Consider the following 142909-nt stretch of genomic DNA (forward strand, 5'->3'; position numbering starts at 1 on the left):
AGGGTATATGCCCAGTAGTGGGATTGCTGGGTCATATGGTAGTTCTATTTGTAGTTTTTTAAGGAACCTCCATACTGTTCTCCATAGTGGCTGTACCAATTCACATTCCCACCAGCAGTGCAAGAGTGTTCCCTTTTCTCCACACCCTCTCCAGCATTTATTGTTTCTAGATTTTTTGATGATGGCCATTCTGACTGGTGTGAGATGATATCTCATTGTAGTTTTGATTTGCCTTTCTCTAATGATTAATGATGTTGAGCATTCTTTCATGTGTTTGTTGGCAGTCTGTATATCTTCTTTGGAGAAATGTCTGTTTAGGTCTTCTGCCCATTTTTGGATTGGGTTGTTTGTTTTTTTGTTATTGAGCTGCATGAGCTGCTTGTAAATTTTGGAGATTAATCCTCTGTCGGTTGCTTCATTTGCAAATATTTTCTCCCATTCTGAGGGTTGTCTTTTGGTCTTGTTTATGGTTTCCTTTGCTGTGCAAAAGCTCTGAAGTTTCATTAGGTCCCATTTGTTTATTTTTGGTTTTATTTCCATTTCTCTAGGAGGTGGGTCAAAAAGGATCTTGCTGTGATTTATGTCATAGAGTGTTCTGCCTGTGTTTTCTTCTAAGAGTTTGATAGTTTCTGGCCTTACATTTAGGTCTTTAATCCATTTTGAGCGTATTTTTGTGTATGGTGTCAGGGAGTGATCTAATCTCATACTTTTACATGTAGCTGTCCAGTTTTTCCAGCACCACTTACTGAAGAGGCTGTCCTTTCTCCACTGTACATTCCTGCCTCCTTTTTCAAAGATAAGGTGACCATATGTGTGTGGGTTTATCTCTGGGTTTTCTATCCTGTTCCAATGATCTATATTTCTGTTTTTGTGCCAGTACCATACTGTCTTGATTACTGTAGCTTTGTAGTATAGTCTGAAGTCAGGGAGCCTGATTCCTCCAGCTCCGTTTTTTGTTCTCAAGATCGCTTTGGCTATTCGGGGTCTTTTGTGTTTCCATACAAATTGTGAAATTTTTTGTTCTAGTTCTGTGAAAAATGCCAGTGGTAGTTTGATAGGGATTGCATTGAATCTGTAGATTGCTTTGGGTAGTAGAGTCATTTTCACAATGTTGATTCTTCCAATCCAAGAACATGGTATATCTCTCCATCTATTTGTATCATCTTTAATTTCTTTCATCAGTGTCTTATCATTTTCTGCATACAGGTCTTTTGTCTCCTTAGGTAGGTTTATTCCTAGATATTTTATTCTTTTTGTTGCAATGGTAAATGGGAATGTTTTCTTGATTTCACTTTCAGATTTTTCATCATTAGTGTATAGGAATGCCAGAGATTTCTGTGCATTAATTTTGTATCCTGCTACCTTACCAAATTCATTGATTAGCTCTAGTAGTTTTCTGGTAGCATCTTTAGGATTCTCTATGTAGAGTATCATGTCATCTGCAAACAGTGACAGCTTTACTTCTTCTTTTCCGATTTGGATTCCTTTTATTTCCTTTTCTTCTCTGACTGCTGTGGCTAAAACTTCCAAAACTATGTTGAATAGGAGTGGTGAGAGTGGGCAACCTTGTCTTGTTCCTGATCTTAGTGGAAATGCTTTCAGTTTTTCACCATTGAGGACGATGTTGGCTGTGGGTTTGTCATATATGGCCTTTATTAGTTGAGGAAAGTTCCCTCTCTGCCTACTTTCTGCAGGGTTTTTATCATAAATGGGTGTTGAATTTTGTCAAAAGCTTTCTCTGCATCTATTGAGATGATCATATGGTTTTTCTCCTTCAATTTGTTAATATGGTGTATCACGTTGATTGATTTGCGTATACTGAAGAATCCTTGCATTCCTGGAATAAACCCCACTTGATCATCGTGTATGATCCTTTTAATGTGCTGTTGGATTCTGTTTGCTAGTATTTTGTTGAGGATTTTTGCATCTGTGTTCATCAGTGATATTGGCCTGTAGTTTTCTTTCTTTGTGACATCCTTGTCTGGTTTTGGTATCAAGGTGATGGTGGACTCGTAGAATGAGTTTGGGAGTGTTCCTCCCTCTGCTGTATTTTGGAAGAGTTTGAGAAGGATAGGTGTTAGCTCTTCTCTAAATGTTTGATAGAATTCGCCTGTGAAGCCATCTGGTCCTGAGCTTTTGTTTGTTGGAAGATTTTTAATCACAGTTTCAATTTCAGTGCTTGTGATTGATCTGTTCATATTTTCTCTTTCTTCCTGATTCAGTCTTGGCAGGTTGTGCATTTCTGAGAATTTGTCCATTTCTTCCAGGTTGTCCATTTTATTGGCATACTTGCTTGTAGTAATCTCTCATGATCTTTTGTATTTCTGCAGTGTCAGTTTTTACTTCTCCTTTTTCATTTCTAATTCTATTGATTTGAGTCTTCTCCCTTTTTTTCTTGATGAGTCTGGCTAATGGTTTATCAATTTTGTTTACCTTCTCAAAGAACCAGTTTTTAGTTTTATTGATCTTTGCTGTCGTTTCCTTCATTTCTTTTTCATTTATTTCTGATCTGATCTTTATGATTTCTTTCCTTCTGCTGACTTTGGGGGTTTTTGTTCTTCTTTCTCTAATTGCTTTAGGTGTAAGGTTAGGTTGTTTATTTGAAATGTTTCTTGTTTCTTAAGGTGGGCTTGTATTGCTATAAACTTCCCTCTTAGAACTGCTTTTGCTGCATCCCATAGGTTTTGAGTCATCATGTCTCCATTGTCATTTGTTTCTAGGTATTTTTTGATTTCCTCTTTGATTTCTTCAGCGATCACTTCGTTATTAAGTAGTGTATTGTTTAGCCCCCATGTGTTTATATTTTTTACAGATCTTTTCCTGTAATTGATATCTAGTCTTATAGTGTTGTGGTCGGAAAAGATACTTGATACAATTTCAATTTTCTTAAATTTACCAAGGCTTGATTTGTGACCCAAGATATGATCTATCCTGGAGAATGTTCCATGAGCACTTGAGAAAAATGTGTATTCTGTTGTTTTTGGATGGAATGGCCTATAAATATCAATTAAGTCCTTCTTGTTTAATGTATCATTTAAAGCTTGTGTTTCCTTATTTATTTTCATTTTGGGTGATCTGTCCATTAGTGAAAGTGGGGTGTTAAAGTCTCCTACTATGAATGTGTTACTGTCGATTTCCCCTTTTATGGCTGTTAGTATTTGCCTTATGTATTGAGGTGCTCCTATGTTGGGTGCATAAATATTTACAATTGTTATAATTGGATTCCTCATTATGTAGTGTCCTTCTTTGTGTCTTGTAACAGTCTTTATTTTAAAGTCTATTTGTCTGATATGAGTATTGCTACTCCTGCTTTCTCTTGATTTTCATTCGCATGGAATACTTTTTTTTTTTTTTTTTGCGGTACGCGGGCTTCCCACTGCTGCGGCTTCCCCCGTTGTGGAGCACAGTCCCGGGACGTGCACGCTCAGTGGCCATGGCTCAGCACATGGAATCTTCCTGGACCAGGGCATGAACCCGCATCCCCTGCATCGGCAGGTGGACTCCCAACCACTGCACCACCTGGGAAGCCCTGGAATACATTTCTCCACGCCCTCACTTCCAGTCTGTATGTGTCCCTAGATCTGAAGTGGGTCTCTTGTGAACAACATATATATGGGTCTTGTTTTTGTATCCATTCAGCCATTCTATGTCTTTTGGTTGGAGCATTTAATCCATTTACATTTGAGCTAATTACCAATATGTGTATTCTTACTGCCATTTTGTTAACTGTTTTGGATTTGTTTTTGTAGATCTTTTTTCTTCCCTTCCTCTTTTGTTCTCTTCTCCTGTGATTTGATGACTATCTTTAGTGTTGTGTTTGGATTCCTTTTTCTTTTTTGTCTATCTATTGTAGACTTTTGGTTTGCAGTTATCATGAGGTTTTGATATAGCAGTCTCTATATATTCAAGATTAAGTTGCTGGTCTCTTCATTTCAAATGCATTTCCAATATCTTACATTTGTACTCTCCTGCTGGTTTTGATATCATATTTGTGTGTGGATGATTTCCTACCTTTACTGTATGTTTGCCTTTACCAGTGAGCTTTCCCAGTCGTAATTTTCTTGTTTCTAGTTGTAGGCTTTTCTTTTCTGCCTATAGAAGTTCCTTTAGCATTTGTTGTAAAGCTGATTTGGTGGTGCTGAGTTCTCTTAGCTTTTCCTTGTCTGTAAAGCTTTTGATTTATTCATCAAATTTGAATGAGAGCCTTGCTGGGTAGAGTATTCTTGGTTGTAGGTTTTTCCTTTTCATCACTTTAAATATATTGTGCCACTCCCTTCTGGCCTGCAGAGTTTCTGCTGAAAAATCAGCTGATAACAATATGGGGATTCCCTTGTATGTTATTTGTTGCATTTCCCTTCTTGCTTATAATATTTTGTTTGTCTTTAAATTTTGTCCGTTTGATTAATATGTGCCTCAGCATGTTCTTCTTTGGGTTTATCTTGTACGGGTCTCTGTGCTTCCTGGATTTGGATGACTATTTCCTTTCCAGGTCAGGTAAGTTTACAGCTATTATCTCTTCAAATATTTTCTCAGGCCCTTTCTCTCTCTATTCTCCTTCTGGGACCCTTGTAATGTGAATGTTGGTATATTTAATGTTGTCCCAGAGGTCTCTTAAACAGTCCTCATTTCTTTTCATTCTTTCTTTATTCTCTTTCATGGCAGTGATTTCCACCATTCTGTCTTCCAGCTCGCTTCCATTTATCTGCTTCATTTATTCTGCTATTGATTCCTTCTAGTGTATTTTTTCATTTCAGTTATTTTATTGTTCAACTGTTTGTTTGTTTTTTATATCTTCTAGCTCTTTGTTAAACATTTCTTCTATCTTCTCAGTCTGTGCCTCCATTCTTTTTCCATGATTTTGGATCATCTTTACTATCATTACTCTGAATTCTTTTTTGGGTAGGTTGCCTATCTCCACTTCACTTAGTTGTTCTTCTGGGGGGTTATCTTGTTATTTCCTCTGGAACAATATTCCTCTGCTGCCTCTTTTTGTCTCACTTTCTGTGTTTGCGGTCCCACAGGCTTCAGGATTGTAGTTCCTCTTGCTTCTGGTGTCTATCCCCTGGTGGGTGATGCTGGTCTTTGAGGCTTGTGCAGGATCCCTGGTGGGAGGGACTGGTGCCTGCCCACTGGTGGGTGGAGCTGGGTCTTTTGCCTCTGGTCGGCAGGGCCATATCAAGGGGTGTGTTTAGAGGTGGCTACAGGCTCAGGAAGGCTTTAAGCAGCCTGGCTGCTGATGGGTGGGGCTATGCTCCCGCCCTGTTGGTTGTTTGGCCTGAGGCATCCCAGCACTGGAGCCAAAGGGCTGATGGTTGGGGCCAGGTCTCAGTGCCAAAATGGTGACCTCCAGGACAGCTCACGACAATGAGTACACCCCAGAACCTCCGCCACCAGTGTCCTTGTCCCCAAGTGAGTTACAGTGACCTACAGCTGCCTCCCACCTCCCCAAGAGACCCTCCAAGACCAGCAGGTAGGTCTGGTCCAGGATCCTATGAAGTCACTGCTTTTTCCCCTGGGTCCTGGTGCATACAAGACCTTGTATCCTCTAAGAGTGGCATTTCTGTTACCCCCAGTCCTGTGGAGTTCCTGCGATCAAGCCCTGCTGGCCTTCAAAGCCAAATGCTCTGGGGTCTCCTCCTCCTGATGCCAGACCCCCAGACTGGGGAGCCCGACTTGGGGCTCAGAACTCTCACTCCTGTGGGAGAACCTCTGCAATATAATTATTTTCCAACTTGTGGGTTGCCTACCTGGCGGGTATGGGGTTTGATTTTATCACGAATGCGCCCCTCCTACCCTCTTGTTGTGGCTTCTTCTTTGGAAGTAGAATATCTTTTTTAGTAGGTTCTAGTCCTTTTTTGTCTATGATTGTTCAGCAGTTAGTTGTGATTTTGGCATTTTCGTGAGAGGAGGTGAGCTCAGGTGCTTCTACTCTGCCATCCTGTCCTTGCACCTGGGATCTGCTTTTCTGATTCTTCTTGCTTTCTAGTAAATGCTGACCCCTGGCTGGACTGTAGCTTCATACAAGCAGAGGCCAGATAAGTCACCTCCCTGTGTCCCTAGGACATGGACGGTAGAGGTTCCCTGAATGTATCAAATGAATGGGATCCAGGACTAGTCACAGGTCAGTGACATCTTGATCAAAACGTTTCCTGAAAAAGTACGTTTGTTAAACATGCAAGGCTCTGCCTGCAGCTCAAAGAAGTCCCAAAGCTCCTCCAGACTGCACGGCTTCCAAAGCTGGTGGCTCTGGCTTCCTGACGCCAGACTCAGAACCGCACTCCTCACCCTGAGCCGGGCCTCCAGGCTTCAGAGAGCCAACAGCTCACTCTCTGGGGTGGAAGGCAGCCTCCTGTGCTCATGCTTCGTGTCCCCTGGGCAGTGTGGGCTGGGACTCATTTCTAACAAATACAACACGTTAATGTTGACAGCGACGCCTGTGTGAAGGCATCTGCTCACAGAATCAGTGAGCTCCGTATGGACGCAACACAGAAAAGTTTAACAGATTCAAAGTGATCTACCAGTATCTTCAAAGGAGAATTTCAATTGAATTTTTCATAATTTATATTTCCTTATATCACAACATTTTTAATTAGGAAAAGCAAATTAAAACCCACTCAAAAATCACGTTTTCCTTTTAATTGACACTGTTTCCTCTCTCAGGTGCTACTTTGGTAATGATTAGGTCCCCACCTCTCAAGAACATTGCATCTGAACAGGCTGAGACAGAGCCAGTGTGAACGCAGACCCCAAAGCAGGGCTTTTGGGATAACAAAAAGAGAAAAAAACAGCCTTTCTCTTCACTTACAAAGGGAGTCACTCAGAGGGTCCAAAGCTCTGTTTTCCAAACGTAGAAAACGTGGAGCTCAATGCAAACTAGAAACCAAAATATATCAGAAATGAAGCAGAGTGCTTCGTCACATCCTCCAGGGCTGATCATCCCGCCTCTTCTATAAGGAATGCCCCCCTCCAGCATTTTTAAAGGAAGATGTTTGTTTCTATTTCACTTTCCAACTGGGTATAAAATCTACTAAAGGGGATACAATGAATCAGAATAGATCAGCTCACTCACAAGACACTCCCAGATAAAGATTTTTGGTTGCTGAGATTATTCAGCACATTATTTCAAAATGGCAAAATTCAGGACAATCTGAGAATTCAAAAGTGGTGGCTACATTCGCTGACAGGTTATGTGAGACACACATGCATACAACCCATGTTTCAGTGTACATGTCAAGGGGCCAAGACCCCTGATCACTCAATAAGTTATTTTGTACATTACAGTGCACAGAACAACAGAGGGAGAGACACTTTCTTGGAGAGGTTCATCCTCTCTGAAGGAGGCTGGAGACCAGGACCCTCATTAGCTAGACCCCTCCTCTTCTTTGGTTGTGGCAGCCTCAGAGACAGCCGTTTCCTCTAATCGATCCTCCTCCTCCTGGGGATAGAGGTCCGGGTACTTCTGCATGCACTCCTGCATGGCCCGGAACTGGTCTATACAGTCCGACCCCTTGACATCTTCTGTGCTGTAGTGGAAGCAGGAAAAGGCCGCCTTGAACTGTTCCCCACACGGGCCGCTGGCCATGCCCCCCAGGCACGGGCAGTTCCAGTTGATGTCTCCGTTGGGCAGGATCAGTCCTGGGACAGGAAGATGAGCAAGGAAGTGTGAGAGGTGCTGCCTGAGGTTTCAGAAAAAGCAAAACCAAGACCAGCCCTCATAGGCATAACGGTAACATGAACCACTGCCTGGCCGGCACTCACCGGTGGACCTGCTGCTCCCTCGGGATGGGGTTCAAATGCCCGGCACAAACCCAGCATTCCCGGCTCTGTCGGAAAGGTCACCATCAGCGACTCTCTCCGTGTGCAGCACTGCTCTGTGTCCTAAGCCGCCTCCCAGTGCTGTGGCCGTGCCTGTGCTCCAAGAACTACACAGGGAAACCGTTTAATCCAAAGCGGAAGTAACCGCTCGGATGGTTACTGAGAAGCTTTGAAAGCCCAAACACTGGAAGGAGTCAAGTTGCTGGTCTCTTCCTTTCACACAGATGATCAGGAACCCCTGCGCCCCGGACCTTCTCCTCAAGCCCCTCCCGCTCCTCAGCTGCTCTCAGCTCAGCACAGTGTGAGGACTGGTAAAGGCGAGGCTGGAAGATGTCCAAGGCATGGTGGGCAGGAAAAAGCGAGTGACGTGCCAGAGCACTGCGCTCCATTCTTATAAAAATGGAAAACCATTCAAAAAATCAGAAGAAAGAGAGGCGGAAGAAAGAAGAAACTCCTAGGTTCAGCCTGATGGCCAGGGAAGCACGTGGGAACGAGGGCTGGAAAGCACACAGCCCCTCACACCTGATGGAGATGCACTCAGTGTCCCAGGAGCAGTGGTGGCCAAGGTAGACACCTGGAAACCCAGCCGCGGCCAGGGATGTTGGACTCCCACCCCCGCCCAGCACTCACCGTGCTCCTCGTAAGGATCATTGGGGTCGTCGGCCACCAGCTCCGCGTTGCTTGGAGTTTCATGGTCTTCTTTGGTCACAAATATGATTCGATCCTTTCCTAGTGTTTGGAGAACAGAGGGAGAAATGTTTCACCCAGGAGCTGTGAATCAGCCTTAAACCCAAGCAGCCACGAAAACCCTGTTTGAAGACTGTCCCATTTGAAACCCCGAAGTGAGTTCACTGGTGCTCCCCAGGCTGGGGACTCGCTTACTGCTGACTCTGGGGGAAGGTCTAGCAGCCGCTCCTGCATCACGTGCCTGTGACCGGACTGGGGAGGAGGAAGATGGCTCCTGCTGGCGCCATGTGCATCCTCGAGTGGGAGACGAGACGCCCCAAGCCGTCAAATGCAGCTGTTTTCAGTCCCCAAGTTTGCTGACATCTAACAACGGGTCTTCTTCCTCTGCTCAGAACTCCCATGAGCTCTGACGGCTCTGTCACTTCCCGTCCCTGTGAGCACCTGGTCCACTTGCTCCAGGCCCCTCAGGACCTGCCAGCAGGCACCTTCAGATAACATTTTACCAATCGGGCTCCTCCGGAAGAGGCTTGGGGAAAGCACGAGGTTGACAGTAAACACCAGAGAGACGTGCCAGTGAGGACAGCAGAGGGGACAGAGGGAAGGTACTTGGTGTTTACACCCTCCCCACACCTGTACAGCATCTCCCAGGAGGGGTGACAGGAATGGCAGCTGACCCTCGGCACGCTCAGGACCACGGCCTGCTCAGAACACCTGAGGGTTCTCTCCAACACCTCCCATTCTATCTCAGAGAAGGTGGCTTGTCCCAAGTGGCCTGGGAAAGGATTGGGGCCGGGCAGCCAGGGCATGCTGAAGAACCTGAAGACCTTGGTAATTCTGGCCAGTGTTCAGAACACTTGAAAGCAGCCTGCAAAAGTGCTGTGTGCTAAGCAAAATAAATAAGCTGACACAATTGCTCAGCTCAGCTCTGACAGTTTTGTTTACCAAGGTCTCAGCCGGGCCCAGCCGAATGGGGAGGCTGGTCTCAGGCCAAGGCAAGGCATCCAAGCCTGCTCGGTACGGGAGGCACCTGTGGAGCTTATGAGGCCCAGCCTCACAGAACAGAAGCTGAATCAAGCTCTCTGCACGTCCACACCACTGATGGGCTCCCAAGTGACTGATGCACAACCCCACCCAGAATGTTCCAGGTCCCTCCCACAGGCCGAGTCCTCCCAGGCACCTTTCTGGACATCCCCCAGAGAGATCGGTTATACTGGATCGAAGGATGTGATACTGTCATTTAGAATAAGAAATATATATTTCACCTTTGACCCCATTGTTAGCACAGAGCTCCTAAAATTTTGGTTTCCCAAGTGATGAGAGCATAAAGATCTTTTTGTTATGTTAATAGGATGACTTGGGGGAGCCTGAGGATGGGGGCTGGTTGCCAGGAGAAACGGCCCTGGGATTAGCGGGTTGGAGCTTTCAGTCCCAACGCGCCCCCCCCATCCCCGCATCCCACCCTGGGGAAGGGACAGGAGCTGGAGGCTGAATCAGCTGCCAGCGGCCGATGATTTAATCAATCATGCCTATGTAATGAAGCCTCCGCAAAAGCCCAAGCGGACAGGTGAACACGTGGAGGTTCGGGAAGAGAGGGCATGGAGGCTCCGCCCCTTCCCCACACCTTGCCTTGTGCGTCTCTTCCATCCAGCTGTTCCTGAGTTATATCTGTTAATATAATATTCTATCCTTTTATAATAATCCAGCGATCTAGTGAGTAAACTGTTTCTCTGAGTTCTGTGAGCTGCTCTAGCAAATTAATCCAACGCTAGGAGGAGGTCGTGGGAACCTCTGATCTACAGCCAGTGGTTAAGAAGAACAGATGACAACCTGGACCTGTGACTGGCACCTGCAGTTGGGGCGGGGGAGGGGGGTGTTGCAGGCCTGAGCCCTTAAACTGTGGGATCTGACACCATCTCCAGGTAAACAGTGACAGATTGAGCTGAATTGGAGGACATACTGCTGGTGTCAGAGAATTGCTTGATGTGGGGGAAATACCCACACACTGGAATTGGAATCAGAATCGTTAACGGCAGAACATAACTGCATCTTTTACACGCTCAATGAGTTTCCCCACCCGTCGGCTCATTTAATCCTTACACCAACACTGTGAGGTGGGTATTACTAATCTCCTTTTTACAGAGAGAGGAAACGGAGGCCCAGAGAAGGTAGGAAACCAGCCCGAAGGCTCATAGTATGAGAAGGCAGAGCAGGAACACAAACTGTGGTCTGAAAGATTGCGAGTGTGTCACCCTGTCCACTGCACGCCTGTCCCAGCAGGAATGTCTGAGAGTGCACACAGGACTGACAAAAGGACAGTGCTCACCGATCCCCGAGTCCCAACTGTGAAAAGAGAACTCATCATGACTGCCAACTAGTGGGGTAACCAGCTAGACTGGAAGTCTCATTACATTTCTCTGGAGAAAATATAAAAATGCTTGTTTTCACTTCCAAGATAACCTTAAAAAGTTTATACAAGCATATTCAGAAGGACGTGGATAACCACCTTATACCCTCTTAGAGTTCCAAGTCAAGATTTTCATGATCACGGCCGATGGGAGAAAAGGCCTGGGGTGGACTTAACTCCCAGCCAAGGAGGGCCAGTGACTTCCTGGTCTCCACAGCAAAGGCTCCTCGGTCAGAGATTGGCCTTGGATGACCTTGGTCATCAGACGGTAGCACAGGGACAGTAACCTCAAGGACCCACCACTGGCACAGAAGCACATTCTCCACGCAAGGGGCAATTCAGTGAAATATCATCTACGAGACTGAATTAATGTTGTAAACTGAATGCTGTGAGAATTCAATCCACTCATCTGTCCAGTTTTAGAGTCACTGAAGCCCACGGGCACATGTTTATTAGAGCAGGTTCCTTAGACGTTTACATGACAGTAATAAAAGAAAAATTTAAAAATCAACACAAAAATACATTTCTCAAATTCAGGAAGCAGGGATTCCCTGATGCTGTACTCACTATAGGAGAATCAACCTTTTTAAACAACCTAATAAGGACTTCACCCTCATGACTTAAGCTCCTCTCAAAGGCCCCACCTACTAATACCATTCACCCTTGGGGTTTGGATTTCAGCATATGAATTTTGGGGGGACACATTCATATCGTAGCAATGGGAAAATAAGGAGTACATTCAGATACCCTCACAGCCTCCCTCTCCCTGACTTCATAGCTCCTGCTCAGATGCCATCTTCCTTCATCACTCCCCATCACCCTTAACCTGCTTTTTCTCACCTAACAATTATGTATTTGTTTTTGTTTTTTTTTGCGGTACACGGGCCTCTCACTGTTGTGGCCTCTCCCGTTGCGGAGCACAGGCTCCGGACGCGCAGGCTCAGCGGCCATGGCTCACGGGCCCAGCCGCTCCGCGGCATGTGGGATCTTCCCGGACCGGGGCACGAACCCATGTCCCCTGCATCGGCAGGCGGACTCTCAACCACTGCGCCACCAGGGAAGCCCCAATTACGTATTTGTTTACCACCTGTCTCCCCCACTGAAATGTCAGCTCCTCAGGGGCAAGGATTTGTCTATTCCATTCACTGCAGTATCCTCGGAGCCTAGAACAGTGCCCAAGACATAGTGGGTAATCAGTATTTGTTGAAAAAGTGAATGGAGGAATGAACTCTGAATTCAGACATGAAGACCCCCAGACCCAGCAGAGGGCAGAAGACAGAACGGCTATCACTATGAAGTAGGTTAGAGAAAAAAAAAACCTTGGATGGGTGGTCTCATTCCCTCTAGAACATGCGTGGGTCTTTACACAGCAGAATCTCTTGGTACATCCAACCCAGAAGGGGCGCCCGCCACCTCCACCATGCCACGAAGGCAGACCGCCCACCTGTGCCCACTGCCATGTGATCAGTGGCTGGCACATCACAGGTACTCAATAAACGTTTGTTGACACAACAGGAGAGAACACGGTCAGCATTAGAAAAGGAAGAACAATGACAGGAACAGTGTGGCCCTGGGCCAGGGAGCGAGCCTGAGTCCACGCTGCCCAACACCTTGAACGCCCTGCTAAGGCCTTTAACCCCAAGGCTTGGGGTGGACCCCTGAAGTAAATGTGCACAGGCAAGTGACTGACTCAGAACAGAGGGCAGCCGTGTGTATGGGTTCACTGGGTAAAGGTGCCGGGGATATGGCCCATCTAATGCTCTCGGCTTGCTGCAAGAACATAAGAAGGAAGATGACAAAAATAAACCAGGTAATTTCAAAGAGTTTAGGATGTGAAAGACACAAAGACCCAGAGAAGACCTCACTGAGGTGACATATGAGCTGAATCTTAAAGGATGAGGAGGTAGCCATGGGAAGAGCTGGAAGAAGGGTGCACCAGGCAAAGGGAAGGGCCAGAGGCCAGTGTGGCTGGTCAGTGATGGCAGGAGCCGGATCAGGCAAGGGGCTCGCTCACATCAGCCTTAATCTGGAAGGAGTGTGGGATCGTTTCTTTAAGTCCCATGGGAAGCATAAAGAATCGGTGGGTAGAAAAACAAGAAGTTGGGGACTTAGGGGACAGTGGCATGGATAAGATAAAAACTAGGGAAGGCCTAAAGTGAGTGCTTTTAATTCTCATCCCCAAACTAAGAGAGCTTTGATCCAGGAAAAGATAGGGATCTAAACACCTGCCTCTTCCCAGCGAAACTGCAACCCCTAGAAACCCTCAAAAATGAGGATTATAGCTTCATTATACCCAAAAGGTTAAAAAAAATTTGCTAAATGAAGAAGTAAATTTGACTTAGAAGAAGGAAATTAAAAACAAAAGACTTGCTGTCTAACAAAGTGGTGAGGGCAGAGGACTTTTGCTCATGGCAAAGTTAAATATCAATCAATGGAAACTACTCATTAGAGACATCAGTGAGTTTTACGGCTTTATGACCCAGGGAAGGAGGATTCCAGAAGCAGAATGGGGTACTGGGAAAAGGCTTAGCATTTTAGACTGAGCTGTTCTCCTAACTGAAGCATGACCTTGGGTGGGTCACTTCCATCTCTGGGCTTAAGATTCCCTTAATTAACTGAGGGAGCTGGACTATTCGCTAAAGGATTTCTGGGTGAGTTCCAACTCTCTCTGGAACTTTATAGTCTCAGGTGTCCACCAATCCCCTCACCTGGCACCGAGAAGGTGCTTCATGAATATGCGTGGAATAAATGAAGATCAACTTCTCATTTTACAAGACTGGACACTAGGCCCTGGAGGAGTTGGGTGGCAGCTCAGGGACAGAGCCGGTTAGTGGTTGTGCAGGAAGACCCTTGGACCCGGCTTGGAGACTTCTGAGGTCCCGGGTAGAGGTAACAAGCAGACAGACAGTAGGCGGGGACCAACTTTGCTTTATTTTGTTTTGTTTTCTGCACAGGGTGTCTTCTGAGCGGAAGGCTCCCTGGAGTCCACTGGGCACCAGACTGGGCAGTTCTGGAATCAGACCGCGGGCCTCCAACCCCAGCTTTGCGACTTGCCGGCCGTGTGGCTTACCCAAGTCACTTCTGGGTCTTGGTTTACTCTCCGGATAAAAGCAGGGCCTGACTTAGGAAGGTCGTCGCGAGATAGGCCACACAAAATTCCTGGACCAGGGTCTGACCCGTCCCAGCGGGCGGCACTCCCACCCGCAGCGCAGCGCCCACCGAGGGGCAACTTTCTGGGACAGTTGAAAGCAGTGCAAACGGGAACACGTGGTGTGTGGTGAGCGCCATAGTAACATTATAGTTAGAATCAATAAATTCCCAGTTACCAGCCACAGGCAGGGCGCTCGCACAGGCCTGACCCCCGGGCCTAGGTTACGAGCTCCCCCATGTGCTGTTCCCTCCGAGGTCCGGGTTCGAGCCTCACAGTGACCTCGGCCGGCCTCGCTCCTACCCGGGCCTCGGTTTTCTCATCTGAAAACCGGGGATGGCGACTCCGCCGCCGGGCCCAACCCGAGGGTCCCGAGGACTGTCCTCCGCGTCTGCAGTGGGGGCGCGGGGGTCCGGCGCGCTGCACAGACCGCGTGTCCCCTGCAGGCCCTCGTAGGCCGTCTCCACGCAGTCCCATCTCCTACCTTCCTGCCGGCAGTAGGCCATGGTGCAGCCCGGCGCTCCGACCTCGCGGCGACTGTGGCGGCGGCCTCACGCCGTGACCTCTCCGCTGCAGGGCTGGCGGCTTGGAGGCCCGCGCGGGCCCGCCCCCTCCAGGCCTGCCCGCCGCGCGCCTGCCTTGGCGCGTCTAGCCCGGCCCTCTCAGCCGGGAACTACATTTCCCGGCAGGCCGCACGCAGCCCGGCTGCTCCCCCAGGCAATAGGAACTACATCTCCCAGAATTGCTTGCAGTGCGCAGGGGCATCAGTGAGGTACCGGTAGGTTGCAACTTTTGGAGCGTGCACCCGACCCTGGACTACATTTCCCAGGAGGCGGCGCGGCGCGGCGAGCGAGAGCCGAAAAGCTCGTGCCCGCGGGGCGGGAACTGTGGCGCGTCCCGGGCTCTGGGATTCGGTTGGTTGTTTACCGCTCTCCGGTAGGCGAGAGGCCGCGGGACTCCGCGCTGCGGCCGTAAGCACCTCTCGGAGCTGAGCCGAGCGAGGCGGGCGGCGACCCAGCCGCGGCATGGCCGCGAACGTGAGTGTCTTCTGGTTCGCCGGCCACACCCAGGCCTCCCCGTGTCCCGGTCCCCTCTCCCCGCGGGCGGGCCGCGGCCCCCTGCCCGGTGAACCCCTTCCTCTTTCGTATCCGGGCCTTCTGGCAGCCGAGCCGTCTGTCCGTTTCTCCCAGCTCGGCCGGACTCCTTGGGGCGCGCGGTGGCGGGGACCGGGCCTCGGGACGTGTGGCTTCGGCTCCCCGCAGCTTCTCCTTTCGTTCTCAGTTCTCGCCTGGGTTCTCGGATTTCTCCCATGTAAGGACTTTGAGGGCTGGACTGGGCCGCAGAGAAGGGGCCAGTCCACTGAGGCGGTGGCGAAGCCGATCCGCGACGCACTGTCCGGGCGGGCGGTGAGCTCCCCGCCCCAGGGGGGTATGTAAACCCCGGCTGATGCTGCTGCAAAGGGGCGTGGGCTGGTTTGGGAGCGGAGGAGTTAGGACGACGGGGAGAAGGGGGCATTTCCCTACGGCCGGGCCGTCTGCTTCCTAGCATGCATTTGGTTGCAGACGCCCTGGCCGAAGGTGGTGCCCCTGGAACGGCTGCTGGCTGCTTTTTCCTGCAGCCAGCCTTATTTCAGGAATCTTTCTATTTAAGCCCAACATTCATTCAACAAACAGAGGGGCACCTCCCGCCAGGGTGCAGGGCATGGGAGGAGCTGGTGATTCACACTCGCCTTCTCTCTGAAAGTGTGTGTGGAGCCAGCTCGCAGCCCTGCCAGCCCAGGCACTCCCTCCCTCTTGCTGTGGTGGAGTGTCCAGCCACTCTCCCCTGGTCTGTTACCTGCTCTTTTCAGGCCCCTCCTCTGTCCCCAAGCGCCCTCTCTGCCTCCCACACCCCCTGAGAAGCCAGGGCTGTGTCTCCCACAGCCTGGATTAGAGTTGTCTGGGAGGCCGAGAAACCTTAAATGGCGCACCTAGAGGTGGTCCGTGAGACGCAGGGTCTGCTGCCGGGAGAGACCCAAGCTGGCAGGACACGGGCCTGCCCCCATACCGCCACCACCATATCTTACAGATGAGGAACTTCCCCGGCAGGGGAAGGCACTTGCCCAGGGTCTCACAGCCAGTTTGGCAGGTCGTGGGAAGGTGTGGGGCAGGTTTTGGAGTCAGGCTGACCTGAGGGAAAATGCAGATTCTTCCTCAGTAGCTGTGTGGCCTTAATCTCTTGGGATTTTTGTTTCCTCATGGGAGCAGTTACTGTGAAGTGTAAGGGAGACTGTGTTTAGCATAGTGTCTGGGGCATAGTAGGTACTTAATACGTAAAAAAGAAAACAGTTTGTCTTCAGTCTTGGTGGGCAGAGACCTTGGATACATTGGGTCCTGACCTTTGCCAAAGAATGTAGATGAATTAGGGTTCCCCCTGCTGCCAAACCTTTGTTGATTCACCCAGCAGTGGGGTGCACGTTTACAGGGGCCACCAGGCCCCGTGAGGAAGAAAGATCTGAAGATGGTGGGGCGGAGCAAGGAGGCCACAGGATTGTTAATCACTGTAAAATCTGTCCAGTGATGGAGTTACTGTTACTATCTCCACTTTATAAATGAGTAAACAGGATCAGAGAGGTAGAGCAGCTTACTCAGTGTTACACAGCAAGTGATTTTCAGGGCCTGTATGTCGACCCTTGTTCCTACCACTCACTGCTCACTGATTCGAAGCTTGGAGTAGGGGAGTGGGCAGGGAGGAAATCTCCACGAACATCCATGTTTACTGGGCATTTGGTCCAGAATGTGGGCTGGGTGTGTCAAGCCACTCTGCACGCTCGCCAGCCTGAGGGGCACCATCTTCTCCTAAGGCCATCTTTGAGCCCCTTATGTTGATGTTGGCTCCTAGCTGTGTGCTGAGGGGAGGCCCAGGAGGAAGCCAGGCCTTCCAGCCATCGACTTGGGGACTGCACTGGCTGTAGCGGGACTGGCTTCTTTTCCTGTCTTGCCTGCCTGCCTGCCTGCAGCGAGCTCCCAAGGAGTGAGGAACGCAGTCCAGAGCAGAGTGGTAGGAGAGTGGCCTCCAGGCTGCCCATATTTGAATCCTAAGTTCATCTCTTAGAGGCTGTGTGATCTGGACTGGTCGTATAACTGCTGAGCCTCTGTGTTCCTGCCTGCGAAATGGGGTCGTGATAGCGCCCCCTTCCTTGGGCTTGTCCGTGTCTGGCCTGTGATAGACTGGAGTGTTTGCCATTGTCATCATGATGATGGTTGATGGTCACCTACCTGCCTGCAGCAAATTGCTCCACTAATGTTTCCAAATGGCCTGGAAAGCCAAGACCATTTCTGAACGCAATGGACATCTGGGCCCTGGCAGGCCTGGGCTGGTGGCATTCAGCGACAGTCAGAGAACATGGCACCAGCTTCGTTTGCGCAGAGACTGCCTTGATTCTCCTCTGACTCCCCAGTGCCAGGATGGGCGAGCTTACCCCGCATGCTCATCCGGGAGCCGCTTGCATCTTTGTGGCTTTTGTCAGCTCAGCCCGGCCCAGCCTTGGCATCAGTGATAGAGAAAGCTGACTGCATTCCCGCCAGCCAGCACCGGCGTGGGGCTCCCTGTGCCCTGGGCACTGAGCATCCAATAATTATGTCCTCTGGTTCTTACCACAACCCTACGTACTGGATTATTAGCCCCATTTTACCCATGAGGAAGTGCCGGGCACAGCGGGGTTAAATCGCTTCCCAAGGTCTCATAGCTGCTGTGTAGCAGAGCCTGCATTCAAACCCAGCCTTCTGGCTCCAGAGTCCTGCTTCGGTTGATGACGCTCTGGGTCAGCAGCGGACACGCTGAACTGTGCTTTGTTACTGGCTGGACAATCCTGACCCACTGACTCTGGAGTTTGCAGCCTACCATGACCCACCTAGAGCCGCCTAGCTGCCCTCCTCTCCTCCCCATGCCCTCCACAACCCAGCCAGAGCAGGGAGGCCGCTGTTCCCCCTGCTAGGGATGCCCTCACCCCAGGGTCCGCCTCTGAGAGCCCACTCAAAATGCCCCCTCCTTCAGGGGGCCTGCTTTGACCCTCCCAGCTGGAAGGGGTCACTCCTTTAACACTGGCTCTGCGCCTCTCACCAGGCACTCAGCAAGGCCTGGCACTGTTTGTCACCCTGACTCAATGGCCCTAAAGCCTCTCACCCCTACATTCTTAGCCCTGTGAGGCCTGGCACTGCCCTAAGGAAACTCAGCCACTATTCGTTGAACTGAATTAGAAATAGATCTCTAATAACCTGTTTGTAAAACAATTTGCTAATTTCTTAAAAAACATGCATCTTCCCTATGATCCATCAGTTCCACTCCTAGGTATGTACCTAATGCCCAGGGGAAATGAAAACACATGTTTTCCTGAAGACTCTGACAAAAATTCAATTAACAGTCAAGAGGAAAAAAAATTAATTCTGTTTGAGCCAAACAGGATTATAACCCGGGAGATAGACTCTCAGAAGCTCTTGAGAACTGTTCCACATGTTAGAAGTCAAAGGCACACACCGCAATGAGAAGCCCATGCACTGCAACGAAGAGTAGCCCCCGCTCGCCGCAACTAGAGAAAGCCCACACGTCGCAATGAAGACCCATCGCAGCCAAAAAAAAAAAAAAAAAAAAAGTCAACCTCCTCCCAAGGCTGTGTATACTGACTGAAGTCTCAAGAGCCATCCCCAGTCCACTCCACTTTCCACCCCCGCCATTTTATCCCATTATCCTGTAGTATGTTCTTTGTTGCACTTATCATTATATAAATGTATCTTACATATTTAAAAAAAAAAGAAGTCAAAGGCACAGTCGTGTACATTTTCAAATCAAAGGATCAAACATCAAAATGACATACTGATATTTTCTATGAAGTTCATCAAAGACACATTGTCCAGTAGGCACGTACAAAGGAGCAATAAATCACCATGACTGCCTGCAGAGCTGGGAAAGAACGCTATTCTTTTGAGAAGTTGCATTGCTTGCATCAGAAGAAAGGGAAAAAAATAATCTTTATAGTTGAGCAGGTGCTTCTGTCTTTGAGAAGGTCTGGTCAGTGTAATGCAGATGCAGACTGCATGTTAGGGAGGGAGAGAAGAGGCCCAAATGCACACAGAGAGAATTTTAGGCTTAAATTTTCATGTCCTGCCTTAAAATATAAATTTCATTTCATCTTTTTCCCCCTTTTGATCATTAATCTTTTGGTAGAATACATTAGGTGATCAAATATTTGATCCCTCGATGGGGTTGGTGGTTGCTTACCTGCCCTGCATCCTCTCCCTTGATGACAGATCTTAATAGCCTGGTTCTTTCTTTCCTTTTAGGGGGTTAGGCTAGTAAACTGCTTGGCAAGGACTGATGGTCAATTGTCCAATAGGACTTATGCCAGTTTTACCCTGCATATGCGTTGTGCATACCTATTATCTTATATAGAACTACAGGTATGATCAATAGTGTCAAATCGTTAGACATCGTTATTTTAGTTGGAGGTTTTTTTTTTTTTTTTTTTGGCTGTGTTGGGTCTTCGTTGCTGCGCGCGGGCTTTCTCTAGTTGTGGCGAGTGGGGGCTACTCTTGGTTGCGGTGGGCGGGCTTCACATTGTGGTGGCTTCTCATTGCGGAGCACGGGCTCTAGGCGTGCGGGCTTCAGTAGTTGCAGCACACAGGCTCAGCAGTTGTGGCGCATGGGCTTAGTTGCTCCGTGGCATGTGGGATCTTCCCAGACCAGGGATTGAACCTGTGTCCCCTGCATTGGCAGGCGGATTCTCAACCACTGCGCCACCAGGGAAGTCCCTGGAGTTTTGAATATACAAGAGGCACAAGAGATTATTACTCTGTAAATGAAATCAATAAAGCCAACGACAATAACAAAGTCACAAGCAGAGCTTTAAGCCATGAATCCACAGAGTTTAGCCACTTCCCTGAGATTTCACCTGGACTAGGAAGGGGATCCTTCAGTACGGAAATTGTACTTGGTATGTGAGCTGTTAAATGAGTTGTATTAGAGGACTCATCCTATATGGAAACGCAGCATTTAGTCTGGGTTATAGCACAAGCTTCTCCTTGCAAGGTGGTGTTAAAAATCAAGAGCTATTCGATTTTGCAACATCACTTTCCCATCGTAGAAACTTCAGAATTGAGTAAATTAATCCTATAGAGTAAACAAACATAGAGGTGTATGCTGATGGGGAAACATTTTATAGATTATACGTTTTCTAAGGCAGCACTGTTATCTAATACTACATGAGCTGAGGAACTTAGGGATGTCTGTTGGGCTGCAGTGCTGCTTGCAGTCTCTTTGGCTGTTTGACCAATGGTGCCTGATAGATTTCTGAGCATATCTCTGTTTACATATATTCCTGCCCTAGGACTCAAGATTCCCAAAAGACTTTGCCACCAGATATCTTGATATCCTGCTAACATGGATCTCTTGACTCTGTCATGGAGAGAGAAGGGAGGTTCATCTGCCTCATTGTATAGACAGTGGGGTAACATAATGCCCAAGAAACAAAAAGCCTTTTACCTGCCAGCTGTTAAGACATTTATGTGCCCATCCTTGGGTAGGTGTGTCAGTTCCAATACCATATAAGAAGATAAAACCTAGGGATGCAAGTGTTCCCTCCCAGAGAGCTCTCATGGATAGCCGCATCGATTGGAAGTTTTGCTAACACGGTATTAAACCATGGTCGTTCTTGCAGGCTTTCCAAAAGCTGTCTGTATGGTATTTGAGATGGGGGAGTTGTGGGCACAAGTTCCTTGTGTTTTTCTCTTCAAGACATTTGTAAGTTAAGTAAGAGATGGAGCTCGGGGCGGGGCGGGACTGGGGTGTGGGTACTAGCGTAAGTTGTGTCTGGTCCCTAAGGACTGAGGGTAGTGTAGTGTCAGACAAGGCATGGACACATTAGTACATTAGAAAATTTGGACCTGAAAGGTTAGGCCAGAGGGAGGTTGATCTAAGTAAGTGGTAACATTGGGAACATCTGAAAAGTCAATGACAGGAGTTATGAGGGCCTGTGTCAGCCTTGTATTGTCTGAAGAGTTGGATGACAGATCCAGCGATCGGTTAAATTTGCCTCCGGTAGCTATACTTTGCAACAGCTGTACTAAGGAATTTTCCTTCCATCTTAAACCCTGGGGCAAAAGCATAGCTAGAAGTAAAACAGTAGCTGTCAGTTTTGACAGACATTTGGTAAATAGTACAATTGAACGGGTAGGATGGGTCTTGCAGGCCTGGTCTGGACTCTTGGGGCAGTTGTCTGCTGCTGTTGTCCCCTCATCCTAGCTTGGTGGTACTTCTCTTAGTTGAAACAGGGTGTTAGAAACGGGTCGAAGTCCATTTAGGTGGAGGGGCCTTTTTAAAATGAGAGACGTGAATCCATGAATTAATGTCTTCCGGTTTGGCTGAGCATGGATTAGTTAACAATAACAGATAAGGTTCTTACCCTTGTGGCTGCAAAGAATCATTTATTTGATGTCCTTTCCAATAAACAAAATCATTAGGTTATAATCCATGATCTGTAGGGTTTTCTGGGAGCTCGCTGTAAAAAGAGTTAGTTACCGATTGTTTTCTAAGTGCCTCAGTGAGACCCTGACAATAATGTAATGTTTCCCTCGAACCACCGTGGAGGCAAGTTTCCAAGAATACTGTTTTCCCCAGAAACCGTTTTCTCAGGCGCACAGTGAGTTAAAGGGGGTGCGTGCTGGAGTGATGGCAGTTGTGCTCCAGACACTAGGTGTTTTTTTTTCAATCAGGTCTAAACCATATATCTGTGGTGGGATCAGAATTTCCTTTTTTGTTTCCATATTTGTTTCTCTTCTTTAGTGGCAATTTCTTGAGCCTGTAGAAGGAAATCTTTTACTGGGTTAGTAGGGTTAACTGAGAGCAGTGGCCGTTCTGGAGGCTGGATAGGATGAGTGTTTAAAGCTGCCTCATGGGCGGGAGCGTCACCGAGCTGATTTCCTCTAGTTTACATACTGTCAGATTTGGAATGCCTGGCGTAGGTGAAAACTGAAAATTATTGAAAATCACGGTTTCAATAATTGCTAACCGTATTGGCAGTCATATAACAACAACTCTGCAACCTGTTTTCCATTTTTTTATTAGGTTGTCCTGAAGAGCTTAAAAACCTCATTGTTTCCATAACATTCCAAAGTCATGTGTCACTCCAGAGGCATGGTGACTGTCAGTATAAATATGTATTAACTGGTCTTTAGCTAGAGTTAAGGCAGTTAATTCAGCTTGTGCTGACTTTGTTCCTGGTAAGTAAAAGTTTTCATTATGTCTTCTGTGGGCGTTACTGCATATCCAGCTCGGTAATGTCCGTGCTCATCCCTTAAGTAGGACCATCTATAAATTAAATTAGATCAGCATTACCGATATGGGCTTCCTGGAAGCAAGAAGATAATTGGTTAACAAAACGCAGTCATGGTTGTTTTCTTCCTGTGGTGCTGGAAGCAGAGTTGCAGGGTTAAGGTTATTACATGGAACCAAGGTAGCATAAAGCAACGATACTTCATAGGAAGCTAGCTGGCTTATAGACTAGTGCTGAGGGTGGTGAGAGTTTAGAAGAAACTCACCCGAGTGTGGGACATAAATAGTTAAAGGAGACCCCATTACTATTTCTTCAGTGGCTTTATGTGAGAGCCGTGGCTGAAATAGCCCTCGTACAAGGAGGAGGTCCTTTTGCTACCGAGTCTAATTTAATTTGGGAGCATAACAGCAAGTCATCTACAAACATTTTTGTAAAAGCATCAGTTATTGTATAGGCATAACTGTGTATAAATGACAAAAGACTTAAAAGCATGGTTAAAGACCTGATTACAGTGTAGTTATCAAGGAAATTTGGCTATTTCTGTGGCATACAACATTTTAAGATACTGTAAATCATGACTGACAACATACCAGGACATTTCAAATTTTAGGAACTTCATATAATTTCTGGAATGTTTATAGTAATATATTTAGCCATATAATATAACCTAACAAGATTTATCATTACTCATTTGACAATGTTTCCCATGTAATTTAACATACCAAATGAGCCTAATTAGTTTAAATATTTCTCTTTGAGCTGTTTAGGGGCCTTCTGAAGCTTCCCAAAGGTAGCTGGAGGCCAAAAGAACATTTAGAATTTGATTTGAGGAAGTTTGTGAACGATATCAAGAGGTTTTAAATGTTTGGCTAAGTAGAATCATAAGTCACTGTGAAACAATATTTATTCACTTAACCAAAGTGCTAGTAAAAGATTTCAAAAGCAAATACAGAAAGTTACAGAAGATTGCTTAAGAGTTAAAGAAACTTTACAGTCTGTTATCAAAAGCAGATCAATATTTCAAGAGAACTTTGTCCTCTTAACAGAAAAAAACAAACTCTAGTTTTCACCATTTCACCTTTAATATTAAATTTCATTCATTTAATTAAATTCAGTCTGATCTTAGTAAGTCCTGGCCATGCATAAAACTCTTTTCTCAGGGTTCCCTTTTTAAAATTAGTTTTTAGAAATGTATGCCACTTTATAGTTGTCTTCCAACAAAGCACAGAATATATTTACTAATAGTCTCAAACATGTTTAATCTCTCTGTAATAAGAGATCAAAGTAGGTAAACATAGACTTCTTTAGCAATTAATGTCTCAGTATTTCTTATTAAGAAAATGATCTAGACATTCAGTGAATTCCATCATTTGACTTAATTTAGCAGAACGCTGAAGTTTCAAGTCACCAAAAATCTGGAGAAACTGTTTTTAGGCAGACATACCATAAAACAAAATTATTCTTAAAGAGTTCACCCCAAAACTTATTTATTACTTATGAAAATATTATCATACCAAGTTAATTTTCTTGTTGACAAATTTTATAACAGAGATAACATGAGCTTATTAACTTTCAGTAAACCTAGGTACAGTTAAAGTATTACACTTAACGTTTGACTCTAAAGACATGTCTGTTAATTAAACCATCAATTCTGACTCATTTTCATTCATTAAAGATTAAGCCTAGATTATGTGATCCTTTAAAAATTCGGGCTAGTGTAATTACATTTAGAAATATTTGATTTGTATGCATTTACTTTTAAGTCAATTAAGTAAACCTCTTTTACCAATTAATGTTGATAATACCATTTGGAGTTAGAGACGGATCGTACATACATGCAGACATGCACATATCCAGCCAGACACGGACAGAAGTCTCCTGGTTTTCCTGTTTGAGTTTCACAACGGCCTCCTCTTTGCACACACTGTGCGCCCCCCACCCCCGCGCCCCCCGTTTTTTTCCCCAGTTTTAGAGTCTATTAAGCCAAGGTTGTAGACTCAGGCGATGTGGGCTGTGTTTACATTTCAGGGACATGAGAAGAGTTGTAACTTCAGGCTTTCTCCTAGGAATACTTTTGTTCTCTCAGGGTCAGAGTTTTGAAAAGATGTTTTATCAAGCCAGCTTTCTCTACAGTGTTGGAATGTTAGAAGAGCTCCATCCTGGCCATTTAAGAGTTAAGATAAGTGTTTGCAAAAGCATCGGTTTCTTCATGAAGCTAGCCAGAGTGGCTGCCCATCAGGGGGCTATTTGGCCTTTGAGCACGGTTTCCCATTATTAATTTGGCAGCCCAATTCAGATAGGATCCGAACAACTTTCTGAGGGCGGTGTGATGGATCGAATGTGTGTCTGTCTCCCTAAGGGCTTCCTCTTGGGTCAGCTTGACTCTCACGCGTCTTGGCTTCTCCCTCCGACAGTCTGAAACCACCGTGGATGCTCAGAGCGCAGGGTGATCAGCCTTTATGATACGAACCTGGCGAGCAGAACTTACTCAGTGGTTGTGGTGGGACTCCCTGGGCGACCGATGCGTGTTAAGAGACTTGATCCTCAGACACTTCCCCCAGGTTCTCAGTCGCCTGAGAACGGCTGGTGGCTGGAAGGAGCAAGTGTCCCTTTACTTCGGAGCTGAACATGCTCAGTCTCTCATTTCACTAGCAGTTTGTTCAGACCGTATATACATAATCTTTCCAATTTAAGTCAGTTTTTAAAAGAGACCAGTGAACCCCGTTCACTCCAAAGCTCCTCCGAGGTCCCTGCCTAGGGTATGTTCCAGTACCCCCTTAGGACTCCAAGTCCCAAGAAAAACAGCTCAAGTAAAACTCAGGATGTCATTTAAAGCAGTGCTGTCCAGGTACCAGGAGAACCCACCAAAGTGCCTGAGGAATACGGAGGAGTGGGGCTCCAAGGGCCTGTGCTGGTACCAAGCACCCGTTTGGGGTGGACTCCAGGTGTCCTCTGCTGTCTGTCTCTGATATCCCGCCACCTACGCCAAGCAAATGTCCACGAAAATTCAACTAACAATCAAGTGACAAAGAAAAAAGGGCATTTTATTTGAGCCAAACAGGATTATGCCCCAGGAGTTCTGAGACCCAGACTCTCAGAAGCTCTGAGAACTGTTTCGCCTGCTAGAGGTCGAAGGCATAGTCATGTACATTTTTGGGACAAAGGATCGTAAATGAAAATGACATACTGATCTACATAAAGTTCACCAAGGATACATACGTGTACAAAGCGAGCAGCAAGTCATCATGACCCCCTGCAGGGCTGGGAAAGAACGCTGTTGTTTTAAGAAGTTACATTGCTAGCATCAGAAGAAAGGGGAAAAAAAATGGGCTTTATGGTCGAGCAGGCGCTCCTGTCTTTGAGAAGGTCTGGTGAGTGTAATGCAGATGCAGACTGCATGTTAGGGAGGGAGAGAAGAGGCCCAAGTGGACACAGAATTTTATGTTTAAATTTTCGTGTCCTGCCTTAAAATATAAACGTTATTTCACCAACTTGTACATGAGTGTTCACAGAAGCATTGTTCATAATAGCTAGGAACTGGAAACAACCAGGGTATCCATCTACTGGTGAGTGAATCAACAGAAGTGATATGCTCGTGGGTAGAATTCTACTTGGCCATAAAAAGAAACAAATTACTGATACCGTGACATAGATGACCCTCAAAAGCGTTACGCTGAGTTAAAGAATCTGGACAGAAGGAGTTGATGCTGTGTGGTGATTCCATTCATACCAGGTTCTAGAAAATGCAAAACTAATCCGTAGTGATACGGATTCAAATCGTTGTTACCTCTGGGCGGTGGGGAGAGGGAGTAGTGTCAGGAAAGGGGCACAAGGAGCCTTCTGGGTGATAGACATGTTCTGTGTCTTGACACATGGGGTATGCACTTGTCAAAACCAAACACTTGGTATGTGCATTTTTTTTTTTTTTTTTTTTGCGGTACGCGGGCCTCTCACTGCCGTGGCCTCTCCGGTTGCGGAGCGCAGGCTCTGGACGCACAGGCTCCGCTGCCATGGCTCACGGGCCCAGCTGCTCCACGGCATGTGGGATCTTCCCGGACTGGGGCACGAACCCGTGTCCCCTGCATCGGCAGGCGGACTCTCAACCTCTGTGCCACCAGGGAAGCCTGGTCTGTGCATTTTTAACATACAGAATTAAAACTCAATAAAAACAGTATAAATAGGACTTCCTGGTGGCCCAGTGGTTAAGAATCTACCTGCCAATGCAGGGGACACGGGTTCAAGCCCTGGTCCAGGAAGATCCCACATGCCGTGGAGCAACTAAGCTGGTGCGCCACAACTAGTGAGCCTGTGCTCTACAGCCCGCAAGCCACAACTACTGAGACCACGAGCCACAACTACTGAAGCCTGCGCGCCTAGAGCCCATGCTCCGCAACAAGAGAAGCCACTGCAATGAGAAGCCTGCGCACCACAACAAAGAGTAGCCCCCACTTGCCACAACTAGAGAAAGCCCGCGCACAGTAACGAAGACCCAACGCAGCCAAAAAAAAAAAAAGTATAAATAAATAGCAAAATTCAATTTATTTTTTGAAAACCAATTTTCTTTCTTTTTTTTTTTTTTATGTCTTTTTTCAGTATTCAAGTACGAGTAACAGGAAAGAACATGTCAGAATTACAACCAAGTCCCAGCCAGGCTTCCTGGAGCGGCTGAGTGAGACCTCGGGTGGAATGTTTGTGGGGCTCATGACCTTCCTGCTCTCCTTCTACTTAATTTTTACCAATGAGGTACGATGTTTGGGGTCCCTCTGTGCAGATTGAGGGTCCCTGCAGTATCGGAGCAAAGGCTGTGAATTCGGAGGCTGGATATGGTAATAAGGGTCTAGATTTTGTGGGGGCAGGAGCTGAATTAATCAGAGTTCTTTCTTTTGTGACCCACCTCACGGCTGATGTAAGCAGGAGGGGGAATGGATCTGTTCACACACCTGCAATCCCGGGTAGCATCAGTTTCAGGCACGGTTGCATCCAGGCGTTCATGCTGGGTCACTAGGAATCTCCATTTCTCCATCTCTTGCCCATTTTTCTCTGTTGTGGATGTTTCTTTGGCAGGCTCTTCCTTTGTGGTGGCAAAGGTGGCCCCGTAACTCCAGGGTCACATCCAAGCAGCTTAGCAACCCCAGGGAAAAGAGGAACCATCTCTTTCTAAATCAGTTTAGCAAAAGTCGCAGGGAGATCCCTCAGTGGCCTCAGTCCTCCCTCTGAACCGCTGCCTGTGGCCAGTGGACACAGGATGTGATTGCCGAGGCCTGGGTCACATGATTTGAACAGGTGTGCGATCGCCCCAAGTGAAGCAGGAGGGAAGGGGCGGAGAAGGCAGAGGAAAATGGGGGAGGGGTGCAGGGCAGAAGAAGCAGCAGCTCTTCCTGGCACGGGCGGTGCTGAGATGGGTGCCAGGTGGCCTTCCTGGGAGAGCGCACGTTCTGGGTTCCTCTTGCCCAAGGCAGAGGGCACAGCTGTGTCCAGTGGTTGAAATCCTCACTCCCCGCTGTGCACAGGGCCGCACAGTGAAGATGGCGACCTTGCTGGCTGAGGGACTCTCGCTGGTGGTGACCCCCGACAGCATCCACAGTGTGGCTCCGGAGAATGAGGGGAGGCTGGTGCACATCCCTGGGGCCCTGCGGACGTCTAAGGTAGGCTTGGCGGTGGTTGCTGACCCGCGGAGGCCGGGACACATCGCAGGATATTGTCTGATGGAGGATTTGAAAGCGTGGGCCTTGGAGACGGGGACACTTGGTGTGACTCCCGCTGTATCTCTCAGCAGCCGTGTGGACCCATCTTTCCTGAGTCTCAGTGTCTTCCTCTGTCAAATGGGGAGAATAACTGTAACAGACCAGGGCCCGGTTCTGAAGATTGCGTGGGATTCAGTAGCTACCCTCCCGGCACAGTCTCTGGCCCGAAGCAAGAGCCTCACAAAGAGGCGCTTTAACAGTGATGATGGATTTGTGTGTCTGGTGCCAGGTCTTCTGGCTGAACACCCGACACGCTGCGTGGGTACCGCGCACTTGGGCCGAGCAGCCTGAGCTGTGCACGCGGCTCGTGTCACGGGCTTGCAGGTTCAGCACTCGGGACGGGCAGCTTCCCTCGTCTCCCCATGCGAGCAGCCGCGGAGCTCTCTGTGCTCTTCTGCCCTCTGGACCTGTTTCTCCTCCAGCCCAGCTTCCCCCGAGCTGGGCATTCTTGTCCTTTATTTTTCTTGTTTGATTCTATCTGAAGCTCTTGTCTGATCCAAACTACGGGGTCTACCTCCCGGCTGTGAAGCTGCGGCGGCACGTGGAGATGTACCAATGGGTGGAAACCGAGGAGTCCAGGTGAGGGGCCGGCGGGTGAAGAGTTGGCTGGGGCTGAAGGAGGCGTGGGGATTAGGGTGACGTGCAGGTGGCGCTCACTTTGACACTTCGGAAATTTAAAATATAAAATCTTCCCATCAGAGAAATGTCGAGTTATCCCCCAATTACTGGCTGATGGTCTTGTTTGGAGGGGGCAGGAATCTCCTGCAGAGGGGCTAGGAGGAGAAAGCGGGCTTGGTTAGCTCCCTTCCGGGGAAGTTGTCTAGGGCTGCCCCAGCTTAGGCTCAGACGGACCTGTGCCAAGTTGTGTCCCATCTTCTCTTCCATGGTGTGCGGGGCGGCGGGGGGCGGGGGCGTCCTGGGTCATGTGCTATCGGATCTAACAGGAGCCCCAGGCAGGCTCTCATCGACCACAGGTACTAAGAGTGAGGGTGGAGAGGGGACTCGGGGAGCCCAGGTGGCTCAGTTTGGGGCAGGGCAGCTTCAGGGGCCTCCACAGGGCTGTCGCAGAGCAGAGGGTGCAGGCAGATTGCTGAGCCCACAGGGCAGGGCTGGGACACAAGCTAGGGGAGGCCGGTTTCAGCTCAGGATGAGAAAGCTCTTTTCTCTAGTGAGCGCCTTTGAGGCCTGGAGCTGGCTGTTTGCCAGGGAGCACCCTGTTTCTGGGCTGGTGTGGACCAAGCCTGCTCCATCTGGGGAGTCTGACCTGGGAGCCCCGAGGTTGCTTCCAGCCGGAGTTGCTTAGAGATGGGGATGCCTCGGGAGTGATGGGCTGACTGTGGTGCTGCCTGTGCTTTCCCTGCAGGGAATACACCGAGGACGGGCAGGTGAAGACAGAGAGGAGGTACTCCTACAGTGAGTACCGGGCCCCGGGCCTGCGGGCGGACAGAGCACCTCCCTGCACACCTGTGGGCTCTGTCCTCACCAAGCATCAGGCTCCTTGGGTGCTGGTCCTCAGAGCCCTGCTCTCCCATCCATCCAGCGAGGCTCCAGTAGCCGCCCCTTTGGCTCCCGAGTGGTTACAGGCTTGGATAAGAGGACGTGTGGCCAGTGGGCCTCAAACCTGAGGTTTACCATGGTTTCTGCATTTTTCCCTCTGCCTGAAACAGACACTGAATGGAGATCGGAAATCGTCAACAGCAGAAACTTTGACCGAGAGATTGGCCACAAAAACCCCAGGTGAGAGCTAGGTCCCCAGGCCTGAGCGTAGCCTTGTCGGCCACTAGCAGGTGCCCAGCCTCAGCCTCCTCATCTGAGTAATGGGATTGAGTTGCTTCTGTCTCATGAGCTGATGAAAATGTGGGACAGGTTTCCGAGGCCAGGTCCTGTGCTGGGCACCAGGAACAGAGGTGAGACCTGACACCCCTGGCCCCAGGCGACCTCCCCTCAAACAGGTCATGGGTGTAAGGCTGGACTGAGTGCCTGGAGGGGTCACCAGCGGTTGGCGTGGGTGGGAGGACAGTCAGAAGGGGCTTTCAGGAGGCAGCAGCGTTTGACCCGGCCCTGCGGGGGTTCCAGCAGAGGAAGGTTAGCTCAGGGGCAGGATGGGGGTGGCGAGACAGGCGTGACACTGGGCTGGGCCAGGGAGGGCCTTGAATGTGCACAGTAGGGTTTGGGTGTTAGCCCGGCTGGGAAGGGTCAGGAGGGTGTGAAGTCCGTGGAAGGGCCATCTGAAGGCTGGGGGACAGGATGGGACATGCTGGTAGGGGTCCAGGCAAGAGGGTAGGAAGCTCTGGGGGACAGGAGGCCGGAGGAGCCTGCTCCTCCCGGGCAGAGGCAGAGGGGGAAAGACCAGACTGTGGGGCTGGGCTGGACGTGCAGGAGCCCTCTGGGTTGGGACACTGCCCAGCACAACCCACAGGGACCCAAGCAGCGCCTGCCCAGCGCCCTCCTTCACCAGAAGCTCCCCCTCTCCCACAGTGCGATGGCCGTGGAGTCATTCACCGCAACAGCCCCCTTCGTCCAAATCGGCAGGTTTTTCCTCTCGGCAGGTGAGTCTCAGGCCCCTTTAGGTGAGCCAGCATCGACCCGGGGCCCTGCACTTTCACCTGGCCGCCTCCCAGGAGCCGGGGCCCTAGCACTCAGCCCTCAGATGCTTAAAGGGGTCCCCTGCTGTCCTGGGCATGGGGTCAGCCGGAGCTTTTCCAGCATCGTACTCTGGGCCGAGGCCAGAGGGCAGGTGTGTCCCCAGGAGGTGGGGAACCATGTAGAAGCCCTCCTGAAACCCATACCAGGGAGCAGCTGCTAGGTGCTGCGTCCTTATCGGGCTGACGAGGCAAAGCTGAGAGCCCTTGCTTGGCAGCCCTGGAGCCGGCAGTGCAGAGAAGGCCCCAGGACTCCACTTCTGAGCCCCACTGGCACCCAGCCCTGTGCCCGGGGTCGTCCGGTTCATCACAGGCCCCGAAGGGACTCTAAAGAGAGGCTTGCAAGGGACAGGGTGGCACCACTGGCCGCAGAAACTCCTGGGGCTCTGTCCCTGGGTCTCAGTCCCTGGGCCTGACCCAGGAAGCAGGGAGAGAAGACACTTAGGTGGCAGATAGCCAGGGGGACGGGGGAGAGACTGTGTGAGCCGGGGCCTGGCTTGTCTGCTGTCTGCTCTGGCGCTCAGCTGGTGCCGGCCATGCCAGCCAGCCCCAGCCTCGTGCTGTTGCTGCAGCAGGGAAGCCAGGCCTGGACACAGATGACCAGACCCGAGGTGGAGTGGCTGCCAGGCTAAGGCCCTTGCGGAGCTGATGGGGAAGAGGGGACAGGGAAGGCTTCCTGGAGGAGCTGAAGACTGAAGGGGGCTGGCACTGCGGAAGAACGGAGTCGGAGGGGGACTCCGGGTGGGAGACGGCGTGTGTGGACGCCCAGGGGGCGAGCCGGGAGGTGGCTGCATGGCTGGGCTTGTGAGGGTGCTTGGAAAGGCCGTCAGGCTGAGGGTCTGCAGCCAGGAGCTGCAGTGGACTCAGCACTGTTTCTAACTGCCCGCCTCTCTCAGGCCTCATCGACAAAGTGGACAACTTTAAGCCACTGAGTCTGTCCAAGCTGGAGGACCCACACGTGGACATCATTCGCCGGGGGGACTATTTCTACCACAGTGAAAACCCCAAGTACCCCGAGGTACCCAGCGGGCTTGGGCGCTCAGATGGCAGAGGTCAGGGCCCCAGAGTCCCACCCCCAACAGCGTGTGGGACTCAGAGCGCAGCTTCAGACTCTGGTCCGGTTCCGGTGAATCACAGCTACACTCGGCCAGGGAAATTGGAGGGGAGAGACTTTCCGGGTGATGGGGCCACCTGGGAAAGGGCAGAGGTCATGGGAGTGGGGCACGCCGTGGGCCCAGCTGACAGCTCCCACCTCCCTCACTTGCTTCTCTTCCACCCCAGGTCGGAGACCTGCGCGTCTCATTTTCCTACGCAGGGCTGAGCGGCGATGACCCCAACCTGGGCCCAGCTCACGTGGTAATCAGCTCCCCGGGCCGACTCAGGGGGGCCTTCCTGGGCGCAGATGCTGGGGCCCAAGCAAAGGCTATGGGCGCTCCCCCCCACCCACACCGTGTGCACACGTGCCCTGTGCACGTCCATGGGCCCCAGGCTGAGGGCGCAGTGCTGGGGGTCTCGCAGCTGGGCCCGATGAGGTTCTTTCAATCACGTGCAGTCCCTCTGCCCCCAACCCCGGCTTCTGCTCTGTAGAGACTCGGTCCCACGTTCCTGACCCCGTCACCCTGGCCCCAGCACCTGCTCAGCCCTGAAACGCGCTTCTGCCCGGGGTCCTCCCTGGAGCTTCGGACGGAGCAGCAAAACGGGAGCCACCGTCCCCTGGGCCGACGTGGAGGCGGAGGCTCAGGGTGGCGTGGGTGTTCCCGCTCGCTGCCTCGTTGGCACATGGTGAGGAGGGGAGCTGGGCCCGCGGGTGGTTGCCCCACAGCTCTAAGCCTGAATTCTCTGACCAGGTCACCGTGATTGCCCGGCAGCGGGGCGACCAGCTGGTCCCGTACTCCACCAAGTCCGGGGACACCTTGCTGCTTCTGCACCACGGGGACATCTCAGCAGAGGTGAGTGGCCACTGTGCACCTGTGCTCTGCCCTCCAGTGGCATGTCACAGACTGCCACCACGGAGGCAGACCCAGGGCCCGAGGCCAGAGAAAGCTGTAGAAGGGGTTAGGTCTCCCTGTGTGTGCAGCCCACGTCCCCGAAGTGGGGAGCAGTGGGCAGGGTCCCTGCAGCCTGGTGTGAGGGGCAGACGCTGAGCTCACAGACATGGAGACAGCAACCTCCTGTGGCAGTGGGCAGCAGGGGATGTTTTTGCTGAGTCCCAAGTGAAGAGAAGGGGCCAGCCAGTCACGCTAGCAGGCCAGGGCCCTCCTTGTCGGGGCCAGGACGCTGGGTGACCCTACCCAGGGAGGGGCGGGCAGAGGCCCGTGAAGGCTGTGTGAGCTGGGGTGAAGGGGTTGAGCTACGTGGCCCCAGGACCAGGCGAGTGAGCGTGGGTGCCTCCAGAGAGACCAGGGCACCCACCCCATCCGTAAAATGGGGTCATGCCTCACCCAAGCCCCGAGGAGAAGGGGTGCAAAGACGTGCCATTAGTTCAGTGCCTGCCTTAGAAGTTAGCCTCTCCTGTCCAGGCAGGAGATCCTTCTCTGTAGCAGAAAAGGCGCTTGTATGTTGTTGATGAGCACAGCATGTCCGTGGAGAGCTGTCCTAAACTTGCCCTCTCAGCCCAAAAGGGTTTGGAAGGTTAAGGTAGTGGGCAGGCGGCAGGGCTTAGCTGTGACCTTTTGACCCGCTTATTGGGCCTTCAGCTGTCGTCCCCTCCCTTCGGCCCCCAGTCCAGGAGGTGCTGGGCTGTGCCTTCTTCTTGAGCTTGGGACGAGGGTGTGGTCAGGCTGCGGCCCAGTAGCCAGTTACCAACCTCAAGGCAGGGCTGGCCCCTCCCAGCCTGGTGACTGTGAGTCACCCTTTCTCAGGCAGCTTTCAGGGCCCCAGGGAGTTTCTAGAATTAGGAGGCCCAGCCCAGGCCTCTGTCCCGGGGCTCCAGCCTCCCGCAGGTGGGGCCCCGGTCTCAGAGCTGCCCCCCAGAGAGGAGTGCTGGGGCTCGTGGCTTGACGCTGCGTGAGGACAGATGACCCCTGGAAGGCGCTGCTGCGGCAGGAGGGTCAGGTTTATTCGGTGAGACGGTGGGCTAGTGGCTCTTGGAGGAGGCGGGCTGTGATCTGAGGGCCCAAGCCTGCCTGCTCTGTGCTGCCAGGTGGGCGAGGCACGTAGGCCTGGGTAGTGACCTTTCCTCCCTCTGGTCTGTCCAGAAACGCAGTGGCTCCTGGGTCAGCCCGGGCCCCTCGGCTCTGGCCCTGCCGACTGGGTAGGCTGGTGACCCCCGGAGCTGAGACGTGACGGCCTCTCCCCGCTTGTCCTCCAGGAGGTGTTTCGTCGGGAACAGAAGAGCAACTCCATGAAGACGTGGGGCCTGCGGGCGGCCGGCTGGGTAGCCATGTTTGTGGGCCTCAACCTCATGACGCGGATCCTCTACACTCTGGGTAGGTGGGGAGAGACAGGGCCTCCTTGGCTTCACCCGCCGCCGCTCTCCCTTCCAGCCTGGTGGGGGGCACTCAGCCCATCCTGTGCCCCCAAGGCTTTGGGACGAGAGAGCAGGGGAAGCAGGATGTGGGTCAGGATGCTTCCAGCGTAAGACCGGGCGGATGCTGACCCCCGAGGCTGCGGGTTTCCCCGCTCCGTCCACCCGCCCATCCCCTCAGCCCTTCACCCCTTCACCCCTTCATCGCACAACCAAATAGCCGTGCTGAGGAGGCTGGCCGGCCCGTGCCAGGCCTGAACAGAGCTCTGGATTCCTTTCCTGGCCTGGCTTCGGTTTCCTCACACCTAATTTGCAGAGTTCTGTGAAATGTTTGGCAAATAGGAAACACTCAGGAACTGTTATGCTTCACCCCGACCCCAAATCCTGGGCTAGACTTGGCACGGCCGCTGGCAAGTCTGGAGCGCAAGGGAGAGCGTGCCGGGTTGCCCAGGGCCCGGGGTTGGCCCGCTTGAGCCCCAGAGCTGCCCAAGCAGCCCAGCCTGGCTCAGGAGGACCAAGTGCCTGGGGTGACTGAGTGCTGGGCCTTGGCCGCTCTCCGGGAGGATGGGGCTTTTCGGGGGACGCCCTGTCCAGTGAGATGGTCTGTCCACCGTCTCTGGGCCCGGAAACCCGTCCCCCGCTTACCCTCTCCAGCTGGGGAGAGTCTGGCTGCAGTACACGCAGACTGTCAGATCATTTTATAGCTGGGAAAACTGAGGTGAAGGGAAAGGAAGGCTGCTTCCCTTGGACAGCTGAACTGTGCTCAGAAAGGCAACCGCGTCTTGGGCACAATCGCTAAGTCCATCGTGGCTGTGACCTTGGACAGGCTGTTTTCCTCTCAGAGCCCAGTTCCACCATCAAGTTTGTCTCATAGGGCCCTCCTTTGACTCTCCGACTGGTTCTCTCCACACTGGAAGGCTGATCCTCCAGAGTCAGAACAGACATGAGAGCACAGAGGGACAGTGCAGGGGAGGGACTCAGGAATCTGCAGCGCAGGGCGCCCGTTCACACCTCCACTCCTGTGATGAGCACTTTCCGAGTGCCTGCTGTGCGGAGGACGCTGCTCCGGGCCCCGGAGGCCACGCAGCCAACAGTACGGACTCGCTGTCCTCTCTGGGCTTAGCACAGAGACTAAGACCTGAGGCTCTGCACTCAGAGTCTGTCTTTTTTTTTTTTAATTTATTTTTGGCTGCATTGGGTCTTCGTTGCTGTGCACAGGCTTTCTCTAGTTGCTGCAAGCGGGGGCTACTCTTCACTGCAATGCATGGGCTTCTCATTGTGGTGTTTTCTCTTGTTGCAGAGCACAGGCTCTAGGTGCACAGGCTTCAGTAGTTGTGGCACGCGAGCTCAGTAGTTGTGGCTCACGGACTCTAGAGCGCAGGCTCAGTAGTTGTGGCGCATGGGCTTAGTTGCTCCACGGCATGTGGGATCTTCCCGGACCAGGGCTCGAACCCTTGTCCCCTGCATTGGCAGGCGGCTTCTTAACTGCTGCGCCACCAGGGAAGTCCCACTCAGACAGTCTTAAGTTTAAATCCTGGTTATGCCACCTTCTAGCTGTAAGTTTAACTCCCAGGCCTCAGTGATCTTGTGGGTGAACTGAGGTTGAGAGCAGTACCGGCCTATGCTGCGGAGCAACTAAGCCCGTGCGCCACAACTACTGAGCCTGCGCTCTAGAGCCCATGTGCCACAGCTGCTGAGCCCGCGTGCCACAGCTGTTGAAGCCTGTGTGCCTAGAGCCTGTGCTCTGCAACAAGAGCAGCCACCACAGTGAGAAGCCCGCGAAGCCCGCGCACTGCAACGAAGAGTAGCCCCCGCTTGCCGCAACTAGAGAAAAACTGTGCGCAGCAACGAAGGCCCAACGCAGCTAAAAATTAATTAAAAAAAAAAAAAGATCAGTACCGGCCTTACAGGGTGGGCGTGGTTTGGTGCAACACATGGTCCCATGGTCAGTGCTCAAATGTGACGTGTGCTTGTGGGGGCCCTGCCGTTGTGGCAGACACCCAGGCCGGCCGTGCAGACCCAGCGGCACCAGGCCCCTGGCCCATGGGAACTGAGTGCAGATCCCCCCAGTGGATGATGGCTATGGAACGCCTGCCTGCAGAGGCCAGGAGGCCAAGGACGGCTAATTCCACAAGGGGTGACGGATCCGAGACTGTATCACGTTGGGCGGTAGACTGCAGGGTCCTCGAGGTGGGCGGCTGGGGCCTGTTGAGTCCCCTCAGCCCCTCCATGGAGCTGGGTGCACAGGTAACTGGTAACGGCTTGGGTGACCGAATAGGTCCCTCCAGGAAGGGCTGAGGGGCCCAAATAAGCCCCCCAGGGGGTTTGGCCCAGCCTGCTTTGTGAGGGGCAGCAGCCAGGTGCTTGCCACCATCCCCGGAGAGTCTCCGTTCTGCCCTCAGTGCACAAGGTCTCAGAGCACGACCACGCGCCCTCCCTGGGGCTGGGACGGGCTGCAGTCAGGAGCAGGGCTCCTCCTCGTGTGACCTCCCAGCTCCCTCAGGCCACATGCCCCCACCACTTCCTCTTCCTCCCCACCTGGTCCAGAGACAGTGGCTGGCGGGGCGGGGAGAACAGCAGAGCACGGGGGCCTGGGAAGCCTCACTACCTCTCTCTTCCCCACAGTGGACTGGTTCCCCATCTTCCGAGACCTGGTCAACATTGGCCTGAAGGCCTTTGCCTTATGCGTGGCCACCTCGCTGACCTTGCTGACCGTGGCCGCTGGCTGGCTTTTCCACCGGCCCCTGTGGGCGCTTGTCATCAGCTGCCTGGCCCTGGTGCCCATCATCATTGCTCGGACACGGGTACCGGCCAAAAAGCTGGAGTGAGCCGGGGCTCCGGCACCCACTGGACACTGCCTGTGCCTCGGGACCCAGGTCATCCCCTCCCCCAAACCCACGTCGGTCTTGGATTCCGCACGCGCCCCACTCAGGTGGCAGCCTTGGCAGTGTGCATGGGTGTCGGGTTGGCGTCCATCACTTAGCATTTCGCACCCCTTCTTGCCAGAGGGCAGCTTTGGTGGCAGGAGGCGGCTCCTGTCTGGCAGCGTGACACGCGCCCTCCTGCTTGTTTCCTTTCCTTCTCTTGGGGCCGTGCGGCCGCTTGCGTGTTTCACTTAGCTGATGTCTGCCGCGGTGGTGACACTCAGACCTGGGGACGGTGTCAGGCTCCACCACAGCCACCGCCGTGCCCGCCTCCCAGGACAGGGCAGCAGGGGCGCCACAAACCCACTCTGCGCATGGAGCTTGATTCGGTACTTAAGAGAACCGGGGGGTGTGGTGATGAGGAAGGTGGACGTTTGTTGGGCTTTGCACGCACATTACCATTTGGCAGAATCTTTGTGGCGTGTAGGACCCCCACAGGCCTGGTTGTTTCTTGCCACTTCATTTCTCTGCACATAGCTCCCCGACCTGCCCTAAGAGGGGGCGGTTTCAAGTCAGATCTAGAAAACAAACACCTCTGGAATGATTTACGTCTCAGACTGTTACAGAAAAAAACCCTTTCATCTGTCAGTTGAAGGTAGTTCAGAGCACAGAAAGTTCAGTGGGGCTGTTACTTACCTGGTTGAGAAAGTTACCTGTCGGTGTTCTGGGTCCCTGAGAAGCTTTTCAAAGCTTCAGGTGCTTTGAAACCAGTGTTAGCAAAAGGCTCGTTTTCCCTCTGGGAGGAGATGGGCGTCTCTATCCGGGAGAGAAAGGCATTTCCTTCCATCCTCTGGCATCAAAACCCAGATTTTCTTGAAGATGATTTTGAGTTTTTAGTCAGTTATCCTAAGTGGGCTGGGCTCCTTCGTGGTGACACCCCACCCACCAACCAAAATCAGGCGTCAGAGGCTGCAGATTTGAAAGCTCTCTGGCCTGGCTCTGTTCATCACAGGTGTGCTTTTGACATTAGCATCTGGGTCTCAAGTGGCTGCTTCTGGGTGATTTATGTGTTCAGTATCCACAGCTTTATTCCTAAATCGTATCTACCCATGCTTATTTAATTCACAGAGTTTAAGTTTCCCAACTACTCTCAACACCCTTTGAAAGATCAAGTATGTTGTAACACTGATGTCTTAAAAGACTTGTGTGTCCTTTACCTTTTAACTATTTGGAAACTGTTGTGTTTTGCTGGGAGTGGCTGCTTTAGTGGAATAAGTATTTGGCAGCTGAATAGGGCTTAGAACTTCGGAAACTCAAGAGCTAATAACCTCTCTCGTTGTCCTGGGGCATTTGTGGTATAAACTGAGATTTTTCATGTTCAAAACAGCCAGCCCCAGCGATGAGTTATCTGGGTTTAAGGACTGAAATAGTGTTGTTCACTGTTGCTTGTTAAATGAACAGTTTCTTCGATCTCTCAACTCTTAAAGATGCTTTTGGAAAGCACAGTGACGAGATGATGGCTAAATACAAAATCCTTGATATTTGGTTTGTGTAATATTTTTCTGGCACAGATTTTAAATTACTGCCAATTTCAAGTGTTCTTAAAGACCGAAATCATGTTAAGAAATATATCAGGCCTTTGGGAAATCATGACGAAACTTGTATTATCTTTGTATTTTTGATAAAAATTCAAAATAAATTTCGAAATATCTTTTGATACAGGAACTCGCCATTATCCCTTTTTTTTTGCTTTGTCTGAAATTTCTGTCTGAAAGAATTCAGCCATAGAATTTATTAAGAACCCTATGAATTTTTGGAACTTAGGTTCTAAATTGCTTTCAGTGGTTAAAATTGGTTTCAATTTTTGAGAAGGCACCTCAGTATCTCTAGCACTTAGAAACCTGCTCTGGTTTGTGTGGACTTACGCGGCTCCCACCTTTGCTGGTCTTCAGACCGTTCTCAGAGGTGGCAGGGAGCCGGCGGGACCCGGCACAAAAGGCATCCCGCATCTGCCGCTGACGAGCTGTGTGACGCTAGGCATGGCAGTGACCTGAGCCTCAGCTTCCTCATCTGTGACACGGGGACAGTGCCCCTCTATGGAGTGAGATAAAGCCCACGAGCGCCTGAAGAAGTGGGCGGCCGCGAAGTGTCCGCCCTGCAATTTGAACTTCTTTCCCCTTGTTACAGGATTTGAAGCAGGTGAGTGGTAACTTTCCAAAACCTGAGGTTTCACTCCATTTCCAAGATGCATCCTAGGAGCTGCCATCTGCCTGAAGAACTAGTTATTCCTGCAGAGACAGGGCAGTGCTCTTGAGTCAACTCCCAGAAAACACGGTGCTCACTTCCAGGAGGGTGAGAGCCAGCTCTGGTGCACACAGTGCCAGACCAGGCGGTTTCCATGGCAACCCCCATGTGTTTCACAACAGGAGCCTGCCTGCCAGTTCTTGCTGCATGAGTCACACCCCAAGTGTTTCGCTTGTTTCCCTTGGATAAAACTGACTCAAAATTTTAATGGCTCCTGCCAAAGATTAAATCATATCTCCTGGATTAAACATAGAAATAAAAAAATTCCATGTGTGTAATGGTAAGTTCCCAGCCTGTGGGAAAACAAGATCTGATCTTTAATGTAGTCACGACCTGTATACAGTCACTGTCATCCAAGTGTTCTTATCTGATGTGAAATCTGAAAGAAAACGTAGAGTCACGTCTTTCTAGAGAAATGCTTTATTTTTTTCCTCAAAATGTTATAAAAGTTATTTCTCCTAAATATCTACAGTGCATAAGGCTTTATAAATGTATCCAGTAATGAATAAAATCTTGTTTAACACTGATCCACTCTTCCTGACATTTCTCTAATTCTCATCGTTTGTCCTTTCCTTTCCTGACTTTAGCTCTTTGTTCTAGTCTTCTGCCACCACGAAGTGTTACCTGGGAATGTAGGTCCAGCCATGTCACCCTGAGACGGCCTGCGCTGACCTGCTCTCCCCCCACAGCGTCAGGCGGCTTCAGGGACCTGACTGAGGGCAACGAGGGGCCTGCAGAGAAGGGGCCCGAGTCTGCAACAGCACGCGTGTCAGACGCAGGAGGGATCTATCCGGGAGCAAGGTCTGGGGCACGGCTGAGCCACCGAGGAGGTGACCACTCACATCACAGCTTCTCAAATGGGAACAGGTGGGAAGCTGCCTCCTTCTCCTCCCTCCTGCTCTTCCGGGGGCACTTCCGCTTCTCCTCTACCTCTCGGTTTTGGGGCCAGGAGGCTGCCAGGATCCTGGCCACTTCCGCTGGAGAGCTGGTCCCCTCCTCCTCGTCTGAAGAGAGTCCTCCTCCTGCGTCTGCGTGGGGAGCGGCTTCCTCACTCTGGGGGGGGACAGTGGAGGAAGCCCCGTCAAGAGGCAGTGACGCCCCAGCAGCGCTGAGCCGTGACCCGGAGGACAGGGCTCAGCCCAGCAGGTCCTAGAGCGCTTGCTGTGCACACAGGGCTAGGGCCACAAAACTGCCCTTGGGGAGCTACGAGCAATCCAGGAGGTAACTGCGTTTTCTTCCTCGTTTCTAAACAGAACAAGTGCACGAATGCACAGCATCAGCGCTCAGTGCCCGCTGCTGCGAGGACGGGCTGGGGAGGGCAGGGGGAGCTGTGCGTGGGGTCGCAGCTGCCCCCAGAGCGTGTCTGTGCGTCTCTGACCACTCCACGTGACTGTGTCCGGGGGACCTCTGTGCCCCCATGGGAGCCCGCAGGGGCTGTGAGAGGGGCCTGAATGAGCACCTGTGGGCCTGAGAGGTGGTCACAGCCCCAGGGGCAGCACAAGGCCAGGAGATGCAGACACCTGTCCCCTGCCCCGAGTGGGCTCAGCACCAGATCCAGCCCATAGCAGGCACCCTCTTGTGCAGACAGGGCGGGGCTGGCAGAGCAGCCGAAGCCTGACTCCAGGACACCTTGGACACCTTTCTCAACGTGGACAGGACGCAGGGCCTGGGAGACACAGGTCTGTGGCACCGGAACAGAGCTGACTTGATCTCTGAGCAGAATCGGCCCCTGGTTCCCTAACTCCCCCCCCCCCCCCCCTCCAAACCTGGCGTGTCCTCCAAGGACCACCCTGACCTGAGCCCCGTAGCGAAGCCTCAGCCGCTCCCGGATGAGCAGCCCTTTGACAAGCAGCTTCCAGTTCCCCAGAGCCCGCTTCTCCCTTTTCTGCAAAAGCAAACAGAATGGAAAACACTGTGCACTGCCGTTTCAGGAACATAAAGTTACAGGTAACGCTTCAGGTTAAAATAGTTTCTCAACCATACCAGGTGTGATTCATAAAATGCTACACATGAAAGGCACCAAAACCAAAAACCTCTTAATTGTTACCAACTCTAAAGTGTTTAGTGGAGGAGGGGGTCCGGGACCTGGACCACGGGCAGCTCCCTTTAACAGAGGTGGGTGTCGGCAGCAGGGGTAGCGGGCCCCGGAGCCCGGATCCAGGCAGACAGTGGACAGAGACAGGGTTCTGAGGGGCAGGCAGGTCGTTGCTCAGTGCTGCCTCCCAGGAAGAAAGAGCCAGAAAGAGGGCTGAACCCGGGCTCTCCCCTTCTCTTACACGTGGAGTGAGGGAGACTGGAGGGAACACCAGCTCCGCTGTGTGTGCTTCCCCACCTTTCTGCTTCCCCCTCCTGGCCCCTCCCAGGCCCTGCCTGCTCACCTCCTTCTCCTTCTTCTCAATGAGCGCCTGCTCGTTCTCCCAGGCGGCCAGGAGCACATCTTTATATTCCTCACAGACTATGTAGCCATCGGTTCTGTGGGGATCAACACAGATGGTCTCTCGAGTCTGGGCCTGCTCTGGCCTCTCCACTCCCCTCCGTGGGGGACAGTGGGCTGCTCCTAAGCACTTGGGGCCCTGAAGTACATCCAGGGTCAGCAGTCCACAATCCCAGCCACAGCTGCTGGCTGACACCACCCATGCAGAAGGCAGGCCCGTGGACCCCAGGCTATGTCCTCTTCCCCAGCCCCTCCCCACCCCCACTGCAGGGCAGGACAGAGGTCACCAACCAGGAAGGATGCTGACCCTATTCAGTCACCCTGACCACCCCCAGAACAGTGTGTTAATCCACATCGTTAGGATGCTGGTTTTGCAGCTTTCACTGGTTTTGCAGCCTCTGGTTGGAAGCCAGAGTAAAAGTATAAAACATCGAGGGTTAAGGCTGATTTTGCAAATCCAGAGTAAAACCTTAGGGCTTCCCTGGTGGCGCAGTGGTTGAGAGTCCGCCTGCCGATGCAGGGGACACGGGTTCGTGCCCCGGTCTGGGAAGATCCCACGTGCCGCGGAGCAGCTGGGCCCGTGAGCCATGGCCGCTGAGCCTGCGCGTCCGGAGCCTGTGCTCCGCAACGGGAGAGACCACAACAGTGAGAGGCCCGTGTACCGCAAAAAAAAAAAAAAAAAAGAGCCACTGGGCCTCAACCCCTGCCAGCCCCACACCAATCTCCCGCCCCTTCTCCATAACTTCCCCCCACCCCTTCTGGCCTCCACGGGAGGCCCCTCACGCACATGGGATGGGAGTAGCCTTTGTGGAAATCGAAGCCCGTAACAGCCTGGGCACAGTCAATGTTCAGCTTTCGGGCCACGCGGTGCAAGTTGGGCAGGTTCAGCTGGACGCAGCCGACAGGCATCATGCCGGGCAGGAAGAGGTACACGTTGCCAAATTCGTTCCGGGGGACCTGCGGAGGGTGGCGCTCTGGGTCCGGCGGCCACAGAGGGAGGTGGCCTGGTACCGACTGAGCGTGGCCCTTACCTAGCAGGTGGCCTGGTACCACTGAGCGCGGCCCTTACCTTCCCGTCCACAGCCACCGGTGGCTGGTACTCCTCGGTCTGCCACTTGCCAAACAGGCCCAGGTCATTGTAGTCCTGCAGTTGCGGCTCAGCCAGGCGGGCTCTCCGGGCCCGGTTGGAATAGCCTTTTACAACCTACACCCGAGGGGACAGCCACAGTTAATTAACAAAGGCAACCACTTCCTGAGCATTCACTGTACACCGGGCACTGTTCTCAGTGCTTCTGTGTATTCATTAATCTTTTCAACAAACCCAGGAAGTAGAGTCTATTATCGCCTCCATCTTATAGCAGCCTAGGAGGTGTAAACAGTTCACCTACAGTTACACAGCTTGTAGAGCGTGTGTCTTGAACAGCTATGCTGTGCTTGGTGTCCATCACTGAAGGGGAAATTAGGACTCAGAGATGTTCCTGTGGCCGGTGAGTGACGGGGCCTGCTTTTGGCAGTGACCGGCTCCCCGTGCCTCAGCCCCTTCCCACCAACCAGAGGCCCCTGCACCCTGGCCCAGCTCCCTGGGTCTCACAATGCGAAGGGCTCCTCCGAGGGATCTGACAAAGAAAAGCGACTGTGTCTCATGACTGGCCACCGTCCTCCGCCGGCTGAAGCGGGCCCTATGTCCCGTGACAGCCTGTGTGGTCTGCACTGAATTCATGCGTCTGTGGGCAGCTGACCGGCTAGAGAGGGAATGAGGCATTGGGGCTGCACGCTGCCATCTCACTAGCTCAGGCCTTGGACAGGTTTCCCTTTCTGAGCTCCTGTTTTTTCATCTGTACAACGGGCATCCTGATGCTAACTCCTGTGAGACTCAGCAAAGATCACATACATGCAAAATGAAGGGACAGTGAGGGCGGGTGGGCCTGTCCACGCTAGGCAGGGCTCCGGCCTCTCAGAACAAATGGGTGACATGGTTCTGACCCAGAAGGCCAAGGTTCTGACCCACAACACCGGGGCCTGGAGGGCTGCTTGCTGGCCTAGATTTCCTGTGTGCTCGGGAAGGCCCATCTCTTACAAGGTCCTCAGTAAAGATGCTCTTCTCCTCTGATCCTCTCAAGCCAGAACAGTCTGTCCCCACGCGTGCGCGGCAGCCCACAGTCCCGCGGCTGTTACCTTGTAGGGCACTTCTCCAAGCCTCACCACCCGGGCCTGTTTCAGCCACGTGTCCTTGGAGTGCAGGGTGTGCACGCAGTCCCTAAGGAGCCAACGGGAGACAAGACAAGGTTCACGCCCACTGAAGCACCCCGTGCCCAGTAGCCCGCAGGGCCCAGCTCCCTCCTCTGGCCCCCCAGGAGAAGGGGGAGCTCGGCCCTGGAGCGTCTCCCGGGGCACCAGGGGCCTGCGTCAGGCCCACGGTTAACAGGCACCTGCTGTCTCGCAGGGGGATGCATCCACTCACAAATCCCAAACTAAATGGCTTCCCGTGGTGCCTTCCCCCTCCTCCTGCCGGAAGGGCCCAGCAGCACAGGTGCAAGCCCTCACCCAGGGTCTGGTCTGCTCCTGAATACCAGAGACGGGGAGGGAGGGGCGAGTGTCCAGAGAAGGGGTGGGGAAGCCAGAAGACAACAACACGGAGACTACAGTAAGCTGACAAAGTACACAGGTTAGGATGAATGCACACAGAGCAATCGGTTCCACCTGGCTCTGGCTTCGCTCTCCTTCCAGAGCTTAGAGCCACACCCTGCCTCACATTCCAGCTGCTTCCTGCTGAGCCTTCAGCAAGGCCCGCCCTTCAGTAGGGCTCCAAGGAGCAGGGGCACTAAGCTCCCTCTGGTGCGGACATCCGGCCCTTCGCCTGCCCCCCCCCCCCCCCGGGCTGAGACTGACGTCCAGCACAGTACACCGGACAGGGTCACACCTCCTCTGTGCCCCTTCCTAGCGGGGTGACCCCCGATCCATCAGGAACGGTGAGTGCTGCCTCCCTGCCTCACAAGCTGCTGGCGGGACCAGAGCCAAGGGCTCCAGACGCGTACCCACCGCAGGGGCACATCTCTGCCTTGAAAGAGTGACTGTCACGGTCGTGGTCTTCCGGGAGGAGCGGAGAAGGGGCAAGCAGGTGGGCATCGTCTGGACATTCATAAGGATAGCAGAGGGAAGTGGGCACAGACAGCCCGTTCAGAATAAATCGCAGCTTCTAACCACTTTACATCTATTAGGACACTACTCAAGAAACAAAACAAGAACTGGCGAGAATGTAGAGACAGTGCGACCTTCATGCTCTGCTGGGGGACGTAAAATGATGCAGCCACTGCAGAAAACAGTGCGGAGGTTCATTACAAAGTTAAACAATCATCATGTGATGCAGAAATCCTACTTCTGGGCATATACATCCAAAAGGACTGAAAGCAGGGTCTCAAGAGATGTCTGTGCACCCATGTTCATAGCAGCACTAAAAGCAACAGCCAGAAGGGGAAGCAACACAAGTGTCCATCAATGCATGCCATGGATGCCAGTCACGAAAGGACAAATGCTGTAGGATCCACTTCTATGAGGTGCCTGGAGGAGTCAGATTCATAGAGACAAAGTAGAGGGTGGTTACCAGGGCCGGGGTGGGGGGAGGGAGGTTAGTGTTGATGGGGACAGTTTGGGAAGACAGAAAAGTTCTGCAGATGGTGGTGATGGCTGCACAACAATGTGAATGTACTTAGTACTACTGGACTCTTAAAGCGGTTACATGGTAAATTTCGTTCTGTATATTTTATTACATTAAAAACAGAAAAAGTCTGCCTCGAAAGCTTTCTCCAGGCAGGGACCCCCTTCCCACCAGATGTCCCCTGCACGTGAGGACACCTGTGCTGTATCCTCCATTGAGGTCGCCAGGCCCTGGACGCTGACTGTCGGCAGCTGGGCCCCTGACCAGCCAGGGGACAGAAAGCTCCCACAGTGACCCTAACCGGAGGGTCAGGGACGACTCCCTTCGGGGCTGAGCTGCAGGAAGTAGCTCTCAGGCAGAGAGGACTTGAGCCACCTACTCCTGTGAGTTTCCCTAAGTTCCCTTTTCTGTCTTTCTTTTCTCGTTTATTAAGAACATCCTCTATTTTGTGGTCTTGCATCTTGGTCTTGGTCTTTTTAGAGTTTCTAAAGATCACTTATTTTCTTTCTCTTAACATTTCTTACATTTCTTCCATTGTTAATGCTGACTCACCTTAAGTTCATTACATTTTTTCTCAGTTTTAACTTTGTATATATTTTGTTTTCTATGCTGTTCCCTTCCCCCCCTTCTTTGGCAATTTGTTTTTACTGTGGGGAAAAAACACACATAAGATAAAATTTACCCTCTGAACCATTTTCCGAGTCTACAGCTCAGTGGCATCAAGTACACTCATACTGTTATGTAACCGTCACCACCATCATCTCCAGAACTTTCTCCTCTTCCCAAACTGAAACTCTGTCCCCATTAAAATATCTGTTCATTTTAAGTTTCATTATCAAATCCTTTATTCCTTCCTTTTGCATGTTTTTTGACTTCTGTTTTGGGGGGTGTTTTCTTATTACCCCATATAATCCTTATCTGTCCTACGTATCTTTCCCCACATAGCTTTTCTCCCCCTGATCTTTTTTTTTTCTATTTATTTATTTATTTTTTGCGGTACGCGGGCCTCTCACTGTTGTGGCCTCTCCCGTTGCGGAGCACAGGCTCCAGACGCGCAGGCTCAGCGGCCATGGCTCACGGGCCCAGCCACTCCGCGGCATGTGGGATCTTCCCGGACCGGGGCACGAACCCGTGTCCCCTGCATCGGCAGGCGGACTCTCAACCTCTGCGCCACCAGGGAAGCCCCCTGCTGATCTTGTAATCCCCATGGTTTTCATTTCCAGGCCGCAACCTCTCTGCCATGCCCCCCGCCCACAAACGGCATGCGCACACCGTGAAGCTCGAACCCCAGCCCGGCGAAGGCTGCTAATCCCAGGCCGCCGGGCGTCTCCTCACCTGGAGTAGACAGCCTCTCCGCGGCAGTACCCGAGGATGGCGGCCGTCTCGGGGTAGATGGCCTCGTACTTGAGGAGGTGCCTCTTGAGGGCGTACAGGGGGTGGTTCTTGTACATGCCTATGACGGTGGGCAGAGGCTGGTCCAGGTGCCTCGCCTGAAACTGCAGAGGCCGAGAGACGACGTTGGGCGTGGTGCTCGGAGAGGGAGGGAGGTTGGCGGCGACCCCCGAACTTGCCCAGGTAACTGACGGTGCCGTGGGGCTTTCGGGGCCCCAGGGCCGCCGCACCACGCTGTGACCTGGCGTTCTGTCCCACGGGTTTAGGTGCCTCGGAAGCTCCGCAGGGGCCGGTAATCCTGCAGCTCGCAGCAACAGAAAAGTCAGCCCTACCCTCTGACACCTCGGCCGGCCCGAGCAGAGCCTTCCTCGGGAGGAGGCCTCACCTCAAGTGACACCACAATTCTGTGACACGGGTTCAGCGGCTCGGCTCCCCCGGAAACCAGAATGAGCACTCACACCTTCTCCGTCCACTACGATCAACACCTGTTCTCCCCGCTGCCTCAAGGAGCCTAGCTCTTCGCAGGCAACCCCACGGCTCTCACCTGCATCCCACTCACCAGGTCTCCTGCATTTCCCCGCAGCATCTCTTCAAACCCCGACAGACAAGGGAGGAGCGGCAAGTGGGGAGCAGGAGGGACCCCGCTTGGCCAGCTTGCATGACAAGCCCTTGAACCAGGTCAGTCACAACACGCTCTGCACGACTCCCACGACCCTGTTACCTCTGAGCCACACCCTGAGCGATGCGGTGCAGAGGGACGACTCCCTGCCCCGGGGAAGTGGGAATAATTCTCTAGCAAGTCTGCCCACCCTGCGCTGTGGGCAGCCCTGCACAAGCCCCGGGCCCTCTTCCGGGCCCACGGCTGTCCCACGACTCAGGGATGTGCTGCTGCTCCAGAAGCCGCCCCCCAGGGTGCCCCTCAACAGACAAGCCATCTCCTCAGCCCTCCTCCTGGGAGCTGAGTGTTCCGGGTCGGGGCAGGGGTGCTGGCGTGCACACCTCTGCGCGTGTGCACGCTGAGAAGGGGGACCAATTATGTTACTGCGTGTTTTCCTCTTTCACTCAGGACTACTTACCTGACGTAAAGCTCCAAATTTATAACTGGGCAATAACTGAAAGTACACAGGCTTTGAAGCCAGAGCAACCTGGGTTCAAATACCAGGTTGGCTCATCTCTCAGATTCTAAACGTTTAGCTGGTAAAATTAAGGCTACGATAACCCCAGCTTTGTACTGTTGCTGTGACAATTAATTGAGGTAAAAACACAACACGGGGCTGGGCATCCAGCAGGTGCACGTGCGCAAGGCCTCACCTCCTGGTCCTCCTTCTGCTCCCTCTCCACCAGCGGGCTCCGGTAGGGTCGCAGGGTCTCGGCCCACCACGCGGCATCAACCCGGCACTTTCGGGTCACCGTCATCCAGGCAGGGTCGTACCTCTGTGTGACATCGCGCAACCAGCCGTCGCTGTCGATGCCCACGATGTAGGTCACAGGCTTGGTGGCGTACTGGTAGCAGGTCAGGGGCTGGCCCACTACACCGTGCACACAGTCCACGCACACCCACTTCTCCTCCTGCTCAGAGAACACCTCCAGCCACTGGTCCACACCAGCTGCTCTCCGGCCGTCTGCCTCCTCACCATCCACGGGCATCTTACGCTTGCCTCTCTTACGCTTACTGCCGGAAGCGCTTACAGATGCTTCTGGAAAGCCAGGGGGCTGACGGTCGCTTCCACGCTGGGACCTGGACTCCCTCTTGGACCCCACCTTCATCCTCTGAGGGGCGGCGGCCCTCCTCTGCCTTGCAAGGCCTGGCTCAGAATCCTCGTCGGATGGGCGATGGCTGTCCGAGCTGGAGAGCTCAAAGTCAGAGCTGCTGCTGGCCTTGTCACTCCCGCTCTCCTCTTTGTAAGACACCCTGGCGGCCGCCTGCCGCTCCCGGCCCCGCGAACGCCTCTGGGTCCCCTCCGTCTGCCCCCCGGCCTTGCCCTCTTCTTTCCTGCTGGAGGAGGGCTCTCTCCGTTTCTTCCTGGTGGCAGCCGCCTTGCTCCCCTTCGCTTTGTCAGGTGCACTGCCAGTGCCCTCAGAAGACATGTCCTCTCGTCTGCTTCCTCTGCTGGTCTCTGGTTTGCTTGGCTTTCCAGGAACTTGGCTGGAAGTTTCTGAGGAGCCTCCAGGACCCTCTGTGGATCTCTCCTTGGAAGGTTTCTTTCCCTTAAACAGAATAGGAAATTTTTGTGTTTTCTTTTTTTGCTAGTGATGCAATAAAGACTCTGGCATCTAATGGGGCTAAGTCACACTGGAACACCAGCGTACACAAGACATTCCCGGCTCAGACAGTGACAGGCTGGCTACCCTCCAGGATTGTAAGAAAGCAGTCACTAAATTCTGCAGCTCCTTAAATAAGGCCACACTCTAATTCTTTTCAATACAAAGTGTAGCACAGGCAAAAGAGCACAGGATGTGGAAACAAACCCGGGTTCAAACTCCACTTCTGCTTTCTCATTTTTTATGTGATTCAGATAAATTATGTAACCTCTGAGTCTCAGTTTCCTCAGCAATAGTACTCACCTTGCACATAAGGCATTTTGCAAACAAAGTCACAGCATTAAGAATTCAGAAATTATTAAACTTGACTCCTGGACCGAATTTCGGACAATGCCAGCACCCCAAGGAGCACAGTGTTCAGCCTCCTTGGATGATGGCAGAGCTCTGAGTCCTCACCGTCCTCTCTCCGCACTGCTGAGGATGACCAGTACCTTTTTATTCTACCATTTTCAGAACAGAAACCAGAGCACGAAGGAGCCCAGGCTCTCGCAGGCCCCTCTACGCACGCAAAGCCCGGCTGCTAGATACCCACCCAGGCGCCCAGTCTTCCCAGCACAGGGCCTGTGCCAGGCAGGCTCAGAGGAACCCTGGTCCACGAAGACTGATTTTTAAAAATCGTCTAATGAGCAGATCTGTTTGCTCTAAGTCTCATAATTTCTCACTCCTCCCTGACCAACTACTCTTTTCTCTGAAAGCCCCGGGAACCTCACCTTCGCTGCTGATAACTTCAGAGGAATTGGCTGTAGAGACAGTACAAGTCGGGTAGGGAGATGTAGGGCCCGGAGAATCAGTAAAAATATCTATGATGAAAAAGAACAACATGCTTATCCTCAGGGAAGAATGAAGCATTTGCATAATTCCAAGCTGTTTGTTGTGGTGCCTGTTTATAAAAGGGAAACAACCAACTTGTCTAACAGTAGAAGCCTGGAACCCTCAACACTATTAAAATGATGCTGTAGAGATTTATCTTTGTAGAAAAATGGGGAAAGGTAACCATATATTAAAGGAAAATAAATGTTTGCTTTTTAATGAGTTATGTTAATTTTTGTAAGAAAAAATCGTGTCCAGACATAAACATGTATGTGTATTTGGAAAAGCACCCATATTGGGTTATGGGTGTTTATAGGTGTTTGGTTTTTTTCCAGCTCACCTATCTTCTGATTGTTCTGTTTTCAACATGTGTTGTGTTTGTGATAAAACAGTAAAGCAAAATACCACTTCGAGAGAAAAGGCATCATCATCATCAGGCCCGAGAACCCCTCCCGTGCACTCAACCTCCCCAGAGCGAATATTTCAACCAGAGGCTGCAGCTCTAAAAATTCTGTGAACTTGGAAGGATGGGAGCCTCCTCATGGGAATTAACCTCCAAAACAACAACAGTGGGACAGCACGTGAGCAAGATCTTCCCACACAGACCTCAGGGTCCTGGCGTCCTCATGAATCACTACAGTCATCTTCCCTCCTCGGAAAGCAAGAGCAAAAGTCAGAAACAGGAAGGCAGGTTTTCTGTGAAAAGCCAGTTATATTGAAACAAATAACTACTTTTGCCTTGTTTCTTCTGGAGTTAAAAACGGCGGATGAGAAAACATCAAAGAAACCCAAATTGAGGAACTCTACAAAATTCCTAAAAAGCACTCCTCAGGGGCGCAGGGGTGACAAGATCACTAATGCCTGGACTGCATCCTGGGACAGGAAAAGGGCATCAGTGGGAAAACGTGGAAAACAGAACTCACCCCTACAGTGTGGCTGACCACACGCTCTTAACTGGCACAGTGCACACCATACGAGTGTTGGTTGGCTCCTCACTTTCTCTGTGTGTGGGTGGTGCAGGGGCACGGGTGTAAAAGGCAGGGAAACCGAGCACCAGCAGGCGGCTGAATGATGGTTTAAACCTAGAACCTCCATCCGGAACATCCCCACCTCGTCCTCCTCACAAGACCACAGGGAAGACTGAATAAGGTCAGGTACACGACAGCACTCTGGAAGCGATCTTGTGCCTCACAAAGATGCGTGGTCACCACCTTTCACAAGTACGTCACTGAAGAAAAAATTTAAGTTACAAAACTGTATGACCCCTACACTAAATACAAGGTGAGCCAAGTGAAAAGGACGAATCCTAGAAACATACAAATTACCAAAACGAACTCAAGAGAAAACAGAGACTCTGAAGAGACCTATAACGAGAGACTGAGTCAAAAATCAAGCCCTCCCAATAGAGGGGGATCAAGACAGCAGAGTATGAGGACGTGGAGCTCACCTCCCCCCACAAACACACCAAAAACACATCTACACGAGCAATAACTCCCACAGAAAACTAACTGGAAACTCACAGAAGATCTCCCATAACCAAAGCTGCAAGAAAGATCTCCATGTAATCGGGTAGGATGCAAAAAAGAAAGGTTGGGACCGGCACTCCTGGGAGGGATCTGTCAGGAAGAGAAGGTGTCCGCTTGCCCTGGGGAGTCCCCTTCGGGCTGGGAAGCCCACTGAGACAGACAGGAGGGCTGGAGAAGCCTAGACTCTACTCAAGAGGAGCATGCGGGCTGGCTTGCTAACAACCAGGACAGAGAGACCTGCCCTGGTGGTGGCCGCCTCCCCGCACTTCCCAATTCAAAGGGGCGAATGCCCTGGCCCTGCTCACTCCACACCACGGCCTGGCGTGAGATCAGTGCAGAGACTGGGTCTAGCTGCGCAGAGGCAGACGGGGTGCCTAGGATGTGATCCAGGTGGGACTGTGAAGACTCCCGTCAGTGCACACACAGGGGCGACGGGGCACGCTGGGAAGACAGTGTCAGCGCATGCCACACATGGCACCTCAACAAGGTGCAGCAGCTAAGCAGTGAATTTCACGTAGAACCTACAAGATGCTGCCACGAGAAACTCGCTTCATGGCGAAAGACGCACACAGACTGAAAGCGAAGTATGAAAAATATTTCATGCAAATGGAAACAACAAGCAAGCGGGCACAGCAATACTTAACAAAAGACAAAGCAGACTTCAAAACAAAGACCATACAGAAAGACAAAGAAGGATATTACATAACAATAAAGGCATCAATACAACAGCGTATTACACTTGTTAACATATACGTTTCCAATACAGGAGCACCTAAATATATAAAACAAATATTAACAGACATAAAAGGAGAAATTCACAGGAATACAATAACAATAGAGGACTATAACATCCCACCTACATCAATGAACAGATCATCCAGACAGAAAATCGGTATGGCAACAGAGGTCCTAAATGACACAATGGACCAACTGTACTTAATAGATATCTACAGGACACTAAATAAGAAAAACACCAAATATACATTCTTTTCAAGCCAGCAAGGAACATTCTCACGGATAGACACATACTTGGTCACAAAACAAGCCTCAACAAGTTTAAGAGGACAGAAATATTTTCAGGCATCTTTTCTCACCACAACGGTAAGAAACTAGAAATCAACCATAGAAAGGAAAACAGGAAAAGAACAAACACAAAGAGACTAAACAACATGTTACTAAAAAGCAAATGGGTTGATGATGAAATCAAAGAGGAGATCAGAAATATCTTGAGACAAATGAAAATAGAAACACAATCTTACAAAATCTATGGGATGCAGCAAAAGCAGTTCTAAGAGGGAAGCGCATAGCAATACAGGCCTTCCACAAAAACAAGAAAAATCTCAAACAAGATAACCTACAAACAAGATAACCTACAATCTCAAACAAGATAACCTAAAAGAATGAGAAAAAGAAGGACAAACAAAACCCAAAGTCAGCAGAAGGAAGAAATAATAAAGATCAGAGAGGAAATAAAAGACATCAAAAAAGCAATAGAAAAGATCAATAAAACCAAGAGCTGTTTTTGTTTTTAAGATAAACCAAATTGATAAACCTCTAGCGAGGCTCACCAACAAGAAGAGAGAGAGGACCCAAATAAACAACATAAGAAATAAAAGAGGAGAAACAACTGAAACCACAGAAAAACAAAAAATCATGGAAGAATACAGTTATATGCCAACAAACTGGACAGCCTAGAACAAGTGAACAAGTTTCTAGAAACATACAGCCTGTCAAAACTGAGTCAAGAAGAAACAATTTGAACAGACCATTCACTAGAAGTGAAATACAATCTATAATTTAAAAAACTCCCTGCAAACAAAAGTCCAGTACCAGAGAGCTTCACTAGGCAATTCTACCAAACATACAAAAAGACAAAAACAAAAACTTAAATCTATCCTTCTCAAACTATTCCAAAAAAATGAAGAGGGGGGAACACTCCGAACTTCATACTATGAAACCACCATTACCCTGATACCAAAACCAGACAAAGACAGTGAGAGGCCCGCGCACCACGATGAAGAGCGGCCCCCACTCGCCGCAACTAGAGAAAGTCCACGCACAGAAACGAAGACCCAACACAGACATAAATAAATAAATAAATAAATAAAAATTTAAAAAAAAAACACAACTCCTAGAAGAAAACATAGGCGGAACACTCTTTGACATAAATTGTAGCAATATTTTCTTGAATCAGTCTTTTAAGGCAAAATAAATAAAAGCAAAAATAAACAAATGGGACCTAATTAAACTTAAAAGGCTTTACACAACAAAGGAAACCATTAACAAAATGAAAAGACAACCTACTGAATGGGAGAAAATGTTTGCAAATGATGAGACTGACAAGGGTTAATATCCAAAATATACAAACAGCTCATATAGCTCAATAACAAAAAAAACCAAACAACCTGGGCTTCCCTGGTGGCGCAGTGGTTGAGAGTCCGCCTGCCGATGCAGGGGACACGGTTTCGTGCCCCGGTCCAGGAAGATCCCACATGCCGCGGAACGGCTGGGCCCGTGAGCCATGGTCACTGAGCCTGCGCGTCCAGAGCCTGTGCTCCGCAACGGGAGAGGCCACAACAGTGAGAGGCCCGCGTACCAGAAAACAAAAACAAACAACCAACCCAATCAAACAATGGGCAGAAGACATACGGATGGCTAACAGGCACATGAAAAGATACTCTACATTGCTAATTATTAGAGAAATGCAAATCAAAACCACAATCAGCTATCACCTCACACCTGTCAGAATGGCTATCATCAAAAAGCCTACAAATAACAAATGATGGAGAGGATGTGGAGAAAAGGGAATCCCCGAACACTGGTGGTAAGAATTTAAATTGGTGCAGCCATTATGGAAAACAGCATGAAAGTTCCTTAAAAAACTAAAAAAAGAACTATCATATGACCCAGCAATTCCACTCCTGGGTATATCTGGAAAAAAACCCTCTAATCCAAAAAGATAACATGCACCCCAGTGAACATAGCAGCACTATTTACAATACTCAAGACATGGAAGGAACCCCAGTACCCATCAACAGATGACTGGATTAAAAAGATGTGGTATATACATACAATGGAATATTACTCAACCACAAAAAACAATAAAATACTTTGCTTTGCAGCAACATGGATGAACCTAGAGAATATTATGCTTCATGAAATAAGTCAGACAGACAAATATAGTAATGATATTGCTTATACGTAGAACCAAAAAAAAAAAAATACAAATGACAGTATATGGAAACAGAGTCACAGATATAGAAAACAAACTTGTGGTTACCAAGGGGGAGTGAGAAGAGGAAAGGGACAAATTAGGGTATGGAATTAACAGATACAAACTACTATACATAAAATAGATAAGCAACAAGGATTTGCTGTATAGCACAGGGAATTATACCCATTATCTTGTAATAAGCTATAATGGAATATAATCTGCAAAAACCACTAAATCACTATGCTGTAATCTGAAACTAACACAATATTGTAAATCAACTATACTTCAATCAATCAATCAACAGAAAATCCATGAATGCAATGCACTACGTTAGTAGAATGAAGGGGAGAAAAATCACAAAATCATCTCATTTGACACAGAAAAAGCATCTGACAGAATCCAAAGCACTTTCATGATTAAAACACATTCAGAAAACTAGAAATACGGAACTTCTTCAACATGATAAAGAATGTATATGAAAATCCACAACTACAAAGATACTCAGTCATGAAAGAGTGAAAAACTTTCCCTCCCAATATCAAGAACCAGACAAGATGCCTGCTTTTGTCACTGCTATTGTACACTGTGCTGGAAGTTCTAGCCAGAGCAACTGGACAAGAACAAGAAACAAAAGGCATCCAAACTGGAAAAGAAGAAGTAAAACTAACTCTATTCACAGAGGTCAAGATCTTATATATAGAAAATCCCAAAGAATGCACAAGAAACTGTTAAATGAACTCAGCAAAGCTGCAAGGTATAAGATCAACACAATCAGCCATTTTTTTATACACCTTCACTGAACAATCTGAGAAGGAAATTAAGAAAACAATACCATTTACAACAGCATCGAAAAGAAAAACATACCTAGAAAAAACCAAGAAGATGAAAGACAGGTACACTGAAAACTACAAAATACAACTAAAAGAAATTTAAAAAGCAAATAAAAGGAAAAAGCCATGTTTACAGACTTAATATTGACTAGATAGCAATGCTGCCCTAATCAATGTACAGAATCAATGCAAACCCTATCAATACTCCAATGGCCTTTTTTTTTCGCGGTACGCAGGCCTCTCACTGTTGTGGCCTCTCCCATTGCAGAGCACAGGCTCCGGACGCGCAGGCTCAGTGGCCCAGCCGCTCCACGGCATGTGGGATCTTCCCGGACCGGGGCATGAACCCATGTCCCCTGCATTGGCAGGCGGACTCTCAACCACTTGTGCCACCAGGGAAGCCCCTCCAATGGCCTTTTTTGCAGAAATGGAAAAGCAGACCATCAATTTCACATGAAACTGCACAGGGCCCCACATAGCCAAAATGGCCTTATGAGGTTGTACTCATACTTCTGATTTCAAAACTTACTACAGATTCACAGTAATCAAAACAGTGTGGCACTGGCATAAGGACAGACATGTAGACCAATGGAATAGAACAGACAGCCCAGAAATTAACCCAAGTGTCTATGGCCAACTGATTTCTGATAAGTGTGCCAAGACCATTCATCCCCATTGAAAAACTTCCAATAAATAGTGAAAATAATACAACAAATACAATGAATAGGTGAAAGACTAGTCTCTTCAAGAAATGGTGCTGGGACCACTGGATATCCACGTGCAAAAATAATGAAGTTGAACACCTACCTTACATCATATAAAAACATTAACTCAAAATGGATGAAAGACCTAAATGTAAGAGCTAAAACTGTAAAACTCTTAGAAGGAAATACAGGAGGAAATCTTCATGATCTGGGATTTGGCAATGAATTCTTGGTATGACACCAGAAGTACAAGAAACAAAAGAGGACTTCCCTGGTGGCACAGTGGTTAAGAATCTGCCTGCCAGTGCAGGGGACACGGGTTCGAGCCCAGGTCTGGGAAGACCCCACATGCTGCGGAGCAACTAAGTATGTGTGCCACAACTACTGAAGCCCGCACACCTACAGCCCGTGCTCCGCAACAAAAGAAGCCACCGCATTAAGAAACCCGCGCACCACAACGAAGAGTAGCCCCCACTCGCCGCAACTAGAGAAAGCTCACGCACAGCAACCAAGACCCAATGCAGCCAAAAATAAAATAATTTTTAAAAAAAAAGAAAAATAGAAAATTGGACTTTGTCAGAATTAAAACTTTTGTGCATCAAAGGACTTCATGAAGAAAGTAAAAAGACAACCTACAGAATGGGAGAAAATATTTGCAAAGCATATATCTGATAGGCGTCTGGTAACTGAAATATATAAAGAACTCTTACAACTCAATAACAAAGACAAAGAACCCAATTTTAAATGGGCAAAGGACCTGAACAGACATTTCTCCGAAGAAGATAAACAAATGGCTGATACGCATATGAAGAGACATTAACCCATCATTAATCATTGGGAAAATGCAGACCAAAGCCACAGTGAGTACCACTTCACACCTGTAAGGATGACTATAATCCAAAAAATGGAAAATAACAAGTGCTTGTGATGATCTGGAGAAACTGGAATCCTTGTACTTTGCTGGTGAGAAGGTAAGATGGTGCAGCTGCTATGTAAAACAGTTTGGCATACAATTACCATATGACCCAGCAACTCTACTTCTAGGTATATACCCAAAAGAACTGAAAACAAGTACCCAAATAAATATATGTACACACAATGTTTATAGCAGTACTCTTCACAACAGCCAAAAGATGGAAAACAACCTAAACGCCCATCAGTTGACGAATGGATAAGTGAAATGTGGTCTATCCATACAATGGAATATTATTCACCATAAAAAGGAATGAAGTTGATACATGTTACAAACGTGAATGAACCTTGAAAGCATGCTAAGTCAAAGAAGCCAGACACAAAAGGTCATATGTAGTCGTCCCTCGGTTATCTTTGGGGATTGGTTCCAGGACCCCGACGGACACCAAAATCCGCAGATGCTTAAGTCCCTTATACAAAATGGCAGAGTACAGCTGGCGCTCCCTCTATCCTCGGGTTCTGCATCTGCGGATTCAACCAACTGCAGATATAAATCTGGTTGGCAGTCGGCTGAATCCGTGAATGTGGAACCTGCAGATAAAGAATGCTGACTGTACTGTGATTTCTTTTATATGGAATATCCAAAATATGTAAATCCATAGAGAGAGAATGCAAATGGGTGGCCGCCAGATACTTGGGGAGGTGGGAAAAGGAGCAAGAATGGGAGTGACTGTGTAACAGGTACAGGGTCTCCTCCTGGGATAGTAAGAGTGTTTTGGAAATAGATAGAGGTGGTGGATGCACAACACTGAAAATGCACCGAGTATCACTTCTTTAAAAAAAAATATTTCTTTGCTTAATAAAACTACACAAACAAAACAGTACATGCACAGATATACGTGGGAACAAAGTCTGGGAGGATGACACTGAAATACGAGTGTTTTTCTCTGGGTGGTGATATCACCGCACAATTACTGTCCAGATACCCACACTTTTTCAAGCCAAATTGGAAGAGAAGTAAGATGCCAGTCATTTGGTCTCTAAAGATACAAAAAGTCTCTTTCCCTAAACGGAATCTGAAGCTCAGACAGAAGTATATGCATCAACAGAAATCTTCCAGGGATAAAACCACATTTCTACCTATTTTTGTTTTATTGAGACAGAGCCTTACCTAAGGGTATTTTAAGCATGAGACAAAGCCTGTCTACACACAAACTCTTCGCTAAGACTCCTTTTGGACAGAACCCTACTCACTGCACGGCCACCTGCCAGCATCTTCACCCAGCTTGGAAGGTAAGGAAACACTTTCTTAAGGATTTCAGCAGCCAATTTGAAAAAACATTTCCTTGGGACTTTTAAACACGATTTTTGAATACTGTAAACAATTCGAGGGCAGCTGACCAAAAATTAAGTGCTTTAATACACCAGGACACCAAGTAAGAGACAGGAGAGAGGGCAGCTTTCAACTCACACGTGGGCCCAATCCTGTCTCCAATGCTTACCAACCGAATGACCCTAAGAAAGTGATTTAACCTCTCTGAGCGTCAGTACCTGTTTTTATTTTATGAGAACTGAGCAAGGAAATATATGTAAAACAGCTGGAATGGTATGTGGCACATGACTGCCATATTCCCCAGCTAACAGACCTAATGAAAACAGTGCTGCCAGGAGTCACTCACGTGGACCAACTCTTCACTGTCTCTCGCAGAGTAAATAGCAAACCTTCTCTCCAGCGTCGTCTGCAGGCCATCCTGCTCATTGGTTGAAAGGTCTGCATTAACTGTAAATGTTCCAATGAACCTGGAGAGAAATCAGGCATTCCTTTGCGTCAGACGTCAGGGCAAAGAGGAACTCTGTTCTTCTACAGCCAAAACACAGAGCGGGGTGTCTTGGGAGCCCCGCCTGCCAGTGCCCCTCTTCCCAGCCTGTCTGGCCAACTCCTGAAGACCCAACTCACACCCTCCCCCTGGGGAGCCTTCCCAGCCCCTCCAGGAGGGTCTGTGGAACTGACCTGCACCCAGCCTCTGAGACACAAATCCTACACTACGCTCTGCAGCACAGGGCTGAAGGCCCTACCATTTCGCCAGGTTTGACAGGTAGCTGACGTCCACGTCTTGAGGTGGCACTTTGGTAAAGCGAGTTGGGACGATGGAGAGGCCGATGGCACGCAGATCTGGCTGGTTGCAGATGCTATTTCGATAGAAGCCATTTGCCAGCAGACACAGAAGGTGAACCTGGGGAGAGGGAAAAGGGAAGGCTGAAAACCAGTGGGATTTTTGCTGCCAAATTCAAAGACGTTTTGCGGACAGGAAATATTTGTTGTCATTTCTACATACAAGAAAGTAAAAATACTAACGCTGCCATCTCCCAAGACTCTGTCTTTCATCCCCTCTTCTCTCTAGGTACTCCTTCCCTCAAAGAAACAATCACATCTCAAAGCTGCAAAATACAAACTTCCTTTTTCTCAAGAGGTCTTATCTTTTAGAGGTACTGATACAGCCTGAAGGATTTGTGGATGAAATGTTACAAAGTCTGGTGTTTGCTCCAAAAAGATCAGGAGGAAACGGAATGGGGGAGAGCCGCTGTCGCAGCTGGGATGGGATAGGCCGTGTGCACCTCAACCCCACCCCGGTGTGTGTAATGCCTCCGCCGCAGACCCACACGTGTCCCCACGCCTGCGCGCCACCCCAGCCTACCCCAGCCTTCCCCAGCCTCCGGAAACAACCACGAGGCTGTCTGCTCCTCCTCCCACTCAGCTTTGCATCATTTCCCCTCAAGGCAGTCCCCCTTCTTCCTGCCTATAGCCGGCCTGCTGCAGCCCATGCTCCGCCCTTCTCCCCTCACTTAAGCTTCACATCTTGGAGTCATAGTCATCCTCGCCTTTCTTTCACCTCCAACACCAAGGGGTAAAAGAAACCCAGCCACCTGGCTCGGCGCCCAGGCCTGTGAGGGCGCCACGCCAGCTCTCCCCTCGTCTCTCCACCCTGACTCCGTGCACCCCTCGGCTTCTGCAGCTGCTGCAGGCAGTGCCCCTTCCACCCTGCGCATCACTACACTCTCCCTAGCTGCCTGCTGCCGGTCAGAGGAAAACCAAAGTCTGCCCTTGCCTCACTCTCCATGGGCCTCCAGCGCATGCTGCCTCCTAGATGCAGGCCCCCTGGCTGTCCCACCAGCCCGGCCACCACTCGGCCTTTCTGCGTCTCCCTGTGCCATCCTTCCTCCTGACCCGCCCCATCCTGTCTCCTAAATAAGGCCTTCCTCGGCTACTGAGGCCCACACTGATCTCTTTCCTTGTTCTATGTCTCGAGTCTCCCTGTTTTGATGTCTTTCCTGTTCCCTGTGTGAGATCAGAAACTCCTGAATGGTAGGAAACAAGCTTCATGCAAGTCTCTCTCCCCACAATGCCAAGCACCTTGCTAAGGCCCCAGTGTGTGTTCAGGAAGTACCAGCTGAAGCCAGAAGCCACAGCAACTTTAGCTGAGATCAGAACCAACGTTATTAAACAGCTGAGAGAAGGGATGGGAGGACAGTGCCTGGTATTAGCCCCTGCTGCCCGCCCGGCACTGAGCTACGTGCTTTACACGTGCTTACTCCTCACGCCCATCCCCCCAGGCAGACACTGTTATCACCCCCACTTCAGGAGCGAGTCAGAAACTCACCAGGTCACACAGTGAGTGGGAGCCCAGAGGCAGGGCTGACGGAAATCCCAGTTCCCCTGCATACCACCCTCCTCCTTCCCTGCCGTACCTTGTGTGTGTCCTCACGGACTTCCTTATTGAAACGTTTCATCATCCTCCGAAGATATGTCTCAAACTCCGTTTTTATCTTTTCACTGCAATGCACATTGAAAACTCGGAGGATGAAGGGTGAAGGCCGACCCCACTCTCCCGTCAACGCCTTTCAGCTGCAATGACTGAGGCTGTGCTACTCAGCAGACCTGCAGGCTGGCTGTTCCCACTCCTCCTTACCCGCGAGCCCTGGCCCAGGACGTTCCCTCCCCTTGCTCGACCTGCGCCCACCCGCCATCCAAGCATGCTTCAGAGCCCGCCCTCCAGGACGTCCCCTCTGACTGTTCCGCCCCCAGGACTGACCGGCTCCTCAGCACACACTGCCTTACGTCAAGTTAGCGCACGCTCGTTTGTGCGATGCTGTTCTGCTGTAAAATCTCTCTCATGTCTGTGTCCCAAGCATCCTGAGGAAAACCTGAGGCTTCCTGACTGCTATTGTCTCCCTCCTTCAGGCCTAATAACGTGCCCATCACACGGGGGCCTCAGGAACCAATTAACTACCAGAAGACACGCTCCATATGGCCGGGCTGCCAGGGGCTGCTGAGGGCCTGGGGACCCTGGAGAGGAGTGGGGGCCCTTAGCCGCAGCAGGCACTGCCGCAGGCCCTGCAGTGACATGGGGAGACGAACAGCAATGCCGGGTCAACCTGAGGGACGCAGATCGTGGCGCATCCACTCACAGCAGAAATGTTACTTAACCTCTCTGAGTCTCCGGCTCCTCATTCGCACACTGTCCTAAAGACGGAGTAAGATGACGGGCAACCTGCAGAGCCCCTGGCACACCTCCTGCCCTAGCCAGGACACAAAGGTGTCTCCTTCAGTCCTAAAGGTGAGCCCAGGGCTCTCTCACCTAACGCTCCTGACAGCTCTGACACTCAGCCCGGGTCTCCTATGTGTTTTTCATTGAGGAGCAGCTGCCAGTGATGATACGTGACAGAAACTAGAAGCAAGTGCTTAATCGTACCTTCTTTCTCTTGCCTTCACCTGCTCTGGTGTTTCAATTTCTATCTCCACGGGCTTCACGGGCAGAGCGGATGTAGAGAAGGCTGCGCTTTCCCCCACGTCACCCGGCACGGGCTCACTAACTTCTATAAACAGTAATTTTTAAAATCAATAATAATAATTATCGTTATAATAGATACTGTACCAAACAAAATCGAGGTTCTGCTGGGACGGAGCAAGTGAGGAATGGGTGTGAGGTAGGAAACCATAGAGACCATGTTCTGAGTTCCTAGGAAATGCCAGGCCCTGTGCTCTTACAATCTAACTGTCTCATTAACCTGCACAAGAACCCAGAGAAACAGCCCTCAGAGGAAGAACCTTAGGCACAGAGATAGGTGAATTAGATACAGACCCCTGGTATCATGGAGCTAATGCTCATCTGTGTGTGATTTAGAAGAGACTTAGGGAGCAATTTCCTATTCTCTGTATCACTATGGTAACGCTCACAAAAATTTGCTTTGTAGAGAGGCATGACTTCCCCATTCAACTGTAAACTTGTACTGAATACACAGCAAGGCATGCATCTTTATCTTTCTCCGCTACACTGCTTATAAACACCAGCTGAAATAAATTAAATTTGCTGAACTGTGAACTTCATTAGCAAAGTTCCTTTCAAAGCAGCTCTGGGCCTAGAAGCAATGACACCCCACTGGCAATGACAATACCCAGTGCCAAGACCTTGGTTTCTATGTACCTGTTCCTACTAAAATGAACCAGGGCTTCTTAGAGAAAAAAAAAGGCCAATTCCAGGTGTGCAGCAAGGGAGTATAGAGAGATCCTGGAACATCTTATTGTGCCAAAGAACAAAAACATTCTCAGAAACTAATGAAGCCATGTCAAAAGGACTCTGTAGGGTAGCTGGCTCAAAGGGGCTCCTGCTCGCCAAATGTGGGACAATCCAAAGATCAGAAAATGTAATGATGATAACTGATAACATTGAATTTTTAAGTCCATAGTGATACCCAAAATAAATAAATACAATTCTTAAAAGGCAGAGCTCTTCTTTACAGATCAAAGTCAGCTAATAAATATACATGAGATGACAGAATCAAAATATTTGCAGTGCTCAATATAATAATCTTTGATTCAGTCAAGATCATTGACGCTTGCTAAAACCATTAAGTAGAAAGTGACTGGGGAACAGGATATTCACACAGAATCAGAGTCCCACTAGAGATGGTAAATTACAAAAGGAAAATGTACCTTTACATTGGCACAATCAGGCAGTACCACAGACATGATCAAACTTAGCATCGGCAGCGGTACAACCTGACATTAGATGCCTCTGAATGGATGCACTGTGAAGTACAAAGCTCTGAAGTGTTCCTGCCAAAAAATGTTTAATCTAAATATAACTAAGTCTTTGGCCTCACCTTACAGTTTGTAAGAAATCCAGGGGGCATTCAAACAAGGTTCCCACCATCACAAACCACAATATGAGACATTCTACGATACAAGAGGCCAGGACTCCACCAACACAAAACAAAACGAAACAAAAACCCAGTGCTATGAAAAGCAAAAAAAAAAAAAAAAGAGAGGAAAAACAGTTATAAAGGATAGTTTTATAACAATTAGGGACTTAATTTAGGTATGATAATGGTATTTCACCATGCAGGAGAATGTCTTACTCTTAGGAAATGCATGCTGAAGCATTTACAAGTGAAGAGTCAGGATGTCTGCGACTTACTTTCACGTGGTTCCACAATGCAGATTTACAGAAGGAAAGATGCTGGTGCATTCAAACGGCACAATGGTAAAGTTAGTGAGCCTAGGTGAACAGTGTATGGACTACGTGTTCAATTTTTTTGTAGGTTTGAACACTTTCAAAATAAAAAGCTGGGAAAGAAAAGTCACACTAGGGATGGTGACATTAGGGGCTATGTATTGTGAGTATGTGATGCAGCAGGCCCAACACATTTTCCCACAACAACCTGGAGCCTAGACTGTGCCCAGCTCACGGTAAGTGTTCGGTGTTTACCAACTGTCACCAGTGGAAAAACTCAGCTCGGACAGCTGGAGTTACTCACTCACCCAGCTGCACAAGTGGCAATGCTGGTCTCTGAGCCAGGTATGAGCACCCGCAAAGCCCGGGCTCTATGAGACGATGCGGCTTCTCTATCTCATGATCCCCTGCATGGAGCACCACCAGAGGAAGAGAATATACAACGTTCTTTGCTAACCTGGTCATGACTTTTTCCTTACATCAAAAGCAAGTCCCCTACTGCAACTTTGTTTTTATTAGTTTCAAAAGAAAAGGACAGGATTGCAGTGACATGACTCCAAACAGAATCAAACAGAAAAACAGCATCAAACAGTTCTGAGAACAGAGGAAGACACTTTACCTTCTACCTCTTCCCAGTCCTCCTCACTCTCTTCCTCGTCGCCCCCTTCACCCCCACCTTTGTCCGCAGCAGCCTCTTTCTCTGGACGGTGCACCTTCTTGAGGGCACTCGGGAAGTCCCTGTGTAGAGATCACAGGAGGGAAGATGAAGAAAAGCTCAGACATCCTAGGGCTATGTTTAAACTAAACTCAACTGTAAGGACTCCTTCTATTTACTGAGAAACTGTTGCAATTAGTTGATGATTTGTGAGCTCTGAGCCTCACTTCCTCCATTAGCCCGGGTCTCAAGTTCCCGCCAAGATGTGCTCTGATCACAGGTCGCACACTAGATGTGCTGTCAAAACAGGAGGAACATGATGAACCTACAATCTAGAGCTGTGTGAAGGCAAACAGCTGTGTCTGTAAATGATACAGGGCAAGTTAGAAAAAAACCACAAAAATAATGTGAGTCCCAGAAGTAAAAGCTGTGATGTCTGTGTGCACACACGTGCAGCCAGACGCCAGAAAGAAGAGGAGAGAAGTCACATTTGCGGATCCTACCATGAGCCAACTCAGAAGATTGTTTCCCCACCTCTGGGAAATAAGACAAAAGGAGACTGAGGTTGGTAGAATTTTAACTTCTAAGTAAGTGGGGATGTAACTGAACACAGGTGTGTCATAAGGAACACGGACAACTGGAAGGGTAAGGAGAGAACTACGTAGATACGGAGCTGGCTAAATACTGGCTCAAGAGTCAACAGTTGCTAATATGCAATAAAATTGTGCAAATTCACACATAAAATATGTTCAGGGAATTGAGTTACTTACAGCTTTTGTAAGACTGGACACATGGTATCCAGTGAGAATATGACCCAAGATTTTAGCACAGACGTTTAAAATAACAAGCCTCAGGCTTCAGCTCTAAAAAGACAAACACTCCCTTTTTACCCTGCCACTTCCTCTCAACACCACAGCAACAAAAATGTCCCCTTAGAGTAAAAGTGGCAGAAATGGCAACTCTTAACTGAGAGGGAAAGGGGGACCAGAGCTTTCCCTGGCAACATCCTGGTCTATCTGTTTGTGAATTTCTATGCAGAAAGAATTCAACAAGTGGGGAGAGGCAACTGGGAAGCAGTAAGCTCAGAGGCATTCGCAGGAAAAGTCTAAGAGGTGAACGATGGTGGAAAATCCACATGCTTCCTTGCGCTCCTTCCCACAGCTGCCCTGTCCTGGCCTACTTTCTGAGCCAGGACTGGAGGTTGCTGGAAAAGCTGACACTAAGAGTGAGGGTTTATTTCTGAAACAAAGAAGAAACTACTGCCTCTCTGTTTGTCCTCATCCTCTCCCCTCCCCAATTTCCCTAGGAGGCAGATGATCAAGTGTTGATTGTTCACCACATATTAATATGTTCATTCACTGTCAAAGGCCCTGCCCTAGACACCACGGGGCATAAACAAATGAACCAGTGTGGGTCCAGCCGTCTGAGCTCACAGTGGTATATGGCACGGAAACAAGTAAGTGTAACACAAGGCGGATCAGTTACACTCTTACGAGATGCAGCAAGAAGTCCGAGGAGGAAAAGGGGGAGGAATCAATTAAGACTGTGGAGGGGATGACTTCTGCTCTGCATCTTGAAGGTGGAAGAAACCGTTCCAGGCAGAAGGAAGAGCGTGAGCATGTGTCAAGTGAAGGAGGGAAGTCCAGCTGGGCAGGGGCGGAGCGCACCCGAGGAGAGCAGGACAGGACACGGCCAGACGTCAGGGAAATGCCTCGTGTATGAAATGTCTTCGTGGTATAAAGAGTACTGGACCAGGAGTCAGAAGACCGAGGTCTCATCCTGGTTTTAGCCACCATCTAGCTGTGTAACCACGAACAAATCACTTTCTGAAAGCTGTCGTCCTCATCTGAAAAGTTTGGGAGGTAAACTATATAATTGCCAAGACTCTTCCCAGCTCTTACTAGTGGTCTGAGCTCTACCTAGAAGAGTTTAAAGATCCCACCTTTTCCACACATCCCAGTGACAAGCAAAAAGAGTAGGTTTTCTTAGTCACACTTCCCTGATGGGAACAATCAAGACCTGCTCAAGAGGTTTTCAGCCATCTCACCTGGAATCTTCCCCATCACTGAGGGCTTCATCCTTAATAACCTGAAGGTTTTCGGATTTAACAGTCACTTTGGCCGCTTTCTTTCTTGCTGGACCATCTGCTGGGCCCCCAGAATCACCGAAGCCTCTCTTCCTCTTTCCTTGTGAAACTTTTGAGAGAACACTCTTCTTTGGAGGTTTCTCATCTTCGAAGACATCTAGATGACCACACAGAACATGAGATAAGGGACAATAGGAAAGGTGGAGACACGGTAGCTTCATGGGCAGGGTCATGAGAAGTCCTCTCTGGTAACCTCCCTCTAAACCTCCGTCACCATCCCATGCTGGGTCAGCAACCAGCTTTCAGCCTCTTCCCACCTCCAGCTGGTCTACACTCTACACTCTTCCTTTATCAGCACTGTATTCTACTCCTCCTAAGACTACAGACACACCACCACATGACTCATACAACCTAAACTGCAAACCTTGAATTTCAGCTAATATCCAGCAAGGAAAATTCATCAATCCATTAATTAACACCTTGCTTATTTACTACCTGCCAAGACTAATTATTTATTTTAGGGATAATCCACTCCTATTAAGTGAAATGATTCAAGTTCATAAACATGTCTGAGTGTCCAGTTTTAGCACAACCGATTTCTCCTAATCTAAGTTCCTGTCATCTTTCAAACCCAAACACTACTCAAAACACATACATTATGAAATCTTTCCAGTCTCACCTCAGTGCCACTCTCAGCAAACTTAGGGTTAGAATGAGTTAGCAGTAACTCAAAAATAACTTTATTTTCTCAAAATAATTATTGTTTCTTTTTTTTGTTAAAGGGAAATATAAAAAATGCATAAACTGTTGCTTTTAGTTCAACTAGGGTATCTAAAAGCATGGTCTGCTTATTAACATATATTACTGTTATATATATTTATAATATATATTAATATGACAGGGAAATATTTTCTATTTTATTATAAATATATTCATGCAAATTATCTTAAATCATCTTCTTTTGCTGCTGCAGAACTCTGCTTCAATTAACTGTGGAAAACAAAAATACCCTAGCCTTCACTGAGGTTCCAAAAGGAGCTGCAATATTAACCTAAAATATCAAATTAATTCATTCCTTTCATCTATGGTTTGTCCTGCTGACTCTCTGGATAGGTATTTATATTCCCCAAGAATACAATTTTGCATGGGGAAAAAAGACTCTCCCTTTTGATCTAAACAAAATCATAACTTAATTTTAATAAATTTCACCTTATAACAGCATTTGTTTTAATGCTGGTTAAAATCACTGATTCAGTTCTGTTTCTTTAAAATGTTTTATAAAAGAAGAAATTTATGCATTCCCAGGTTTTAAACATTTTAATGGAAACAAAATATTTCAAAATTATTTATTAATAATCTGGAAACAGATTTCTTATTTCAAGGCCAGAATTTGCTTAAAAGTTTATTTATGACTTGACAGTTTGGTAGGGCACCCTTAAAAACAGGGTTTCTAGATCTTACAGTGGTTTTTAGCCCTTTGTTAATAAGCAAAGATGTTAAATACTCCACTTTACTAATCTAAAGATGCAGGTGGGAGGTTGCTCCAGAAGCACTATTTCTTCCTCACCAAAATCACTTGGTTGGTTAAAAGGCACAGCTGTGTATTTTTGTGTTTTGAAGAGAGAGGTTGAGGAGTTAAAAGTGAGAACAAGGGAAATAAACTGTGAATCAAAAAACTGTTCATAGTATCATTATTCATAATATCCAAAATTTTTAAAATCTGAATGTCTACCCATTAGATAAGCATCAATTATGGTACAGTCACACAATGATATGTAATTCAGTCATCTTTTAAGACAAAGGAAAATGATATATGATAAAATGCTAAAAATGCAAAATTATTTTAATAGTATACTTTCTACTTCACACAAAAAAATACACAGACTAGAAGGAAATACACTATTATTTAGTGGTGGCTGTTTCTGGATGGCAGACATACGGATGACATTTTTTTCTTTATTCTTTGCTGGTTTTTTTTTTTTGTTTTTGGTGCCACAGTATCAAGAGGCTATTATCCAGATATTCCATGCAAATGGAAACAAAAAGATAGCTGGGGTAGCAAGACTTGTATCGGACAAGACAGACTATAAAACAAAGTCTATAATAAAAGACAAAGGACATTATACAATGATAAAGAGGTCAATACAAGAAGATATCATTCATAAATATATATGAACCTAACATAGGAGCACCTGAATATATACAGCAAATATTAACAGAAATAAAGGGAGAAATTGACAGCAGTACAATAGTGGGGGACCTTAACACCCCCACTTACATCAATGGACAGATCATTCAGACAGAAAATCAATAAGGAAACAGTGACCCTGCGACTTCCCTGGTGGCACAGTGGTTAAGAATCTGCCTGCCAATGCAGGGGACACAGGTTTGAGCCCTGTTCTGGGAAGATCCCACATGCCACGGAGCAACTAAGCCTGTGTACTACAACTACTGAGCCTGTGCTCTAGAGCCCGTGTGCCACAACTACTGAAGCCCGCACGCCTAGAGCCCGTGCTCCGCAACAAGAGAAGCCACTGCGATGAGAAGCCCACACGCTGCAATGAAGAGTAGCCCCCCACTCGCCAAAACTAGAGAAAGCCCGTGCACAGCAACGAAGACTCAACACAGCCATAAATAAATAAATAAATAAATGGGGAAAAAAAGGAAACACTGACCTTAAATGACGCATTAGACCAGATGGACTTAATAGATATCTGCAGGACATTCTGTCCCAAAACAGTACAATACACATTCTTTTCAAGTGCACGTGGAACATTCTCCAGGATAGATCACATGCTAGCCCCAAAACAAGTCCCAACAAATTCAAGAAGACTGAAAATGTATCAAGCATCTTTTCCAATGACAACAGTATGAAACTAGAAATCAGTGACAGGAAGAAAAAAGAAAAAAATACAAACACATGGAGACTAAACAAGATGCTACTAAAAAACAAAAACAAAAAAAACAATGGATGAATCATGAAATCAAAGAGGAAATCAGAAAATACCTTAAGACAGTGAAAATAAAAACACAATTTTACAAAATCCACAGGATGCAGCAAAAGCTTCCTTCTAAGAGGGAAGCTTACAGCAATACAGGCCCACCTCAAGAAACAGGAAAAAATCTCAAACCACCTAACCTACCATCTAAAGGAATTAGAAATATTACTCAGCCATAGAAAGAATGCAATTTTGTCATTTGCAACAACATGGAGGGTATTATGCTTGGTGAAATAAGACAGAGAAAGACAAATACTGTGTTTTCGCTTATATGTGGAATCTAAAAAATAAAACAAATGAACAAATATAACAAAACAGAAACAGACTCAGATACAGAGAACAAATTAGTGGCTACCAGTGGGGAAAGGGGTGAGGGGAGAGGCAAGATGGGGAAGAGGATTAAGAGGTACAAAGGACTAGGTATAAAAGCAGTAAGTTACAAGGATGCAATGTATAGCACAGGGAATATAGCCAATATTTTATAATAACTTTATATGGAGTAGAGTCCAATATCAGATCACTATTGTACATCTGAACTAATATTGTAAGTCAACTATAATTAAAAAAAAAAAAAAGAGGCCATTTTCCAGGACTCTCCAAGATCTAGAGCTGTCTACTACAGTCAGCCCTCCATATCCCCCTGGTTCTGAATCCACAGATTCAACCAACCTCGGACTGAACTTTGGTTGAATCTGCAGATGTGGAACCTGAGGATACGGAGGGCTGACTGTACTACACTGTTACGTAAAGGATTTGAGCATCCGCACATCTTAGTATACATGGAGGTTCTGAAACCAATTCTCTGCAGATGCCGAGGGACAACTGTCTAACCAGCCTCCTTGACCTTAACCAAGTAATTTCAGCAGGGCATGAATTAACCACTGGGGCTTGATTGGCCAGCCACTGATTTACTAAAAAAAACACCTGCTTAGAACTGCCAGCAGCACCTCATAGCACTAAGAATAAAATGCAAACTCCTTAGTTTGGTCTCCAACCTAAGGGTCCTACTCACGTCTCTCACCTCAATTCCAAAACATTCCCTCCTATGGGTCTTTAAACTTACTGATTCCTCTGTCCAGAGCTCTCTTCCCCCACAATGTCCTACAAAAGGCTCCTTCATTACAGTCAGTAATGGGCTCAAAGTATCAAGTCTTCACACAGGAGTTCCTTGACCACTAATTCTGACAGTCGCTTCTTCCCTGTCCCCATGTCAGCTTTATTACAGCAACCTGTCCTACCTTCTTCATAGCTCTTATCACCATGTGAATTTATTTTTTAACTTACTTGTCCTACCTACCCTTCCCCAAAGATTACAGGCATCATGAGAGCAGGAACCTTGCCTATCCTGTTCACCGCTATAATTCCAGTGCCTAGCACAGGGCCTGAAAATAGCAAGTGCTCAGTAAGTAGCTGTTGAAGGAGTTAATGAACTACATTGATGAAGGATTTAACATTGAGATTAAATATGGAGAAACCAGAGGTGCCCTAATGGAAACAAAGATATAACGTGGAAGACTATTTTCTTTGTCCCCAGTTGTTGGAAGCAGCCAAGTGTCACGTTCATGTGCATGCACTGAGGTTCTGGTAAAACCCAGACTATGGTGCTGTTAGACAGTACACTGGAGAGTCACCAAATCAGTGTCACCTGCGGCCAAAACCACAACCAAATTGCTCCTCTACCCAACCACATCAAAGCTGATAACTCTTCCCGGAAGCTACATTGGAAACTTACTGCAGCTCCACTGGCTCGCAGAGCGTGAGCGAAGCTTAAGTGCATCCTTGCCTACATGTAGGCTGAATTGATATGAGCTAGCCCATCTGATTACTTCACCTGGACCATACCAGGAGCCTCAGGGGATGAAAATTCACAGCCACCCAGCAGGTTAGAATTAAGTTTCACAGACGAGGTCCAGAGAGGCTAAATTATTTGCCTCTCATATATAACCCAAACACATATAACTACTAAATGTTGGAGCTATACCAACCTGGTGCCAAGGTGAAGTGTTTAGCTGGGAGGAATGCTACCCAGGCTGGTGGCATTTCCAATACCTTTTGATTTCAAAACAATTTTTTAATTGCCACGTATTCAGAATACATTCCCTCTGACTAGAATGACAACCCCTCTTCACAGCCGTTTGCTGAAATATTACCTATTCTTCAAGTTGCAGACCAAACATAACTTCTTCAGAGAGCATGTCCCAATTTCTCCCGATTATTCCTTCAGAAGTCAGAAAGCCTTATACCTTATCCCATGAAACCACACGCTGTCTTGGATATTTTTTTGGTAAATGTGAACACTACCCTACTCTGATCTCCAAGAAACCTCTATCTCCCATGTCACCTAGCTCGTGTGCAGCAGACATTAGGTACTCAAAAAATGTTATAGGAATGAGTCAACGAATAAAATGGAACTTGTAGTATTACCTGTGAGGTAAATCACCTTTTAAGTTTAGAAATGGTTACCATTTGACTATTTCCTAATGAATGATGGCCTTAAAATATGTACAGAATCACAGAATTACTGAATCTATGTCACAGGAGCCCTTGATGGTGACCTAGGCTAATCGTCTACCCAGTTATATCAGGTACCCCAGAAATCCATTCTACAGCATGCATTATGCAATTATTTATAATATTTATTGAGTACTTAGTATACGCAGAGAAGGGGGGGAGGACAAGATAGGATACAGCAAAAAAATAAGACATTCTTACATAAGCTTAAATTCTGGTAAGACAGGTCAAAAAGGAAGCAAATAAATGAACAAGATCATTACAGATGTGGCATAGGCTGTCAGAGCCTCTGTCACGAGGGGTACCTGGGAGACCACCTCAGGCAGGATACTCGAGGAGTGCCTGGGTTGAGACCTGGAGGAACAGAAGTGAGCCACGGCAAAAGCCAAGGAAGAACGTTCTAGGGAGAAGGAACATCAAAGGCAAAGGCTCAGGTGAAAAATAACAGCGTATCTGAGGAACCAAACGGAGGCCAACAAGGAGGGTATCTGGCAAAGAAGACAGTGGTAGCAGACAACAGAAGAAGCAGGAGCCATATCACGTAGGATCTTGTAGGCCATGGTGAGGAATCTGGATTTTATGCCAAGAGCAATGGGAAGCCACAGAGCATCTGAAGTAGGAGCATGGCAAGATCTGATATTTTTTTTAAGATCACTTGCGCCGCTGCATAGAGAACTCTTGCCGTGGTGAGGGATGAAAAGAAGTAAGGAGGCCAGTGAAGAGGCAATCGCTAGTCGCTCAACTGAAAAGTGAGGGTGGCTTGGGCAGGGGGTGCGGCCACGGGAATAAAGAGAAGTGGAGAGATTGGAGATATGGTTCTGAGGTTGAACTAACAGGACTTGCTGAAGGACTGGAGGTGTGCGTGTAAGGAAGAGGAGGGGTCTGCTTAAAGAAGCGAAGGGATCAATTCCTGAGAAGGGGAAAAGTGGGGAAGGGGCAGGTTTAACTGGGGAAAATCAAGAGTTTTGCTTTGCCCAGGGCAAATATAAGAAGCCTATTCGATATGCACGTGAAGAAGTCAGGTGGGATCCGAAGCTGGGGCTCTGAGGTGAGATTTGGCTGAAGGTACTATTCAGATCAGCACACTCCAGCACTCTAAGTCCTGGTCCGTTCGTCTTGTGGGGACACAAAACAATCGCAGTGCCTCTTGCCTATGCACCCTCTGCATCTACCAGGAGGCCGGACTTGATCCTGCGGGTGACGCGGAGCAGGAAGAGGCTGAGCAGGGGAGCTCGCGGTCCGGCCGGGCTCCGCGGAACCGCTCAGGGCGCATCGCTCCCGGCACGGAGGGCAAAGGCGCAGCGACGTCGGGGAGGCCCGGGGCAGCCGCATGACGCCTGCCTCCCGCGGTCACCGGAACGCCGTCTCGCTGGCCCAGGTGGGCGTGGGGCTGCCTCGCCCGCACCTGCAGGAGGCCGGCCTCGCCCTCCCCCACCCGGCCTACCTCCCGCCCTCCTCCAGCCTCTCCCCCTAAGCCCGGCTCGGCCTCGCTCTCACCCGCCTCCTTCTCCTCGCGCCTGGCTTTGCTCTCGCCCTTGGCCGTCTGGCTGCGTGACTCACGTCCCCGCGGCCCCCTGCCCGCGGCCAAGTGGCCGCGCAACTCGCCTCCCCGCGTCTCCCTGCCCGCCGTGCGCTTCCGAGCCATCTTTGCCTGCGCAGGACTGGCAGACGCTGGACGCACCTCGCCGCCAAGGGACGCAGCCCGCGCGCTGGCTCCGCCCCCAGGCGGGGCGAGGCGCGGCCACGCCCCCTCACTGAGACGCCAGGTACCCAATTCCCCCCGCCCCAACGTCGGCGCCCCTGATAAAGCTCCGCCCCAGCCCCAAAGGACCAATGCCAACTGCAGGAAGCAAGAAGCAGCAAAACCGATTATTTCTACTTCCGGTGCATTGCGTCCTCGCCTTTCCAGAGACCGGAGGGGGTTCTCGTGCTCTCGCGAGAGGCGGGAAAGAGCGCAGGGTTTGAAAGATGGCGGATGACGTGGACCAGGTGAGTGTCTTCTGAAGAACTCGCTTCGGCGCGGCTTTCCCACGCCCAGGCCTGGCTCTGCCCCACTTTGCCTGTCAGGGTTGCTTTCTCCAAGCTCACGGCAAGGTGGCCAGTTACGCCGCCTCTTTCTGGGTCTTCACGGCCTTAATCTGCCTCTTGGTTAACCGCGCCTCCTCTCAATTTTGCCTCGGGCCCTGAGATTTTTTTTCTGTTCGAAGTCCGCTGGAAACTAGTTATTCCTCGCTCTCGTCGCTTCCTTTCTCTTGAGTCTCACCTTTTTCCGTAGGGTGGGGAATAATTATCCTTGCCTGCCTCACGGACCTGTCGGGATTCTGATAGAAAGCCTGATAGTACAGTTAAGGAGTTGTTATCGTTACTGAGCGCAGCAGTTGTTGCACAGTCAACAAACACCTAGTGAGCATCGTCTTTGTGTGGTTGGACACCGTTCTGAGCACCAGGGACACTGGCATTGACGTACGTGGTCCCTGGCCCCACTTGAAGTTTATATTCGGGGAAGGACGGGTAAAAAGTAAACATAAGTGTGCGCGATATGCGGGGCTGTGATGTGGTATGAAGGTAACAAGCAAGGAACTGGTATTCAGAATAACTGATGGTCCTGCAGGCTTTCTCACCCGCTCTCCTTTCTTTCCAAAATGCTCTTCCTCAGATATCTTTGTGGATCAGGTTACAGCTTGTTCAGCTTTCTACTGAAATCTCACCTCCTCAAAGAGGACTTCTCTGGCCACCTGGCATCAAACGGCACCCTCCAGTCTGCTTTATTTTTCTTCCTAGCATGTTATTGGTTCATAGGAAGTATATGCTTCTTTATTTAATGCCTGTATCCCCCAACTGGAATGTGAGTGCCTTAAGAGCAAGAGTTTTGTTCACTGTTCCGTCCTCGGGGTTTAGAACGGTGCTGGAAACACTCAACAGGTATTTATTGAGTGAATAAATCGAATGATCAGGGAGTCCGCTTTGAAAAGGCAGTGTTTAAAACTACGGGATGAAAAGGATGGACAGTGGGTAGTAGGGCACAGTCACGTATCTATCCTTACAGTGTTACGATTACTTATTTGTATGCCTCTCCCCACTAGAATGAACTTGAGGGCAGGGACTGACTTCTGTATCATTGTAATCTAGTATTTGGTTAGCTGGTCCTTAACAAACACCTCTTGAACTGGGGATGGGGACTACGTGAGTCAGTATTTTTTCTTCTTTTTTTTACCCCCCCTTTTACTCTATGTTAGGGCTGTAGAGCCTGTAACATTCAGTCACCTTCCTCCACTGGCCTTATGTACTTACTGAAGCAGCTGTCCTTGAATAATCTTATCAGCTCTCCTGGCTTCAAGCATCCCTTCCATATGGACCCCGGTCATCCTAGCCTTGGTCTCTTTGAGACTTGTTTCCAACAGTTCTTTAATAGTAATAAAAAGAACCGTTTATAAGTACTTTTCTGTTTGCCAGATACTATTTAAAATATATCAGATACTTCAGTTAAATACATTAGCTCTAATCCTCACAAGAATTATGAAGGGAAGATTGTGGATTCCTCATTTTGTAAACAAGGAAACTGAGAATTAGAGATGGCATGATTTTTTAATCCCAATTCGTAAGTGTCAGAGTCAGGAATTGAACCCACACTGCCTGACTCCAAAGCCAATGCTTTCAACCAGCATTCTATACTGCCTGCTAAATATATTCATCTTACTGACCAAATGGCACCCTAAACTCAACTTGCCCTGTACTGAACTCATAATCCTCCCTCAAACATTCATCTCTGCTTAGCATTCTGACTAGTATGTGGTAGTCATGAAATGTAAGTTCTTCAAGTTACTAAATGATATTTGAGATAAAGCTGAAGTCTCTGAGAGAGTGACTCCCTACACACTGAAATGGGGTCAGACAGTTTGGATTTTGAGGGAACAGAGTGCCGTCATGATTATTTTGTCATATAACTCCTTTCTGTGTACGTATGTTTCAACCCTCATTGATCTAGCACTTACTCTGTGTCAGGTACTGTTCGATGCCTTCAAATATGTCATTTAAGCCTCACAACAACAGTGTTAGGTAGGCACTGTCATTATACACATTTTGCAGATTAGGAGACTGAGGCATAGAGGGGTTAAGTAATTTGCCCACAGTCATGCAGGGCACTGATGGTTCATACACTTTACTCTCTAGTACTGTATTACTAAACCTGTTTCTTTTATCAGCAACAAACTACCAACACTGTAGAAGAGCCTCTGGATCTCATCAGGCTCAGTCTAGATGAACGAATCTATGTGAAAATGAGAAATGACAGAGAGCTTCGAGGCAGGTTACATGTGAGTAAATTTACTAAATCACCTTGAAATCAGATTATTTCCTTACCGTTGCTCCCTTGTCCCACCCCTTTGAAATGTAAAAACTGTCCACTGTGGAAGAGTGTTTGAATGTAGACAAGGAGGAGGTGGAAAGTCAGCCATATTTCCAAAAGCCAAATGCAACTGTGTTTTATTCATATTGTTAACATTTATTTCTCTTAACAGAAATGGTGTGTTTATTAAAGAATATTTTCATTTCTTTCATTTTATCCTGTTTATTTGTAAATAACATTTATTTGTCCTCCATTCTCATTTAAGTGTTCTTTAAATTACTGACATATATATAAATTTGTGTTTTGTTGTGAAAAATTTTAGACAGCACAGACATACATAGAGTAAAAGGGAAAGTGCCATTTCTTTTGAGTCTATAGTCTTTCAGGTCTTTTCTATATATCTACACATATATACAAGAATGTGTGTCCGTATGTATATATTTGCACTATATACACCACCTCTAAAAAAAATAAATGGGATCTTGCTATACATTTTGGGGATACCTTTCTTTGTCACTTAATTGTTCTTGGAAATTACTGATCATGAGTGCATATAAATCTCCTTTATTTTTTTAAATGACTGTAGAATTCTGTATATGGTAGCAGTGATATTAGGATTGTTTTCCATTTCTTACTACTATAAGCATGTTTATACATCGACCTTTGTGTATATCTGCAAATATTTCTATGGGATTGGTCCCTTGAGGTGGTCCCATTTATTCATGAAGAGAGTATACTAAAGGTTTTGCCTCCTCTTGATAACTCGTTACTTTCCTGAGTAAGTTGTTCTTATAACTACCATTCTACCCTAAAGTGATTAAAAATAGCTACTTTTTATTGAGCATTATTTATATGCCAGGTACTGTTACTCTAAGTGTTTTGCATGTAATATCTTACTTAATCTCTGTAACAATTCTATGAGGGTAGATACTCATTATCCAGTTTTACGTTTGAAGAAGCTCAGGCTCAGAAAGATGAAGTTACTTTGCTTAAGGTGACACAGCCAGTAAAAAGAGGGCCAGGCTAGGAACCTAGGCAGTCTGACTTCAACCCCCTCTTAAGTACTATGACTCTACCTAACATGAAACCTAAAGGTAGAGAACCTCCTGTGCTTGGAAAGGAAGTGGGGACCTACTAGTCTTAAATTACAGAAAGGAAGAAGAACCCCGGGTAATGGAATAGTGGCAACTTCGCAGAGAAAAATAGAATTGAACTTAATCTCTTGGGCCAGTGGCAAGTAGACAAACACCCCGGGACAGACGTGTTGCCTTAACTCTTGGAGGCTTCTTCGGTTCCCTGCCTACACTCAATTGTCTCTGTACTGAATGACCCTCAACCTTTTGTTTTCTGGTCCTTATCTGTAGATCTTTGCCCCCCTTTGTTGCTTTGCCTAGCACTTCCCCGTGTTGCTAATTGGCTATTTTTATTTTGATGTGAGCTGGTGAACCATTTAACACTTGGCTAGAAGTAAGCATAAGTGGGTTCTAAACAAGCCACTCCCTCCCTCCCACCCCCTGGAGCTTCACATTTTAGTACAATGCATGAGCCTTAGAGCTTGGATTGAGGACATCCCTGAATATCTGAGTTGCAGTATTTGTTGATCGAGCCCACAGGTGCCGAAAAGCTGGTGTTCTGGTGAGTTTTGGTGAGGCTATAATGTGCAGGGTGTTGCTCTACTTACTTTACTTTGTGGTGTTTAGTTTAGGACAGGGTGTGTTGAGTGACAGGGTCTTGTGCTTTTAGGAGACTGCATTGCTGTCATTTCAGCAGTTAAAGAATTTTATTTCCTTTACTGTATCTTTCTTGTCACGCTATTACAGATGGAATTGAAAGAAGTATACTGAGAGGTATATGAACTGGCTTTTTTTCATAATTAAATATTATAAATATTTATGTGACTGCCTTAGATAACAAATAGGGTGGGCACTTTAAAAATAATTTCAAATTATTTTGAGTAATTCAGTTTTGACCATAACAGTTTTATATTTGTATCAGGTCAGTTAAGTTAACATGGAGATGATTGGCAGAGAAACAGTATATTAGCACAGCAGGATTATTTTTTATTTGCATGTAAAACTTTGTGGTGTAAGTATTATGTGTTACTTGTAATTGAGTGATTTGCATATTATAAGCCCTGTTGATTATTTCCTAATTTGCTTATTACATTTCTTGGTCCCTCACCTTCCCACTTCAGGCCTATGATCAGCATTTAAATATGATATTGGGAGATGTGGAAGAAACTGTGACGACGATAGAAATTGATGAAGAAACATATGAAGAGATATATAAAGTAAGTCTTGCAGTTCCATTCATCGCTTTTAAAATGTCAGTTCTTCTCAGAATCCAACAGTTATTTATGGAAAGCCTGTCGTGTTTTGATACCTATTCATGGACTCAGTAGAGTGTAGCAATTAAAAAAACCAAAGGCATTGGGGTTGGACAGACCTGGTTTCCAGTGCTGGCTTGGCCACTTCCTATCTGGGGTACGTTGGACAAGGGAAGTACCTTTGCAGATGTAACTTCCTCACTGGTAAGCAGGAATACAGTCACTTCTGTCGTAGGGTTGCCAAGATTCGTTGAGATATGGCTGTGTAAGATGCCTCTGTGTGCTGGTGTATAACAGTAATACTGGACAGTGTTTTGTTTGATGTGGACTTACGTATCAGTACTTACTAGAAACTAAAACTGAGAAATTTTTAAGATATTTAACTAATTAAAAATAATAAATCGATTACATTTTGACATAAGTAACATTTTTATGAATAATAGCTATATTTTCTAAAACAAAATATTCAGTGAGAAGTGTCTTTGTTTTATGTTTTGCAAATGCTTGGCTTAATAGACAACAGCTAGTTACTCACATCTTTGTTTCTGCATTTAATCTGTTGCGCTATATTGTGAATGTCACACAGATAGGTAGTTGGAAAGGGAGGAGTATTTCTTGTGGATACTTGCCTTTGATACTACACCCAAACTCAGCAAGCGGTAGTTTCTTAAAGGCTAGTTGTAGTGTAGAATCTGAAACTATATCAGTGAACTTTTCATTTTCTTGTTATATGCAAATTCATTGGTCTACCTTGCGCTTGGAATGGATTTTTTATACATGCGTGATTTTGTAACATCGAGCTCTGGTCGTTTGGAAAATATTGGTTCACTGCATTATGCAGATCTTCCAGATATTGGCACATTTTGTTGTTCAGTCTTTTAAGTATTGAGAAGCCACTCTGGCCCTCAGGACCGCCTGGATTCACATCTTGACTCCCTTGCTTACCAGCTATATAATTGTACCAGTTACCCAACTTGTCTGTGACTAAGTTTCTGTATCTGTAAAATGGGGATGGTAATACGACTCACTTCATACAGCTATTGAGGATTCATTGAGAGATTCCGTGAAAAGCCTTCAGGTGGCGACAGGCACATAGGAAGTGTTCACATGTCAGCCTTTGTTGGGTTTTGTGGTTCTGCTTTATCCCGGCTTTCCTCCTCTTTTCAACCACTCCCGACTCCGTGGCTAGTTTTCTTTCTCCCTCTGAACGTGGGATTTTTTTTAACCTGCTTTTCCCCTCAGATGTCAATTAGTAATTAGTTTGTTATAAGCCATCAATCTGTAATAATAGTACAGCATGAAAGCTTCAGCTCTGGCTTAACAGATCTCGGTTCAAATCCTGGCTGCTGGTGATTAGTTATGTGACCTTGGGCAAGTTCTAGAAATTTTTTAAGCCTCAGGGACCTCCTCCGTAAAATGCCAATACAATAATTGTGCCTTCCTCCCAGGATTACAGGTTGCAGTGAATTTGGTGCTTGTAAAGCTGGTGGCAAGTGGTGATTGGTGGCCATTATGATTATGGATAAATCTGTGTCTCCAGCTTTTTTCTTTTCTGAGATTCACTCTCTCATTTCCAATATTCTTATTGAAACTATGTCCACGTTGGATGTTATCTCAAACTCAGTACATATAAAACTAAACTTCTGATGTTCTTCACCTTCAAAATGAGCTCATTCTCAATTCCCTGTTTCTGTTCATGATTTTCTCAGTTATTTGGACGTTATATCTCAGAATTTTATATAACAAGTCAGCCGAAAACTTAGTGGCTTAAAAGTACACACGGTTATTAGCTCACAGTTTGTGTGGGTCAGGTGTCCAGGCTCAGCTGGGTCCTCTGCTTCAGGGTTTCTCACAAGGCTGCACAAGGGCTGGGTTCTCATCTGAAGGCTAAAGTGGGGATGGTTCTGCTTCTAAGCTCACTTTCGTGGTGGTTGAGAGGATTCATTTGCTCGAGGGTTTTGGACTGAGAGCACCTCAGTTCCTTGCTGCAGGGCCTCTACCACTGGCAGCTTGCTTCATCAAACCCAGCAAGAGAGCTGGCTAGCAAGGTGGAAGTGACTATCTTATGTAACCTAATCATGATAGTGACACCCACTAACTTTGTAGATTCTACTAGTTAGAAGCAAGGCACAAATTTTACGCACACTCAGAAGGAGGGGGTTACACAAGTGGGTGAACACCAGGAGGCAGGGATCCTTGGGGGCGATCATAGAAGCTGCTTACTTGTATCTCCAGAAAACTATAATTGAATTAATAGAGAATCATTTCAGATGAAGTGGTTTCCATATGAAGGTAAGGTTGGAACTTTTTAGTTCAGAAGTATGACCACTGAGTGAGGGATTTGAGTAAAATATATCAGTTATTTTGATGAGCGCTGACTCCTTCACTGAACTGGCTATGGTAAGACTAGGTTGCCTTTTGCAACTAGAAGGAAACCAGAAGGCAGTGCTGCTTCCTAGTAGCAGACAGCAGACATGATCCTTGTTTCTCTGAGAGTGATTCTCAGAGTGTGTTCCTCGAACCAGGAGTATGTGCACACCTGGAGTGTGTTAGAAATGCAGGTTCATGGGCCACACCCTGGCCTACTGAGTGAGGATCTCTGGGCATGGAGCCAGGAAACAGCCCTAAAGGTGATCTTATGCACGTTGAAACTTGAGAACCACTGCCCTGAGAGTGTATTATCTGGGAAAGAGTTAGATACATTCATGGATGACACATAAGTGTACTTGATTTAGCATACTACATTTATAGGTACTACTTGAATTTACTGTTCGGGCTTCTCCTTTTATGTTAGTTCCAGTACCCAAGAAGCTCATAAAACATGGTTCTTACATTTTTAAAAAGTTCTGAAGACATAGCTATTACCAATATTTTCTGCCTGGTGGAGAGAGAGTTCTTTGTCGGACCTACATGTGGTCAGTTGTGGTACAGATTCCTATAAGCTAAAAAGGATAAATTAATTGTCATTGCCCCACCCACCTCCACTGTAGCACAGCAGGGACAAGGATATCTGCTGCCATAAAAACTCCCTTTCAGAAAAGGAAAGAACGGGAACATAGAGCAGTTACTGGTCCTTCGCACTGATGGATCCCCTGGGGAGGCAGTAGTAGAAGAAATCCCTTGGTTAGGTCATGTATGTCCTGTGTGATATTTGGGACATCCTAAAAAAAATTCTTTTTCATTTATCTATAATTCAAATTTAATTGGGCGACCTGTATTTTTATTTGCTAAATCTGGAGGCTGCAGAACGTTCACAGAAACGTCTCACTTATGCTGGAAGACTCAAATTGTCAAAGGCTTTTTTCAGCCAGGCTATGTATGGGTTCTTTGGCAATACCATTTCTTTAAAAACTTATGACTTCATATATTTCTGATCTGTTTATTTCCAATCAATTCTTTGGGCCAGTCACCTCAAAGTCTTTTTCTGTACAGAACTTGTAGACATCTTTATTTCTTTAGTTCCTCACCTCTAATTTGTGTAACTACCTCTCCCACAAATTAACGTTGACTACCTTGGGTCATTTGCTAAAGTAAATTTGGGTGGGAAAGGGACACCCTTAATCTGATCTTCCCCTCAGGGCTGAGCTTGTTTACCTGAGAAAATTTACAGGGCCGCTTTGTTCCTTAACGCATTTTTCCTGCTTATTGTCCACAGTTGGGAGTCTAAAAACAGTTGGCTTTTATGACATCATGAATGCTGTTTCTTGTAATCTCTGCTTGAAAACCAGCTAGTTCTCACCTAAGCTCATCTCTTCCTTACACTGCCCTGCCCAGTGCATCAGGTTAACAGCAACACTACTAACGTTTGGCTTTTTCCAACCTCTTCCCCAGAACCTGTAGGTTTGGGACATCTTTTGGGCTTTTTCCAGCCTCTTCCCCAGAACCTGTAGGTTTGGGACATCTTTTGGGCTACCTTTGGAGTCAACATTTACTTAACGTTTTGCCGAGGCATGAGAAAATTTCAGACCTTCCATATCTGTTTCCTTACAGCCTAAGGCTTGTTCCCTAGGCTAATGCAAAAGGTATCCATTCTGTATATGAGTGCAGTAGCACATAGAAGCAACACAGGAGGGCTTAGCACAGTAGGATTTTATTTGTACCCACACAACGGTCTTTAGTGAGGTTTTAGGTCGGTACAGTAGCTTTCTTCCAGGTGCTCAGTCAGGGACCCAGGCTTCCTGGCTCTGCCATCCCCAGGGTTCTCCATAATCTGAGTCCATGGTCGCGGGAGAACACAGAGGCGCCTTTGTGGGAGGTTGCTCATCACTTCTGTTCACTTTCCATTGGTTAAAACCCAGTCTGTGGCACCATCTGGTTGGCAGGGAGCATGAGAAATGTGGTCTAGCTGTGTGCCAAGAAGAGGGGCAGAAAGGGCTGGGTGGATAGCGGACGCCTCTGCCCCAGTTGTGTTCCAGGAAAAGAAACAGTTAGTAGATGGTTCTTTGTGCCACAAAGGTAAGTGAACAGGTTTTTTAAGCAATTTGTTTGTGTTATGATGAATCTGTGGTTTTTTGTTTTCAAATTTCTTTCTCGAAAAATAAATAATACTACTACAAATTTGTATAAATGTGTTCTGTGTTTTTTTTCCTCTTCCAGTCAACAAAACGGAATATTCCGATGCTCTTTGTCCGGGGAGACGGTGTTGTGCTAGTTGCCCCACCATTGAGAGTTGGTTGAAACAAAGAATTTATCCTGTGTGGAAAATAGGAGATTTTGTATGATTGCCTCTTTAAATGTAGAAGATACTCAAAAGAGAAACCGGCGTACGTTTTGATTTTAAGAAATAACCAAGAATTCTTCCACTTCTGAAATAAGTTGATTTGCAGATAACTCACAAATTCTTAAGCTAAATGGCATTTTTATTTTTGTCCAACCCTTCCAATAAATGTGATCACGAAGATGCAGAACTTTTTCAGGAGTTGATTTGCTCCATTGTTTTTTCGGACAATTTCTGGGTTTCTTTCTTTAAATTAAATTTGATGTTTCCTTTTTTGATTTTTAATGCAGTCTCCTGTCTTGTGAATTCTTTCAAATAAGCACATGTGTTCCATTCACTTTATTTGTACACTTTTGTGTTGCATCTACTGTGTTTGCGGCACCAAGTTGAGTCCTGGGAATGACAGTTTTGTCCATTTGCTTCCCTTCCTGGAGTCTTCTGGAGAGGCAGTTGTTGAAGCCAGTAACTGCAGGACAGTGAGGTCAGGGCTGATGGCGTCATGCAGGTATGGGATGCCGTGAGAGCACAGAGAAGAGCACCATGGGTGGGCGGTCGTGGTGGTGGGGCTCTCGTTGTAAACACTGGCACTGCAGTGAAACATGGGAGGCTGGTTCTCTTTTCTCTGGCCGGATTATTTCTAAGGTCAGGCTTCAGTGGTTGTTAATCCATTATCTAGCACAATATGCTTAACATATGCACAATATTTTAAGCCACGTGCAAGAAAGATGCTTTCTTTAAGGCGTTGTGTAATAAGGTTTCATTTTATTTCTTGTGCCTGTTCCTGCAAGTTAGTGGAGAAGAAAAAAACAAGTGTGGGCAAGCTGACAGATGCCTTACCTTACGTGAGTAGACAGGAGAGAACCACTCACTTCTGCCAGCCGCACTTTGTCCACAGGCTTCAGTAGTCCCAGGACGCAACCTGTTTATAGCAGCCTGTTCACTGTTGAAGGAATGGGACTGTGGTTCTGATGGTAGCAAGTGGTTGATCCTTTAGATCACCCTGTCTGAGTAGAATGCTTGCCTAAGTGCTGATGATGGTGATACATGTAATAATTGCCAAACAGAGTACACCAGGCAAAGGCATTTTGTGTACGTCTTCCTATTTAATCCCTGCAGCAGCTCTCCTGCAGGATGTTACGAGAAACTGAAGCTCCATGAGCTTTCGTTGCTTGTCTGTGGGTCTGAGGAAGTACCTGTGTGAGTGAGTGGGCCAGGCGTGTGGTGCAGCTCTGGCTCCTAATGTCCACCACAGCCATGACGGCCACTCTGCGGTTCTCTCCACGTTGCATTTATTTTTAGTGGCATCTGCTATCTGTGCCTAATTCCTGAATACTTCTTCTACTCCGTTCTTGGTCATCTTTCTTTTTTTTCTCCTAAAATTGATAGGTTACAGCAGAACTTTTTTTGGCTGTGAGGACTTGTGTACATGCACACGTTTCTGAAAACCATGAACCTTACAGTCAGACACAGTTGCCATCACGTGCACATAAAACTCAGCAGCCCCGTACAAATGTCCACTTACTCCTGTCTGCTAAGATACAGGGAGGGGGCAACAAAAGATTTAACTGCAGGATAACCATCTGCGTGTTACCAGATGGGGGTTTTGCGAGCCCTTTTGGAGCTCAAGCTACCTGCCTGGAGGGTTGGAGCTGGGACCCAGTCCACAGCAGGGGCCGCTCAAGCAGCGTCCTGCCACAGATCCCCATCAAGGCTTTCTCTCCAGGTCTGCAGGGGCGCTGCCCTCTGATAGGGCCCCCGGTGCCATACCTTGGACTTCTGGTGCCACATAGCACACCGAGCTCTGGCCAGCTGGACGGCCCGTTGTCGTTGGAGCCGGTGACTGGTGGTTTCTGCAACGCGGTGTCACGTAACTCAAGGGGAGCCTTCTACCCATTTTTCCTTTGGAAACCTCTCAAGCAGATGCCATACCTGGATCCCCGCGTTGGTGGATTCCTGAAAGAGATTGTCGTGAATTGTCACGGCTTCCCACAAAGAAAGATGGACAGACAGAACGTGGAACTACACACTCAGCTTTGAGATGAAATGTGCCTAAATTGAAATCTGAGTAACTTGAGTATCGCAAATAAGACTGAAAGCATTAGCTACAAGTGGGCAATTTTCACACATTTTAAATAGTGGTTTTTGTAGATCTGCCCAAACTAGGCTGTTTTCACACTTCCTTTTATTACATATACAGGCAGACCGTGGGGCTATTGCAGGTTTGGTTCCAGACCACTGCAGTAAAGCGAGTCACAGGTTTTTGTTTTCCCAGGGCATGTAAAAGTTATGTTTACACTATACTGTAGTCTATTAAGTGTGCAATAGCATTAGGTCTAAACAATGTACATGCCTTAATTAAAAAATACTTCATTGCTAAAACATGCTAACCATCCTCTGAGCCTTCAGCCAGTCTAAATCTTTTTGCAACAGTAACATCAAAGATCACTGATCACAGATCGCCATAGCAAATATAACAATGAAAAAGTTGGAAATATTGCAGGAATTACTAAAATGTGACACAGAGACATGAACTGAGCAAATGCTGTTGGAAAAAATGGCGCCAATAAACTTAATGCAGGGTTGCCACAAACAATTTGTTAAAAAAAAACGCAATAAAGTGAAGCACAATAAACAAGAAATGCCTGTAATATATACCTACATTGATATTAGCCTGTAGTCAGAGGGGAGGAATGTTCCATTGTGTGAGCAGTTGCCAGCTGTGAGCAATGCTCACCTGCACTGGACAGGGAGAGTCACTGAAAATTCCAGGAGTCATCCTGGCAGGAACCAGAGGCTCATTGATGTTTTTGTCCCTCAGCTCTGCTGAGCTATGTGGATTTCATTCTTGGGCAAGCCCTGCCTGGTAGCAGATCCAGGCTTACAACCTACCTGCTTGCCAGCTGCAGTGATCTCATTCTCGATTGGCTCACGTGCTGGTCCATGACTAGTCATCGTGGCCAAGAGAATACAGGGTTCTGATTGGAACTAAGAGTCAGATTATCCCTGCCTGGGCCATGTGGTCTGAGGGTGGAGAGGGGTAACTTCTCTAAAGGGAACCAGGGAAAAGAGTGGATGGGAGCTGGAGACAAAGAATACCTGCTACGTAAGAATAACTTGTAGTCTCCTCTAACTTCTACAAAAATAAGCCATTTTGTTACTTGATTATTAGTAACAAATTTCTTGGAACACACCTCATAGCAGACATTATGATTTGAAGCCATCACTCTGGAATCTAGTAGGAGGCCCTCGAGCACCCTGAGCGGGGTCGGTCAGTGTGTAAGGAGCTTAGATGTGTTCCATGACTGGGCCTGATAGTAACGAGTCCTCTTGGGGGGCCAAGGTGGGGACCTGCAACGCAAGAGGGTATTTGGCTGAGAGTAGGTATTGGAGTCCTCAGAGCTCTGAGGAGGGTGGGATACTTGCATGATATGAGTGAGAAACAGCGAGCCCCACCCAACAAGGGGCTTTTTGTGAGCAGGGACCATTGTCACAACCCCAGCCCAGGGCTTGGCCAAGAGTGTGTCCCCAATAAATGCTGAATGGCTGAGTAATTAAACCATAAGAAAGCCAGTGACAACACTATGGGTGGAAAGGCTAAATGGTACTCTTTTTTTCAGCTTTATTGAGGCATAATTGACAAAATTGTAAGATATTTAAAGTGGACATTGTGGTGACTTGATATAAGTATACATTGTCAAAGGATTCCCACCATCTGGTTAATACATCCATCACCTCATATTCATCTTTTGTGTGTATGTCTGTGTGATGAGAACTTTAAGTTCTCCTCTCAGCAAATTTAGATTATGTAATACAGTGTTGTCAACTTAGTCACCATGGTTTACATTAAATTGTCAGATATTACTCATACCTGAAAGTCTGTATGTTTATACCAACCTCTCCCTGTTTCTCCCACCCTCCAGCCTTTGAAAACAATTTTTCTATGAGTTTGACTTTTTCCTTTTTTTTTAAATTCCACATATGATACATGCAGTGTTTGTCTTTGTTTGGCTTATTTCACTTAGCATAATGCCCTCAAGGTCTATCTACATTGTTGTAAATGGCAGGATTTCTTCTTTTCTCGTGGCTGAATAATATTCCATCATTTAAATATATATGTGTGTGTGTGTGTGTGTGTGTGTGTGTGTATATATATATATATATATATGTATATTGCAACTTCTTTATCCATTCAGGGCAAATGGTACTTTCAAAGTACCATTGCACATTGTTTTCCAGATACTTGTGATGTCCTGCCCACAACTGGACACTTTTTGCCCTTCTAGCCATCTTGCCCCCATTACCATTTACCTGAGAATAGCAGTATATGCCAACAGTAGATACCTAACTATTTATCAATTTACATGGAAAACTAACACCAGAAAATAAGAAAGCCAAGTGTTTTATTTTTTAAAATTAATTAATTTATTTTTGGCTGAGTTGGATCTTCATTGCTGCACGTGGGCTTTCTCTAGTTGTGGCGAGCAGGGGCTACTCTTCATTGCAGTGTGCAGGCTTCTTTTTGTGGTGGCTTCTCTTTGCGGAGCATGGGCTCTAGGTGCGCGGGCTCAGTAGTTGTGGCACTCGGGCTCTAGAGCGCGGGCTCAGTATTTGTGCTGCATGGGCTTAGTTGCTCCGCGGCATATGGGATCTTCCCGGACCAGGGCTCAAACCCGTGTCCCCTGCCTTGGCAGGCGGATTCTTAACCACTGAGCCACGAGGGAAGTCCGCCAAGTGTTTTAATTCCTTTTAGATCCATTGCTCAATTTTAATACCTGGAGCACGTAGGTTCTTATTTTCTTGCCTGCTTCTAGAAGTTTCCTGGATGTAGAAGTAGCATGCCCCAGCGCAGGTTCTGATATTGATTACAACAGAGGAATTTTTTCTTGGCAGTCATCCTACCCACCTACAGTACTATGGGGATCTGGGCTCTAGGTGTTGACAGGACTCCCGGAGTTGCCCTTGGTGGGTTGGAAGACTGACCACAGAGTCTGGAGATGTGGTCAAGTCAGATAAACCTGGCTACAAATCGCAGCTGTGCCACGGGCCAGCTGGGCAAATTACTTATGCCCTAAGGTCAGCCTGTAAGGGTTGGAAAGCTTTTCTATAAGAAGCCCAGGACGGAGCCAGGAACGTTGCAGACACATCACAGACCCCCGGTTCAGAAGTCACAGAGAAGGAGGCAGTACTGGGAGGCCTGTTCAGTTTGCTCTGGTCACTTACTCATCTTACTTCAACTATCCCCACTCTTTCTCCCCAGATAGATTCCAGGAGGACCATGAATGTGAAATAATTTAATTCAGTCAATTAAAATTTATTCTCAAATGTCTTCTCTGTGCCAGGCTCTGTCCATGGAGGACTGAAAACACAAACAGTGCACAGTGCTAGTGCTGTGAGGCACGTGGAGGGTCAGGTGTTGAGCACACAGCGCGACTCAGTGGAAGGTGGTCTAAGTAGGTAATGTTTGAACAGACATCTGAGTAGCAGGAAGGAGCATTAGTCCAGGCCCCTGGGAGCCGTGCAGAAGCTCTGAGGCGAGAGCAGTGTTGCCTGGTCAGGGGTCTGCAGGGAGACCAGCAGCAGGAGGGGGAAGACCTGAGGGCCCACACACAGTCCCTGGCGTTGCGTGATGTGTAGTCCGCACGGTCCCTCCTGAACACACACTAACACTTCACTTCCTTTTCCTTCCTCCCTCCCTCCCTCCCTTTCTGTCTGTCTCTCTCTTTTTTTAATTCAAAACTTGTTTATTGGTATGGTTTCCCACTCAACTTGGTTCAGAGTGCTTTTAGTGCTGTCTGTGTCTGTAAGCTCTGCTTTTCCTCCTGTGGCCTGGTGAGGACAGTGGAGCAGCCAACGTGCAAAGCTGCCTTGTGTGTGGCTCCAGTGGTGCTTTCATGGCTCACTGGGCATCTCACACCCATGAAGCAGGACCTGGGGCTGTGCACCAGGCACTTCTCCTTGTGTTTCCTCTTCTCTTCTGGAGAGAGATGGAGGGCCTGAGCCAGAGGCATGTTCCCTCTCGTGGGAGGTGTTACCCCCAGTAAGGGCCTTCCCTTCTCAAAGGGAGGGATCTTCCTCGAGGCAGGGGACGGCTGGGAGTCTGTTCCCTTGAGGGGAAATGACTGCTCTCCCCTCAGGTGGCCTGGTGGGAAGAACAAAGGTGGAAATAGCTCTCTCATCCGTGTTTTGTGAATTTTGGCAAGACTCGCACCCTTTCTGGCCTCACATGAGGGAATTGCAGGGAGAATTTGACCACCCGGCCATGGGCTTGTGCTCCTAATGCAGCGCCCAGCTCAGAGCGTGCCTCCACTGCCATCTCAGATGTCAGCAGCAGGTGGCGCTGTGCTCTCTGCTTCTCTGCCTCCACGTTTCTTGGTTTGCAGTCAGCGCTGATTCGTGCTGGCCAGCAAAGCCTGCGCCACTTATTTCCTTAAATAAGTGGAGCTCTAACCCAACAATATCTCTTGCTGCCAGGATCAAAGAAGGAAAGAAAACAGCGTGCTGTTAGGCCCCAGGGACTAAGTTGTAGGGTGAAATGTCCCTCGTGCCCACATCTTACTGAATTAAAATGAGATTGTTGACAAGACCACATCCCAAACAACATGCCTTTTGTCAGCACTCTGTCCTGTGTGTGCATGTGGTTGACAGGTGGTCGGAGAGAGCTCTTATCAGGGTTTGAGTCCAGATGCTGCTGCTGTTGAGCAGATCCTCTTACCTGCTCACAGCCTCAGTGCCTTCATCTGTGCAGTGTCCCTTCAGCTTAAGCATTGTGTGTTGGGGGGCAGGCTGCGATCATTCTGTTACTGATTAAAAGAGCCTCAGTTTGGAGTTCTTGAAAAACTCTTGGTTATAGTATTCGAAAGCCAACAATTGTGTGCTAGGTGAACGGTACAGATCTGGAGTCAAGAAGCCTTGCATTCATTTCCCCATACCACTGCTTACTAGGTGAACAACAGGTCTGGCCTCTGCTCTTCAGTTTCTTCCTCCATAAACCGAGGATGGTAGCCGTGCCCACCTCATAAAGAGGCTAAGCATTCACTGGCATCCACCCAGGGTCTGGCTCAGGGCCTGCATGCAGTAGCAGCCCAGAATATCTTTGTTTTCCTTAATTAAGCCAGCGGCTCCAAGTACTGTTCTTGTCTCCTCCTGTCTGCATTTCAGGCCTCTGTGGTTGGTCCATAGTACAAAAGACCAGTCGTAAATATTTCTCTGTCTTATAATAAGGATCAAAGCTGTTCTTTATGAGTTCATAGTTTCTGCCTGGCTGAGTCTCCTACAGCATTAAAATAATAATAATCTCATTGATCTCTTTTTGCATTGTTTTTCCTTAAAGGCTTTTCCAGGCTGAGGACTGCTAGAAAGTGGGTCGGATAAAAGCTAATCATGAAAAGGATTTGGAAATCAGATGAGAGGTCAAGGGGTCTTCCCTGTACAGGGTCTCGACCCTCTCCCTCCTTGATTCTCAGCAGTGTTTTTCTCAGTTCAATATTAGGGTACAAGAGAAATGAGTGGAACCAGGTCTGTGAACAAGGTCACCCAGCAGCATCACGAGACGATGACATCACTGTCAGCTCTTGCCCAGGAAAAACCCAGGGCTCAAATAACCGAGGGAAAGGACAGGTCATCTTCATGGCAGGTTGACAGAGCTGGTTGCAGGCTGCCATCAACTATCAGGCCCGGGAGTGTTGCTAAAAATTACCCAGGGCCACACCCACCTCTGCTCAATTTGCGCTGGGCAGCCTCCCTGCCCTCGCATGCTCAGGACATGAATATCACCAACAGGTGTTTTTTTTGTTGTTGTTGTTCCATTTCCTAGAAGAAAGGTTACCAACTGCCAGAATCAAAATAGAATGTGAATTGTGTCCCTGGAATCCTGTCCGATCCAAGCACACTCATATTGTGCAATGACCTTGAGGGGATAGAGCAGATAAGCGAAATCTCAAAGTTATTTTCACTTTGTTGGAATTGACATCACAGAAGGCCTCTCATCAGCTTCTGTCTCCAGGCTGGTTATGTTTCCGCAGCTGCTGCATGTCAAGTGAATCCTGTTTTTAGTGCCCTGGAGGGACACTGTTGCTTAGGTGAACCTGAGGCAAAATGCCTCACATGAAGAATCCTTTTGTTAAAGTGAGTGATTGCTCTCAACTTTATCCATTTCCCAAATTCATGGTTTTATACATTTTTTTTTCTTGGCTTAAATTCTTCATTGTTCTTAATGGTATGATAGAGTTTTCCATATGGTAGTGAAATACCTATGGTAACTTTCCTGAAGAACAAAAAAAAAGTTAAATTAGAGAATTCAGAGCTTTGTAGATTTGTCTTTCACATATATGATGAATATTACCTTTTTTTAATTGTAAAAAACTATAAAATTTATCATCTTAACCACTTTTAAGTGTACAGTTCAGTAACACTAAGTATGTTGACATTGTGCCACACACATTGTGTTTTCTTAAAGCAAAGCGCTCCTGGGTGTGTTTATCAACAATTAGAGATGTCCCCTATCTGCCAAGTGTTTCTTCCATGAGGTAATACCTTATTACTACGCCTACACTTACTTTTTCAGGATTTCAAAGCTCTGGAAAGTAATTCTGAACAAAATCCATGGGCAGTACTTAAAACATAGGGAACCCTAAGAGAAGGCTGTGAAGATAATTCATCCTTTATTTGTCACAGTTCTAACTCAATTGGATAAGAAAGCCTGTGGACCGGCATAAGGAGGGCTGGCCTCGGGACTGTCAGATGAGGGTCATGGTTAAGGCATTCACGTCATGTCGTCTGTGCTTAAAGTCTCCAGTGGCTTCCCATCTCACCAGAGTGACCTCTGCATACCTGACCCATCTCATCCCGCCCTGATCCTACCCCTGCCCACCTTTCTCACCTCACTTCCTCTGGCATTCACACTGGCCTCCTTGCTGACCCTTGAAAATGTCAAGCTCATTCTCTCTCAAAGGCCTTTGTATTTACTCCTACCTCCTTCTAGAACAATCTTCTCAACTTGTACTGAGCAATAGAAACACTTATGCAAGTCATAGCATTCTCAGTGCCCAGGCCGCATCCTATACCAATTAAATCATCATCTCTGGGGCCTTAATGATCAGTATTTTTAAAAAACAAACTCACCAGGGGACTTCCCTGGCTGTCCAGTGGTTAGGACTCTATGCTTCCGCTGTAGGGAGCACAGGTTTCATCCCTGTCAGGGAACTAAGATCCCGCATGCCACGCAGCCAAAAAAGAACAACACGAAACAAAACAAAACTCAGCAGGAATTCCAATATAGCCACGTTTGAGAGCCAATGTCCTGGATCAGTGGTTCTCAAAGTGTGGTCCCAGATCAGAAATAGTAGCATCACCTGGGAACCCCACTCTAAACTTACTGAATCAGAAACGTTAAAAGTAGAGCCTGGGAGTATGTATTTGAACAAACCCTGCAGGTTCTGTCACGTGCCTAAGTTTGAGAACCATTGTCCTATATCCTCGGTGCTCAAGAGGTGGCTTGTGGGCCAGCAGCGTCAGCATCACTTGGAAGCTTGTTAGAAAAGCAGAACCTGACACCAGCTGGTAAATGCAACCAACTGAATCAGAATCTGCACTTTAACAATATCCCAGTGCCTCCTGCACATTAACATTTTAGAAGCTTTCTAGCTCTGTCCCCTGCGAGAGCCTAAGAGCAATAATGCACTGGTAGCAGGAGCCTACCTGGCACCTAGAGCTTGGACTCTAAGTGTCTTTTAATACCAAAAGGCTTGTTGGAGAAAAGGCTTATTCCATGGCTCGTGCAGGGAAAGTGCAAGATGAGTCTTAAACATCTTGTGCCAGAAAGCAAGGAAATGCTTAAAGAATGATGGGGACACATCAGAAAAACACAGGGGCTGGGATAAAGGGGCTCTTGTTGGCCAAATAGGAGACAAATCTGGCAGTAGTGGATTCTAACATGTTGAATAAAGTAAAAGCCAATGGGTTTGTAGTGCTATAAGGAAATAAATTATTGTGTAAATAAATGAAAGAGAAGGAAAAACTCTTCCTTGCAGTAGAATGCCAACTAATAAGCATAGAAGGAAAGATGGAGTAAGAAAATCAGCCATGAACGCTAAAACTGGTGGGTGAAAGTTTGAGGAACAGAATATTTATATTCTAAAAGTACCTCCCCACAAATGATTTATTAATTACAAAGGGGACAATAGTAACTTTATAGTGGAGAAACCTGGCAGAGACCACCTTCACCCAGCAGTCAAAGTTAGCATCGCCCACCCTGGGACAGACCAGCACCACGTGCCTCCCGCTGTGCAGTGCTGAGGAGGGCAGAGTGTACGTTCAGTGGCGTTCCTGCCGAAAAGGCATAACCGAATCTGCTCCTCAGGAAGCATCAGGAAACCCAAATAGAGCAACAGGTCACAAAGTAACTGACCTGCATGCTTAAAAAATGTCAAGGTCGAGAAAGACAAAGAATGGCTAGGGAAGTGTTCCGCATTAAAGGAGACTAAAGAGATGTAAGGACTAAATGCTGTATGAGATCCTGGACCCAGAAAAATATATGTCATTTTAAAAGGTCATTGTAGGAGCAATTGACAAAATTTAAATACGGACTGTGGTTGTGTAAGAGGATGTTCTTTTTTTTTAAGATTTATTTTTTTCTTTTGATGTGGACCATTTTTAAAGTCTTTATTGAGTTTGTTACAATATTGCTTCTGTTTTATGTTTTGGTCTTTTGGCGGCGAGGCATGTGGGATCTTAGCTCCCTAACCAGGGATCGAACCCGCACCCCCTGCATTGGAAGGTGAAGTCCTAACCACTGGACCTCCAGGGAAGTCCCGAGAATGTTCTTATTTTAGGAAATTCACACTGAAGTATGGGGTAATGGGGCATTATGTTTGCAATATGTACTCTCAAATGGTCTGAAAAAAGTATGCGTGTGTGAGTGTGTATGTATATAACATGTAATATGTTTAGAGAGAGAGAGAGTAGAGAAAAGAGGGCAAAACATTAACAGTTGGTGAATCTAGAAGATGAGAGTTTCTTATTCTATTTCAGAACTTTTCTATAATTTAAAATTATATCAGAATAAGAGTCATATCCCCTCCCCTTGAAAAAAGACCTATGAGAACAAACACCAAAATAAACCAAGCAAGCAGCAGTGATCCAGAGCAGTCTGGCTTCCGAGTGAAGTCTGACTGTCTCCTTCTGGTCATTCAGGTCTGTACTCCTCTGTCACCTCCTCAGAGAGGCCCCAGCTGGTCACCCCATCTAATGCAGCCCCCAGCCACCACCGTCAGACCCTCTCTATCATGTCACCTGCTTTCCTATTCTCATAGCACTTGGTTGGCATGTAAAAGTATTCTTGTTTATACACCTGTCTGCTCATTTACTGTCTCTTCCCACTCGGACATGAGCTTCTTCATCATAGAGATTTTATCTGTCTTGGTATACCCCCAGTATGGTGCCTGACAGCTAGGAGGCACCAGCAGTCAAAGTTAACAATGAATGAACAGACAGACCTCAGTTTCCTCATCCGCAGGACAAGGGGCTGCTCTGCGATGCACCACCAGACTCCTTCCAACCTAGACACTGATGGAAGGAGTCTGGCAATGTAAGAACTACTGTTTAAAGAGCATCTAAAATGTCCTAGGCTTTTACTTACAATCTCTCATTTAATCTTCATAATGACCCTTTTCCATTCATTCATTAAGCAGACAATTAGCAAGTGCCTGTTATCCACTAGGCACTAAGAAAACACTGATTAACACAACAGACACAGCCCTTACCCCCACGGAGCTTCCGAGGTTAACCAGAGCTGGCTGAGAAAACTGAGACTCAGAGAGGTTGCCCAGCTTGCTGAAGTCACACAGCAGGCGCAATGCAGAGCTGGGAAGGTAACCATCATCTCAGTCCTACTGCTGGGGAGCTGCTGCCTCTAAGGAGCTGCTGCTGTGAGTGGGTCCACTCTTCAGGGGGCTCCCTCAGAGCTGTCACAGCTCCTATGTCCCATGACCTCAACACTAACCCTCACTATTCCCCTTTCCTCAGCAAATAAACAAAATGTGCTGTATCTCAGCCATTTCTGGTTATGTTTCCATGGCTTCTTGGTCCCATTTACTTCAGATAAGCAAGGCTCTGTTCTGCTTCACTGGGCAAAGGTTAAGTTCAGTTTAACCTAAGAAATAATCTAAGTGGGAGATGTAATCAAATAACCTTACCAGAAGAATAACTGAAAAAGCAAGAAACAAAATAAAAACCCACTTCAAAAATGTTTAATGATGAGACCGAGCATGAAGAGTTAAAACAATGCAAGAGAGCAGGGAAACTTCCTAAAAGATGTTTGATTTCTTTTCAGCTCATTGATCCTTTCCCTCCTTGAAAGCTTTCTCTGCCAATTAATCACTCAACTTATTACCAGGCCCTGTTTCCCTGTTTATAATTTTGAGCCTCAAGAATCCCTCTGTAAAGACCACAATAAATTTCCCTAGTTAGCAAGACAAACATTTATCTTAGCGAATCAATTACTATGCCGGGAGGTCTTGGATTCCTGGGATTTAGTTCATACCTTTGCCCTTGATTTGTTGGGCGACCTTCACTTCTCTGCGCCTCGGTTTCTGAAGCTGCACAAGGAAAACAGTGTTGTGTTCTGAAATTGCTCTGGGTTCCCTGTTGGAAAATAGAAGAGGGTATTTGGCCAAGGATATGATTTATCTATGCCCATAAATGCCTCTCCTCCTCCTTCTGGAAGCTAGCTAATTATGTTTAGAGTTGAAATGCATTCTCTCTGGGCATCTAAAGTAGATTCCTTGTGGGAATGTCTAGCGGGTGGGTGAATAAAAGAGACACATTAACAGAGTTTTGTTATTCTAGAGAAAAATGTCATATCTCTATTTTTTGTGGCCACAAAGTTCAGAGTTAGGGAGGGGGGTGGACAAGAAAACAATATTGTTCTTCGGAACTACATTTCACAGGTGACTTACCTGTGAGAGAAACTTTTCTTTCACTGTTGATCGATGCTTTTTCAAGCAAGCCAGGCAGCTAACTGGCAACCGAGTAGGTGATGAAATGACCACCTTTGTGTTTAATGACTTGCCCGTCATTGGAGGTAACCAAGGATAGGCTGAAGGACCCCTCAGCAGAGGGAGGAGTAGAGAAAGTTCAAGCACCAGAAGAGGGTTTCAACTAAGTACCATTCATCCCCCTCTAACCCTGAGATTCAGGAATTCTAGTCCCTTTTGGTGTCACGTGCTCTTCTGAACGGACAGTCCCAGGTATACAGCAGAGCATGGGACAAATGGTGGCGATGGGTGAGGTCATGGGAAAATTTGAGATTCAAATCTCTTAAAGAAAGGATGGCTTTATATCCACTACAAAGCATGAACCAGAATTAGGATCCCAGAAGAAGAGGCCGAGTAGGGTATTGTGTATTTGAGGGCACATCATATGTATCTGAGAACACACCTTTCAACAGGAAGTGTTGCATGGACCATGGACTCTGCAGCCTAAAAGGAATTTGTTGCAGCCACTGAGACCCCTCTGCATGTAGCTTTCAGCCATAGAAGCCCCATCACTGATTAGAGGCAGGAGGAACCCCAGCCTCAGAGACCCAGAGAGGGTGAGCATGGTGGTGGAAATTGGGGACGGTATCAGCTTTTAATCAGGCACTTATTTTAGAGCAAATAACAACCACAATAATAATAAGAGCTGCCAATTATTGATCATCTACTATGTGCAAGTATGATGCATAGTTTGCCTCACTTCTGCAATTCTTCAAGGTAGGTGCCATATGCCTATTTTGCAGATGAAGAAACTGAGGCTTCCAGAGAGCAGAAGTGACCTGCCTTGCAAATAGTGACACCAATATTCAAACTCAAGTCTGTCCGATTCAAGATCCATGTTCTCTCCACCGTGTCAACAGTCTTGATTTAGAAGTAGGGATTATTAACCCCATTTTTACAGATAAAAAAACTGAGCTCCGAAAGTGCAAGTAATAATGGAAAAACTGAAGTTTGACTAATTCCAAATCTCTGCCAGGTATCCTGTGAGAGGAACCTTGTAGAACCCCAGAACTGGGAGACATTCGTAGGGCAGTCTGGACAAATCCCTTCAGTCTACAGAGGAGAACCTGACTCAGAGGGGGAAGCTAGCAGCTCAAGGACATGAGGCAAGACGGCGGCAGGCTGGGCAGGATGTGCGGGTGAACGGCCTTCGGGTGGAGTGGGACTGGATCTGTGCTGACCACCTTCTGGATGCCTTTGGGCTGGCAGTGAGGCTGCAGTGAGGCCTGTGACCTTGGAGAGTATCCAAGGGGCTAGAGCAGTGAGGGCTGAACTTCTGTCAGGGAATCTGGTTCCCTGTGTGAGGACGTGGACCAGCAGGCAGGCCCTGGGGTTAAGAGGTCACCAATCCCAGCAGCTGCTCATGCTGGCAGACCTGGGAAAAGGGAGGGGATCGGTTGAAAGGCAGGGAACACAAGTGGGGCTTCTTTGGGGAGCTGAGACATTATTCCCAGATGCCCCTGCTCATCCTGCACCTTCTTCAAAGGCTCTGCCTGCAGTGTGAGGCCTCCCTGGATCTATCTGAACTCCCTTCTCCCCCTCTGGCTGCAAGAGCCATTATCCTGACTGCCCTTTCGAGAAGACATTTAGGTGCCTGGCCCTAGGCTTGACACTCCATGTACAAAAATCTGACATATAGCTTTCCCAACAATCCTGTGACCATGCTATAATGAGCTAAGGCTCAGAGATATTAAATGACTTGCCCAAGCTCACACAGCTGATAAGTGACAGAGCCAGGATGGCAACTCTATCAGGATAGGGATTTCTGGCTTCTTTGGTCACTGCTGTATTCCCAGTGCTTGGCACGTAGTGGCCACCCAGTACAGATTCATCGAGTAAATGTCTGACTCTAGTGCCACGCCCGTTGCCCTACACCTAGCTGCCTCTTGAAAACCCCCATGATGGGAGAATTCAGTTTTGAGTGAAAATAGATTTAGAGGACTTCAGTCAAGAATGAATCCATGAAGTCCTTTTCTATGAGTACTTTTTATACTTATCAAAATAAGACAATGAAGAAAGCTCCCTGAATAGAATGTAAATTGCATTGTGTACGTTTTTACAATTAGTAATCAGGGCTGCTACAGAATTAATTTCTTCCCCAGGCAGGTTCAATGAGATGCTCGTTAGCTCATTGTGCTTCTTTGCTTTCCTACAGACAACATGCATGCTAACAGGTAGTTCTTTTTCCTTTCTGAAATGGTACCTTTTTGAAGTGGTTCAAAGCCATTTTGATTTTACGACTCAGAGTCTCTAAGTCACTTTCCTCAAGCCATGAATTTGTGACTATATATTCCCAGACTCGGGGAGTACAGAAAGGGTAACCTGTATATCCTCGAATTTCCAAAAGGGAAACTTGTAACGAGGTCAGCTTACAATATAGCTCCTTCTGTTGACTGGCATGGTCCAAGTTCATTGAATATTTGGTTTATTGGATTGTAACCATCCATCCACTCATGGGTTCTCTCATTTTCAGCAACTGGAATTCTATAAATTACAACTGAACTCCATCTAAACTTTACTGACCATAATTATTTTTTTCTTTCATGATTCAGGATGTAGTTTAACACCTCACAGAGCCCTAGGCCAAAATAGTGAATTTTGAATTAAAACTTCTCAGAGCTGAAAGGGATCCTACAGATCCCCTAATCTAACTTTTCCTAAATTCTGTTTCACAGAACAACTCCCCAGTAAGAGAGTGTACCTAGAAAAATTTCCTCTCTCAAGTAAGTTTGGGAACTGCTGTGTGCTCTACCTTCCTGTCAGAGTCACAATGCATAAGAGCAGACTCAAGTTTCCAAGAAGTCCTGTAGTAAATATGGTGGTGTTTAACTTTGTCCCACCCAGTGTTCCCAAAATTACTGGACCGGGGGATGGGGGGGATTTTTTTTAACTTCTGAAAAATGCCTACTGGAAAACACTTTGGGAAATATCACTCTAGTCAGACCTCACACACACTTGCACACATACCCACCTTCCAATTTTACAGATGTGGAAAGTGATGTTCAGAGAGGGGAAGAAAGTGGCCTGAAGCTGTACATGTCTAATGGCAGAGCTAGGCCTGGAACCCACACATTTCTTAGCTCCTAGGTTCATAATTCATATCACCTACAATGCCCAGGTAAGATTGGTAGATGAGAGATAGCCAGGTAATAAAGTATGGATTGACCCAGCTTTTACTGTACCAAATAAACTGTTTATTTTATTTTATTTTATTGGAGTATAGTTGATTTACAATGTTGTGTTAGTTTCAAGCATACAGCACAGTGATTCAGTTAAGCTATGCGTGTATATATATTCACTCTTTTTCAGATTCTTTTCTCATATAGGTTATCACAGAATATTGAGTAGAGTTCCCTGTGCCATACAGTAGGTCCTTGTTGGTTCTCTATCTTATATATAGTAGTGTGTTTATGTTAATCCCAAGCTCCTGATTTATCCCTCCCCCTGCCACATTTCCCCTTTGGTAACCATAAGTTTGTTTTCAGTATCTTTAAGTCTGTTTCTGTTTTGTAAATAAGTTCATTTGTATAATTTTTAAAAAATTAGATTCCACATATGAGTGATATCATATGGTATTTGTCTTTGTCTGACTTATTTCACTTAGTATGATCATCTCTGGGTCCGTCCATGTTGCTGCAAATGGTATTTTTTCCTTCTTTTTATGGCTGAGTAATATTCCATTGTATATATATACCACATCTTCTTTGTCCATTCCTCTGTTGATGAACATTTAGGTTCTTTCCATGTCTTGGCTATTGTAAATAGGTGAACATTGGGGTGCACGGATCTTTTCAAATTCTGATTTTCTCCAGATATATGCCCAGGAAAACTGGTTTTTTTGAAGCTTATTATATTGAAAAAGATAGCTATGGAACAAGGAAACTTTGTGTCTGCCTCAGGTGGCTTTCTCCATTCTGGAGTACAGGTCCTAACATGGCTACTTTACTTCTTATCCAGCTGTAGATTATTTCTTATAAAGCGAATTGGAGTAGTTGGAAGATGGGGTAGGGCCGGTGATCAGGCCATTATGTTGGAGTGACTGATTATCATTGTTAGTAACAACAGTCATAGCCACTTACTGAATAGGGACAGGATACTTCATTGGTGGCAGTGAGCTTGGGAGCCACACACGCTGGGTTTGAATCCTGGCCCCATCACTGAATAACTGTGTGATTAATAGTACCTATATTTTCCTGGCACTGCAGTCTGAGAGGATTTGATGTCATGATTTCTTCATCGGGAACATTGGGTATCAAACACAATAGTTCCTGTCTTAGAACAAGGAGGTTTTCCAAAAGACGCACAGAGGCTCACCAGGCAGCTATCTCATAAACCTGGGGGAGTTAGAGCAGATAGCCCAGGAGGGGCCTGTAGGTTGGCGCACAGCGGTAAGAGTGGGGCAGGGGTAGTGATTTGGGCAAAGATGAGTGAAGAGTTGCTCAATCCACACAGAAGATGAGGCACATATTTTTCAACAATAATTGAGGCAAAGAACAGCTATGGAAGACAAATAGATTGTCTTGACCAGGATTTTTTTCATTGACAATTGACAAATAACTCCAACAGGCTTAGGAAAAAGAAAGGAGCCGCAGGAGGGGCTGACTAGACATGGCTGCATGCAGGGCTCAAGTCGTATCAGCAGGACTCTCTCTCGCTCTATCCCTTGGCTCTGCTTTAGTTGTGCTGACTCTGTTCTCAGCCAGGCGCTCCCTTCATGCTGGCATGATGGCCACAGAAGCGCCAAGGGGACATTCTACAACTTAGCCGTATTACCCCTTTCCCCAAATTTCAAACAGAGTTCCAGGATTCATTATGATGGGCCTGGCCCCAGGTCATGTGCTGCTTTCAGTTCCTGGGACTGATTGGCCAGGCCTGAGCCACTTGCTTCCTCCTGGAAATGAAGCAGATGTGGGGCTGGGACCCTCACCTCCTGCCTTTATTTCCTCCTGTTTCTTTCAGTTCCTGACCCTTGTCTCTGTCTTCAGTTGGCCCACTGCTTCCCGGGCTTCACAACCACACATCATTCTGGCCCCAGGTAAGAAGTGGCCACATCCTAGAGGGGTCTTCTGGATAGACCTAGGACTTTCTGTTGGCTCAAAAGTAGATTCAGATAGAAGGAGGCAGTGTGGTGTGTGATGCTAGGACAGTAGAGGAGTTTTCATCCTAAGTGCCAGTTTTTTAAAGTGGCTGCCTTGCAGAGGATGGTAAAGCTGAGTCCAGACTCAGAGGGAAAGGAAGCCATGATTGATTAATAATATGTGCCAGGAGCACTGGATTAGGTGGTGGTAGCAGATGTGCCATGTATTTGCGAAACCTCATTAAAGAAACAGCATGGATCATGGAGTGTAACAGCCCTGTTCACCTCCACCACTTAGTCCTGTGATCACATTGCAGTTACTTCGACTTATAGGCAACAGTTCCCAGATTTGCACAGTGAGGACATTCATCCTGAAGAACTTCTAAAAGAATCAGTGGAGACAGTGTACATAGATAGGTGCTAGCCATGTTGCATCATAAATGGAGCTTTGGTTTTTTTAGAAGTAGAAAGACATCTCACTTTTCCAGGGGTCCGCTGCCCACAGTGCTAGCATTGCCTAAGATACCTCAGTTAGGAAGATTTACATGGGTTTGAACTTCTGTTTTTCGGAAGAGTTTGAGAAGGATAGGTGTTAGCTCTCATCTAAATGCTTGATAGAATTCGCCTGTGAAGCCATCTGGTCCTGGACTTCTGTTTATTGGAAGATTTTTAATCACAGTTTCAATTTCATTACTTGTGATTGGTCTGTTCATATTTTCTATTTCTTCCTGGTTCAGTCTTGGAAGCTTGTACCTTCCTGAGAATTTGTCCATTTCTTCCAGGTTGTCCATTTTATTGGCATAGAGTTGCTTATAGTAGTCTCTTATGATCCTTTGTATTTCTGCAGTGTCAGTTTTTACTTCTCCTTTTTCATTTCTAATTTTATTGACTTGAGTCCTCTCCCTTTTTCTCTTGATGAGTCTAGCTAAAGGTTGATCAATTTTATCTTCTCAAAGAAGCAACTTTTACTTTCATTGATCTTTGCTATTGTTTTCTTCGTTTCTATTTCATTTATTTTTGCTCTGATCTTCATGGTTTCTTTCCTTCTACTAACTTCGGGTTTTGTTTTTTCTTCTTTCTCTAGTTGCTTTAGGTGTAAGGTTAGGTAATTTATTTGAGATTTTTCTTGTTGCTTGAGGTAGAATTGTACTGCTATAAACTTCCCTCTTAGAACTGCTTTTGCTGCATCCCATAGGTTTTGAGTCATTGTGTTTTCATTGTCATTTGTTTTGAACTTCTGTTTTTGAAAGATGCACTGTTGGTTTCTCACCCTTATCCCATCAGGCCTTTACAGTGCATTGTATCCAGACCCAAATTCCGACAGCCAGCATCTGCTTCTCATTGCCTCTCCTGCCAACAGGGTGACAGCCAGCACCACCATCTGAGAACTTACAAAGAGTCTGACTTATCTTCATAAGATCCCACATTACCTTGTCTTATACCAAGGGACTCACTTAATGACAAAGGATGTACAGCAATGGGCACATGATCCCAGGACCCACTGATCTTCCCAGGGAATGTGTCACCAGAAGCTACTGTTGGCCCAGTAGAATGTCGGAAGGGCCTCTTAGAAGCAAAGTTAAGATGCCAGCCTAGGAGTGATATTCTGCAGGATTGGGGTGCTGTGTTTTTTATTGAGGTAAAAGTCACATAACATAAAATTCACCATTTTAGCCTTTTTAAAGTTACAATTCAGTGACCTTAGTACATTCCTAATATTATGCGACCATCAGCACTATCTCATTCCAGAACATTTTCATACCCATTCAGCAGTCAATCCCCACTTCTTCCTTACCCCAGCCCCTGACAACTAATTTGCTTTTTGTCTCTACGGATTCACCTATTCTGTATATTTTGTATAAAAGGAATAATACAAGATATGGCCTTTTGTATCTGGCTTCTTTCACTTGGTACAATGTTTTCAAGGTTGATCCATGTTGAAGTATGGATCAGTGTTCATTCCTTTTTATGACCAAATAGCATTCCATTGTATGGATATAGAACATTTTGTTTATCCATTCATCCATCAGTGAATATTGGGTTGTTTCTGCCTTTTGGCTATTGTGAATAGTACTGTTATGAAATTCTTGTAGAAGTTTTATCTTGAACACCTGTTTTCAGTTCTTTTGTGTATATACCTAGAAGTGGATTGCTGGTTCACATGGTAATTCTGTGTTTAACTTTTTTTTCTTAATTTTTTTTTAATTTATTCATTTATTTTTGACTGCATTGGGTCTTCATTGCCGTGCGCGGGCTTTCTTTAGTTGCAGTGAACAGGGGCTACTCTTCGTTGCAGTGCACAGGCTTCTCATTGCGGTGGCTTCTCTTGTTGCGGAGCACAGGCTCTAGGCATGCGGGCTCAGTAGTTGTGGCTCGCGGGCTCTAGAGTACAGGTTCAGTAGTTGTGGCGCACAGGCTTAGCTGCTCCACGGCATGTGGGATCTTCCCAGACCAGGGATCGAACCCATGTTCCCTGCATTGGCAGGAGGATTCTTATCCACTGTGCCACCAGGGAAGTCCCTGTGTTTAACTTTTAGAGGAACAGCCATACTCTTTTTCCCAGCAGTTGCACCTTTTACATTCCCACCAGCAGTGTGTAATATGAGTTCCAATTTCTTGATATCTTCAGTAACATTTGTTATTTTTCATTTTTTAAAATCATAGGCATCCTAGTGGGTGTGAAGTGATATCATATTGTTGTTTTAATTAGCATTTCTCTAGTGATTAATGATGATGAGCATCTTTTCATGTACTTATTGTCCAGTTCTATATCTTCTTTGAAGAACTGTCTATTCAAGTCCTTTGCCCCTTTTTTTTAACTGGGTTGTTTTGTTGTTGTTGAGTTGTAGGAGTTCTTTATATATTCTAGATATTAATTCTTTGTCAGATATATGGTCTGCAAATATTTTCTCCCATTCTATAGGTTGCCTTTTCACTTCCTTGATAGAACCCTTTCTTACACAAAAGTTTTAATTTTGATGAAGTCCCATTTATATATTTTTCTTTTGTTGCTTGTGCCTTGGTGCCATATCTAAGAATTTATTGCCAAATTTAAGGTCATGAATATTAAATCCTATGTTTACTTCTAAGAGTTTTATAGTTTTAGCTCTTATGTTTAGGTCTTTGATCTATTTTGAGTTTATTTTTAAATATTTTATTAGGTAAGGTTCTAACTTCCCTCCTTTGTGTGTGATTAGCATACTGCCTTGATTATCATAGCATTGTAGTAAGTCCTGGAATTGGAAAGTGTGAGTCCTCCAACTTTGTATTTTTTTCAAGATTGTTTTGGCTAATCAAGGCCCCTTGCAATTATATATGAATTTTAGGATCAGTTCATCCAGTTTTGCAGTTCATTTCTGCAAAATAGGCAGATGGAATTTTGATAAAGGTTGCACTGAATCTGTTGATCACTTTGGGAAGTCTTGCCATTTTTAGCTGTCTTTTGTTTTTACTAATTGCCCTAGGCAGGACTTCCTATACAATATTGGATAGAAATGGTAAGAGTAGACAGCCTTGTATTGTTCATGATCTTAGAAAGCATTTAGTCTTTCACCATTAACTATGATGTTAGCTGTGGGTTTTTCATAGGTGACCTTTACCATGTTGAGGAATTTCCCTTTTATTTATAATTTGTTGAGCTTTTTTTTTTTTTGCGGTACGTGGGCCTCTCACTGTGGTGGCCTCTCCCGCTGCAGAGCACAGGCTCCGGACGCGCAGGCTCAGCGACCATGGCTCACGGGCCCAGCCACTCCATGGCACGTGGGATCCTACCAGACCAGGGCACGAACCTGTGTCCCCTGCATCGACAGGAAGACTCTCAACCACTGCGCCACCAGGGAAGCCCTGTTGAGCATTTTTTATCATGAAAAGATGTTGGGTTTTGTAAACTCCTTTTTCTGCATAAACTGAGATGATCACAGTTGGGTTTTTTTCCCCTTCATTCTATTAATATTGTGTATTTGGTTGATTACTTTTTGTATGTTGAACCACCCTTGCATTCTTGGGATAAATTCAACTTGGTTATGTATATAATCTTCTTAATATGCTTCTAGAATCTGTTTGCTAGTATTATGTTGATGAATTTTTGCATCTATACTCATATTGATATGTTGGTTTTTAGTTTTCTTTTCTTTGATGTCTATTTCTGGCTTTGGTCAGAGTAATACTGGCTTCATAGAATGAGTTAAGAAGTGTTTCCTCTTCTGTTCTTTGGAAGAGTTGAGAAGGGTTGTTCTTGTTAATTCTTCTTTGAACACTGTAGAATTCACCAACGAAGCCATCTGGTTCTGAGATTTTCTTTGCTGGAAGATTTCAATTACTGATTTAATATCTTTATTTGTTGTAGGTCTGTAAAAGTTTGTTTCTTCTTCAGCCAGTTTTGGTAGTTTGTGTTTCTAGGAATTTGTCCATTTCATCTAGGTTATCTAATTTGTTGGCATGCAGTTGTTCATAGGCATCTTTTATAATCCTGTTTATTTCTGTAATGTCATTAGGATGTCCACACTTTTATTTTTGCTTTTGGCAGTCTAGCTTCACAGTCCAAACTCTTAACCACTGTGCTATGTTGTCTCCACCATTCCTGCTTTTGGTAATTTGAGTCTTCTCTGTTTTTTCTTAGTCATTCTAGCTAAAGGTTTGTCGGTTGTTTTTTTTTTAATCTTTTCAAGGAACCAACTTTTGATTTCATTGATTCTCTGTATTGTGTTTTGATTCTCTATTTCATTTATCGCTGCTCTTACCTTCATTATTTTCTTCCTTTTGCTTGCTTTGGTTTAGTTTTTCTTCTTTTTCTATTTCCTTAAGGTGGAAAGTTGGATCATTTTAGATATTTCTTCTTCTTTAAAGCAGGCATTTGGATTGGTTCAAGATGACGGAGTAAAAGGACATGCTCTCACTCCCTCTTTCATGAACACCGGAATCACAACTAACTGCTGAACAGTCATCAACAGGAAGACACTGGAACTCACCAAAAAAGATACCCCACATGCAAAGACAAAGGAGAAGCCGCAATGAGACAGTAGGAGGGGTGCTATCACGATAAAATCAAATCCCATAACTGCTGGGTGGGTGACTCACAAACTGGAGAACACTTATACCACAGAAATCTACCCACTGGAGTGAAGGTTCTGAGCCACACATCAGGCTTCCCAACCTGGGGGTCTGGCAACAGGAGGAGGAATTCCTAGAGAATCAGACTTTGAAGGCTAGCAGGATTTGATTGCAGGACTTCGGCAGGACTGGGGGAAAAAGAGACTCCACTCTTGGAGGGCCCACATAAAGTAGTGTGTGCATCGGGACCCAGGGGAAGGAGCAGTGACTCACATAGGAGACTTAACCAGACCTACCTGCTAGTGTTGGAGGGTCTCCTGTAGAAGTGAGGGGCAGCTGTGGCTCACCAAGGGACAAGGACACTGGCAGCAGAAGTTCTGGGAAGTACTCCTTGGCGTGAGCCCTCCCAGAGTCTGCCATTAGCCCCACCAAAGAGCCCGGGTAGGCTCCAGTGTTGGGTCGCCTCAGGCCAAACAACCAACAGGGAGGGAACCCAGCCCTACCCATCAGCAAACAAGTGGATTAAAGTTTTACTGAGCTCTGCCCACCAGAGCAACAGCCAGCTCTACCCACCACCAGTCCCTCCCATCAGGAAACTTCCACAAGCCTCTTAGATAGCTTCATCCACCAGAGAGCAGACAGCAGAAGCAAGAAGAACTACAATCCTGCAGCCTGTGGAACAAAAACCACATTCACAGAAAGATAGACAAGATGAAAAGGCAGAGGACCATGTACCAGATGAAGGAACAAGATAAAACCCCAGGAAAACAACAAAGTGAAATGGAGATAGGCAATCTTCCAGAAAAAGAATTCCGAATAATGATACTGAAGATGATCCAGGACCTTGGAAAAAGAATGGAGGCAAAGATCGAGAAGATGCAAGAAATGTTTAACAAGGATCTAGAATAATTAAAGAACAAACAAACAGAGATGAACAATACAATAAATGAAATGAAAACTACACTAGAAGCAATCAATAGCAGAATAACTGAGGCAGAAGAACAGATAAGTGACCTGGAAGACAGAACAGTGGAATTCACTGCTGCGGAACAGGATAAACCAAAAAGAATGAAAAGAAATGAAGACAGCCTAAGAGACCTCTGGGACAACATTAAACGCAACAACATTCGCATTATAGGCATCCCAGAAGGAGAAGAGAGAGAAAAAGGACCAGAGAAAATATTTGAAGAGATTATAGTCGAAAACTTCCCTAACATGGGAAAGGAATTAGCCACCCAAGTCCAGGCAGCACAGAGAGTCCCATACAGGATAAACCCAAGGAAAACACACTGAGACACATAGTAATCAAATTGGCAAAAATTAAAAACAAAGAAAATTATTGAAAGCAGCAAGGGAAAAACGACAAATAACATACAAGTGAACTCCCATAAGGTTAACAGCTGATTTCTCAGCAGAAACTCTAGAAGCCAGAAGGGCATGGCATGATATACTTAAAGTGATGAAAGGGAAGAACCTACAACCAAGATTACTCTACCCAGCAAGGATCTCATTCAGATTCAATGGAGAAATCAAAAGCTTTACAGATAAGCAAAAGCTAAGAGAATTCAGCACCACCAAACCAGCTCTACAACAAATGCTAAAGGAACTTCTCTAAGTGGGAGACACAATAGAAGAAAGGGACCTACAAAAACAAACCCAAAACAACTAAGAAGATGGTCATAGGAACATGCATATCTATAATTACCTTAAACTTGAATGGATTAAGTGCTCCAACCAAAAGACACAGGCTCGCCGAATGGATACAAAAACAAGACCCATATATATGCTGTCTACAAGAGACCCACTTCAGACCTAGGGACACATACAGACTGAAAGTGAGGGGATGGAAAAAGATATTCCATGCAAGTGGAAATCAAAAGAAAGCTGGAGTAGCAATACTTATATCAGGTAAAATAGACTTTCAAATAAAGAATGTTACAAGAGACAAGGAAGGACACTACGTAAGGATCAAGGGATCAATCCAAGAAGAAGATAAAACAATTATAAATATATATGCACCCAACATAGGAGCACCTGAATACATAAGGCAGCTGCTAACAGCTATAAAAGAGGAAATCGACAGTAACACAATAATAGTGGGGGACTTTAACACCTCACTTACTCCAATGGACAGATCATCCAGACAGAAAATTAATAAGGAAACACAAGCTTTAAGTAACACAATAGGCAAGATAGATTTAACTAATATTTATAGGACATTCCATCCAAAAACAGCAGATTACACTTTCTTCTCAAGTGCACATGGAACATTCTCCAGGATAGATCACATCTTGGGTCACAAATCAAGCCTCAGTAAATTTAAGAAAATTGAAATCATATCAAGCATGTTTTCTGACCACAACGCTATGAGATTAGAAGTCAATTACAGAGAAAAAAATGTAACAAACACATGGAGGCTAAACAATACGTTACTAAATAACCAAGAGATCACTGAAGAAATGAAAGAGGAAATCAAAAAATACCTAGAGGGCTTCCCTGGTGGCGCAGTGATTGAGAGTCCGCCTGCCGATGCAGGGGACACGAGTTCGTGCCCCGGTCTGGGAAGATCCCACATGCCGCCGGAGCAGCTGGGCCCGTGAGCCATGGCCGCTGAGCCTGTGCTTCCGGAGCTCCACAATGGGAGAAGCCACAACAGTGAGAGGCCTGTGTACTGCAAAAAAAAAAAAAAAAGAAAAAAAAATACCTAGAGAAAAATGACAATAAAAACACAATGATCCAAAACCTATGGGATGCAGCAAAAGCAGTTCTAAGAGGGAAGTTTATAGCTGTACAAGCCTACCTCAAGAAACAAGAAAAATCTCAAATAAACAATCTAACATTACATCTAAAGGAACTAGAGAAAGAAGAACAAGCAAAATCCAAAGTTAGCAGAAGGAAAGAAATCATAAAGATCAGAGCAGAAATAAATGAAATACAAACAAAGAAAACAATAGCAAAGATCAATAAAACTAAAAGCTGGTTCTTTGAGAAGATAAACAAAATTGATAAACCATTAGCCAAACTCATCAAGAAAAAGAGGGAGAGGACTCAAATCAAAATTAGAAATGAAAAAGGAGAAGTTACAACAGACATGGCAGAAATACAAAGGATTGTATTGTATTAGAGACTACTACAGGCAACTCTATGCCAATGAAATGGACAACCTGGAAGAAATGGACAAATTCTTAGAAAGGTATAACCTTCCAAGACTGAACCAGGAAGAAATAGAAAATGTGAACAGACCAATCACAAGTAATGAAATTGAAACTGTGATTTAAAATCTTCCAACAAACTAAAGTCCAGGACCAGATGACTTCACAGGTGAATTCTATCAAACATGTAGGGAAGAGTTAACACCCATCCTTCTCAAACTCTCCCAAAAATTTGCAGAGGAAGGAAAATTCCCAGACTCATTCTATGAGGCCACCATCACCCTGATACCAAAACCAGACAAAGATACTACAAAAAAAGAAAATTACAGACCAATATCACTGATGAATATAGATGCAAAAATCCTCAACAGAATACTAGCAAACAGAATCCAACAACACATTAAAAGGATCATACACCATGATCAAGTGGGATTTATCCCAGAGATGCAAGGATTCTTCAATATACACAAATCAATCAATGTGATACACCATATTAACAAATTGAAGAATACAAACCATATGATCATCTCAATAGTTGCAGGAAAAGCTTTTGCCAAAATTCAACACCCATTTATGATAAAAACTCTCCAGAAAGTGGGCATAGAGGGAACCTACTTCAACATAATAAAGGCCATATATGACAAACCCACAGCAAACATCATTCTCAATGGTGAAAAACTGAAAGCACTTCCTCTAAGATTAGGAACAAGACAAGGATGTCCACTCTCACCACTATTATTCAACATAGTGTTGGAAGTGCTAGCCATGGCAATCAGAGAAGAAAAGGAAATAAAAGGAATACAAATTGGAAAGAACAAGTAAAACTGTCACTGTTTGCAGATGACATGATACTATACATAGAGAATGCTAAAGATGCCACCAGAAAACTACTAGAGCTAATCAATGAATTTGGTAAACTTGCAGGATACAATATTAATGCACAGAAATCTCTTGCATTCCTATACACTAATGATGAAAAATCTGAAAGAGAAATTAAGGAAACACTCCCATTTACCATTTCAACAAAAAGAATAAAATACCTAGGAGTAAACCTACCTTGGGAGACAAAAGACCTGTAGGCAGAAAACCATAAGACACTGATTGAAAGAAATTAAAGATGATACAAACAGATGGAGAGATATACCATGTTCTTGGATTGGAAGAATCAATATTGTGAAAATGACTATACTACCCAGAGCAATCTACAGATTCAATGCAATCCCTATCAAATTACCAATGGCATTTTTTACAGAACTAGAACAAAAACCTTAAAATTTGTATGGAGACACAAAAGACCCCTAATAGCCAAAGCAGTCTTGAGGGAAAAAAACGGAGCTGGAGGAATCAGACTCCCTGACTTCAGACTATACTACAAAGCAACAGTAATCAAGACAATATGATACTGGCACAAAAACAGAAATATAGATCAATGGAACGAGATAGAAAGCCCAGAGATAAACCCACGCACCTATGGTCAACTAATCTATGACAAAGGAGGCAAGGATATACAATGGAGAAAAGACAGTCTCTTCAATCAGTGGTGCTGGGAAAACTGGACAGCTACATGTAAAAGAATGAAATTAGAACACTTCCTAATACCATACACAAAAATAAACTCAAAATGGATTTGAGACCTAAATGTAAGACCGGGCACTATAAAACTCTTAGAGGAAAACATAGGAAGAGCACTCTTTGACATAAATCACAGCAAGATCTTTTTTGATCCACCTCCTAGAGTAATGGAAATAAAAACCAAAATAAACAAATGGGACCTAATGAAACTTCAAAGCTTTTGCACAGCAAAGGAAACCATAAACAAGACGAAAAGACAACCCTCAGAATGGGAGAAGATATTTGCAAATGAATCATCAGACAAAGGATTAATCTCCAAAATATATAAACAGCTCATGCAGCTCAATATTAAAAAAACAAACATCCCAGTCCAAAAATGGACAGAAGACCTAAATAGACATTTCTCTAGAAAAGACATTCAGATGGCCAAGAAGCACATGAAAAGCTGCTCAACATCACTAATTATTAGAGAAATGCAAATCAAAACTACAATGAGGTATCACTTCACACCAGTTAGACTGGGCATCATCAGAAAATGTACAAACAACAAATGCTGGAAAGGGTGTGGAGAAAAGGGAACCCTCTTGCACTGTTGGTGGGAATGTAAATTGATACAGCCACTTTGGAGAACAGTGTGGAGGTTCCTTAAAGAACTATAAGTAGAATTACCATATGACCCAGCAATCCCCCTACTGGGCGTATACCTAGAGAAAACCATAATTCAAAAAGACACATGCACCCCAATGTTCACTGCAGCACTATTTACAATAGCCAGGTCATGGAAGCAACCTAAATGCCCATCGACAGGTGAATGGATAAAGAAGATGTGGTACATATATACAATGGAATATTACTCAGCCATAAAAAGGAACGAAATTGGGTCATTTGTAGAGATGTGGATGCATCTAGAGACTGTCATACAGAGTGAAGTAAGTCAGAAAGAGAAAAACAAATATTGTGTATTAAAACATATATGTGGAACGTAGAAAACAGTACAGATGAACCACTTTGCAGAGCGAGACACAGAAGTAGAGAAAAATGTATGCACACCAAGGGGAGAAAGCGGCAGGGGGTGGGGGTTGTGGTGTGATGAATTGGGAGATTGGGATTGACATGTATACACTGATGTGTATAAAATGGATGACCAGTAAGAAAAAATAAATAAATAAAAAATAAACATAAAAAATAAATAAAGTAGGCATTTAGAGTTATAAATTTCCCTCTGAGCACTGCTTTTACTGCATCTGATAGGTTTTGGTTCTTCTTTGAGCCATTGGTTGTTTAAGCGCGTGTTGTTTAACCTCCATGTATTCATGAATTTTCCAGTTTTCCTTCTGTTATTAATTTCAAGTTTCATTCCATTGTGGTCATGGAATAAACATTTTATGACTCTGTTCTTTTGAAATGTGTTGAGACTTTTTTATGGCCTAACCTATGTTCTCTGCTGGAAGATGTGCTATGTGCACTTGAGAAGGATGCGCATTTTTCTGCTGTTTGGTGGAGTGTTTTGTTTGTGTTAGGTCTCATAGGTTTATAGTGTTGTTCAAGTCTTCTTTTTCTATGTTTATCTTTTCCCTAGTAGTTCTATCCTTTATTGAAAGTGAGGTGTTGAAATCACCAACGATTATTGTAGAACAGTCTTTTCTCCTTTTAATTCTGTCCATTTTTGCTTTGTAAATTTGGGGTTTTGTTATTAGGTTCTATATATTTATAATTGTTATACTTCTTGGTAGATTGACTCTTTTATCTTTATTTAATGTCTTTCTTTCTTGTTACAATTTATGTCTTAAAGTCTATTTTGTCTGATATCAGTATAGCCACTCCAACTCTTTGAGTTACCATTTACATGAAGTATCTTTTTCCGTCCTTTCACTTTCAGCCTATTTGTGTATTTGGATCCAAAGTGGGTCTCTTGTAGACAGCATATAGACATTTTTATTGTCACAAATTACATCTTTGTACATTGTGTGCCCATTAATATATTTTAAGAAATTTTTTTATGTAGTTGTCCTTTAAATTATACAGCAAAAAAAGAGGAGTTACAAACCACAAATGCCTTAATACTGACTTTTATATTTACTTATGAAATTACGTTTACTGGTGTTTTTTATTTCTTCTGTAGACTCAAGTTACAATTTAGTATTCTTTCAGTTAGCCTGAAGGATCTCCTTTAGCATTTCTTGTAGGGTAAGTCTACAAGCAATAAACTCTCTGTTTTTGTTTATCTAGAAAATCTTAATTTCTCTTTCATTTTTGAAGGATAGTTTTCCTGGCTATAGAATTCTTGGTTGACCATTTTATTCTTTCAGCACTTTGAATATATCTTCCCACTGCCTTCTGGCCTTCATGATTCCTGAAGAGAAATTAGCTGTTAATCTTATTGCGAATGTTGTACATGATGAGTCATCTCTTGCTTGCTGCTTTTAGGACTCTGCCTTTGGCTTTCAACAGTTTGAGTACAACGTGTCTCAGTGAGTATCTTGAGGTTCACTCAGATTCTTAGATGTATATATTTATATCTTTCATCAAGTTTGCAAAAGTTTTGGCCATTATTACTTCTGATATTCTTTCTGTTCCTTTCTCTCTCTGCTCTCCTTCTGGAATTTACATTATACATCTGTTGGTATGCTTAATGCTGTTCCACAGGTCTCTTAGGTGCTGTTCATTTTTCTTTACTGTTTTTTCTTTCTGCTCCTCAGACTGGGTAATCTCAATTGCCCTGTCTTTAAGTTTCCTGAATCTTTCTTCTACCAGATCCAATATGCTGTTTACCTCTCTAATAAAATTTTCATTTTAGTTATTGTACTTTTCAACTTCAGAATTTCTCTCTAGTTCCTCTTTTAATTTCTATCTCTATCTCTGTATTGATAGCCTCTATATATATATATATATATATATTTTTTTTTTTTTTTTGCTATGTCAGGTCTTAGCTGCGGCACACGGGATTTTCGTTGCCGCATTCTGGATCTTTGTTGTGACATGCGGGATCTTTAGTTGTGGCATGCGAACACTTAGTTGCGGCATGTGGGATCTAGTTCCCTACCAGGGATTGAACCCTGGGTCCCTGCATTGGGAATGCAGAGTCTTAGCCACTGGACCACCAGGGAAGTCCCAAGCACGTTTTAAGTAGTTGACTTATAGTCTTTTTTTAAAGGGAGCTCAGTGTCTTGGCTTCCTTAAGGAACACTTCTATTCATTTCTTTTTTTCCTATGTATTCATCATTTTCACTCTGGGGCACTGTCCTTTAAGATTCAATGTGCACTTTGAAATAGCAGCCATTATGGTTGGTGATGGGTCTACCCCACCAGGTAGACTACATGGGAACCAAGGAGTGGAAGTAGAAGAGGCCCTGTCTGTCCTCATTTCCTCAAGGAAGCTTCCTCTCTTGCTTCTGACTGTTTTCCTTTCTTCTCAAGCATAAAATAGTGGGCACTTAGATGGACATAATGGTTTGCTCATTTAGTGGCTGCCCGTTGTACTTGGAAAGAAAAATAAAAACCAAAAGCCTCTTTCACACAGGGGTCCTCTGTAGGACCCTGCAAAATCTGACTCCAGCCTCCCTTCAGGCCCCATACCCCTCTCTCACTGGACCCATTCTTCCTCCAGTTTTGTAGCATGTGATGCCATGTCCCGCCTCAGAGCCTTTGCAGACGCTCTTCCACTCACAGTGCTCTTCCCATCATTTGTTGTGTGGTGAATTATTATTTATCCTTCAGATTTTACCTTTAAAGCCACTTCCTCAGAAAGGCCTTCTCCGAGCCTTCTAATATAAATCATTTGCCTCCATTGTTCTCTTTCAGAGGGCACTTTGCTTGTTCATTTTCTGCTTACAGTCAGTTGTCTTGGTACATTTATTGTATATTATATATATGATTAATATCTTTCTTCAACAACCACATAGAAATGTTGAGACGGGCCTTGAGTCTCCAAGCAGATGGATGGCAGTGGCAAGGCTCTTAGTGTTCAGAGGTAGGGAGGGGGCCTTGCAGGAGCACTCAGAGCTCTGGGGTGTGGCTTTTCTCCTGGTGATAGGGGTGTGGGGTTGGGGAGTGGCTGCATTTCCAGGAACTTTGACAGCTGTCTTCTGTCTTGACCCTATAACCCCTAGTGCTTCGTTTCTCTGTTCCTCTTGACAGCAAAAGTCTTCAAAAGAATTGTCCTCACCTCCTCTCTCCAGTTACTCTCCTCCTACTCTCAAAATCAGGCTTCTGTACCTGTTACTTCACTGAGATGGTCTATCAAGGCCAGCGATGACTTCCAAGTTGCTAACTCCCATGGTTGATGGTCACTCCTCATTCTTTTTTGACCACTCAGCAGCAGTGGACACTGCTTTGACTCTCTCCTTGAAGCTGTCTCTCCCCCGACTCCTCTGCTCCGACCACACTCACTCCCTTGGTGATTTCATCCTATCTCATGTAGAAGGTTTTAAATGCCTCCTATAGGTTGACAACTCGCAAATCAGCATCACCAGCTTGGGTCTCCTCCCTGACTCCACACTCTATATTCAGCTGCCTGCTTGCAAGCTCACTCCTGCCTCAGGCCCTTTGCACTGTTTCTTTCCTGCCTGCAGGACTCTCCACAAATGCCCCTGAAGCTTGCTCCTTTATTTCTTCAGATTTCTGCTCAGACACTAGCTTCTCTGCAATATGTCCCTTGGCCACCCTGTATCAACAACAGCCCATGTCCTCAGAACTTCCTGTGCCCTTAATCTGCTTTATTTTTTTTCAAAGCACCTGCACCATCCAAAATTCTCTCTATTCAATATTCTGTTTTCTCTCTATTCTCTATATTCTGTGTTCTTATTTGTTTATTATCCACCTCCCCTGACTAGAACGTAAGTTCTGTGGAAGTGGGAGCTGCATGTCTGGTTCACCTCAGCAGCCCCTGCACCTGGAACAGGACTGCTGAAGGAATGGATGGGGCTGTGCTCAGTACATAGTTATAGACAGATCAGTGAGTATGGGAATGTATCTTCCTTCCCTGTGGATCGCACGGATATGTTGAACTCTCCAGTAATTAGAGTTGTGAACTGGGAATTTTTTGTTTTTATCATTTATCATGAAAATATGTGTACTTCTGTTACTCTAATTATGGGGATATACAAATATTCGTATATTTAATATTGCAGCTTATTTTGGAGAAAACTATGAAGTATGTGTGTACCACAGTTAACTCTAAGTATACTTCTGTTCCTTAGGCTTTTTATCTTATTTATTTCTATTTAAGTAGAATATTGTTTTATCATGATGCTGTACGCCAATAAAATTTTTATGTTATCACCTCAAAAACGATGATTTTTTCTCTAGAGTTGCACTTTAAACTAAATTTACAGTAGTCTTCACAATAATGTCATATCACCTTTGGCTGAATGAACTTCAATGAATTGGATTTAAAAAAACCAACATCACTGGAATTAACAAATTTTCTATTTGAATCATGTAATGCCATTGATATAAAACTATCTTCATTTAATAGTTCTCAGCATGCTTCTTCTAATGGAACCAATACTTATCACTGTCGTTTTATTTTTCACATGTACGCAAGAAAAACCTGAAACTGAAAATGGGTGATATTATTATTATTATTTATTTATATATATTTTTTGCGGTACGCGGGCCTCTCACTGTTGCGGCCTCTCCCGCTGCGGAGCACAGGCTCTGGACGTGCAGGCTCAGCCGGCATGGCTCACGGGGCTCAGTCGCTCCGTGGCATGTGGGATCTTCCCGGACCAGGGCACGAACCCGTGTCCCCTGCATTGGCAGGCGGACTCCCAACCACTGTGCCACCAGGGAAGCCCCAAGTGAAATTATTTTTAAAAATACAGACATTTGACGTAAATGAAAAGTCATGCTTCCAACTGGGATTCTAAAGAAACACCTCATTCCTGACTCCCTACCGACCTCTTTATGTTTTAAAGGCAGAAAAGCAAAACATTCACACCTTCAAAGATCCTGCTCCTCCTTTGAAAGCCTGATGCTGCTTGCAGAGGGCAGCAGGGCTCTTCTGCTTATAGACCTGAGTCTCTGACACTGTCTCCCTGAGGGACCTTGGGCAAGTCCTGTCCTCTTGCTGGGTCTCATTTCTCCCTTTGTAAAGCTTCCCAGGGCGTCCAGCTCTGGCATCCTATGGTTTGTTTCCACCCGGGGAGATGGCGTGGCACTGGTGTCTGACCTCACTGGGAAAACATGCCAGATAAGCTGGCCCCCCTATCTCCACGGCCTTCATCTTCACCTCCGTTCGTTCACATGAACAACACCAGAGTTTCTGGGACAGCGTCCCTCATTGATAAAATGTCCCATAACTTCTCAATGAGCCCACACACTGTAACCGCAGTGATAACGGGCTATATCTGGCTCGCTCAGAATCCTGACTGTGTTCCACACGGTGCTGTGGCTGTGGTTATCTGCTGTGCATGAATGGCCAGAGGCAGAAAAAGCACAGCAGCCTGTGCTGTAGAGAAGTGGAAGTGATTAACTTATGTCGCAGGCTCCAGTGTTGGTCTCAGCAAGTGGGAGGCAAAATGGATGTTGACAGCCGCCTCGGAGCTCACACCCCTGCGTCAGCACTCTGCAGGAAACAGATGGCTTCAGGGCCGCTCTCAAGCCTGTCAACAGCTCAACAGCTCGTGCTTTCTGATAGAGTTGTCAGAAAGCAACAAGGACAGTCCCAGGAAGTCAGTTTCCTGGCCCTGGAGGTGTCCTGGTGGAGCAGGGTAACCGACAGATGGGATGTTGTAGAAGAGGTGCAGATGCCCTGGGTGGGGAGACCATGTCTATTCTGTTAGCGCGGTCCCTCTCCTCCCTGCTCAGAGGCTCAGGGCCAGGGCTTATCTCTCAGGCACCCGTTACGGTGAGCAAGCTAGGCTAACCCTTAGAAGGAGAGCCAGCACCCGGGAGTCAGGGCGGGGCCAAAGCTAGAGATCATGAGAAAAGGGGAGGAATTCAGGGCAAGGCGATAAGAATTCACAGTAGGGCAGTGAGATAAAGTGAAAATAAGTAGACACCAAATAGGATGGGAGGTCAGAAACAGGAAGTAGTCACTTTTATAAGTCTGTTAGGTTGTGATGCCTGGTACACTGGCCCGGCTTTTAAAAATGCCCCAAAGTGGGTGCTCTTTGTGTCTTACTAACACTGCATGTTGAGCGTCAGTTCAGAAACACAGATGCTTCATTCCCCGACACACACCTGAAATGAAAATACCTTTGTTATCTTCTTCTAGTGTCGAGTACCTACTTTATGCGGCATCCATGAGAGAATCTGTACTACTTTTAGCCACTTAGATGTTACTGTCTAGACTGATTTGAGAAGAAGCCATAAAGTGGCTTTCTAATCTCTCATCTCAATACAGCCAAGCAATAGGCTGTATCAGACCCATGTGGGCTGCCCACATGGTCTCGTCTCTGCTATCCAATTTCATGGAGTTGAGTGCAGCAGCGGAGGGTGCGGTGTGATCTACGTGGTGCACAGGAGCCCACAGCACCAGGCTGCCCACTCTGCATCCTCATTCCCCTGACAGCTCCACACTCATCTTTCCAGTCAGGCCAGAAGAGCATTAAAAGCTCTATGTTCCACATCCCCACACACCCTGATCTCAACCCCTCTGGGCTTTGGCAGCAGTCAGCAGAGATCACGTTCTCTCTTTCTGTCCAGAGCACGTCCCAGCGAGAGCCTGACCTGGGCGGGGTGATCTGAGGAAACTGGATGACTTCCCGGCCTCTCATGAGTCAGGTGTTCATAGCCTCATCTTTTCGAAGTGAATTCCTGGAACGTAATGTGTTTTCTGATCATGCAAAAACACCTCTACCGCCAAGTGGTATCCTTTGGGGTCACATCAGTGGACCCTCTGGGCAGCCTGTCTTCAGAACAGGGAGTCGGGCTGGGAGAGACAGGCAGCAGTTGCTTGTGCCAGGCCTCTGGAGCAGTGGTGAGGAGTTTGGATTTTGAGCAGTGGGAAGTTACTAGAGTGTTTAAAGCTGTGGCAGGGCGTGATCTGATATTCATTTTAAAAGTTACCTCTGTCATCAGAGGGCTATGGAATCGAAGGAATGGGAGGATGAGGGGAACCGCTTAGGAGGCTACTGGATTGCCCGTCCGCTCATTTGTTCACTCACTCTCCACGCATGTGCTGCCATCCAACCCTGTGGACAGAGGCACTGGACATCAGGTTCCCTACCCTTCTTGAGCTTATGGCAGAAGGACTATGAAAAAGTAAACAGACAAAGGGAAGCGATCCATTCCAGAGTTCCTTGGCGACCTAGGGGTTAGGATTCCAGGCTTTCACTGCCTCAGCCCATGTTCAATCCCTGGTTGGGGAACATCTCGCAAGCCATGTGGTACAGCCAAAAAAATAAAAATAAATAAATAAATGTAAAAAAATTTCAAAAAGAGAAGAGATCCATTCAGACTGTGATGCGTGCTATGCAGAAGATAAAACAGGGTGCTCCGATAAAGAGCTACTAGGGAGGGAGGCAAGGGTCACTTTGGAGGGTTGAAGGGATGGCCTTTCTGAGACCTAAATAACGGGAATGATGAGTCATGTGACAATGAGAAGTGGGCACGGGGGTGTTCTAAGCGGAGGAAACACCAAGTGCAAAGGCCTTGAGGCAGGAATGAGGTCACGTTGTGCTGGGGGACCTGCCCAGGCCACTCCTTGCTACCGAGGTTAGGAGTTGGGTTTGCCTCTGCGGGGGTGAGAGCCACTACAGTGCCTTTGAACAGAGGCACCAATGAGCCACAGACTATAGCCTGAGGGCCAAGTCCAGATCAATGCCTGTTGTTTATAAGTAAAGTTTTATTGGAACCCAGCCTTGCCCGTTCGTCTACGTAGTGTCTGTGGCTGCTTGCAGGCTGCAGTGGCAGAGCAGCATAGTTGTGGCAGAGGCCACCTGGCCCACAAAGCCTTTAGGTATTTTGATACTTACTCTCTGGCCCTTTACAGGGTAGTTTGCTGACTGCTGGTCTAGTTGCTGCTGTCAGAGGTTATTCTGGCTACTGTGTGGGTAGCATCCTGGACTAGAGCTATGAAGCTACTGCAGGACACAGAGGACAGTGAGCCTTTCCCTTAGCATCTCTGGGTGCACACAGCTCTGAAGACAGCGAGCGTGTGCGGGGCGTGCTGCCTGGTGCACAGTGGCCAGCCGAGCTGATGCTGCTTCGCCTGGTGAACTTGGCAAGGAGTTCATCGCTGCTTGTGGGCCCTCCACCCAGACCATAACTGCCTGTCTTTTGTCTGCGGCACCTTGTCACCAGTTTGGGGCTTAGAGACAGTGCAGGCCAAGCAGCTGTTTCCTATTACCTGCTTGTCCCATTTCAGCAGCCTGTTGTGACTGCCAAGTGTGCCCACACCACTCCCAACAGACAGCAAGAGATACTGTGAGAAAGGGATCTCATTTCCAAATTTTAGGGCGATTGGTTTTGTTTTGTTTCTTGAGAAAAACATTAAGTAAAATAGTTGAATACTGTGTTAGAAACCTAAACGTCTAGGTTTTTTGTACCATGGGATCTTATTTTCATTCCTTTGGTTGTAACTGATAAATATTCACAGAATAATTGAGTTAGTACACTTTTTAAGAAGAAAAACCATTTGTGTTACCTAAAGAAATGGTGAAGATGAGGGCAGGGACAAGAAGAGAAGATTCGGGGTGACAGATCAGCTGTCCCCAAATAGCTGTCTGTAGGTGGGAGGTCAAATTTATTTGAACAAACATTTATTGAGTTTCTGCTCTGTGCCAACCACTGCTGGGTGCTGGAGAATCTGAGGTCCCTGATGTCTGGAGCCTCACCGTCTGGTAACAAATATAACAGTGACAATATGACAAGATAACAAAAGTAAAGCACTTAATAATAGTTCTTACATTCCCACAACATCCCTCTAACATAGGTATTATCACTGCAATTTTAATTGAGACTTGAAGAGTAAATGTCAGAGTTGGGATATGAAACCACATCCTTTTGTCATTAGAGCTTTTTGCTGCCGTTCCGATTGGAAGAACTAAACCAATCAGTGTAAGTTCCAGCAAGGTAAGTTTCAGCTCAGGAACAAAAGGGGCTACTTTGGAAGGTGATGAGCTGTGTGTCAAGGGCAGTGTGTAAGTAGGGGCTTACGGAGGCCTGGCTGGATCAAAAGCCTCAAAGAATATTGTCAGAAATTAGTCTCTCTAGGGCTTCCCTGGTGGCACAGTGCTTAAGAATCCACCTGCCAATGCAGGGGACACAGGTTCGAGCCCTGGTCTGGGAGGATCCCATGTGCTGCGGAGCAAATAGGCCCGTGCACCACAACTACTGAGCCTGCACTCTAGAGCCCACGAGCCACAGCTACTGAAGCCCGCATGCCGCAACTAATGAAGCCCGCGTGCCTAGAGCCTGTGCTCCGCAAGAGGAGAGGCCACTGCAGTGAGAGGCTCACACACCGGGATGAAGAGCAGCCCCCGCTCGCCACAACTATAGAAAGCCCGCGTGTAGCAACGAAGACCCAACACAGCCAAAAATAAATAAATAAAATTAATAAATGTATTTAAAAAAAAAAAAAGAAATTAGTCTCTCTCTGCGCCTTGGCTCCGCTTTCCTCTGGTTTGGCTTCCAAAACAGGTAGGTCCTTCAGCTTCAGGCTAACATTCTGTCTGCTTGGTAGCCTCAACACGAAGAGGACACCTGTTCTCAGTAGTTCCAGCAAAAGCCCCAGGATTAACTCTGACTGGACTGGCATCTCTGAACCAATCCCTGTGGCTGTGAATGTGGGACTCTCATTGAGTCAACTCTCCCAACCACATGGACTGAGGGCAGCTCTCGCCCCCATCTCCTGAGCTCCCCCAGTGCCGCTCCTCCCAGTGATACAAAAGCACGGGCTCTTCGGGGTCTTTGGATGGAAGGTCATGGTATCTAGCATAGTGGAAGGAGGGTGGAATTGGAGTTCAACAGGCTTGGCTGGTCCCTTACAGTGTGACCTTGAGTAAACACGCTCCTCTCTCTGGGCCTCATCTGTAAACTGGGTGTTCATAGCCCCTTCCTTCCTGGCCACAGGCAAGAGTAAACTGGTGCTTATATAGTGCCTGGCCCAGGAAACGATGCCCAACATCCCCAGGGAGGGATTTACGCGAGAGGGGATGTGGAAGAGCCTGGGCTATTCTCAGGACGAGGATGCAGGGTGAGTAAAGTGTCGGTGGGTTGCCAGCGATTCGGCCAGGTTGACAGCCATGAGGCCAGGTCTGGCTGCACAGTGGATGCTGTCTCCACACTGAGCTCCCGGGAGAGGAGCCGCTCGGACGAGGCTGTTTCTGAAGACCCAGCCAAGCCTATTTCCCTCTCCAGCTTCTCAGGCTCCAGCCAAATCACCAGAAAACAATGTTCCCAGAATGAACTGGCTCAGCTCCTTGCAGAAATGCTGCCAGAAAAGGACAGTTAGCTCTGGGCCCTTGGCTTTTGTAGGGGTCTGCGTTAGACCCAACTGAGGGGGAGGAAACACACATTCATGGTCTTCTTCCTGGCACCGTCAGGAGAAAGGCGGGTCAGTGCGGCCGCAAGCCCGAGGCCGCCTGCATGTGAACCTGGCTCTCCTCACCACCAGCCGCGTGACCACGGGCAGGATCTCACTTTAGAACGGGGCAATGGTGGTAAAAACGGCATCTACCTCAAAGGTTTGTTGTAAGGATTACACAGGTCATATATTAGCTCCAGCCATTATAGGTCAAAAATTGGGCTCTATCAGCAATTTCATATGGTTCAAGCTAAAGTTCTTGACGCAGAGTAGGTGTTAACTATGGGCACATGCTATCTGTGGCCCTCACGACAGTCTTACCAGGAGGGCGCTGTTGCACCTGTGCTATGGGCGAGGGGGTAGCCAAGCAGCGCAGCCACCGTCCCAGAGCCTGTGTCCTGTGCGGCCAGCAGGAAACCGAGCATCTGAGAGAGACATTCCCTCCTGGGTCCTGCAGAGGTGACCTTGGCCTGAGACCCTGTCTGATGATTGTTCTTGGCTTACACGTTGCAGGCTCCTGCAGCAGCATTGAAGGCATGATCCTTTGTTCTGATCGGAGTCCCTTATCTGAGGATCCAGGTGATCACTTTCTCTTAGAAGTCAGTGCCAGGAAAAGAAATCTGTCTCGCCTAATAAACTGGTACATTTCCTTTTATCAGAGAACCCTAGGAGGGCAGAGCAAATACCTGGGCTGGGTTTCCAAAGATGGTGAATTTTTATTATTCTCTTTATTATACCTACCATGGAAGATCATTAATTATGTACCAAGACATCACACTAAGTGCACCACATGAACGTTCTCTTTGCTACTCAAAGTGTGGTCCTTGGACCAGCAGCAACGGCATCACCTGGGAGCTTGCCAGAAATACAGAATCTCTGGCTCCTCCCGAGAAGTGCTAAATCCAAATCTGTATTTTAACAAGATGGCCAGGTGACTCATAGGTACATTTAATGATTGAGGCATCCTGCTTTGCGGCATTTAATCCCCACCCCATTCAGGAAGTACAGACTGTTTTACCCCTGTTTTACAGCTAAGTAGTCGGGGGGTTCTGACTGATTCCAGAGTCTGCATTCTTGCCACTGTGCTGCCCAGCCCTTGAAAAGTACGAGGAAACATCTAGCAAAGCCCTAGAGGTGGGTAAGTCTGAGAACCTTGGAACAGCCAGGTTGTTGACGGTGTTTCTTGGCCATCTTAAAGCTCTGGGCGCCTTTCCCAGAGATTCAAGGAACTTAGATCTGGCAGAACTCCTTAGGTGCTCACATTCAGGTGACAGCTTGCAGAACCAAACCCTAGTGTAAAGGGGAAGAGGCTTTGGCGTCAAATCAAAACCCACTGCTGAGCATCCTCAGGCCTGTCGATATAACCTCACTGAGCCTCAGTTTCCTCACTCGTAAATGGGGTCAAGTGTATCCACTGAGTCAAATTATTGGAAAGATAAAACAATCTTATGACACTAAATTCCTTCATCCAGCGCATGACAAGCTTGGTATGATAAATGTTAACTAAAATGAATGAGTGAGTGATAAATGAATAAACACACACACACACACACACACACACACACACACACACACACACACACACACACACACACACACACACACAGGAGCCCTCTTCTTCATAGCATGGAGTTCCCACACTAGGCACAAGTAATTTGAAACCAACATAAGTGCTGACTTTTCCCCATGCAGTGGAAACTGGGCAGCCATGTGTTGAGGTGAAAAATATGATCCTGCTCTTGAGTCTGGTGGGTGGGTGGAATCCAGCCCCGTGGACCCTTTCTCGTCCCAGGACATGTTTCTCCTGTCTTTGCCTGGTTTGGTATCAGGGTAATACTAGCTTTAAAGAATGAATTGGGATGTCTTCCCTCCTTATGGTGATCAGCTTTATGTGTCGGCGTGGGCTAGACTGCAGTCCCCGTTATTCAATCAAACATGAGGTGTTGCTGTGGAGGTACTGTTCAGATGTGGTTAACATTCATAACCAGATGACTTTAAGTAAGTCATTTAGATCATCTACGACAGCCTGCTTCAATCAGTTGAAAGGCCTTAAGAGCAGAACTGAGGTTTCCTTGAAAGAGAAGAAATTCTGCCTTTGGGCAGCAGCTTCGGTTCATGCCCAAGAGTCCTGATAGCCTGCCCTGTGGCATTCAGACTTGTCTAGATGGCCCCCACAATCGTCTAAGCCAATTCCTTGCAATAAATCCATATATTTTTATTCTGCTGTTTCTGTTTCTCTGGTTGAACCCTGACTGATACAGACTTTGATACCAGAGTCTGCATTGCAACAACATGGATGGACCTTGAGGGCATTATGTTAAGTGAAATAAGCCAAACAGAGAAAGACAAACACCATATTATCTCACTTACATGTAGACCATCAATGGACATTTAGGTTGTTTCCACGTCTTGGCTGCTGTAAAGCTGCAAAGAACATAGGTGTGCATATGTCTCTTTGAAGGTGATTTCCTTTCCTTCAGATATGTACTCAGAAATGTAATTGCTGGATAATATGGTAGCTCTATTTTTCATTTTTTGAGGAACCTCCATACTGTTTTCCATAGTGGCTGCAACAATTTACATTCCCACCAACAGAGCACAAGTATTCCATTTTCTCCACATCCTCTCCAACATTTGTTATCTCTTCTTTTTGATGACAGCCATTGTACCAGGTGTGAGGTGATATGTCATTGTAGCTTTGATTTGCATTTCCCTGATGATTAGTGATGTTGAACATCTTTTCATGTACCTGTTGCCCATCTGAATGTCTTCTTTGGAATAATGTCTATTCAGTTCCTCTGCCCATTTTCTAATCAGATTGCCCATATTTTGCTATTGAGTTGTATGAGTTCTTTATGTAGTTTGCATATTAACCCTTTATCAGATATATGATTTGCAAATACTTCCTCCCATTTTGTAGGTTGCTTTTTCATTTTGTTAATGGTTTCCTTTGCTGTGCAGAAGCTTTTTAGTTTGATATAGCCCCACTTGTTTATTTTTGCTTTTGGTGTCAAATCCAAAAACTCATTTCCAAGACTGATGTCAAGGAGTTCACCCATATGTTTTCTCATAGGATTTTTATAGTTTCAGGTCTTATGTTCAAGTTTTTAATCCATTTTGTGTTGATTTTTGTGTATGGTATAGGATAGTGGTCCAGGCTCATTCTTTTGTATGTGGCCGTCCAGTTTTCTCAACACCGTTTATTGAAGAGACTGTCCTTTCCCCATTGTATATACTTTGCTCCTTTGTCATAAATTAATTGACCATATATGCATAGGTTTATTCCTAGGCTCTCTATTCTGTTCTGTTGATCTGTGTGTCTGTTTTTATGCCAATATCATACTGTTTTCACTTCTGTAGCTTTGTAATATACTTTGAAATCAGGAGGTGTGATGTAGGTTTTCTCTTTTTAATATCATTGTTGTGTGCTACTTATTAATTTTTTCTTTCTGTTTGCTTTGGGTTTATTTTGTTCTTTTCCTAAGTTCTTGGTATGAAAGCTTAAATAATTGATATTTTTATAACTTATGCATTTAATAAACTTTAACCTTTTATAACCTATGCATTTAATGCTATAAATGTCTTTCTCAGCACTGTTAGCTGTCTCCCATAAATTTTGATGTATTGTATTTTTTCATTCAGTTCAATGTGTGTTTATTTCCTTTGAGACTTCCTATTTAACCCATGGATATGGGTTATCTTCTATATCCTTGCTGGTTTTCCATTAACTTCTAGCAATTGTTGACAGAGAAGAGTTGAAGTCTCCCACTATTATTATGGATTTGTCTATCTCTCCTTTCAGCTCTGTCAGTTTTTGCTTTACATATTTTGCAGCTCTTGTTTGGTGCATACACATTTAGGATTGCTATGTCTTCATAGTGGATTGACTCTTTTATCATACAGTGTTCCACTTTGTCTCTGGTAATTTCCTTTTCTCTGGGGTCTACTTTACTGGATATTAATATAGACACTCCTGCTTTGGTTTAAGTAATGTTTGTATGATATAACTTTTTCCATTCTTTTACTTTCACCCTGTCTATATCATTATATTTGAAGTTAGTTTCTTATAGATATCTTAGGGTTGGTTCCTGTTTTTCAAATTACTCTGCCAATCTTTGTTAATTGGTATAGTAAGGCCAATAAGTAATTTTCTGTTTATTCTCTCTGTTTTCAATTTTTTGGTTTGCTTTTTCCTGACTGCCTGTGGGTTACTTGAGCATTTTTTAGAATTCCATTTTGATTTATCAGTAGTGTTTCTGAGTGTAGCTCTTTGTATAGATTTTTTTTAGTGGTTGTTCTAAGTATTAAATTGTACAAACCTAACTTATCAGTCTACTGAAGTCATCATTTTACCAGTTGAAGTACAGCAAGCTTAGCACACTTTATGACCCTTTACCCTCACCTATTTATAATAAACTGTCTTAAATGTTTCTTCTACATACATGTAGAACCATGGCAGCCAGTGTTTTAATATTTGCTTCAACCATCAAGCATAATGTAGGAAACTCACAAGGAGAAGGAAAGTCTTACCCATATTTTTGCTTACTTGTTCTTTGTCTTTTCCCTGACGTTCCAAAGTTTCTTCTTTTGTCATTTCCTTTTTTGTTTAGAGAACTTCCTGTAGCTATTCTTTTAGAGTAAGTATGCTGGTGACACATTCTCTTAGCTTTCCTGCACCTGAGAATGTCTTGATTTTGTTATAGGATTCTGAGTTGTCAAGTTATTTTCTTTCAGCCCTTGAAAAATACGGTGTCATTTCTGTCTGGCTTCCATGGTTTCTGTTGAGAAATCTGCTGTCATTCAAATTCCTTTTTCTCTATAGGTAAAAAGTAGTTTTTCTCTGACTACTTTCAAGATATTTTTCTTTGATTTTAGTTTTCATAATTTTTTTTTTAGTTTTCATAAATTTAATTGTGATATGTCTTATTGTGGATTCTTTGGAATTATCCTATTTGATATTCACTAAGTTTCTTAAATCTATGGGTTTATTTCTCTTGCCAAACTTGGGAAATTTTCAGTTGTTCATTCTTTTTTCTCTTCCAGCTTTATTGGGTTATAGTTGATACACAAAAAAGTTCAAAAAATTAGTGTGTATAAGTTGGTGAGTTTGGATATATGTATACAGTCGTGTTACTATCACCACAATCAAGGTGATAAACATATTTATCACTTCCAGAAGTTTCCCATGTCCCTTTTTGTCAATTTGTTTCTTTACTTGTCTGTTTCGTGGTAGCAACTCAACATAAGATCTACCCTCTTAAATCTTTAAATGCATAATACCACATTATTTCTCCTAGTGCTTTTTCAGCCTCATCCTCTTTCTCTTCTCCTCTGGGACTCTGATAACACAAACTTAGATCTTTTTTTATAGTTCCCCAGATCCCTGAGGCTCTGTTCTACCACTCCCCGCCCCCACCAGTCTATTTTCCCTCTGTTGTTCAAATTGGGTAATTTCTATTGTCCTGTTTTCCAGTTCACTCATTCTTTCCTCTGTCCTCTCCATTCTGCTGTTGCGTCCGTCTTCTCAGCATTTTTTTAGGTTATTGTTTTGAATTTATATCTTAAAGTTCTAAAATTTCCATTTGGTTCTTCTTTATATCCTCAGTTTCTTTGCTGAGGCTTTCTGTTTCATTTATTTCAAGTTTACTCATAATTGCTTTTTGAAGCATTTTTTAATAATGGCTGTCTTAAAATCTTTGTCAGATAATTCTACCATCTCTGCCATCTTGGTGTTGGCATCTACTGGTTTTCCTTTATTCATTCAACTTGGAAACATCCTGATTCTTGATATAAAGAGTGGTTTTCTATTGAAACCTGGACATTTTTGTATTATCTAAACCTTCTGTAGATCTGTCTTTCTTTGACAGCATTTCCACAGGGGAAGGTCGGGGGGCAGCTCTTTATTCCTGATGGGAAGATATGGAAGTCCAGGTTTTCTGCTTAGCCTTCATTGACACCCAGGTTGGGAGGGGTCCTCATTGCTGCTGACTCAGTGTGAGGGCCCTGGCTCCCCATGTGGTCTCTATTGATGGAAGCAGCTTCCTTACTACAGGGAAATGGTGAGAGTCCTGACTCTCCACTAGACCTTTCCTGGTACAGTTTCTCTGATGTTTAGCTGGGGTAGAACTGTTATTGTCTAAAGGTTTTCTGTCTTGCTAAGCTGCTTTTTTCCTGGTCATTTGGCTAGAGAGAGCAAGCTTTTGTTGGGGCTTTTTCGTTTGTACCCATTAGTATTTCCAAGTCACCAGCTTCTTCTATTCCAAGTGTCTTCTCAGGACATTTTGATCCCTCCGAGCTTGGGAGGTCTGTGCCCACATTACTTGGGGGTACTGTATCAACACTGCGAGGCAGCCTGGACGAGCAGACTGCATGGGCTTCATGGGTGCTGTCTGCCTCAGGGGGTCTCCTGAACATGGAGAGAGATGACCATGGTTTGTAGAGGAATACAACATGAATGATAGAAAAAGAAAAGAGTAATTTGTACTTTCTTCAGGTATGTTTTTGATGTTTAAAGAGTGATTTTTTTCATGTGTCCAACCTTTATTATTTTTTCTTGGTATTATTATGAAGAGCTCTCAGTCAATATAGGAAAAATGAGAAACTAATGTTAAGGAAAAAGAAAAAGTTAACCTAAATCCCACCACCAGAGAGGACTGTTAAATTTTTGGTGTATGTCCTTGCAGTCTTTTTTTTTTAATATACATACACACAAGTATAAATCTATATGCATCTATTTTTAAAATGAAATAGAATCATTGTGTTGTTTTTTTAGTTTCATATTTTGAAATAATTTCAAACTAACAAAAAGTTGTAAGAATAATTTAAAGAACTTCCATACCCCCTTCACCCAGATCCACTTGTTGGTTACATGTTGACCCATTTCCTTTATCCTTTCTTCCTTCCCTCCCTCCCTCTTCCTTTCTTTCTTCCTTTCTTTCTTCTTTCTTCCTTCCTTCCTTCCTTCCTTCCTTCCTTTCTCTCTCTCTTTCTGTCTCCACATATGTATATATTATATAGCACATATTATATATTTAGTATACATTACTTACATTAGATATTATATATTGCTATATTATGAATTGCCATATACAATTTCGTGTTTTCTTAACCATTTGAGAGTAAATCACAGACATGATGCCCTTTACCCCTAAATACTTCACTGTCTGTTTTCTAAGAATAAGGACATTCATTTGCATAACTACAGTACGATTAACAGTGATACAATATTATTATCTAATCTACAAACATTGTTTAAATATCACCAGTTGTCTCCATAATATTTGTTTAGCAATTTTTTTTCTGGTCCAGTGTCCAATCTGGAATCATGCATTGTATTTAGTTTTCATTTCTCTTTAGTTTCCTTTAATCTGGAACAGTTCCTCAGACTGTGACTTTCTTGACTTGAGGCGTACAGGCCAGGTATTTCACAAAGTGTCCCCCAATTTGGGTTTGTCTGGTGTTTCCTCCTGATTGACTCAGATAATGCCTTTTAGTAGAAATACCTCCGTAGTGATGTTGTGTCTTTCTCTATACATCTTATCAAGAGGCACTTGATGTTAATTTGTCCCATTATTGGTGATGTTAACTTTTATCTCTTGGTTAAAATGGTGTCTTCCAGGTTTCTCCACTGTGAAGCTACTATTTTCCCCTTTGTAAACGGTAGATAATTTGTACAGTGAGAGTACCCACTCATAATGTAAATATCCTCTACCTCATCAAACGTTCACCCACAAGTTTAGCATCCATTGATGATGCTTGTGCAAATCAGTTGTTACTGTGATGGATGCAAAAGGTTATTTTCTCATTTGATTAATCCACTCTGCATTTATTAGTTGGCATTCTGTTAAAAGGATGTGATTTCTTTTTATGTGCTCTTTTCACTTAGAAAATTTTGATGCCTATTTCAATATCACAGTGCAGTTCTGGCACCTAGAGTTATTGCAGATTCCACAGGTTAAGGGCACAGCCATCAACAAGGCTGCCCTCACTTCAGATGCCAGCCACAATTTGGGGGTCCCCAGGTCACTATTCTGACCAACTAGCTGCAAATTTGGGAGGTTCTTACGACTCCCTCATGTTTGATACTTTGCTAGAATGATTCCCATAACTCAGGAAAGTGCTATACTTGTGATTACAGTTGACTATAAAGGATCTAGATCAGGACCAGCCAAACGGAGAGACACGCAGAGCGAGATCTGGGAGCATTTTCTCCCTACAAGCCTTTAGGGGCGTCTGCTTGGTGCCAGGTCCTACGCTGAGTTGGGAGAGACCTGCTGCCTGGCCATGAGAGGGAGGGAAGACCACCCAGGCAGAGGGGATGGCCTTGCAAAGATGCAGAGTCACAAGCAATGTGGATGTGCCCAGCAGGATTGGAACATTGTGTGTAAGGCTGGGGGACGGTGTTGTGTAGATCTGAGGCTGTGCTGTTGGGCTGTGCACTGAAGTTTGCACCTTGTCCTTTGGACCATCGGGGAGCAGAGCCTGTGGTAGGAAATGAGCAGAGATTTGTGCACCTGGTGGAGGGTGGATTGCAGGGAGAGGCTAGAGACTGCGGGAGGTTTTTAAGGAAAAGGTGGGAGATGATGAAGATGCACACTGAGGTGGGAGATGTGGGCATGGGGAGCAGGGGTAGATCAGTGAGGAGTGATGTTCCAGGAGAGGCATCAAGCACCACGGTGCGAAGTCTGAGTACCCTTTCCTGGCTCTGGGTTCTGCCGGTGAGAAGCCATCTCATTGGTATCAGTCTTAGAGACCAGTGTGCCTCCTCCTCCCATCTTACCTGGTTGCCAGTTTCCCCAAACAGGATAAGCCTAAAGAAATCCATACAAAGCCACATTGTAATTAAACTTCTGAAAACAAAAAAAAACAAGCAAAATCTTGAAATTCAGTCAGATGCAATGTAGCTGATTTACAGAGTTAATAACTCCACCAGTGCACACAGAGCAGCACACCCTTCATTAATGCGCTGTTTTTGCCAAGTTTTTGGTATCAAAGTTATGCTGGTTTCATAAAAGGAATTTGGAAGCTTTCCTTTTTTACACGCTGAAATGCTTTAAATAGCATTGGAGTTATCGTTTCTCTAAGGATTTGGTTGAATTCACTTACGGGCCTGGTTATTTCTTTTTTTTTTTTTCCTTTTTTATGACATCTTTATTAAGTTGTTCCTATGAAACTATCACCACAATCAACACAGCAGACATTCCCATAACCCCCAAAAGTTTCCTTGTGCCCCTTTGCAATCCATCCCTCCTCCACCCCTGTCACCAGGCAACCCTGACCTGCTTTCCGCTCTTCTAGATTAGTTTGCATGTTCTAGAATTTATGTAAATGGAACCTTATGTACTCTTTCTTTATCTGGCTTCCTTCACTCAGCATAATTATTTTGAAATTTACCCATGTTGTGTGTATCAATAGTTCATCCATTTATATTGCTAAGCAGAACTCCATGGGATGAATACACCACTGTTTGTCTGTACATTCACCAGTTGAGAGACATTTGAGTTGTTTCCAGTTTGGAGCTATTATAAGTAAAGCTGCTGTAAACATTCGTGCCCAAGTCTTTGTGTGGACATATGGTTTTTTTCTCTTGGATAAATACCTAGGAGTGGAAAGATTGGGCCATATGGTAGGTGTATATTTAACTTCTTAAGAAACTGTCAAACTGTTTTCCAGAGTGGCCATTCCATTTTACATTCCCACCAGCAGTGCTTGAGGCTTGCAGTTTCTGCACACCCTCGCCAGCACTAGGTGCAGCCAGTCCTCCTATGAGTTTCTGAGTTGTTGTGATTTGACAACTTCCTCAGTTTCTTCTCCCTCTCTTAGGCTGGGTTGCCTAGATGACAGAGTTGGAGGCAAAGCTTAGGTATTGCTGTTTCACTGCAGGGCGGGCTGGGGAGTACAGACAGAGGGAAATGAGCAGGGAAGCAGGAAGGAGAGAAAGCAAACACAGGTGTGCCTTGCTGAGCTGCTCACAGCTGTGCGAGAAAGAGCAGGAGGTCACTGAGCCGCGGGATGTCTCCAGAGGAGGCGTGTGGAACTGGAACACCTCGGAGGAGGAGCAGATGAGAGAGGAAGGGAGAGGAATTTATCGCTGACGCTTTTCTTCCTTTTTTTTCCTTTAATTAATTAATTTATTTATTTTGGGCTGCACTGGGTGTTGGTTGCTGCGCGCGGGCTTTCTCTAGTTGCGGCGAGCGGGGGCTACTCTTCCTTGTGGTGTGCAGGCTTCTCATTGCAGTGACTTCTCTAGTTGCGGATCATGGGCTCTAGGCGCACCGGCTTAGTAGTTGTATCTCGTGGGCTCTAGAGCACAGGCTCAGTAGTTGTGACGCACAGGCTTAGTTGCTCCACGGCATGTGGGATCCTCCTGGACCAGGGATGGAAACCATGTCCCCTACATTGTTGGCAGGCAAATTCTTAACCATTGCGCCACCAAGGAAGTCCCATCACTGACACTTTTCCATCTCCCATCTTTCACGGGTCCAGATTTACCCCATGGCGCCATAACTCCCATGAAAGTGTTGTGTGGCCCCTTTGGACAGCTTCTGGGGAAGCCAGATCCAACAACCCAGGGCAGAGTGCTTCATCTGAGTCTGCAAACTAGAGTCTCTGCATGTCCAGTCGGGTTGGACCAGGGCGTGTGGTTCCTGCCGTGGAGGGCAAGGGAGGCCATGCCCAGGCGCAGACAGGACTGTGGGAGGCTGAGCCCCCCAGCAGTTAGGACATACGTTGGTAGCGGGACCAGGGGTCCCCTGAGCAAACAAGGAGGCTATGGTGAGGGCACAGGAGTTGAGCACAGCTGGAGAGGACTGTAAGTTAAGTTGGTGTAATCTTCTGAGAGAGTTTACATCCATTAGCTCCTCTGATCTGTGACACACCCAGGGGTGTAGGCAGGGGTTTATAGCCCCGTGGTTCAGATGAAGGAAGTTAGGTCTTACCTGAGTGACTTGCCCAGGATCATACAACATGTGGGTGACACACTTAGGACTTTGGTCTCTGGGCCCGGTGCTCTTTCCATGTGCTGTGTGCATGCCAGATATTCTCAGATGTACATATTGGGGACTGTGTCTGGTTTGGGGGCACCTCCTAGAGTGGGGGTCCCCAACCCCTGGGCCACGGACCGCTATCGGTCCGTGGCCTGTTAGGATCCAGGCCACACAGCAGGAGGTGAGCGGCGGGCAAGCAAGCAAAGCTTCATCTGTATTTACAGCTGCTCCGCATCGCTCACATTCCCACCTGAGCTCTGCCTCCTGTCAGATCAGCGGCGGCATTAGATTCTCATAGGAGCGCCAACACTACTGTGCGCTGCGCATGTGAGGGATCTAGGTTGTGCGCTCCTAGAGAATCTAATACCTGATGATGTAAGGTAGAGCTGAAGCGGTGATGCTAGTGCCGGGGAGTGTCTGCAAATCCAGATTATCATTAGCAGAGAGATTTGACTGCGCAGAGACCATAATAAATCAATTGCTTGCAGACTCATATCAAAACCTTATCAGTGAGTGGCAAGTGACAGTTAAGCTGCATCTTACAGAGTAGACTGGACATAAGCAACATACTTCGGGTGTCACTGTCTCCCATCACCCCCAGATGGGACCACCTAGTTGCAGGAAAACAAGCTCAGGGCTCCCACTGATTCTGCATTATAGTGAGTTGTATAATATTTCATTATATATTACAATGTAATAATAATAGAAATAAAGTGCACAATAAATGTAATGAACTAGAATCATCCCAAAACCATCCCCCCTGCCCCAGTCCATGGAAAAATTGTCTACCACGAAACTGGTCCCTCGTGCCAAAAAGGTTGGGGACCTTTGTTCTAGAGCACAGAGAAGCACATCCTGAATCTAGTGTTTCTTCTTTTTTCAGCCGTTTTGGGGGAGTGATGCAGCAGGAAGTCCTGATAACAGGGCTGCCATGGGAGGGACATTGGAGATCTGGAGTTCTAGTCCCACCTGTGTGGCCTTGGACTCATAATTTTTCCCCCTTGGGCCTCTTTTCGCTCACTCACTCAGCAAACCTTTGGAAAGAGCGTATGTGCTGTGTGCCAGACACTGTGCTAACTGTGGGGAATTTCAAAATGAGTGCGGTGGTCCCTGCCCTCGTGGAATTTCTAATCCTGACCTGCTACGTGGCATACCCCGTAGGGCTGTTGAGAGAATTAAATGAGTGAATGCATGTAAAGCACTTAGAACAGTGCCTGCACACCACAGATGTTCCATAAATATGATGATGATGACGATGACGACTATTGGCCTCATGGGAGAGGTGCTTCCTAAAGTCTTTGTATGTAAGTAAGTGGGGAGTGGACAGTGCATCCTGTGGGTTAAGAACACACGTAGACTGTGGAATCATAAACCCTGGGGTTTGACTCTCAACTCTATTAATTATTAGCTTCTTGAGCAAGATACTTACTTTTGTGCCTCAGCCTCCTCATCTGTAAAATAGGACCTCAATTTGCATTTTTGAAAATAAAATGAAATGATTCCCTTGAGTTGAATTGTTTGCAAAAATGGCCTCAATTTTTCACCCACCTGTATATCCACACCTCCTGTCAAGTGGTAGAGTCTCTTCCTCCTTCCTCTTGCATATGGGATGGCCTTGTAACTTGACTTGGCCAACTGAATATACCTTCAACTTTGAATGACTGTACTTTCTCACTCTGGGACCCCAACACCACCATATGAAGAAGCTCAAGCTAACCTGAAGGATGGTGAGAGATATAGTATCAGTCATCCCCATCAACCGAGCTGACAGTCAGTCAATCCCCAGAAGCAAAGCCAGCCTACTGGCCTGCAGTCAACCACAGACACATTGGAGAGACCACTCAGTACCAGAAGAACTGCCCAACTGAGCCCAGCCTATGTTAGCAACCCACAGAATTGAAAGCTAAATAGATGGTTGTGGTTATAAGTCACTAATTTAAGGCTGTCTGGTTACACAGCAACAACTAGCCAATACAACATGTAAGATGCTTAGCACAGTAATCATGGCTTAATTAATGGAAGCCATGATGATGATGATGATGGTGGTGGTGGTGGTGGTGGCAGGGTCCAAGCTCAGGCCACTGTTGGGAATATAAGAAAAGGTGGTTTCCCTGACCTCTGCCCTAAAGGAGCTCATGGCATGACATTACTCATGGGATAAGAAAGGCAACAAACAATTACTTCCAATGAATGCTCACTCACTCATTTATTCTTCAGAGTCTTGACCAATTATGACCTCAAGCCCCTGCTAAGGAGATTTGACTTCACATCCACTGTGAAGCGCCATTGACAGGTTCTAAGCTGGGAGTGGTGGGATAAGAGCTATTTTAGGAAGATCCTGCAGTGAGCAGGAAGGATCAGAGTGAGACAGCCTGAAGGGGAGAGAGTGACATCAGTCCCCTCCTTACACCTCTCATAGCACCCATGTCTCTTAGAATATCTGACTCCACAGGGCCTGGTGCGACTGCCCTCCCACCCTGTTGAACCTCTCTCCCCCATTCTCACTCTGCTCCACCACACTGCTTTCTCTTGGTGCCTTAGATATGTCCTGATTTGTCTTCCCTCAGTGCCTTTGCACATGCGGTTCTACTGCTTCCCCTCCCTTCCTGTGTCACTTGTGCTCATCCTTCAGATCTCTGTAACTCAGATGTCACTGAACCCTTAATCTAAAGTGGGTCACCCTGATAACCCACCTAAAAACCCTATGCTTTTCTTTTGCAGCAGTTATGTGGTCTGTACTTACATAGGTAATATATGAGTGAAGACTTGGGGCATCCGTCTCCTCCAGCAGACTGTGAGTTCTTTTGGGTCCACCTTGCTCACTGCTTTGCCCCAGAGCCTGGCCCAATGTCTGGTGTGTACTAGGCATGAACAGAATAGTAGTAAAATGAATGGATGCCCTTGAGTGAAAACCCTTTGGGGCAGAATACCTATGCTCATCCAGAATCTCTCCGTCCTGATGTGACATGGGAGGAGAGAGAGGTCACAATCCTTAGAGCTCTTCCCTTGGGAGACAAATTGATCTCACCCTGGAAGTGTCACCCAGGACCCCGGCACCAGTTTTATAGCCTGAGGACACATTTAATCCAACTAATAAATAATCCATCCCACCAGCCCTGGTGGCTGAGCGGAAGGTTCTTAAGGAGAGACCAACACTGATGTGGAACATTGAGTTCCCCAACTTCAAGGACACAGAATTCTCCTGCAGGGTTTTCATCATCTATTTGAACAAGGAATGCTTTCCCCAAGGCTTGCTTCGTAAACAAGTCTGTGATCAGAGGCAAACAAACGGCCCCTGTGTGGACGTCTGACATCTGGAAGACTTCATCTAGGCAGCAGCAGGGAGACTTCACAGAGAAACACACAGAGCTGAAAGCAACAAAAACCCTTGTGGCCTTATTTTATTGTCCCCAAATAGGACAGTCACTGACATCCCTCTCCTTCTTCCAGAATCCTCTTTTCACTTGGAGCTGGCTTACATATAGCTGTTTGTGGGCTTATGTGTCCATCTTACTAGATCATAAGTTCCATGAGGGCAAGGACAGAGCTTGCTCACCCATTGTTTTCCCACCCATAGCTCAGTGCTTGGCACAGAATTGGGTCCATAAATGTTTGCTGATTGGATAAGCAAAGGTGAAATGTTGCGCTATAAGTGGGAATGGAGAGGGCAAAGAGTCTGCGAATGGGCTCATGTATACAGAAAGGTAAAGTTAAAAGCATAGTAGAGAAAAGGAGTAGAGGCTGGTGGGATTGGGAGCCTCTGGATCAAGCCATACCTGAAGCCTTTGCCATCACTGGAGTTTTCAGTCATTTGCACCAGGATATTCCCTTTGTTAATTAACCCATGTCCTCACAAAGAGTTTTTCATAAAAGTTCATAGCATCTTTATTCATAATAACTAAAAACTGGAAATAACCTAAGTGTCCGTCAACAGGTAAATGAATAAACCAGTGGAGATATACCCATACAACAAATTCATCTAACAGAATACTACTCAGCAACTCAGCAATAAAAGGAAACTACTGATACATACAGCAATATGGAAGAATCTCATAGACATTATGCTGGGCGTGATAAGCCAGGTTCAAAGGACTACATATCATGTGATATCATTTAAAGGAATTTCTAGGATGGCTTAACAAAACTATGACGAAAGGATTCAGATTAGTGATTGCTTTTGGGAAAGTGGGAGTTGACTGCAAAAGGACATGAAGGAACTTTCTGAGGAGCTGGAAGTGTTTTGTATCTTGCGCTGGATAGTAGTGACATGCATGTACACATATGTAAAAGCCATCAAGCTGTACATTGAAACAGTATGCATTTTACTGTGTGTAAATTATACCTTAAATTTTTTTGTGATGTATTGTATTTGATTCTCTCTGAAGTCTTTCTAATTCCCTTGAGTTTAGGATTCTGAGGTAGAGTACAGCTCACTATTACTCATTTCTCTGGGTTCCTTTGGAGGCAGTGCCCTCTAGCCAGAAGAGCACCAGGATAAGGGTCCAGAGATCTGGGCACTGGACACCGGCCAGGCCGAGGGGAGCAGATCCCGAGTAAAAGCAGAAGAAGTCAACTGACAAGGAGAAGCAGATGCACAATGAGAAGGAAGAGAGGGAGGAAAATAGAATGAGAGAGACAAAGGAAGACAAAGAGAAAGACTGGGAGAAGGGCAAGAAGTCAGAGAGCCAGAGAGAGAGCCAGAGAGATACACAGAGACACAGAGAGACTGAGCAACAGAGGGAGACTGAGAGACAGAGACAGAGACCCAGAGAGAGAGATGAGGAGCGAGCGCAGGTTCCTGTGTGTTTTGCCCTTCGCTGGGCTCTCAGTGCTCACGTCCACATCCCTGTAAGGGTCACTTGGATGCCACACTTGTCCTTGAACCTCCCCAACCTCCAGCTGTGCCTGCTTGCCTCATGCTGACTTCCTTGTACAGCCCTAAAAGTGTCCCCAAAGCTGTGTGGTCGTTCCTTCCTTGCGTGTAGGCCTCACCCCAAGGACTGGGAGTGTCCAGAGGCCAGGAACCCGTTATCATCAGGCTCATCCTCCAGCCTCCACACCTGTCCCCAGTGGGCCTGGGTCCATCGCGTGAGTCGATTCGTTAGAGGCATTTGGAAAATGGAGCTCACAGGGCTCACAGGGCTCAGACTGCTTAAAGCCAAGGTGTGGGAGAGACCCCCACTCCAGCAGGGGCTGGTGTGCTGAAGAGACCCGTGCGTGGGTTTGCTATGTGTCTGTTGCACAATTTCCCAGGGGTCATTGAACTTGGGCCGAGTAACCAAAACCAAGATCCTCCTGCCTCCGCCTTCCTTCCAGACATCCAGAAGCCCTGGGGTCTCAGCTGAGTGGATTAACTAGTAAATCATTACATAAGAAGTCGTATGTGAGTCTTAAGGGATGGCAGCAAGTCTGGGTTTTGCTGGAACTTCTCTCATCCGCTGCCAAGACAGCTTCCTTTGAGGACTGCCCTAACCACATGTTGGCCGCGCCTCAGCATGGTGTCTAGGATGGTGGAGCCCAGGGTCTCTTCAGTGGACTGATGCTTGCCTGACAGCGCAGCCCTGAGCTCAGGAACTTTTCCATCTCTTTGTTCCCAGACGCCCAGTCTGAAGCCCTAGACCTTTAGGAATGTGTTTTGCCTGAGTCCCAGGGAGGGGGCGGCGGGTGAGGCTAATGAGGTCTGAGTTCTCTTCCGTTCCCTCTGGCTGGGATGTGGTTCTGAGTGTGGGTGGAGGAATTTGTGAGCGTGGGTCTCATTTGCATCTTTGGTGACCCTCAGGCAAGAAGGGAGGCCGGAACTCAGTGTCTGTTCTAACGGGAGCCGAGCTGGGGGTTCTAGTCCACAGGCAAGTGGGTCTTTGCAGAAGCGGGGAGGAAGCAAGGCTGGTTTTTACTTCTCCTCCTACCTACCTTTGTTTCACAGGCCACTGCCTGAACAGCTCTCTTGGGGTTAGTTAAAATCTTATTTTTGAGCAAGTTCTGGTCCACCACTGACTGTGTGACCTGGGGCCACCCATTTGCCATCTTGGTGCCTCTTCCAGCTTGGTGACTGAGGGTCCTTTGAGCCCCAAACCTGCCAGTCCTCTGAAAGGAGTCATAGTTTTCCCCACTTTTCAAGAACAAAGGACAAGAATGGATTGCTTGGTTTCTCAGGAGAGGGGGCAGGCAGGCGGGGGATTAGCATGATGACTACCCCCTCCCCGCAAGCTGTAGAGGAAGAAATCCCAAGTTTGAAAGGGATTTGCAGACTGAAATGGCAATGCAACTGTATCTGTATCTGCAGTATCTGCCCCAAACCTCTCCCAGGTTCCACGTGCTATATCGCATCATCTGTTCGCCCCAACACTCTCTCCTCCTCAGGTATGTCCTCCCTCCGTAGGGCTGGCTGCAATGGCCAGTCCTTACATTCAGAGGGCTCTGGGTGCACCGGGACCTGTGTTAACTGGGGTGTGTGATCGCATCAAAGTTGGGGAGACTGAAGCACAGAGAGTTTCGACAATGGGGCTCGGAGGCTCTGCCCAAGGTTCTTCTTCCTCCCCAAGGCTCAGCTCTCAGCTGTGCCTCGTAGCTGGTGTGTGTGCATGTGTGTGCATGTGTGCACATGCATGTGTGTTGGTGTGTACCGTGTTGGGTTTCCTGTGTGTAGAGGCGTGTGTGTGTATGTTGGAGTATGCGTTGGTGTGGTGGAGTATGTGTTTAGTGTGTGTGTGTGTGTATGTTGGTGTGCCTATTGGTGTGTGTGTGTCAGTGTGTGTCTGTGTGAGGAGTATATGAGCTACTGCATGTAAAGCCCTGGGCCTGGAACACAGTAAGGTCTCGATAAATGTGGCTCATTATGAAGGCTTGGGCCTTCTTACGTTTTTTTACCTTATTTTCTTTATTGAGATGCAACATTCAGTAAATGCACAGATCTTAGTTGTAGAGCTTGACCAGTTTTCGCATGTGTGTCATGCATGTAGCCACTGGCCATACCGAGGTGTGGGGCACCTCCAGCTCCCAGCACCTCCCTCCAGCACCGATTCCCCTACTCACTGACTGTCATCACAGATGGGTTGCGCCTGGATGTGGACGGCACATGAGTGGAGCTGTACACCGTACACTCCCCGTGTCTGGCTTCTTCAGTTCAACATATTGTGAGATTCATCCATGTTGTGTTTAGAACAGCTTTTTCCTGTTAAGTCGATGTGAGGTATTGCAGTGTACGAACCTGCCACCATGTATGTATCCATTCTCTTGTGGGTGGCCTTTTGGAAGGTTGCCAGTTTGGGCTGCCAGAATAAAGCTTCTGTGAACGAGGCTTTTGTAGACAGAGCACTGATTCCGGGAGGACGTCCACCCGGAGGAGAATTTGCTGGGTCACAGGGTGTTTGCATCTTTGGCTTTAGTACATGCTACCAAACAGTGTTCTGGAGTGGTGGTAAGTTCTTACCCAGACAGCAGTTTTTGAGAGTTCCAGTTGCCCTGTGTCCACATCTTCCAGAAGCAGGTGCTGTGGTGGAGTTTGGGGTGCCAGGTGTCTGTTAGGGCTCAGCACCTGTGAAGAGAAAGTGGGGGAGAAGAACTGGGCAGAGGGAGAAGCTGATCTGCAACGCGGGCCAACAAAGCCCCAGTCGACCAGCAGGGAGCCCTGGGGTGAGCACTGCCCATCACAGTGACCACTGTGGTAGAACTGGCAGACCTCTCAACCCTGCCTCTCTTGGTCACTGGATGTGGACCGCCCTGCGACGGCCATGGCCTCAGAGGGGGCAGCTCTCGGTAGCTCAGGCAGATGTTGGCAGGGCTGACAGCTCCCTGCGGATGGCACTTCCCAGGGCTGTCCAGCAAGCATCCCTGGAAGGGAGATCTCTCCGAGTCCACCACACACACACTAGCCAGTGAGGGGGAGGGGTGCAATGATACCCTACTGAGATTTAATCAGCATTTCCATGATGATGCATGATGCTTTTCTGCTTATTGGTCATTTGAATGTCCTCTTCTGTGTGGTGGCTGTGCAAGTTTTTGCCCATTTTTGCAATTGGGATGTTTATCTTTTTCTTACTAATGTATAAAAGTTCTTTATATATTCTGGATATGAGTTCTTATTCATAGATGTACTGCAAACATCTTCTCTCAACCTGTTTTCTTTGAGGAATTTTTGCATACCTCAAGGTCATGAAGATATTCTATTTTTTTTTTTTTCTGGGAGAATGATCATTTTACTGTAGATCTAAGGCCCATCTAAAATTAATATTTGTGTATGGTATGAGGTAGGTTCATTTTTTTCCCCATATGGTTATCCATCTGAGCTAATATTACTCTTTAGACCCTCTTTCCCCCACTGCGTTGTAGTGCGTCTTTACTGTAAATCAGTTGATTGAATATGTCAACACATATTCAAGCTCTTTCTGAGCTCCCTATTCTGGTCCATTTGACTATTGTTACGCCGTCCCACACTGTCTTACCTACTGTGGATTTACAAAAACTCTTGACATCTGGTAGTATAAGTCCTCCAGCTTTGTGTTTTTGTTTTCTGAGGTTGGTCTTACCTATATTCTAGGGGCTTTGAATGTCCATATAAATTTTAAAAGGAGTGTGCCAGTTTTCTCAAAAATGCCTGCTGGGATACTGATTGAGTATTCAGTATACTGAATACAGATCTTCCTCACTTTACAGTGGGATTACATTCTGATAACCCACTGTTGAAAATATGGCTAAGGGGCTTCCCTGGTGGTGCAGTCGTTAAGAATCCACCTGCCAATGCAGAGGACACAGGTTTGAGCCCTGGACCAGGACGATCCCACATGCCGCGGAGCAACTAAGCCCCTGTGCTACAACTACTGAGCCTGTGCTCTAGAGCCCACGAGCCACAACTACTGAGCCCATGCGCCGCATCTACTGAAGCCCGCACGGTCTAGGGCCTGTTGCTCCGCAACAAGAGAAGCCACCACGATGAGAAGCCCGCACACCGCAACGAAGAGTAGCCCCCGCTCACCGCGACTAGAGAAAGCCCACGCACAGCAATGAAGACCCAACATAGCCAAAAATAATAAATAAATAAAAACAAAATAAATTTAAAAAAAGAAAATATGGTTAAGTCGAAAATACATTTAATACAGCTAACCTACTGAATATCATAGTGTAGCCTAGCCTACCACACATGTGCTCAGAACACTTACATTAGCCTACAGTTGGGCAAAATCATCTGACACAAAGCGTATTTTATAATAAAGTGTCGAATATCTCATGTAATTTATTGAATACT

The 142909-nt window shown here is 46.4% G+C and overlaps 4 protein-coding genes across 5 annotated transcripts; 2 read left to right on the forward strand and 2 right to left on the reverse strand.

The window, feature by feature from the left end:
* Positions 1 to 6507: 6507 nt before the first annotated feature.
* CHCHD4 (coiled-coil-helix-coiled-coil-helix domain containing 4) lies at positions 6508 to 14638 on the reverse strand. The gene is made up of 3 exons (XM_082847905.1): positions 14539 to 14638; positions 8446 to 8544; positions 6508 to 7635 (listed from the first exon to the last, which is right to left on the reverse strand). The coding sequence occupies exons 1-3, from the start codon at positions 14558 to 14560 to the stop codon at positions 7361 to 7363; spliced, it is 396 nt and encodes a 131-aa protein (XP_082704031.1). The 5' UTR covers positions 14561 to 14638; the 3' UTR covers positions 6508 to 7360.
* Positions 14639 to 14923: 285 nt separating this feature from the next.
* TMEM43 (transmembrane protein 43) lies at positions 14924 to 39373 on the forward strand. 2 transcript variants are annotated; one of them, XM_082848734.1, is made up of 12 exons: positions 14924 to 15091; positions 26953 to 27102; positions 27870 to 28004; positions 28588 to 28682; positions 29467 to 29516; positions 29771 to 29840; positions 30582 to 30652; positions 31642 to 31763; positions 32027 to 32101; positions 32593 to 32694; positions 34056 to 34173; positions 39263 to 39373. In XM_082848734.1, the coding sequence occupies exons 1-12, from the start codon at positions 15080 to 15082 to the stop codon at positions 39283 to 39285; spliced, it is 1023 nt and encodes a 340-aa protein (XP_082704860.1). In that variant the 5' UTR covers positions 14924 to 15079; the 3' UTR covers positions 39286 to 39373. The 2 variants fall into 2 exon arrangements, with proteins under 2 accessions (XP_082704860.1, XP_082704859.1); XM_082848733.1 differs by lacking the exon at positions 39263 to 39373 and adding an exon at positions 36837 to 39202.
* A 683-nt stretch (positions 39374 to 40056) lies between these two features.
* On the reverse strand, positions 40057 to 73586 carry XPC (XPC complex subunit, DNA damage recognition and repair factor; the record flags this gene model as incomplete). The annotated part of the gene is made up of 17 exons (XM_082848732.1): positions 40057 to 40110; positions 40222 to 40432; positions 41175 to 41264; positions 41758 to 41851; positions 42601 to 42770; positions 42883 to 43017; positions 43989 to 44070; positions 46804 to 46964; positions 48172 to 49068; positions 49893 to 49982; positions 58858 to 58978; positions 59255 to 59412; positions 60926 to 61010; positions 61930 to 62053; positions 64310 to 64428; positions 66393 to 66588; positions 73439 to 73586. 16 exons carry the CDS (start codon positions 73584 to 73586, stop codon positions 40223 to 40225), a joined length of 2880 nt encoding a protein of 959 aa, XP_082704858.1. The 3' UTR covers positions 40057 to 40110; position 40222.
* A 281-nt stretch (positions 73587 to 73867) lies between these two features.
* Positions 73868 to 83618, forward strand: LSM3 (LSM3 homolog, U6 small nuclear RNA and mRNA degradation associated). The gene is made up of 4 exons (XM_082848049.1): positions 73868 to 73930; positions 76144 to 76254; positions 78481 to 78576; positions 83209 to 83618. Exons 1-4 carry the CDS (start codon positions 73910 to 73912, stop codon positions 83287 to 83289), a joined length of 309 nt encoding a protein of 102 aa, XP_082704175.1. The 5' UTR covers positions 73868 to 73909; the 3' UTR covers positions 83290 to 83618.
* The last annotated feature ends 59291 nt before the right edge of the window (positions 83619 to 142909 follow it).

The sequence above is a fragment of the Leucopleurus acutus genome (genome assembly GCF_964270905.1).
Source record: "Leucopleurus acutus genome assembly, chromosome: 10".
Lineage (NCBI taxonomy): Eukaryota > Metazoa > Chordata > Mammalia > Artiodactyla > Delphinidae > Leucopleurus > Leucopleurus acutus.

Bases quoted from the DNA above. Each gene is read 5' to 3' on its own strand.
- CHCHD4 (XM_082847905.1), bottom strand. From the start codon at position 14,560: ATGGCCTACTGCCGGCAGGAAG. The intron at 8,545-14,538 runs GTAGGAGATGGG...TCCAAACACTAG, and splicing joins GGCCTACTGCCGGCAGGAAG to GAAAGGATCGAATCATATTT. The intron at 7,636-8,445 runs GTGAGTGCTGGG...TTCCTGTCCCAG, and splicing joins TGATCCTTACGAGGAGCACG to GACTGATCCTGCCCAACGGA.
- TMEM43 (XM_082848733.1), top strand. The intron at 28,683-29,466 runs GTGAGGGGCCGG...CTTTCCCTGCAG, and splicing joins GTGGAAACCGAGGAGTCCAG to GGAATACACCGAGGACGGGC. The intron at 34,174-36,836 runs GTAGGTGGGGAG...TCTTCCCCACAG, and splicing joins GCGGATCCTCTACACTCTGG to TGGACTGGTTCCCCATCTTC.
- LSM3 (XM_082848049.1), top strand. From the start codon at position 73,910: ATGGCGGATGACGTGGACCAG. The intron at 73,931-76,143 runs GTGAGTGTCTTC...TTCTTTTATCAG, and splicing joins TGGCGGATGACGTGGACCAG to CAACAAACTACCAACACTGT. The intron at 78,577-83,208 runs GTAAGTCTTGCA...TTCCTCTTCCAG, and splicing joins CATATGAAGAGATATATAAA to TCAACAAAACGGAATATTCC.